This window comes from Eulemur rufifrons, chromosome 15 (genome assembly GCF_041146395.1).
Source record: "Eulemur rufifrons isolate Redbay chromosome 15, OSU_ERuf_1, whole genome shotgun sequence".
Classification (NCBI taxonomy): domain Eukaryota; kingdom Metazoa; phylum Chordata; class Mammalia; order Primates; family Lemuridae; genus Eulemur; species Eulemur rufifrons.
Genome location: NC_090997.1, coordinates 4,342,922 through 4,481,489, shown reverse-complemented (window position 1 = coordinate 4,481,489; position 138,568 = coordinate 4,342,922). Strand labels below are relative to the sequence as shown.

The 138,568-nt window shown below is 59.6% G+C and overlaps 1 protein-coding gene across 3 annotated transcripts; it reads left to right on the top strand.

Annotated features, from left to right (window-relative positions):
* The first annotated feature begins 24,838 nt into the window (after nucleotides 1-24,838).
* GRM4 (glutamate metabotropic receptor 4) lies at nucleotides 24,839-122,430 on the top strand. 3 transcript variants are annotated; one of them, XM_069488901.1, is made up of 10 exons: nucleotides 24,839-25,357; nucleotides 62,723-62,939; nucleotides 87,731-87,866; nucleotides 90,730-90,884; nucleotides 92,875-93,015; nucleotides 105,660-105,860; nucleotides 106,093-106,229; nucleotides 109,209-110,144; nucleotides 116,693-116,939; nucleotides 122,381-122,430. In XM_069488901.1, the coding sequence occupies exons 1-10, from the start codon at nucleotides 24,839-24,841 to the stop codon at nucleotides 122,428-122,430; spliced, it is 2,739 nt and encodes a 912-aa protein (XP_069345002.1). The 3 variants fall into 3 exon arrangements, with proteins under 3 accessions (XP_069345002.1, XP_069345004.1, XP_069345005.1); XM_069488904.1 differs by lacking the exon at nucleotides 24,839-25,357 and adding an exon at nucleotides 52,415-52,510; XM_069488903.1 differs by lacking the exon at nucleotides 92,875-93,015.
* The last annotated feature ends 16,138 nt before the right edge of the window (nucleotides 122,431-138,568 follow it).

The window sequence follows — 138,568 nt, the reverse complement described above, 5'->3', positions numbered from 1 at the left end:
TTCCTTGTTATCTGGTGCTTGAGTCACCCCGCAGCGCCTGTGACAGCAAGTGGCCATGCAGTGATGCTGGGCCTCCAGTGCACACTCTGGGTGGCAGGGACCTCACTGCCCCTGAGGCAGCCATTCCTGCTGTGGCCAACGGCTTCAGACTCCTGGTCTTGGGTTCATCATGTGGAAGACGGGTCTCCCTGTCTGTGGCTCCTCCCACTGGGCCGAGTTCTCCCCTTTGTGCTGTGAACGAGACTAGTCAACCTGCCACCTGGGATGTTTGAAGGTATTTGTTGGGGATCCCTGAGTCTTTCCCCGGCAGAGCCCCAACCCTGCTCCTTCCTCTGTGTTCCCAACATCGACCAGCATGGCGTCAGCAGCTCAGCCCCACACTGTCTAGACTGGGGTTCACCCTGAGCCCACCCTGTCACCCCACGTCGGGCTGCTTCTCCCTCTGTTGCCTCAGCAATCTCTTCCTTCACCCCTGCTCCTGCTCCTGCGCCTGCGCCCAGCCTGACTCAGCCGTTTGCATTACCCCACAGCCTCCTCACGCGCCTGCACCCCACTTTGGCCCCTCAGGGCCATCCCCCTCTCCACATCCCAGATGATTTTCCTAAAAAGCCTGTCACCAGCTCCATTGGCTTTTGGTAAGTCCCAACTCCTTCCCCTGACAGAGGGGACCTTCTGCCACTGCCCACCCTGGACTTTGGCTGAGTTGCTCTTCCCAGCTGCAGGCTTTGGGCTTTTGTCCTCTTTGCTTTGCAAAAGTGTGAGGACTTGGGATGGAAGGAACAGAGGTCCCTTTTAGCTGGCGGCGCAAAGGGGACCATGATTAGGGGTGGGGAGGGACACAGCCGGGCCTCGGGAAGCAAGCTCATTTTTCCTCCGTCCCTGGGCATGGGCAGATTTTCCTTCTCTCTCTGGCCACAGGGCAGTGAACATCCCAGTTCATGAATTATAGGTCCAGGCTCGCCATGAGAGTCAATCTGTCTCTTTCTCTCATCCAAGTTTCTGGGAGAGAACGTCAGCCTGGTGTGGGGCAGGGCAGCCGAGAAAACCCAGGAGTGCCCACCACCGCAGGAATGACCGAGGTCTCGATCACCCCAGCCCCTGGTGTCGGCCTGGGCAGCTCCACCCATCCCTGCCACGCAGCTTCCCTGACTTCACCCAGGTCTGAGCCTGATGCTCCTCTGGGTTCCCAGGTTCCCCCGGGTTCTCCCTGCGTAGTGGACAACGTCTGTTCAGAATCCTCCTTCTCCTAGAATCCACCCCCCCCATAACATATATAGCAGCCACTTTCTGGCCAGTTGATTGGTTCAGGATAAGAGAATAAATCCTTCCCCTGTGGATTCTTTTGAAACTGGGATTCAAGGAGTAGTGGCCAATACCTTTCTCATGTGGAATGCAGCAAGAATTAAAGCTCAGACACTCTTGGAGGCCATGTGAGTAGGACATCTGTGTCTTTTTCCCTCATCTTCAAGTGATATCCTCCTGATTTTCTTTTGGGAAGTGCCCCTCTATTCCTTCTATGTGGTCTGACAGGGGAGGGCCCATCAGCTGTGGTGGACCAATCAGATTCTCTCCTGGGAGTTTGGAGCCTGTGCAGAAATACACAGAGAGATAAGGCGGTTGGGGCTCAGCTACCTGCAGTTTCTGAAGTTGTAAGGTTGAAAGAATAGTGCAGTGGACATTCTTGTTCACTTAGATTCACTGCCTGCTAATATTTTGCCACATTTGCTTAAATACACACAAACTTTTTTTCTGAATTGTTTGTAACACTTCATCCCTAAGTCCTTCAGCAAATTCTCTTGAGAGTAAGGACATACTCCTCCATAACTATAATACCACTATCACATTATCCAATTATCTATTGTTGCATAATGAGTCACCTCAAAACTAACTTAGTGGCTACAAACAACAACAATTACAGTATTATCTGTGTTGGTTCTATGGGTTGACTGGGTTCAGCCGGGTGGCTCTCGCCCACGATCTCTCTTCTGGGTGTAGTCCAATGGTGGCTGTGGCTGGAGCCGCCTCAAAGTTTCCATCACTGACATCTCTGGTGGTTGACACTGCCTGCTGACTGGACTTCAGCTGGGCTGTTGGCTAGAACACCTCTGAGTGGCCTCTCCATGTGGCCTGGACTTCCTCGCAGCATGGTAGCTGGGTTCCAAGAGTCAAGGTCCAAGAAAGAGGCAGAAAGTGGAAGATGCTGGTTCTTTAGGCCTGGTCCCAAACTCTGGCACAGCTTCACTTCTGTCCTATTCTATCAGTCAAGCAGTCACAGAGCCCAGATTTAGGGACACAGCCCCATCTCTTGATTGGAGGAGTGTCAAAGAATTTGGAGGCCATATTTTAAAACTATCACACACTTCATTAATTTAATGTTGATACTATATTATCTAAAACATAGTCCATATTTAAATTTATCCCAATAATGTCTTTTATAATTATTTCTTTTTTTTCTAAGTAGAGATGGGGTCACATTATGTTGCCCAAGCTGGAGTGCAGTGGCTACTCACAGGCACGATCATAGCTCACTGCAGCCTCCAATTTCTGGGCTCAAGTGATCCTCCTACCTCGGCCTCCTGAGTAGCTGGAACTATAGGCACATTCTTTTATAACTGTTTCTTAAAATCCAGTATCTTTTGAAGGACTTTCATTACATTTAGTTATCAGAAATCTTTAGTATCCTAGAACACTCCCCATGTATTTTGTCTTTCATGACATCACCATTTTTAAGAGGCCGGTTGCCTTGTAGAATATCCTACAATCTGTATTTGTCTGATGCTGGGTGGGGTGGCACGAATGTAGTCCCTGCTATTCGGGAGGCTGAGGCAGGGGGGTTGCTTGAGGCCAGGAGTTTGAGGCCAGCCTGGGCAACATAGTGAGACTCTGTCTCTAAATATACATATATGGCTTTTGGAGGATGCATGGAGCGGTTTGGATTTTGGTGGCTGCCATTATCCCAAGGGAATCTGGAAGCCGGCTCACGTCCTCTTAGTGCACTGGCGGTGACTGTCAGCAAGTTATACATGAGTTGTCAAGTCAGTTCCTGTTATTTTATTTTGTAATTTTTACAATTTTTGCTTAAATTGGCCAGAGGCATCCTGTTGCTTGCAAGTGAAGAATCTCAGCTGTGACATCATGTTTCCTGCCGCCTGGATGAAGCTGGATTGCAGGGTGAGGCAGGGCGAGCTACACAGAGAGGTGGAGTTTTGGAGCCCTTGTTTCACGTCATCCTGGGCCCAAGGGCATTTCTGGGGACCGGACAGCTCCAGAATTTCACATATTTATTGAAACAAAACACACTTTCACGGAGGGAACACAGCCACGACATCAGCAGCCAGATGAAGGACAGAACACATGAGCCCCCAGAGGCCTCCTCAAGTCCCTTTTGGTCTCCACCCCCCTCAGAGGTAACCAATGTTTTGACTTTTCTCACGAAAGGTCAGTTTGACATGTCTTCATACTTTGTACACATGGGATCGCACAAGATGGCACAGTATGTGTGCCTGAGTCCGGCTTCTTTTGTTCAGTATTACTGCTGCGAGTCTCGCCCATGCTGTGTAGATTTAGGTAAATATTTTGGAGGTGAAACTGATAGGACTTGCGTATTTAGCCAGTGCTGTGGGAAACACCACTTCATGTCTCAGATTCAATTGCTTCGTCTGTACAATGGGGCCGATGGTGACAATACCCAGCTGTTGGTGTTGCAGTTCCCACACTGGGCTCCGCGAAGGGCCTGGAATAGAGCAGAGGCCCGGGGAGCCCTCTCCCTCCCTCTGCCTAGGAGTGGGTGAAACACATGCGCCTCTCCCTGTCCGCAGACCCCTTGCTATTTGCATTTCCAAATTTTGAAATAGCTCTTATCCTGGAATGCCTGCCTGCCCCAGCTCTCCACTCTGTCCCCTTGTCCCCAGTGCTTGGGCCCCCGGGAGGCCATGGTTGCACTATTGGTAAAAGTATTGCAGGAGTAATGTGTCCTTCAGATGTGTGGGGTTTGGTTGGACAGACATGGCAGGGGGGTCAAAGCCCAGATCACTGCTAAGCTCCCCGACCCTCTGTAAAGGTGGGGCCCATCCTGTGTGCCTCTGGGGCTGTAAGAGGATGAGAGGGGGCTCCCCCGCAACAAGCCTGTGCCTGTAATGCCTGGTCTCTGAGGCTGCTGCGCTTTGCATCACCTGCGACAGCTGAAGCCTGTGTCCTGCACAGAATCTGATCTCATTGGCGTGGGGTGCGGCTTGGACATGGGGAGTTTTAAAAGCTTCCAGGTAACTCCCCTGTGCAGCAAGGTTGAGAACCACCGGCCTGGCGCACAGCAGGCGCGCAGTAAATGCTGAGATTTGGAGAGAGGTCCCGGCTGGTTTTGAGGCTGGGGTTTGCAACTTCCTGCAGCTGGTGCGCCCCTCCTTGCTCCCTTACGCGCCTCCACATCGCACCCCACCCCCGTACCCCACCTTCCTCCCACTGAGGAAACCAGGACATCCCTCACCTGCCGCCCCCTGCCCCGGTACCCTTGGGTTTTGCCAGTGTGCCTGTGGGTGCATCAGAAGGCTCCCCTCACCCCGCCGTCAGAGCAGGTGAGCGCAGGAATCCGAGGGGGCGGCTGCCCAGCTGGGAAACAGCCCTGAAATAGACCCCCCGCCGCCCCCGCTGCCTCCTCCCGGAATCTGCTCAGGCGAAAAACAGCCCTCTCAGTCTCGGTGTCTCCCCCGGCGCGGCGATGCAGGGAGGAGGAACCGGGCCTGGGTCCCGCTCGGATCCGCGGACCGGGGCCGGGCCGGTGCTGCAGTGAGGGCGCTCGGCCACCGGGCGGCGCTGCCGGCCCGCGAAGGGGAGCCCCGCTGGCGGGGAGGAAACCGGGGGGCGGGAGCGGGCCCGTGCCCTGGCTCTCCGGAAGGGAGGTCCTCGCGCCTTCTCAGCCTGCGGCGCCGCAGGTGATCCCCCTGCACTTTTGGGGTGGCCGAATGGGCCCTTCGTCCTGCGCAGGCCAGTGCATACCCCGTTCTGCAGGCGGGGACAGAAAGAGAGCTGGGACCTGGGTGCGGACTCCCCCAGCGTCCCATCATCCCGCCCTCCTGTTGCTGCTTTCTGCCCCGCATTTCCTACGTGATTCTTGAGGTCTAAACGTGTGTGTGGGGTGGGGCTGGGGGTGGGGGGGAGTCAGGACCGTCCATACATCTAGCCACTCATCTGTCTGTCCATCCGTCCGTCTACCCAAGTATCATTTGTTGCCCACAGACTGTGAAACAGTGGGACCAATGGAATCGGGGGTGAGGGGACATTATCCCTCCCAGTCTGGGGGAGCCAGACCAGTGAACGGTAGTCTCCAGGATTCTGGACCAGGGGTGATGCTTGAGCTGGGCCGTAAGGTTGGGGAGGGGGTCTTTGGGTGGAGAGGAGGTGATTCAGCCGCAGAGGTGAGAGGGGAAAGGAGGGCACAGAGGCTGGGGCTAGGGGTAGGGGAGCAGCGAGGGCAGGACAACTGTGTGCCAGGAGCTGAGGCCACCAGAGCAGCCCTGAGCTGTGGGTCCCCTCCTTATCAACTAGGAAACCTCGGCTGGAGACGTCAGGTGGCCCCCAGTGGTGACAGTCAAGCTGGGGTGCATGTGGGTGTGGTTGGCTCCAGGTGGAGAGAGGGCCTAGCCTCTAACACGGACTGTGTTTCCCTGGGGAGTACTGGTGCCAGAGCCAGCCTGTGTCTGTCTCCTAGCAGTCCCAAGCACCTCCGCCTGGTCCTGGGCCTGGCGCTGGCCTCCCAAGAGTACACGGGGTCTTTCATGCCTCTGAGGCATGAGTGCTCTGCTCACCTCTCCGCTCACACCCCGATCTTGGGAGAGGGTCTGCCATCAGCCAGGACCTCTGCAGCGCACGGGGAAGCCTTTGCCCTGGGAAGGCCATTGGCTTTGCCAGCAGGCGGAAACACTTGGAGCCAAGCCAGGCGGCTGCCTCAGAGTGCCCAACACTCCCGTTACCCCAGGGGAGCCGAGGGCACTGACACCATGGGTCAGGGGTAGGGGTTGGAGCAGGGCTGGCCAGAATCTGGGGCAGGGACCGAGGCCAGAGATTGAGCTCTGTGTTAGATGGCCGTGTGGCTCTGGCCTCTCTGGGCCCCAGGTGCACATCTGTCCCTTGAGGGTGGTGCAGATCCTTGGGGTGGGGAGGGCTGAGGAGAGACTCGGGTGTGGGATGCTGGGATGAGCTGGGTGCACAGGTCAGGGAGCCCTGGGTCCTCTGCCCAGCTCCTCTCTTGTCGCCTCTCCAGGGTGGAGTCTGCATGTCTCAGCGGGTGAGGAGGTCTCCAGGGTCACGCTGCAGTGGCTCACACCTGGGCCCTCCCTTACCGGCTGTGTGACCTTGGGTTCAGCCTCTGTGCCTCTCAGCTTCCCGTTTGCAGAACGGAACCATAGCTCTGGCCCCTCCATCACAGGCTGTTGAGGAGACTAGATGTACTTGCACGGTTACTTAGAAGGGCGCCCGGCAGGCAGCAAGTGCTCGATGTGAAACCTGCTCCCAGCCCGGCCCGGGCTCTCCAGGCCCCAGCCCTGCTGCCTTCCCACCTTGCTCCTGCCTGTGAGCCTGTCTTCCATCATGGGGGCCTCCTGCCCCACTCCAGCTGGTTGGAATTCTATTAATATTTCAGTTTGATGAATTAAAGATTCTTCTCTACCCTCCTTCTGATGTCCCAGGAGGGAATTAAAAGCACATTGGATCCAATCAAACGCCATTATAATCCAGCCCACGGGGGTAGGAGCTGGTGTGTGGGCTTTCCTCCCCCAGCACTGCTTTGTCCTCTTTGGGGGGTCTGGGTGACGGGTTGGTTGTTGGGAGGTGGGTCCAGGAAGAGGGAGAAGCTGGGGAGGAGGAGGAGGGCAGGAGGTGTTTGCATAAATGCCCTGCCTCAGGTGGCTCAGGTTTTCCCACAATGGCTGTGTGTATGGGGAGGTTTGGGGGCAGTGTAGCTGTGACCTCAGCCCCAGGACAAGACCGTGACACTCCTTCTCCTCCCAGTCCTGCCTTGACTGGACTTTTTCTGGGCCAGCCCAGCCCCCCAACTTCTGTGGTGGGTCCTGGAGATCCCTGAGCAGCGAACCTTGGAGACGGTCTGAGCGGGACCCACGCTCCTTGAGGCTCCACCAGTGGGAGGTCCAGGGCCTGTTCCGGCTGTCTGTCCTGTCGACTGTGTGGGTCCCTCTCGGGAAGGGAGCAAACGCTGCCCGGGAGCTTCCTAAGTAGGCCCAAGATTGGAATGTGGTGGGGGGAATTGACAGAGGGGCCCGCTAGGGCTTCCCATCCCTCTGTCAGTCAGCCAGCTAGACTGTGTGGTCCTTGCCCTGTTCCAAGGGCCTGGAGCCTGGTTGGAGGACAAGAGCCACCAGACATGGCCTAGGGCCCCAATCACAGGACCCTTATACTTGAAAAGCCTTTCTCACTCCTGTTTTTTCCTTTCATCTCCCAACAGTTCCCCAGGGTCCAGCATCATCGTGATTCACATTTGACAGTTGAGGACGTGGAGGCTCAAAGTAGGGGAGGGTACAGGACAGGACACACACCTGCTGGGACAGTGGGTGCTGAGATGCTGGAGGTCCGTCTGAGGAAGCCCAGGGATGGTGCACCAGGAGGGGTGCAGTGAAGCCAGGGCCTTCTCTTTCCAGGGCAGGCTCGCCTCCTGCAGGCCCCCTCTCAGGGCCAGCTGGACTGTGTCCCCTCCTGCGCCTGTCACCTGGCTGCTCCCCCTGGCACCCGGAGCCCTGCCACTCAGCCAAAGAAGCAGGCTGGCCATAAGGCCGCGGGTGCGAGCAGGAGGGGCTTTTAGATGTTAATTGTATTTTGACATCCCTGCTTGTGACATCCATCCTAATGACATTTGGCTTTCGCTGACAGCCCCCAGACATGTGGAGAGAGAGAGAGAGATGATAAGTCGTTTCAAATTGCAGAGAGGCAAAGAGCCTGGAAAATCCCGAGTCTTAAGAAAAAGAGAGGCAGAGGAGGGGGAGAGGGAAGGACAAGGAGAAAGTGGAAATCAAGAAGATTCTTCCTTTCTAGGTGGATCATTCATTCATTCACTTAACAGTTGAACATTTATTGGGCACCTACTGCATACTTGGCACAGTCTCAGCCCCATGGAGGGTCCAGGTGTTCCGTCTTTCTGCACAGCCCACTTCCCCCTGCCTAGTTCTCTCGGCTCTGCTGAATCCTACTCACCTTTCAGGGTCTGAGTCAGGGGTTAACCGCCCCCCCAGGCCTCCCCTGACCTCCTGGCCTCAGCCGCCCCTCCCTTCCAGGCCACCCTTAAGCTTGAGGCAGCGGCAGGTGCTCAGCGCCATAGGAGGGGCCGGGGCTCGGTCAGGACCTGTGTTTGACAGGCGCCCCCTGAGTGCCCGCCCTGCCACTTCCCGCCGCCCTCATTCCTCCTTTCTCCTGGAATGCCGTGCTTTCTCCTCTCTGCCCGTCAGCAGGAGGAATTTCCCTCTGGCTTCTCTTGACTCCTGCCTGGCTTTTCCTTCCTCATAACCCCTCCCTCTTCAGCCCTACAGCGGGGAAACTGAGGCTGAGGAAGGGAAGGGGAAGCAGCATCTTTCAGGAGCTCTGGAGCAGATGTGGAAGCAGCCGAAGTTGACCTTGGACCACTTCTCTTCCTCCTTCCCAGCTGCCTTGACCTCCACGCAAGAGGGAAAAGACAGTGGGGTGTCTTGTGGGGTGCCCCTGCAGCATATGTTAAGGCCCCTCTAGCGTGCTGGTGCCAAATGGACTCTGCCCTAAATCCTCACCACCTGGTCCAGTTTATGTCCTGGTGCTGGGTGACCGGGTTTAGCAGAGCTGTGTTCAGACCCCCTCCTCCTGCTCTTAGCTGGCACAGCCCCCGCCAGTCTCTCTCCTCTTTCAGCTGCCAGGGCAGGAGGAGGCTGAAGACACGAACGTGCTGCGTACCCTGCAAAGCCCTGTGTCCACATGGGATGATTGCAGGTGCACAGAGCCTTATCAGATACCCTTGGGACCAGGTCTTTTTGGAATTTAGAAAGATAGGGTGCAAATACCATATAGAATGCAATATCCCCAGGAGGCCTGGGACAGTATCCCGAAAACAAATACTGTCCCTGGCATTGCTGCAGTGGGAGAGTATCTCCCACTAAAGGATCTGGATAGCGACAGTGAATAGCTTTCATGTCAAATTTTGTTGCCAGATAAGTTTGCCGAAAACTTATGGACAAACTTGTGGTTTTCAGAGCATTTTGGCGTTTTGGAAAGGGGATCGCAGCTTTAGCTAACAGGTTGCTCCAAGCCAATGCTTGAGAAAGTTCCAGAGGGGTAGGAGGATTCCTGGAGGCTAGACGCCTACTGGCCTAAGGGAAGAGCAGGTTCTTGAGGTCCTTGTCTGTCACCCTTCAGGGGTGTCACTCATAACTGTCCCAGCCTGTCCCTGAGCCTGGGCTGGGGAGTTTCCCAGTGCCCTTGCCCTAGAGACTCAATGTCTCCTGTGGGGTGAAGGAAAGGGGCTGAGGAACCGGGAGGCAGAACGGGACTGACTGACCCCAGGATTCTTAGCCCAGGGCCTCAGCCTTGACCTCAGCCCACAACCCCTCCTCCCGGGTGCCTGCCGGTGACTTACGGCTCTCTGGGGAGCCTGGGGCCATTACATTCTCTTCCTAGTCAGCTCTTCATCCTGATAATGTCCTGCCAAAGGGACAGTTATTGTTTAAACAAACTCCCGCATCAGAGACATTTCCATCTAATGCCCTGGCTTAGGGAAACCAAAATCGAACCCCTCAGACTCGGAGGCTGGGGTGATGGCTGGGTCATCGCAACACCGGCCCACTTATCAAGTGTTCCAGGTCTGCTAGCTTCTCCCAGGGCCCCTGCGCCTTCCAACTCACTTTGATTTATTTCAACAAACCCTAAACTCCAGGATTTTCAAAGACCATTGCTCTCTCCTATTAGGATTCTTTTGAAATGGAGAAGTTGGAGAAGCAGTGGGTGGGAAGGGGAGGGGAAGTTGTCCCTCCCCAGGGAGACCGGAGCAAGAAGAAAGAATCTGATGCAGCAGGAGAGAGTTAGATTAGGCCTCAGAAAGAACTTCCAGGCCACAGAGGTAGGAAGAACAGGCTCAGGACTCTGTATTGTTATTTTCTCTAGGACTACCTGCCTCTTCCTCTCCCCTCTCAGCCCTCCCCCTCCAATGCAGAGGCGTCTCCTTTTCCCTGGGTAAGCCCGGGCATGAGGACTGGCATACAGACGGTCGCCACCTGCTTACTCTGCCAGCATCAGGCCAGCCTCCTTTCAAGGTTTCAGAATGAGACTGAACCCTGAATCCCAGCATGCTTAGAGAGGTGAGCCCCTGAGAGCCCAGCCTCTGGTCTCACTTATGGGGAAACCAGGCTCAGAGAGGCTGGGGGCTGCCCCAAGGCACACAGTTCCCAGTGCAGAGGTCTGGTCTTCCTGTCCTCCAGCCCCGTGCCCTCCTCCCCCATCCCAGCCCTTCCCAGTCACACCCTGGCTCTGAGGGGCGGTCGGCTTACTGAAGAGAGTGGTTAGGAATTCAGGCCTTGGAGCAGCTGTCCAGGCTGGGCCCTTGCTGTGTGACTCCTTCAGGTCACTTCTGATCACTGTTCTCCCACAGTTGTGGGCCCTTAGCTCCCCCAGGGCAGGGGACACCAGTGGAAGTTCTTTGAGGGTGTATGTGTCTGTGTATCTGAAAGTGGTCTCTGTGTGTGTGTGTGTGTGTGTGTGTCTGTCTGTCTGTCTGTCTAAGTCTGGTTGTCTTTATGTGTCTCTGAGTCTGTCTCTGTGGCAAGTCAGCCATGACCCAGCAGAGAGAGCACGAGGGAGAAGAGTGTGTCCCAGGTGGACAAGTGGTGGCCCATAGGTGGGGCCCGACGGCTGAGCACTACGGAGCTGCGCAGGTCTGGAGGCCTGGGGCGGCCCAGGATGGCTGCCCAGAAGAGCTAGGCCTCAGGCTGGGAACCTGCAAACTGGACGAGTGCACAAACCCAGCCATCTGCCAGCCAACAGCGTTTCTTTTTTTAACCCCTGAAAAATATAGCCTGCCCAGCCTTCTGCGACACAGCTGGTGGGGGGCGGGGGGCGGGATAATTATGGCCAGAGTGAAGGCAACACTGAGGGGCAGGGGATGGGGGGAGTGGCTCGGGCAGTTTTGGCTCTCAATAAACCACGGCCCATGTTATTTTCAGTTTAATTCATTCATTCATTCAACAAAAGTATATTGAGGATTATGTTCTGCGTTAAAAATTGCAGTGGCTCCTGCGTATGGACACCTAAATACAGGACTGGGTGTGTGCATACATTATTTCATTCCCTTTCCACGACCACCTTTTAAGTAGGGCCCAGGCACTAGCCCATATGGCACTTCTGAGTGAATCAGAAAAAGGAACCCCAACTTCTGAGCAGACAGCCTCAAGGCAGGATGTGTCACTGGTCAAGGCCGAGGGAGACTGAAATTGAGCCCCTCTGCGCCCCCTCAACTGGGTGGCCTCTTGCAGTGAACAATCTGTGCCCTATACCTGCAGTCCTGATTTGAAGTCAGTGTCATAATCCTTGTTCTACAGATAAGAAATTGAGGACCTTGCGGGGGATGACCCAGGCACACACACAATCTGGTTTGAACCCAGCCAGGCTGTTCCCAAGGACGCGGCTTCTCCAGGAATAACTTGAGTTGTCTGCAAGCCCAGAGCAGTGCACACTTGGCTGGGCAGAGCTGCTGGGCAGCAGGAACTTTCATGGCCTTCGTTTATATCTTTATAAAGTGCGACGTGCTGAGGTCCAAATGGCCACAGGGTGCGCTCCTCAAGGGCAGAATCATGTTCAGTCATGTGTGTATTCCCAGGGCTGAGAATGGTACAGAATCTTGGTCGGTGTTGGTTGCATTAAAAAAAAAAAAAAAAAAAAGGCATGAATGAATGAATGAATGAGCAATCTGGGCTCTTACATGAGACTTCAGACTCACTGGATAAATGAGATATGTATTTGGGCAATCGTATGTGACAGCAGAGAGAATACATGCTTTACCAACATTTATTCATTCACCAAACATTTCTTGAGCTCACACTATGGTTCAGGCATGGTGCCAGGCACTGGATGAACGATGGTGAACAAGATGTGGTTCTGGGCTGCTGTAGTCTGGAGTTCTGGTGCCTGAGCAGGTCTTCAGGAAGGGGAAGGCACTTTGGATAAGGGGCATGGAGGGAAAGGGGCAATTCAGGTGGTGGTGGGGGCTTAGTCCCTGTTGTTCCCAGACCCTCCCAGACATTCCCCTGGCCTTTAAGCAGGTTATCCATGGAAATTAGGGGTTGAGCTGTGAGGGTGGCTGAGTTCTCCCAGGCCTAGGCATAGTCAAGCACAGGGTGGCACTCTGCAGGTCAGCCAGGAGGACCTTTGGCCAGCCTCACCAGCTCTGCCACCAGCCACCCTCTTCCCCAAGCTCCCTGGTACAGTGTTGTGCACCCTCCCCAGGACAAAGACAGTCACACATTATGGCTCTAATTGAAGCCACTTCTGCAGTCTGGGGCCAGATGCTCTTGCAATCCTAAGAGGGTTGCATGGTCCCGTAGCTATCTCCCTGCCGGCCCTTAAGGCTAACCCTCTCCTGGGATATTTCAAGCCCCCTCTGGGCAGGCAAGCTGGGCCCACCAGGGGCTGAGGGATTCTTCCCAAGGCTCACTGCAGCCCGCCACCAGGCCACCTGTTACACTTTGCAAACCAGTGCAGGAGGGAGCCAGCGGGTGGGGTGTTCCCCTAGCCTGGTGGGGTTCTGGGGTGGTAGGGGGCTCAGTGGAAACTGTCCCCTCACACAGGCTGTTGAGACCTGGGGCAAGTGGAGTCGTCTCTCTGGGCCTCAGTTTCCTCTCTTGTTATATACTTGAAGCAGGAGCAGTGGGGTGTGCAGATGAACATGCCACACGGGGGCATACGCCACGTGCGCGCGGATGTGTGAGAAGCGGCCCTCAGGGTGAGGGTTCTAGTGACGCACCGGGTTGGCAGTAGCGTGCCCCTCTTTGGTCCAGTGCTTTGGCTGTGCTTTTCAAGGTGTGTGGCCGGGAGGCTATGTTCCCTGAACCTCGACCTCCGGGGTGAGGAGGGGTCCCCGCCACGTCCTCCGGGTTGGTGAGCTTGCACGCGCACAGGGAAGAGGGGGAAGGGGGGGCTTCCGGGAGAGGACGCCGGCGGGGTCTGGTGGAAGGGGAGCGGGCAGGGGGGCGGCTTGGAGGGGCAGCAGGACGTCCAGAGCGCTGGCCTTCCGGAGGTGGAGGTGTGGGCTGGGGGGTGGGCGCCAGGTGCTCTGTCTTTAAGAGGCCGGCGGAAGCGCCGCGTGCTCGGCCCGCACTTTGAGCGCAAACTTGCGGGGCTGGGCTCTCGTCTCGCCTGGGGTGCGGCAGCGGCTGTGGGCGCCCGGCCGGCAGCTGCGGGCCCCTCGCCCCCTGCGCTTCCCGGCGCTCCCGCCCCTCCCGCAGCCTCCCCTCTTCGCGTCTTCCTCGCTCTCCCGTCTCGCTCCCTCTTTCGCTCGCTCTCCAGCGCGCTCTCCAGCTCGCTCTCATTTTTTCCCTGCTGCTGCCGCCGGCGCCGCCAGGCGCCCGCACCTCGGCCGGCTGCGCTCGCTCGTCGGCTCCCGCTCCGCTCCCTGCCCAGCCCAGCCCGGAGCCCTCGGCCGGACCCGGCTCTCGGAGCCCCTCGCCAGCCCCCTCCGGCCCGGACGCCGGGCTTCGCGGCAGCAGGAGCAGGGCTTGCCGCCGACCCCCAGCTCGTTTGCTCGCTCTCGCCGGAGCAGCCGAACGCCGCGCGCTTAGCGGAGGCTCTGGCCGGGTGGCCGCCAGCTCATTCCCGCTGCGTCCGGGACTCCAGGCGGCTCCGCACCGGGCTCGGTCCGCAGCGTCAGCGCCGCCGGCCGCGGCCGGGGCTCTGGGCTCCGCGAGAACCGAGCCTCCAGCCGCCGCCTCCCTGCGCCCCCGGGGCAGGGAGCCGACCCCTCGCCGCGGCTTAAACCTTGCTGGCGGCGCGTGGTGAGTTGTGGCCTGAGGGGACAGGCAGAGGGGACCGTGCCCTCCGGCCTCCTGGGGCGCAGGCTGCGGCGGGCATTTGGGGGCACGGGGAGGTGGCCTCTGGCGAGCTCCCGCGCTTGGGGTGCCGGAGGAGGGCCGGTGCACCGGAGCCCTAGGGGCCGGAGAGCGCGGACGGGACGAGAGGGTCTCCCCTCGGGGCTAGGGTCGGCTTTCCGGATGCCCGGAGGGAGGGAATGGGACAGTGGCTTTTTTGCGGTGGGGGGGGGGTGGGGAGAAAGTAGTGTCTGTGTATGGGAGATTCCACCGGATGGAGGGTCGTGCCAGCTTTCAGGTGGGGGCGGCGACATTAGCGTGCCCCCTCTGCGGAGAGGCAGGACAGGCGGGGGCGCGGGGCATTATTTGCTCCTGTTCGCCACCGTCTCCCGGCGGGAGGACAGCACCAGCCTCGCGCGCCTCGGCTTCTTTCCCAGGCACCGCGTCCGGCTCCCGTGCCCGCCCAGCGCCGCCTTCGCCACCGGCCGGCGCTGGGCAAGAGCTTGCCCGAGGCCGCGGCGGGTTGGGGCGGCGCCCCTGGGTTTGGGGTCTCCCCGCGGCCCCGAGACTTCAGGGTCGGGCTCTCTGCGGACACTCGGGACCGTCCCTCACCGGGACCCTACTGAACGGACCGGCCGTGTGTGTGTGTGTGTGTGTGTGTGCGCGCGCGCGCGTGTGTGCACGCATGTGTGTGCCTGTGTGTGCGTGCGTGTGTGTGTTGAGGGGGGTCCCCGCTCCGGGGTCGGTCTTCCCCGCGCTCGCAGGTGGAGGCGCCCTCCCCGCGCGGGGGCGGGGCCGGGAGGTGCAGGCGCCGACTGGGAGCGGCGCCCCCGCACCGGGGCGGTCTGAGGCTGTTTGCGCGGAGATGGGGCAGCAGCGGCGGCGGCGGGGAGTCCTGAGGCCCGAACCTACGAGCGCCCCCTGCTCCTCGGCCCGAGTGACATCCCCGCCCTCACACTTCAAGTCCTTTTGGATGAGGCGCCTTGCTGTTTTCTTTCTATCCTCTCGGCACCATGCCTGCCCCTGGCGCGGGAGAAAGCTGGCTTTTCGGGACACCGACTGCGCTGGGCTTGCCTAGCTGGGGCACCCGTAGCCACGTGTCTGTGAGAGTGGTGGCTTGCCCCTCTGTAAGTCTGGCAGAAAGCCAGGTGTGATGGGCAGGGAGAGTGTGTGTGTGTTCCCCTAGCCCCTCCCCCTGTCCCTGCCCAGGTAGGAATGGGGCTTGGGGCGGGCAGGGCGGCCAGTGCTCCGAGGGTCTCCGCACTGAGCACCGCGGTCCCACGGCCTGCCACTCTGCAGCACCCAGCCACATCCCTGGGCTGGGCCCTGGTGGAAGTGAAGAATGTCCTCATCCCCACCTGCCCACTCTCCCAGGACGTGACCTGGGCTTGCCCCACTCTCCCTCTGCATCCAAGCGGGATGCTGGGCCAGGCTGTGGGTCTGCAGCCCAGCTCCTCGGGGCCTAGGTAGAGAGGGAGCTTCTGGGAAGAGCTTGGGAGGGCTCGGAGGAGCCTTTCCTGAGAGTTCCTACAGGGGAGAGTGACAGTCTGAGCCCTTGTCCCTGCTCCCTGGCCCCCAGAAGACCACTTGGTCAAAATCCACAGCACTTAGCCAAAATCCTGTCCTGGGGTGGGGGTGGGACTAGGGCCTTTGAGGGTGGTGTCGCTGAGCTTCTGCTCAGCCCTGGGATGGGTGTGCCTGCCCACTCGTGAATTAGGTGACCACTGTCTTCACCTCCTCCAACTTTAGTCTTTTTCCACATAAGCTTTTGCCTACCTGCCAACACCTACACACCTCTAGGGACAAAAATACCCAAAAAGTTACCCCCCCACTGAGGTCTTAGTCACTTCATAAGCCACCCCTCCCAGGGGTATTTGTGTTCAAGGGGAAGATGGCTATGCTTGCGTAACCCAAAGGAATACTCTCCTAATGGATTTTCAGGCATTTTCAGGAGTGAGACGTTGGGTGGGGGCTGCAGTCTGTCACTAAGAACAGGGAGGGCCTGAGCAGGCGGAGGGGAGGTGGGGGCATGTTAGGAGTTGTGCTGCTTTCTTGGCCTCGATGGCCTTGCGTAGGCCGCTCATCCCTCCCTCCATCATCCCTCCTCCCTCCTCCCTCTGCGTCTGGGTGGCTTCATTCTGTTGGAGGCGTGACGTCTCTGGGAGGGAGCGCCTGGCACAGCGCGGGCAGTCCCAGGTAGGTGAGAGCGGGCCAGTGAGCGTGTGCTAGCCAGAAGGGTCAGGGGCCTTCCCAGGCCTGGAAGGCTTCTGCAGCCCCATCCCCTTCTGAGGGGGCCACAGTCCAGCCTCCAGGATGCTTGGCCACACCCGTGGCTCCCCCCAGCCCCCGCTGCAGGGGGCCAGCTGGCAGGAAAAGATGGGACCAGGATCCACAGGCTCCTGAGCTTTGTAATTACAGCCGATAGACACTCCGCTCCCCTAGACAAGTGTGGAGCCAGCAGCCCCTAATTATATACCACCCACCCCAAGACAGCTGCCCACCCCTGCTGTCCTCCTCTGCTCGGCCTAGAACGCAACTTTCCGGTGGGCCCCCCTGGCAGCCCGGGCAGCTGGGCCTGCCGGCTGCTGGCTGCGAGGTTATCTCACTTCTGCAGAGGAGCAGCCGCCTTTGCCGCCTGGAGAAGGAGTGCAGGGCGCTGGCGTCTGGGCTACGGCCGGCTCGCTAGGGCTGCCGACAAGCTGCTGGCTGTCGAGGCCCGCCTGAGGGGGCGGCCGAGGGGGTCGCCCTGGCCGGCAGCGGGCCTGGACCAGTGGACACCACCTTTCTATCCCTCCCACCCGGCCTGCTGGCTCCTGGACAGAGCGAGGAGGGCTCATTTTCTTGAGTGTCACCTCTGCCCTAGTTAGCAGGGGACCAGCAAAAATTAAGTCGGAGGTTTGTCTGCCTTTGGCGCTGGCAGAGTGCAGGCTGCTTTTTCTCCGATCCTGCGGGCTGTTTCTCTGTTCACTGTCTCTGCTGCCTCCCAGCCAAACCTGAGGCCGGTAGCTCCGCCCTCCCCACCAGGTCCTTCTCCCTGCCCCCGAGTCACAGCTCTGGGGGCTTCTGTCTGGCTTCCCCGCTACTCCCCCGACCCGGCTTGCCTTGCCCGAGCCTGCCCCTGAAAGGGGGTGTACAAATGGGGCTTGCTTAGGGGAGGGGAAGCTCGCCAGCAGCTAGCCCACCCTGCGCTGCCGCCCGCCCCTAGCCCACAGGCCCGAGGAGACTGTTCCTGTCTGGCTGTGCTTCTCTTGGCTCCTTGGAAAAACGAGCACCACAAGGATAGTAAAAATCACCCCTTAAATTAAAGCTGATGACTCCCGTCGAAATGTTTTATGATTAACCTCACCATTTAGCAATCTCGTGGCAGCAGTGAGGCATAAATATACGTGTACACATGTATACTAAATAAATTGGGGAACGCAGAGTGCATGACATTATCTGGACCCCATTCAATTAAGGTAGATATAATCTGCGGTAATTGGGAAATACCAGACCATAATGACAGCCCATGCCATTCTGGGAGCAGGCCATGGTGTCTCGTTAAGCCTCTCAGTTTTCCTGGGACAGACACTGGCCACCCACCAGCTGTGACGGGCTGTGATGACAGCGTGTCCCAGGAAAGCTCAGCGGGCTGCCCTCCCAGGGCTGGGCCACCCACATGGGGACCAGGAGGTCTGGGTTCTGCCCAGTCCCCCACATTCAGCCCTCCCAGCCGCCCCTCTGCTCCTCAGGGTGACAGAAACTAGCCCCTGGACCTGTTTCCTGGTTGGGGCCATGACTTCTAGTAAAACCTCTGTCATTGTTACAGGGTTATTTTTAGTTTTAAGTACAGAAGTAGAGATTGGGGACTTGACCTGGATTCTTAAGCTTCTGGCAGCTGATCGCTCCTCAGATATCGCTCACTGCCCCTTCTCGGTGCCTGGCCTCGGTGTGGCCTAGGGACAGAAGTCTCTCCCACAGCCATGGTTATGTTCACGCTGTGCAAGACGGCAGAGCTTGGATGATGATTGTATTGGGCCAGTGGCCCCAGCTTTCCAAGGCAGTGCTGGGGTTGGGGGAGCCCTGATTTAAGGAGGGGGGACAGAAAGAGGGAGGAGAGAGGGAGAAGCAACATTCGCTGCAAAGCCCACAGTAGTAACAGCTGCTACCAGAGACTTGCCCACTTGGGTCTTGTGCTGGAAAACTAGAGATGGTGGCGGCGTGTATGGTCATGGGAGCCTGCTGGTTGGCGGAGACCTGGGCAAGCGTGAGCTTGGTGGCTGGTCCCCTGGCTCTGGGAGAGGAGGAAGGTCAGGACTGGGCGTTTTCTGGGCTGAACTGGTGGGACTGAGGGCTGACAAGCTGTGCCAGCCTTCCTGTGCTCCAGTGACGGAGCACATCGATGGGGCTTGCTGATGTGAGCCACCGAGACCCTCACAGTGCCTGCCCTTGTGGGTCTCTGGTTCCTCTTGTCACACATCCCTGCCTATTGCTATGTTCAAATCCTCTGGTAGCCTCTCATTTCTCCATCCGCACCATGGCCCTTAGGGTCCTGCTTGATCTTGTGCTTGGCGTCCTCTGTGGCCCTGTCTCTTCATCAATCCTGTCCCCTTCCCAGTGCCCTCTTATTTTTGGCCTCCTTGCTATTCCGTGAACTCTGAAGGCTAAGCCCATGCCCACCTCAGGGCCTTTGCACTTGCTATTCACTCCACCTGGGATGCTCTTCTTCCAGATGACCACATGGCTCATGCCTTTACTGCTTTTACTCTGATCAAATGCCACCTCCTCAGAGAAGCCTTCCCTGATTAACCTTTTCTAAAAAAGCCCCTTGGGGTTGCTCCCTACCCCTCGCCTGCCTGATTTCCTTTCATAGCTCCTGGTTTCCTGAAGCGCCGCACACCTATGTGTTGATGTATTTGTTGTCTCTCCTGTGCCCACTCCCCCACTGGACTCCTGTCTGCACAGGGCTGGTGTCCGTTTCACTCCCAGCAGCTTCCCCAGTGCCCAGAGCAGGGCCGGGCACACAGCAGGTGCCCGCACATTTTGAGTGCCACGTTGAAGGACTGAATGGTGTGGAAGGAGGGAGGGATCGTGTTCTATGCTTGACCACACAGCACGGCTGTAAGAATTCAGGCAAGGTCCGAGCCCCACTCCGTGGACTGAGAATGCTACTTCAGACCCCTGTCCTGGGCTTTGCCTCCGTGGGGCTGCCGTGCTGGCTCTGGGCAGGGCCCTGGCTTTGGTCATTTATTGAGCCTGTCCTGTGTTCTGAACCTTGGACTAGGCATGCGGGTATCGAGATGAAGGTGGTGCTGTCTGTGCAGGCCTTTAACGTGCTCCCAGGCTTGTGAGAATTAAATAGCAAAGTGAGAGAGGCTCTGTGTCATTAACCGCAGAGGAAGGAGGTAATGGGAGTTGGAATAATCAGGGCAGGCTTCCTGGAGGAGGAAGGATCGCTCCTTCTTAAGGGTGAGCTTCACTGAGAGAAGTCTGGAAGGAATCATAGGTTGAGGGAAGGCAGGGGCAATCGATTGAAAGTTTTCCCCTCTTTAGTGTCCCTTGGCACTAAGCTAAGGGATTGCTTCCTCTGCCCCTCCCGTCCTCCCTCCCTTCTTTCTTCCACACACACTTCTCCAGGAAATCCGCCATGGCCCAGCATGCAGCCGCCCGACGCACAGCCGCTCACCTCTAAAAAGGGCCCGTTTTGTTGTTTGGGCAGAACAGGGAGGGCATGGCTTGTGAATTGGGGCCTGGGGTTTCTGAGTTGGCGGCTTCCTGGTCCAGGCTGGTGAGCGGGAGCAGTGCGGGCTAGGCAGAGGGCCGGGGTGGGGCCAGGCCCTGTGCTCTCGTGCCCTGCTGGGGGTGCCTGGGAGCAGGGCTGCTCTTTAGGCAGAATAAGCCCCGGCCAGCCTGGCGTCGGGGAAAGGTTCCAAGAGGCCGCCTCATAGCCCAGTTAATCCTTGCTTCACCTGCCTGAAACCATGCCCCAAATCCCGCCATTAGAATCAGTCCTGTGAGTTAAAGAATCGTCTACAGAAGGGCCCTGTAAATACGGAGATAGGTTACTTGAACGTCACGCCTGCACTTCCACAAAGCCTGCTGGGGGTGCCAGGCGTGGTGCTAGGCTGGCTGCAGCGTGGCGTGCACGCCTAGGGCATGATCCCTGCGGCAGTTGTGGCCACCCGGGGAGATGGCTGTGCTGGGAGGAGCTGACGGGCCGCCCCCCTTCCCATGGACCAGAGTCGTGGTGCAGGTGGAGACCGGACTGTGGGCTTTCCTGCTGGTACAGCTGGGACGGGTGGCTTTCGACGACCTGCTTCCTGGGTCCGGGCCCTGGCCACTTGCGAGGAGTCTGTCCCACAAACCATACGCAGAGGGGCCACCAGTTCTCCCCCACTTCCTCTTTGGGGGAGGGGCGCCGCCTTCCAGGGAGATGGGAGATGTGGGTGGTGAGGCATCTAAACAGCTCAGGAGATCACCCTTCCCCAGCGTGTCTGAGCTCGGGGGCTTGGCCCCGAGGGGGCAGAGGGGGGTAGAGATGAAGAAGTGGCCAGAACACGGTGAGGCTGGGAGCCGAGAGGAGGGGGCTCTCGCCTGGCTCCCCTTGCTGGACCCCACGGGTCTAGCTTTCAAGGGGCGAGGCCTGAGAGCCGCCAGGCCTCTCTCCTGTGCGAACTGAGCCTCTGACCCTCCAAGGGCCCAGGCAGGAGCCCGGCCCTGCCTACGGCCCTGCCCCCGGGAGCCAAGCACAAGGCTGGACCCTCAATCCATTTGCCTTTTACTCTTGTGCTTGGGTTTTGTTCTATTTTCTTAGTTTGGGGAGAATGAAAAGCTCAGTGAAAAATAATGGGGGGTTTAGTAAGTCACAGTTGTTCTCTTCGATCTGGTTGCTGTCTGTGGTTTGTGGTTCTTTCTGGCTTGGGCCCCCATCGCAGAGGGAAGGGCTGGAGTTAGGCAAGTGTGAAAGTCCTGCTTGTTAAGACTTCGGAGGGTCCCAGGGGGAGTTCCGGGGGTCCCTCCACGCAGGCCCTCAGCGATCAGAGAGGCCTCAGCTGGGATGGGTAGGGAATCCTCCTGGGGCCCCATGCTGACTGTGTGGGGGGTAAATGTGGCCTGCAGTGGTACCCCAGCTCCCGTCACATCCCTGTTCACTGCAGAGAATGTTCTGGAAAGTGCTGTTGCCTGTGAGTTATTGCTGGGTGGAGATGACCCCTCCCCTCTGCCACTCATCCCTGCTCCTCCTGGCCCTCATCCCTCTGTGGCTGGCTCTGTCCTCCCCTGGAGCCAAGGAATCCAGCAGGGGCCCGAGAGGGAAGGGACGAGAGGGAAGGGACGCAGGTGCCCAGAAGAGAGGAGCGGGGCAGGGAGGGTGGAGGGAGGCAGCGGGAGAGGCCAGCTTGGGGCTGGGCTGGGCACGGGCTTGGACCTGCAGCCTTCCTGGTGATTCCCTGGGGAGGGGTGCTCCTAACCGTCCCAGGTTTGAGATTTCTTGGCTGTTTTGGAATTGGGGGGTTTCGGAGCACTGGGGAAAGGACTTCAAAGAAGGACGTCCTCCATGTCCCCCCAGCCCCCTTGCTCTGCAGAGGGAGGCAGGCCCTGTGGGGGAAGGCAGCCTCCCCCGGCCTCTGCTCTGGGCGGCTCCTTTCACTCTCGGGGTATTTTTACCTTTCCCTTATTCCTGTGCCATGATCAAAGGAAGGAGAGGAGGGTAAAAGAAACAGTGGTTTTCCCAGCTCTTTGAGAAGCTCAGAAAAGGCAGGCCTGGCAGGACTGAGGGGTGGAGAGGGACCCGTGGTCAGGGGCTGAGACCAGTCTGGGGGAGGGAGGCCTGGGGGGATGTGGCCTGCCGGGGGCTGGGGCCTTGATCCTAACCTGCGGGGTTTGCCAGTCTCCTCTCAGGCCTCCTTCCCCGGCCCCTGTCCGTCCCTCTGTGTGTGTGTGTGTGTGTCTGCCTGCGTGTGCACACTGCTCAGCGCAGACGTGCTCAGGCCTCCAGGAGAAGCCACGTTGAGACCTCACGAAGGCTCTGGAAGGCTGAGCAGGGCCTGACTGTCAAAAGCTGCTGGGCATTGATCTCCCAGCCTGAATCCGCCCTGCTGTAGCCTCGGCACACAGCCTGTCACGATGCCAAAAATCCCTGCGTTTGAAATTCATGGGAGCCAATCACAAACTCACAGGACGCTAGAACTGGCAGGGCCTGAGAGATGGTCTCGCCCGGCGGGGCGGCGCGGCCAGGGGCGTGGGCAGCCTGCCCAAGCTCTCTGCCCCCGGCTCTGTGTCACGTAAGCACCTGGTGCCTCGGCGTCTTCATCTGTGGGACAGGGATACAAATAGCACGAGGGCTGTGCGAGGAAATGTAAGCAAAGCACTCGGGACGCTGGCTGGCAGCTAGCGGTGGTGTCGTCTGCTGTTGCTGCTCCACGGGGCACTGTGGGCATTCGGAAGGGCAGCACGTCAGCGCGCAGGCTCGCCCACCACGCAGGACCCCCGCCTGCACGCAGCCTAGAAGGTGACTCTCCCCCATCACTGCGACAATTGAACATGTGCTCGCAGGGGTGTATTTCCAGTGTGACCCCAGACTGGGTTCTGCTCCAGCCCACCCATTTTACAGATTTTACTGAGGAACAGAGGGGACGTGCCTCACCTCCAGCAAGGCAGTAGCGGGGCTGTGAGATTTGTCTGTGATTGCTCCAGTTTCTCTTTTCTGAATTTCCTGGCCCTGGTATCAGCTACGCACCCCGCAAGTGCTCTCGCTCCCCACGCCAGCTGGGACAGAGACTGATCAGCTCACAGGGAGCTGCGAGAAGCCACACCAGCTCCGTAGAGGCACAGCCCCTCCCGCGTATTTTAACAGCTCTGAAGCCTTCCCCAAAGCGCTGGTGCTGACCCCAGCCCCAGGTCGCTGGATTCTGGCTTCAGGGGAGAGGGTGGTCTTATGAAACTTTCTGTGGGCTTCCTTGGGGCTCCGTCAGTGTGACTGGTGCCGGCTTCTAGTCCTGTAGGCACCTTGACTTGCTGTGGCTTTGGGAGAGTCCTGTGATGCCCTGGGCTACTGGGTCACCTGCAGAATGGGGCCGTATTCTCGGTTTCTGAGGCGCTGACGTGCAGAGAGCACTTTGATGAAGGGTGAGCTGTGCAGTGAGGGTCCAGAGGCCAGAGAAGGCCAGGAGCTGAGACTAGACTCGGGGCACCCTCCCGGCCCCGCCCCCTGCCCAGAGCTGGAGCGGTCAGGGCCTCTGTGGCGGGAATGACAGTGCTGGAGGGGTGGCCCTGAGACCAGCCTTGGCCTTGGTGGAATCACCACATCTCTGGGAAAATCTCCCAGCACGAGCACAAGCTCCTCTTCCAACTGCCTGGGGAAACCGAGGCACAGAATGGACAAGTGGCTTGCTGGTCTTCATAATAAACCTCGGGGGAAGGGGGCCTTGGGGTCTGCCACCCAGCCAGGCCCTGACTCAGCTTCCAGCCCTTCTCCCTGCGGCCCCGTAAGTGGTGGGGAGGGAGGTTGCTGGCTTTGAGCAGGGAGGCTGGGGCGAGGGAAGGAACCCCAGGGGAAATTAGCCCAAATTAGCAGTGAGAATGAGGAAGAGCTGGTGTTCTCTCCTCTACCCTTGCAGATAAATATTTAATCACAACAACAATAATAAGGATGATGATCTTAATAATGTGCACTAGCTCAGACCGTAACCCGAGCCCCGCTCTCAGAGGGAGGAAGTGGAGGGGGGAGGGAAAGAGAAATCGAGAAATTGGGAGACAAAGACAGTCAGAAGTGGGGGGAGGGAGGTGGGGGGAGGCCTGCTGCTCACGCAGGGGACACGGCTTTACGCTGTCGGCCTGGGGTGGCTGTGCAGCTGCGGTGGAAGTGTGGAAGTGGAGGGTCCACCCGGCCCCCGGCCTCCTGGCCTTCAGAGCAGCAGCTCCCGTCCTGGCGCGCACAGGCACCGCTGCGCAGCGAGGGTCTTCTCCACAGGCCTCGTTTGCCCCGAGTCTCTGAGTCCCCGAAGACCCCAGTGTCTCTGGTTTGCGAGCCGGGCGCTGGAAGCCTGGCTCTGTCAGGCCATTTGTGACGAGCACTCCCCCTGTGACTCGGGCGAAATGCTGTCCCGCGCTGGGCCTCGGTTTGCTCATCCCTGCCATGGGACTGGGCCTGCAGGACTGGTTGCTTTCTCCGCCGCCCCTGGGTGCGTTGAGAAGGGCCCCTCTTCCTGCCGGGCGGTGCTCGCTGACGCCTGGGCTGATGGCAGTGGGCACAGGCCTCAGGAAGCTTCAAGAATGACCCAATTTCTGCCTTATACTCTCCCATCTAAACCAGAGTTGAGCAACAGCCGGGAGGAAACCAAGTCTGGGAGATTTATGGAGTCTTGGCGATAGCCTCCAGCATCTCCCTCTCTCGGGCTCCCGATGAGAGATCAGAATAGCTAATGTCTTCCTTGGGCTTCTGTTTGATACTCTCTCTCTCTCTCCCTCCTTCTAAGGTTGGTAGGAGGAGAGGATTGGAGCTGTTTTCTCCTTGATGCCAAGATACGCCAAGCTAGGAGCACTCTTCCCTTTCCACAGTCATCCACCGAGGACAGGCCTGCAGGAGGGGACGAGGATCGGAGCTTTCCTGCAGCCCCGGCCACCGCCTGCTGCCGTGGGCCTGCGCCGTGCAGGCCGCTGTCCAGGAGGTGGGAGACAGCAGCAGCATGGTCCACGCCGCCGGCCGCCCTCAGCCGCCCTGCTGCTGAAGCCGCCCTGCCCATGCGTACCCAGGCCGTGGGGCCAGGGGCCTGCCAGGGCTAGGAGTGGGGCCTGCCATTCATGGGTCTCTAGGGATTTCCGAGATGCCTGAGAAGACAGGCTTGGGCTGGTGGTGGGCCCGGCTGCCCCTCTGCCTGCTCCTCAGCCTCTGCAGCCCCTGGGTGCCTTCCTCCCTGGGGAAGCCCAAGGGCCACCCCCACATGAATTCCATCCGCATAGATGGGGACATCACGCTGGGAGGCCTGTTCCCGGTGCACGGCCGGGGCTCCGAGGGCAAGGCCTGCGGGGAACTTAAGAAGGAAAAGGGCATCCACCGGCTGGAGGCCATGCTCTTTGCTCTGGATCGCATCAACAACGACCCGGACCTGCTGCCCAACATCACGCTGGGCGCCCGCATTCTGGACACCTGCTCCAGGGACACCCATGCCCTCGAGCAGTCACTGACCTTTGTGCAGGCGCTCATCGAGAAGGATGGCACGGAGGTCCGCTGCGGCAGTGGCGGCCCACCCATCATTACCAAACCTGAGCGCGTGGTGGGCGTCATCGGTGCGTCAGGGAGCTCGGTCTCCATCATGGTGGCGAACATCCTCCGTCTCTTCAAGGTCAGTGCCTGGCCCGTTGGCCCCCCAGGTGCTCTTCCCTCACCAGCCCCAGCCCTCCACACCCCGGTGCCAGGCCTGGCGGGCCAGCCCCGTGCCCTCTTCCCTTCCTGACTCCAAGGGCGGGTTTTCTCCTTCGAGTCCTCTGGCTGCCCTGTGGTCCCAGCGTGGGCACAGCAGGGCGAGGGCGTCGGGAGGGACCCCCACGCGCTGGTGCTGACTGTGGAGCTGAGACAGCACCTGCCTCCGGGAGCTGTGGAGCCGCCCCCCTCCCTCCCTCCGGGAATTCTGGGCCGGGAGGGAAGAGGCAGGGCTGGAGAATGACAGAGGGAGGAGATGGGCAGACAGACATAAAAAGAGGGACAGCTGGACGGACAGAAAGGCAGACAGAAAGATAAAAAGACTGCACATATGAGCGCTGGAGGTTGCCAAGGAGAAAAAGCAAGACTTGTTTTGACATTGTTTTCAAATAATTGCAACTCCCAAGAAATATATGTCTTTCTTCTGGTTGGTGGAGGAAGCCCGTCGTGGCCCTCCAGCCCCACCCAAGGTTGTGGTTAGAGAAGGTGTCCTCATGTTTTGGATGGGGGTGGGGCACTGAGCCTGCAGGGAATGCAGGTGAGGACAGGAAAACCGAGGCGCCGAGGGAGGGGCAGCCCCCGTTTCTTCCCTCGTGTCCTGGGCCCGGCACCAGGCTCCCCTCCGTTTCCTTCCTCTGCCCTTCTCCCTCGCACACCTTTCTCCCTTTCCTTCTGGAATCCCTCCCTGCCCCCTCCTTGCCGCCTCCCTTCCTCTCTTCCTGGGGCAAGAGCTGCTGATTTGCAATTCAATTGGAGCCAAGTGCTTCGCTAAGCTGCTAAAACAACCGGGTAGAGAGAAAAACATTACAAGCATTTTACCAATAATTATGTGCCCGCTTCTCTCTTGGAGCCTGCCTTGTTTGCTCTGTGTGCGTGTGTTTGTGCATGTTTGTGTGTCCGCGCGTGTGCGTGTGTGTGTGTGTGTGTGTGCGCGTGGAGAATGGGGAGAGGGAAGAGGAAGGGGCTGAGAGGAAGCCCCTGGTCCCTCTCTCACCCTGGTATCAGATTCTCAGCGTCTGGGGCTGACCCTGTCTCCCAGTCTCCAGAGGCAGGGAGTGGACTGAGGGAGGCTGTTTGGCACCGTGCAGGGTGGGAAGAGCTGAGGCCTCCCCCTCCCTGGCACCTGTCCGGAAGCCAGTAGCCCATCTCCCAGGCGGGGGAGAAGGGGGATGAACGGAGAGGAAGGTCCCAGTGTGGGGGTGGGGTGAGGAAGCTGGCGGGGGCCGGAAAGGAAGGAGGCTAGACTTGTGCTGTCACAGTGTCTGGTGGGGCGGGACTTACACTGAGAACCTGTGTGCCCCACCTGCGTACACAACCATCCCAGTGTCCCTGGTGCGCCATGTGGGCCTCGAATGTGGGCCTTTCCTGCACTGTTGGTTTTACTTGATGATCTGGATGAAAACACAATTTTCATTTTAAAACAAATGGATGCGTTACAAAGAATGCAAAATTTGTGCATAGTTTTAAGATGAAGCAGGAGACTTGAAGAACATTTTGCCTTTGCAGTAGACAATTTGAACAATCCCCGGGGGGTCGTGTTGCTCCTGGTCATATTTCAGGGTTCCTTGGCAGGATGGTTTGGGAATGGGTAGCCAGGCCTCCCACCCTACCCGATTTTGCAGTGGAGTGGAGGCCACAGGGGAGGACTTGGGCTGGGCCGGCACAGGCCAGGGCCTGGTGACAGCTTGGGCCAGCTGAGTCATCACTTCAGCCTGCCTGGCCCAAGCCTGGGAGCTGAGGCAGCCTGGGCCGTCCAGCAGGAGGGGACAAGCCCTGGAGTCCTCGTCAGCCTGTAAGGGTGGGGCAGAGACCCGCAGCCTCTGGGAAGGCCTCTCCGCAGGTGAGGCTGCTGCATTCTCTGTATCTGAGCTTTTTATTGAACACCTTTAGCCGGGTTCCACCCTTGGAACTGTGACATCAGCGAGGGTCCCTTCACCATCTTCCAGAGAGGAGAGTGTCCCCTTTACAGGGAGCTTCGAGGTGCCCACCGCTTGGCACATGACAGAAGCTCACAGAATAGCCACTCTCAGCAGTTAGGTCTTGACGTGTGTTCGTGGGAACACAGATATTTTGAGCTGAGTCACCCAGGGCCCTGGACAGGAGAGTGGGCTGCGATTTCTGTGCGAACCTCTCCCTGGATGGGGAAGGGCTGGTGGTATGAGGGGCCGGGGGCCAAGGTGCCTTACTGCGGTGCTCCTTTTTCTCTGTCTGTGTGGTCAGATATGAACACGGATAGGACTGGAAGGTGGAGTCCTGGGGAGTGGAGAAAGACGGGGGACGGAGGGAGGAGCCAGCCAGCTGTGGTTTGCATTCCCTGGGTCCCTTTTAACGGTGGCATTAATGTTCCAGGCTGGTGACAAGAGGCCTTCTCAATAATTAAACTGATAGCAATGAGAGGCTAGGCGAGAAACTTAAAAGCTGTTTACAGAAGCAAAAAGATTGAGCTTTGGGGAAGGAGAGTGGGGGGGCCCTGGGGGAGGGGCCCTGTGCCGTCAGGTGTCTGTTTCAAAGGGCACCGCTGCAGCCCCACCTGCTCCTGACGACAGGTCAGTGCCGCCTGCCGGGCGCTTGGCACCAGAGCCTGTGATTGCTGCTCTCCTTCCTCCAGGGGTGGCTTTCCAGTGCCCGGCTCAGAGAGCAGCTCTGGCTTTGGGGGCGCCTGGATGGCTTCCTGCCTGGAGAGTGATAATGGGGTGCGGTCAGGGCCGGGCTGTGAGCAGAACTGACCAGCGTCAGAGCTGGAAGGGGCCAACTCCCTGCCCTACAGACGTGGAGAATGAGCCCTGAGGAAGTGACAGGGTAGGCTGGAAGCCAGGTCCCCTGCTTCCAGGCCTGGCTGCTCCCAGCATGCCTGCCCAGATGGCCTGAACTGGAAGTGGGACTTGAACCCAGGTCTACCTTGGGGACAGAAGTCCTGACTCTGGGAATTCATCGGTCTGACACTTAGGTCCCCGAGTTCCCTGCTCCCACCCTCTTCCTTCACCCGCATCTTGTCCGCCTTCTCCCAGGACAGGGAGTACTGACGGCTGTGGAGAATACCTCTCAAAGGGGGTCCTAAGCCCAGAGGTTGTAGCCTGCACGATGGTGTGTGGTGGGGACAGCCCAGGTTCTGCAGCCAGTCAGGCCTGGGTTTTGAATCCCTGCTTCTCCACAGTTAGCTCACCCCCCACCTGCCATATCAGTCATTTACACCATAGTGTGAATGAGCCAATACCTTCTTTTCCTGAGAACAGCCATTGCTGGGGGGAGAAGCAGCAGATTGAAGGCCCCCAAAGGGAAGTGGTTTCCAAATTCTGGACCTGTAAGAGCTCAGAGGGATCCAGGGATCATTTCTCTGAGTCTCTAATTCATTTTGCAGTGGAGAAGGTAGAGGCTCAGAGAGGGAGAGGCCACACGGCAGTGTGGTGGTGAAGAATTTGGACTCTGGAACCAGACAGCCTGGGACCTGATCACCTTGTCAAACTGTTTCACCTTCTCTGCCTCACTTTCCGCATTTATAAAGTGGGGATGATGATGGTGCCAGCCCCGTAGGCCAGTGTGGGCATTAAGAGTTAAGGTACAAGGGGGGCCTAGCATGGGCCCTGGCACACAGTCAGCCCGCAGGAAATGTCATCGCACAGCTTGGAGCTGGGCCTAAGTCAGCATGGGAGACTCTGCCCATGCGGAAGAGGATGGAGCGGGCAGGCAGTGACAGACGGTGACCTTTACGGCTGATCCTGGAGAGTTCCCCGCCATCTGCTGGGCCTCTGTGTTTTTCTGCCACGAGCCCCACGCTCGGTGTTGGGACTGAGCAACCAACTCAGCTTCCAGATAAGGAGTTTCTTGCCGTCCCACACTGGGCACGGGAAGCGGGAGTGGAGGGAGGGCATGCTCCGCGTGCCACTGCCAGCCTGGCCGTGTGAGTTCTCTCGTCCCCTGCGGGCTGTAAGTGCCACAAAGGCTCGTGGCTGCTTCTAAAGCAGGGTCCCGGGGTCTAGCGCTGGGGAAGGTTTGTGGCTTAGATCTCACAAGATGTTCTGTCCAGCGTGTGGCTATTTTGCCTTCAGAGTGTTTTCGTTGCGTGACCAGGAGGAACTCTAGAGAGAGCCACCCACCCTCCGTTGCCCACCCATCTGGAAGATGGCTCTGTCCTTCCAGCGCCAGGCCAAAAACTTGGAGGCACCTTTGGCCACCATCCTTCTGCCCCTTAGCAAGCCCTGCAGACTCTGCTTTCGGAACTCATCCTGACCCGACCTGACCATCCTTCCCTGCTCTGCCCCCGGGGCCTCTCCCCTGGCCCTTGCGGAACCCTCTCCCTCCTCTCCCTGCTTCCAGTCAGTCTGGCCACAGGCAAACCTTCACTCAGCAGCCGGCATGATCCTTCTAAAATCTGAATGGAATCTACTCACCGCCCCCCCCAAACCTTTTATTGGCTTCCTGTTGCCCCTAGATTAAAATGCAAGCTCCGCGCCTGTCTGAGAGGCCTGGTGCTACCTGATGCTCCTACCACATCCCTTGGTCTCTCCGGGTGCACCCCACACTGTTCTATGTTCTTCGAAGACACCATGCTGTTTTCCAACCTCGGGGCCTTTGTACCTGCTGTCCTCTCTGGAATCTCCTCCTCCCACTCTTGGAATCTGGATCTTTCTCATTCAAGCTTAAGCTTGTTAAATGGCCTCTCCTCTCTCTTCAGAGAAGCCCCCCAGCCCTGGTGATTCTGTCTCGTGTCCCTGTTCTTTTCCTTGGTGGCACTCATCATTGCAGTCATGTGCACGTTTGTTTGTTTTCCCGTTTGCTGTTGGCTTCTCCTCTAGATCAGGGTTAGCAAATTAAAGTCCAGGAGCCAAATTTGGTCTGTTGCCTGTTTTTATACAGTTTGAGAGCTAAGAAAGGTCTTTTTTTTTTTTGACAGAGTCTCACTCTGTTCCCCGGACTAGAGTGCCGTGGCGTCAGCCTAGCTCACAGCAACCTCAAACTCCTGGGCTCAAGCAATCCTCCTGCCTCAGCCTCCCGAGTAGCTGGGACTATAGGCATGTGACACCATGCCCGGCTAATTTTTTCTGTATGTGTTTAGTTGTCCAGCTAATTTCTTTCTATTTTTTTAGTAGAGACGGGGTCTCGCTCTTGCTCAGGCTGATCTCGAATTCCTGAGCTCAAACGATCTGCCTGCCTCCCAGAGAGCTAGAATTACAGGCCTGAGCCACCAAGCCCAGCCAGAAAGGTCTTTATGTTTTAAATGATTGAGTAAAAATATCAAAAGAAAAATAATGTCACAACACGGGAAAAGCATGTGAAATTCAAATTTCAGTGTCCACAAATAAAGTTTTATGGGAACAAAGCCACGCCCATTCACTTATGTTTTGTCCAGGGCTGCTGTCCCGCTACAACCCCAGAACCAAGGAGATGAGACAGGGAGACAGAGCCGGCCCCTGCTAGACTCTCAGCTCCGCCCACAGGACTCCCAGAGGTGGCAGGCCCACGTAGGCCCTCAGGAAGTCTTGGCGGAAGGGGCTCACGCAGGGATGGGGCTGGGAGTGAGGCTGCTGCGTGAGCTCCCGGCTGTGGGGTGGTGTAGCTGGGCCCACCTCACTCCTGGGTCAAACCAGTGCCCATCTGCACCAGGGACAACTGGATGTTTTCGCTCCCCCCAAACGCCTTTTCCAGGTCCTTGCTGACTCATGGATTCCCTTCACCTAAAGCTTTGTTCCCTGTTAAAGCGTATCGCCGTGTGCCATTGTAGGCCGTTACTAGAGATTTGTCCCAACAGGGCATGCTCAGTAAATGTTGGGGGGGGGGGCGAATGAGGATCCCTCCTTAAGAGGTGGCTGAGGTGGAATAATTACAATATTTACATAATACTTACTCCAGTGCCCTGCAGAAGAACAAAGCAAGGATGTGCTAGGGAGCTGTGCCGGGAGGGGATGACGACTTAGACAGGGCGGTGGGGAGTGGCCTTTTTGAAGAGGGGACATTTGTGCAGAAACCTGAATGGAGTGGAGCGGGTTGCCTAATGGATATCTGAGGATGGGTGTTTTAGGTAGAGGCAGAGCAAGTGCAAAGGCCCTGGGGCAGGACTGTGCTTGGCTATTGATTTGACCAAGGAGCTCTAGTGGGGGACCAAGACAGCCCTGGGAGTAGTGAGAGGGGGACTGAGCGGACTCCAAAACCCACATCGTGGTCCTTCTTGCTGCAGAGGGTGTTGTGGGAGGAAGGCCACTCTTGAGACCTTGGACAAGCTTGGTTTCCTCGGTTTCCTCAGTGCCTCAGTTTCCTCACCTGTAAAGTGTGCAAGTGGTCTCTGAGCAGCCCCTGCGAAGCCACAGGGTGATGGGGAGATGTAAGGGTAGAGCCGTGTGATGAGCTTGTTCCTCCCCTTGGCCCCGACCTGGCTGGCTCCGCCCCCCAGACCCCCCTGTGCCTCCTCAGACCCCTCCCCCTTAGTTCCCTGCCCAGCTGCCGCTGCCCGAGGATGGGCAGAGCTGGGTGCTGGAGACCAGGGAGAGGCAGGACAGCCGGATGCGGAGCCCCGGGGGCAGTAACGTGCGTGGTTACAGCATGGGCCCTGGGGCCAGCCCGGGTCACACCCCTGCTCTTCCATTTATTATCTGGGAGGAACCGCTCTGAGCCTCAGTTTCCTTGTTTGTACGGTGGGGGTGCCTGTGGTACCCACCTCACAGGGCATCGTGGGGATTAAATGAGGAGTGCGTAGAAAGTGCTCAGGGCAGTGCCTGGCACATAGATGAGGATATCGGCCAAGTGCAGCCCGGAGCACCGGCTTTGGAGACAGCCACAGGGTAGGTAGCTCAGATCCCGGTCCCAGATCATCGAGCCTCGCTAGACCTCACTGATGTCAGCTGTAAAATGGGCAGAATCACATGCCCCTTTCAGGGTGTGGGGCAGAAAGCGCGGGGAGCTGGCAGTGTGGTGGGCCCACAGGGGGCCGGGTGATGTTAGTCTTCGTCTCCTGCTGACACAGCACCCAGCGGCTCCAAGGCAGTGTGTCTGAGCCACGAGGGCCCGGGGCGTGGCCATGGGGAGGGGCGGGTTGCTGGCATTTGGTGCAGGGATGATGGGTGGGTGTCCTGCTCACCTGGGGCCCTCCTGTCCTTTGTGCTGTGAGGGGGCCCTGCTGTGGGGGATGGCATGATCCCGGTCCCCACTTGGGGGAGGGCCATGGGTCCCCTTGCCAGTGAAGCCCCCCACAGCCCAGGGACCTCTGTTTGGGGCTGGCTCTGCTGCCCACTCACTGTGTGACCCTGGGTACGTCGGCTGCCCTCTCTGTACAGTGAGGGCACTGGACGAGGCAGGCAGTGAGCCCACTCCTTACCTGGCCTGCTCTGGGCCTTCTGGAACCTGCCTCCTGGCTTTGCCGGGCTGTGCCCTCCTGGAATGTGCTTCTCGAGGTCTGACGGGTAGAGGTAGAGTCGGATTCCTCCTTCCAGGCCTGATTCAAAGTCCTGACCGTCCAAGGGCACATGGGTCTCCTGTGTGGCACTCGAGTCTCTCCCACAGTCCACAGCGGGACTGGGCTGGGCCTCTCTTGGCCACCGCCCCCTGGCCCAGACCCTGGCTCAGAGACAGACGGACAGAGCTGGGTGCCGACAGCCCCGGGACCAGGGGTGGAACTGAGTGAGGGACTGTGCCTGCGGCAGGTGGGGCTCACTCGGTCTCGGGGTTAAGCCCCCTGCCCTCCCCTGCCATCCCCTCCCCTCCCCTCCCCTGCCCTGGAGAGCTTGTGCTTTTCATTTTTCTCCTAACTTAACTAATCTAGCATTTTTATGACCCGGGCAGGTTGGAAATGAAAAGGCAAATTCTGCTCTGTATTCCATTGACCTTTGCTCTCTGCCCTCTGGGGCCGGTGCCTCTTCCTTGGCCATGAGGAGTCCTGGCCTGAAGCTCTGCTGGGGGAGGGGAGCAGGGACACCCCGAGTTTATCCCCTATCTGTCTCTCTGTCCCCAGCTCCCCTCATAACGCCTGACTCTGGCTCTCTGTTTCCCTCTCGTGCCCTCCACCCCATCTCTCCCTTCTTCCTGGCCCTTTTTGGACTCCTCTGTCTCTGTCTTTGGGGGCAGGGACAGTCTCATCCCTGGCAGACGCGAGTAAGGGCAGGAGGAAGAACGGGTGACAGGCCCACCTGTTCCCTACCAGGTTGGGTGCCTGCCAGGAATTTCTCAGTCCTGAGATGCCCAAGGCCACGTCAAGGAGGGAGGCAGGTGGGCAGGCGTGCGGGCAGCTGGGGTGACGTGAGACCGGGGCGTGCCTGGTGTGGGGCAATCTTGGCGCTGCTCTGGGCTCTGCTCTCCTGCTCTGTGTACTTCCCGGCGGTGCGGGGAGACCAGGCTAGTGGCTGTGAACCTGCTGCAAAGAGGGAAACTGTAGTCTGGGTTCCAATCCCAGCACTGCCACCTACTGACTGTGACCTTGGGCAAGTCACACGTCCTCTCTGAACCCAGTTTCCAGATCTGCACGATGGGTAGGGTGGCTGTGTTCAGGGCAGCAGTGCAAAGTGACTAGCACCGTGCCTGGCACCTGGTAGCACTCAAGAAACGGTAGCTTTTGTGAAGTGTGATTCTTCCTGACCCTCCTTTCATTCCTTCGTTCCTGGGCCTCAGTCTCCGCCAGGCCTCAGTTTCTCCCTGGGGTCTGCTGAGGAGGAACAGGGCTCTGCTCAACTCGCTGGGCTCAGAGCAGGTGCAGCAGTGAGGGGAGCCGGGCCTCAGCCCTGCCTGTGCTCCAGCCATCCGTCCCCAGGGCATCCCCAGGGCATCCCCAGGGCCAAGGGGAATTTAAACTCTTCCCGCAGCTGCAGTACCCTGGAGGGCGGGGCCGGCTGAGCACCCCTGGCCGAGGGGACAGGGGCTGTAATGGGAGTGAGGACAGGCTGACTTACCTCTTCTCTGTGCCCTGGGGCTGTGGTTCGGGAGGGGATGGGGCAGCACCGACCTCTGTCGGGGCCTGTGGGAGAGGGGTTTGTGTGCAGCACGGCCTCCCAGTCAGGTTGGCAGCCGTCAGGGGACCCAGCCTGGTCCCCACGCCAGAGCCAGAGCCGCTGGAACAGGGCAGTGCTTAGCCCTGAGGAATGAACTCCAGGCGGGAGACCCTACTGGGAGACGCAGGTTTAGGACGGGGGCGGGGCCTGGCTTGCAGGGGCAGGTCTGTTGGCAGATGTCAGCAGGAGGTGGCCTGCGCACAGCTTTCGCCAGCGCCTTTTATCTGGGGGAAGATGAGTGGCATCTTCAAGGTGGCTCTGACACAGAAGGCTTTTTCTTTCACAGCCAGGCATATTGTTTTAATGGGTGATTTCAAACGTACGGAAAATTACAGAGAATGATATAATGAACCACCCGGACCCAACACCTGGCCACGTATTGATATGTTGCCATTATAGCGTCAACACTTGTTTTCATTTTAAGAAAGAAAACTTTGCCAATGTGATCAAAGGGCCTGCACTCGCCTCCTTGTCCCTCACCCTCCTCTTCCTCCTCGGAGGCAGCCACTGCCCTGTACCAAATGTGTGCACTTAAAATGTGTACCCATAAATGATACTTAGTTTGGTTTTGTGTGTTTAGGCGTGGTAAGACGGGACGGTATTGTGTGCATTCGGCTTGCTTTTCTGCCCCTGTATCTTGTCGTTCCGTGGTTTGCTTCGCTTGTTTTCTTTGCCGTGCTGTGCTCGCCTGCGTGACCGTGCCCCGAGCGCATGCTTGTCCACCCCGTGCCGGGAGTGGCCTTGCAGGCCCGCGGGGATTAAGCCTCCGGGTCTTTCCGGGTGCTGCCCTGTCGCTCCCCGCGGTCTGCAGGGCACAGTTTCCCGGGACTGGGTAGTCACAGGTTTCACAGGGTGGCGACGCCAGCCCTGCGAAGCGGCACTCGGGGAGTGCAGTCTATGTGGCATCGGGCTCCCTGCTGGTTTCTGGACTTGCGTTTGGAGGCACCACGGTCCGGCAGTCGACCTGGGCGCCAGAGCCCCTTCCGGCTCTGCCACTCGCTCGCTGTGGCATCCCGGGTGAACTGCTGGATCTCCGGGCCTGGGTGTCCTCATCTCCAAAATGGGGGTGTCAGGGAAGGCTTCCTGTAGGAGGACAGTGAGTGCTGAGACCCAGCGCCTAGGACGGGACACGGCGGGGCTGAGGGGCTGGCTGGCCGGGAGGACGTTCCCGGGCAGGGAGGGCCAGTGCGGAGGCCTGGGGCAAGGGAGAGGGGTGCCGGGCGCTGTGGAGGCTGGCCGTTCTGTCCCCGGGAGGCTGCGGGGGCCCAGGGTGATGTGGCAGGAGGTGGGGACATGTCGGAGGCACCTGCCTCCCCTGAAGTAGTGGCTTCTGACAGCTGAGATCTCGGGTTGCAGCTGGAAGGGGGTTTATGGGAAGCCTGAAGTGTGAGGAAATGTTAAGTGCCTTATAAGTACTTTGATTATTTTAAATTGCTTAAGTGGTTTGCTAAGATGGTCCTAAGTATCCTGAGGACACAGACACAAAATCACTTAGGAAAGTACAGCAAGTCCAACAGAGGAAAGTAATACCCTCACCTGCCGTCCCCGTGCCCAGCAGGCCGGGGTCAGGACCCCTCTCTCACCTCCCGGCTTCAGGCTAGGGAGCCCCAGCCCCTGTGGCCTCGGGTCCTGGCCTCTCCTGGCCTCTCTCAAGCATTTCTGGCCGGGGCCCTGGGAGAGGAAGGGGCACGTAAGGGGGAGTGGCCGAGAGGGTCTCTTAAAGGTGCTTCTGTGTCCTGAGGAGCCTTCATCCCCTGGCTCCCCCAGGCCCAGCATTTCAAAGCCTCACAGTATGACTGTTTGAAGGCACAGTGCGTGCCCAGGGCCCAGCATTCAAGGCACCAAAGGCTGTGCCCCAGCCCTGGCTGGGCCGGGTCCCCCAGCACCTTCCAGAGAGCTCCCAGGCCTGCGTGCCGCACGCCCTCAGTGGCCACAGGGGGACTGCAGGCACATGTGTGTCCTCCCCCACAAGCGTGGCCCCTGCTGGCTGACCTGGTGGCATTCCTGGGGGCGGCTCTGGCAGAGCTTGAGGGCCTTTCCCCTCATGTGGCGCACAGTGCTCCTGCTTCTGGCCTCGCAAAGCACGGAGGCGGCTTCCGGTCTAGCGCTTTTGCGAGCAGGGCAGCGAGGCGTGCCTTGCCCGACTCTGCAGGGCAGACCCTCCCCACACAGGGCGGCCGAGTGCGCTGTGTTTGCAGCCCCCACAGGCAGCTGCCTTGCCCCCCTGCCAGCTCGGGCCGGCCGGACTCAGTGGTGCCAGCGGCAGGGCCTGCGCCTCTGCCACCAGCCAGGCAGGGCCCGGCCCGGGGAGGCCCCACGGCTGGCCTGACCTGGCCTCGTGGAGCGGGTCAGGGACTGCGTCACCTGCTTCTTTTGTGGATCCCCACAGAATCTAGGGGATGAGTCACGATTTTTTTTTTTTTAACAGAGAGGTGTCAATGTGAGAAAAACAAATCTCTGTTCCTAAGAGAAGCCAGGCACAGAGCCGACTGGAGATTAGGCAGCAGGTACCTGACTCAAGCAGGAACATTTCCTCCTTTCATGAGGGATCAAATGAAGGGGCTTTGTTCCCGTTTGTACAGGGGTATTCACTTGGTAAATGTGAGGATCTTCCACGGCCCCCGATTTTGCAATTGAACAAGGAGGCAGGTTTTTCCTTAGATTTTGTTTGGTTTCCAGTTCAAATTAAAAAAGGTATATTTTAAGTACATCTTGGGTTCAGCATGTGAGGATGGTCCACGGTTTTCAGGACTTTCGGATGCCTGCTGTAGACAGCTGCCGGGCGTTCCTGAGACTTGGCGGTGGGGACGTAGGGCCTGTAGAATCTGGGAACAGGGAACTCTGGGATCAATCCCAGTAGTTCACAGTTTACAAGCTTCATAGTCACTTCATTTTTATTTATTTTTTGGAGACAGAGTCTTGCTCTGTCACCCGGGCTAGAGTGCTGTGGCGTCAGCCTAGCTCACAGCAACCTCAAACTCCTGGGCTCATGCGATCCTCCTGCCTCAGCCTCCCGAGTAGCTGGGACTACAGGCATGCGCCACCATGCCTGGCTAATTTTTCTATCTTTAGTAGAGACAGGGTCTCGCTCTTGCTCAGACTGGTCTCGAATGTCTGAGCTCAAGCGATCCTCCCGCCTCGGCCTCCCAGAGTGCTAGGATTAAGGCGTGAGCCGCTGCATCCGGACCCACAGTCACTTCTTGGTCATCTCACACCAATACTACAAAGCAGTCAGGGCAGCTGCCCTATTTTACAGGTGAGGAAACTGAGGCCCAGAGAAGTTAATGTGTGGGTGGCCACCCAGCCAGGTGGAATCATAGCAGTGGTGTGTGACTGTGGTCCAAGCTACTTGGGAGGCTGAGGTGGGACAATCTTGAGCTTAGGAGTTTGAGTCCAGCCTGGGCAACACAGTGAGACCCTATCTTTAAAGGGGGAAAAAAAAAAAAGGAATCAGAGCTGGGCTTAGGCTCAGGACCCTAGCCCTCCAGCCCAGGGCTATGGCCCTATGCGTACCTGGGTCACGAGCCTGTCGTGTCCTCTTAGTCCAGCAGCTCTTACTGCAGGAGCCTGTCGCTGGCTGTCGAAGGTGCTTTGCAGGCTGGAATCAGGTCAGCCCTCCCTCTGTTCCTCAGCATAGGACAGGCAGCCGCGGGTCCCGCTAGCATGGCTTGCTGTCCCCGACTCCTTCCTGTTGTTGCGGTTATGAAAGTCAGCGTGTTTGTTGAAGAAAACAGAAAAGCATAGAGAAGCAAATTAAAGTTGCTTGTTTCCCTCGCTGTGCAGGATGACAGCCTTGATGCGTTTGTGTATTTCCTTCCAGCCCTTCTTCTATATGATTTACCAAGCTGCGATCACAACATCTCTATGGTTCTTAGCCAGCTTCTGTCCACCAGACCACAGTGGCGACCAATTTCCAACACCCTTAAACAGTCTTTGAAACGTGGCGTTTAATGGCTATGTAATCACCCTGGGGGGCCCTGGCATCTTTTATGTACCCTGTCCCACTGGAGGCTGGTTGGACGTGAAGTCTTGGGGCTGCTTCCCCGGCGGTGTCTGTGCGTTTCCAGGGGTCCCTCTCTCTATGAGGAGACATGACGGTGCAGCGCGGGTGCCGGGTGGTGGAGAGCGGGAGGTGGGAGGCCCTACCTAATTGGAGCCGTTATCCTGGCGAAGACAGGTGCTCAGGTGAGCTCCCCGTGAGGGCGGGTGGGGAGATGGACGTGGCAGGTGGAGTGTAGGAGGCAGAACCAGGTGTCCCTGGCTATGCCGTGGGCGTGGGACGCGGGGGCCTAGAGAGACATGCTCAGCTGAACTGTAAGCATGGGGGCCGGGGACCGTGGCTTCACCTTGTGCCTGCTCAGGATGAAAGCCCCCAAAGGCCCAGAAATTGCGCTCAGGGGTTTAAATCGAGCGTGGCGGCTGAGGGAGGCATAGGCGGGGGCCAGGCTGGCGGGGAGCCGAGATGGGCTCACAAGTACCCTTCACTGTGGACAGGTGGGATGCTTGCAGGGGGCCGGGGAGAAGGGGGCGGAAGCCCCTGGGGCGCCCAGGTTGGCATGGCCGCGGAAGCCCTTCAGGCCGCCCGGCCCGCCTCGCCCACCTCGCCTTCACTCCCCGCCTCCGCCCTGCCACCTTCTGCTCTGGCTCCCCGGGCCACTTTCTGAATCCCCCCAACTGCCCATCTGGCCTCTGCTTCTGACGGGCCCTCTGGCCCCGAAGGATGCACCGTCTGCCTTTTCATTCCTTTCCATTTTCTTTAAAAATTGAGGTATACGCAGCAAAAGACACAAATTTTAGGTGCACTACTCGAGCTTTATAAATGATGTACTTGTATGACCGTCAGGATCTCGGCATTCTCAGTGCCCAGAAAGAGCCCTTGAGCCCCTCCTAGTCAGTGTCTTTCCCTCCCCACGGGTAACCCTAGCCGGACTCCCAGCGGCGTCGCCGGCCTTGCCTGGTTTTGAGCCTCACGTAAACGGAATCGTACAGGGTCTCTGGGTCCAGCCTCGTTCGCTCCCGCTGTCTGTGGCTCCTCCGCGGGGTTGGGTATTTGGTGGTTTGTTCTTCCATATTGCCCTGTGCTATTTCATTGTGTCATTGTTTGGATAATTCATAATTTATTTACCTGCTCTGCTGCTGCGGGATGTTTGGGCTGAATCCATTGTTTGGCTATTATGAAGAGAGCTGCTCTGAACATCTATGTCTGTGTCTTGGTGGACGTACGCGCTTGCTTCTCGTTTATGTGTTTTCAGTGGAAGTGCCGGCTCATAGGCCGCATGAATTATTCGCTTTAGGAGGCGCTGCCAATTATTTTCCCCGAGACTGTAACTTCTTGCCACCTTTCTTTGCTTTGGAAATTCCACCTGTGCTTTCAAGCCCGTCTCCAATGACCCGTCTTCCTCCATCCTGAGGATAACACTACTGGTCCCTGGGCGGTCAGCCGTATAAGGCAGGGTCACAGGGGCATGTCTCTCTTCTGTGCTCTAGTCTTCAGTCCCTGGAACATAGTAGGTGCTTAATAAAACGAATCGTCGTGTTTCTGTGCCTGGCATGTGCTAGAAGTTTTACGTAGGTTATCTGGTGTAAGTCACTGGTCCCATTTTACAGGTGAGCAAACTGAGACTTGTCTGGAAAGCAGTGGAGGCCTGCAGCGCTGCCTGTCCCCGAAGCCTGTGCTCATTCTACAGTTCTAGGCAGCATGTGTTTGAAATTTCTTGCTCTTTTTCAGCTCGCCCACTTTGATTTCACTCGGCCTCACATTCCAGTCTGGGGGATGTTGAATTGAATCTTGTGGGTGACCCAGTTAGCTTGTGGCCCAGCCAGCTCCTGAAGGATCCGTCAGCTCTTTGTTCATCCTCAGCCCGTGCTCCAGAGTCAGGGATTTCCAGGGTGGGTGGGGGTGAGGCTGCAGAAACCCACCTGTGCGTAACTGAAGCCCTCCTCTGGCGTGACCAACATTTGTATCTCACTTTTTACCTTTTCAACGTCCCTTTCCATTGGTTGACTGTCCATGGAGGTCACAGCCTGGCCACTGTTATTTGCATTTTCTGCGTGAAAGAAACAGAGCCCAGGGAGGTGGTGTGATGTGTTCCGAGTTCTCCTGGAGCCTGAAGAGCTGGGGTGAGAACCTTGAACTCTTCCTTCCAGCCTCCTGCTGTGAAGTGTTTTAGGGAGGGCTGGGAACAGGCAGAGGAGAGGAGTGAGTTAGGTCCAAAACCCAGCAAGGCTTGTCTCAGGGTCCCTTTGGGAAGCAGGAAAGACTCTTTCAGGCCATCAATTTACTGAATGGTCTTGTAGAGGCCTGAAAGGTTTGCCAGGTCTGGTGTCTTGGGGGCAGCCTCTGGGTTTAAGTTCACAGGAACCCCTGAACCCTGGGCAGGGCAGGCAGAGGTGGCTGCTGTCCGTGGTCCTGGAGCAGGGCTCTGCCCATGGGAGGCAGAGAAGGGGCAGCGGCGTGGGGTTGCGGTGCACACGCCTTCCTAGGAGGTGCTCTCCTGCTAGTTTTGGTGAGAGTGAGGCATGTGGCCAGGCAGACGGTGCGGGTGTCTTGATATTTTAATTGAAGCCTGGAGACACGGTTGCTCTCTCTACTGCGCTAACAATGTACGGAATAAATAATTCAGTGGTGGCTGTGTTGTGCCTGCTGTCCTTACTCATGGGGGTGGCCACACGTGCACACACACACACACACACACACACACAAGTGCGCGCGGCCAGGTGGCCCAGGAGCTGCTGTTCTGGGTAGTGGCTGGGCTGGAGGTGGCGCATAGCCCCTCCAACAGGACCCTGGCTGCCTCCGAAGCCCCATGAATCCGTTTCATCCCAGGCAACCCCTGAGGAGAGGCTGGCAGAATGTGGGGCCAACTGCTCCTGTGTGCAGTGATTAAGTGGCACTTAAAGGTCCGTTTGTCCTCAGACCAGCCTGCAATGCCAGGGACCTGGAGGAAAGGCCCCTCTTAATGGGCACTCTTCCTGGGCTGTATCTGAATGGATTCCATTTGGTTCAGCAAATATTTATGGAGCTCCAGGTTTGTGCAAGATCCTGGAGCAGGTGGTGGAGATGGGAGAGATTGCCTGGGTGGCTAAATCTGGGTTCTTCCTGGATGGGGAGGTGTGACAGACACATGATTAGTCATAGCTCAGGTTGGGGCATGGGAGCGCTCGGGGGGAGGTGCAGGCGAGGTCTGGGGGCTCAGAGGCAGTCACGGGCAGTCTGACAAGGCATGAGTGGGGTGGCCCTCTGGTGGAGGTGGCCGGTGTCCTGCAGGTGAAGATGCAGCCAGGGTTGTGTTCCCCAGGAGAGGGTGGGGCTGGGTGGGACCTCTTGTGTGTCTGGCAGGGATGCAACAGGGCCGTGGCGTGCGGGAGGACTGGGTGGGAGATGAGAGGAGAAGGGCTGGGGCAGGTTGGGGGACATAGGCCAAGCGTGTGAACTGGATCCTGCAGGCTGGTGCCTGGTTGGATTTGGGAGTTAGAAGTGTTCTTTGGGTGTGGAGTAGAGGGTCGGTTGCAGGGCAAGGCCTGGAGCTGAGAGAGGGGTCAGGAGACTGATAGAACAGTCCAGACTGGGGGTGATAGTGGCCCGAATGATGGCTTTATGCATAGTGACAGTCATTCATTCACCAATCAAGTAATTGGTGAGTACCTTTTATGAGCCAGACAATGGGCTAGGTTGAGAATGCAGCAGCGAACAAAAACGCATACCGGCCTTGTCCACATGGGGCTGACCTTCTAGAGGTGGAGACCTAGGAGTGGGGGCAGGTGCCGTGGAGGGGACTTGCCCAGGGCCAGGGCTGGAGGGTATGGGGGTAGGGGGGGCCTCTTGTACACGAGGCAGGCAGGGAAGAGCTGCTGAGGGGACACTGGAACACGGGCCTGGGCAAGTGAGGAAGGGAGCTGGTGGCTGATGGGCTTTTGGGTGACAGGCACAGCCAGTGCAAAGGCCGTGACGCACGAGTGTTCCTGGCCCGTCTGAGAACCAGAAGGAGGCTGCTCAGAGAGGAGGGGGAGAGGTGGCAGGGGCTGAATCAGCAGGGCCTGTGGGCCCCGAGGCAATTTGACTTTTACTCCAGGTGCAATGGGTAGCCTTTGAGGGTTTCAAGCATAGAGTGACGTGATCAGATTATGTCTTAAAAGGCACGCTGGCTGCTGTGTGAGGACCGATCCGCAGCACTGTGAGAGCCTTTGGCGGTGCAGAGGGGTTATCTGCAAACCTCCCTCCCGGGGTCATCAGCCCCCAGCCCCGATGCACAGAGAGGCCCCTGAGGAGGCTTGCAGGGGGCCTGGCCAGTCTGCAGAGTCCCCTGCCCCTGCCCCTTAGTCCCCAAGCCCCAGCCCACCAACCCTGGGACCTCCAGCTGCTGCTAGACAGACCCTGCCCAGGGCCCTCACCCAAAAGTGGGCATCGTGACAAATATCTCCCTATCCAGCTTAATGTCAGGTTTAAATGGCAGAGTATATGCAAAAGCTGTAAATGGAAGGCAATGATTATTACAATTTTCAAAGCCAGAGGGAATGACCAAAGGGAATGGTTTAGAACAGACCCCCTGACAGCAGTTATTTAGGAACCTGGGAGCCCAAAAGGTGGCCCTGGCTGAAAACATAACTGGATTCAAAAGCTGCAGGGAAGAGAAACTTGGGGAAGCGGATGCCCAGTGACCTGCCTGAGAAGTTAGGGGTGTGGGTGCATCCGCAGCTGAGAGGGTGTGCAGTGGGGACATCCACGCCACTGCCACCCTCAGTGCCTCGTGCCCTGGGTGGGGAAGCCCTGGGGACTGAGTCCTCCTCTCACAGGAGGTCTTTCCCCGGCTTCCCCTGCTCCCTCCAGCCCCGTCCCACCAAGAAGTTGGGGCCAGGATAGCGTTTCCTGCTGGAACCTGCCATGGGCACCGAAGCGTCCTCATTTGAGGGGAGGCTCATACTTCCCACACCCAGGCCCTTCTCCCCCACCACGGAGAAACTGGTGGGCCCCCACCGGCGTCAGATAAGGGCCCTCCCTCTGTCCCACCTTGAGAGGGTGGTTAACTGCCTTTCCTATTCTTGGCAGAGAGCTGGCAGTGAGACCCAAAGGGGAACGCACTAATTGAGGGGCTCCTTCGGGGAAACATCTCTGATTGGCGCCTGGGAATCCGTGGCCGCCAGCCCGCGGCTTATAGAGCTGTAAGCAGGAAGACGCTGCCTCCCCAGGGCGGGGGAGAGGAGGAAGAGAAAGGGCCTGTTTAATTTAATTCCGTGTTTTATCGCTCATTGGATAAATAACCTTCATTAAGATGGAAGGTGGGGGGATAGACAGGGAGAAGTTTGATTAATTTCAAGCTGGTTTCTCATTTGTTAATTTTCTCCCAGTTCAGCAGGATTATTAAAACAAATTAGACACTGCTCTCTCCTCCCTGGGCTGGAGCGGGGCTCTCGGGGAGTGATCCCGCCCCCACACCACAGTTATTCAGGTGCCGCTTGGGATGGAGGAGGAGGCCTCCTCATTTCAGTCTCCGGACAAGGTCCCTGTTTCTTGCTGAGGGTACTCTGAGGATTCTTGTGTCCCTGAGGCCTCCCGGAGGATCTGGACAACCAGGAAATGGAGCAGGGAGCAGCCTCTCTCCAGGGGAAGCCTGCGCCCGCAGGCTGCAAGGACAAGCAGAGACGGGTCTCCCCACAGGCACCCTCAGACGGCCAAGGCCAGGTGGACAGCTCCGGACGCTCCAGTCTCCTGCTTCCAGGTATCCGATGGTGTTGGCAGGGGCCAGGGAAGAGAGGACACACACACAGACGCACACGCCAGGACCCAGCCCTGTCAGGCACCATGGCGAGGACCCCCGAAAGGTTCACACACAAACACACGCAAGGGCTCGCCGACGCCACTCAGGTACAGCCACACACACAGAAAAACACAGTCTGAGTCCCACACACGATACAGCAGAGACACACACAGCGTGGACACAGACAGGCAAGGACACTCAGGTGTACAATACGCAGGGCATTCCTGGACACCACCACCCTACACAGTCAGGAGCACAGGCTCCCACAGGCCTGCACACACGTGAGGAGCCACACAGCCTCTCCTGGACACACCCTCACGGGGCCCCAGGGACGAGTGCACCCGACTAGGCACACGCGTGTGCACACGACTGGCAGAGGCCGCACTAACAGTGTGTTTTGAGGAGCACAGGAGTGTTCGAAACCCCAGATCTCACCTCCCTGCCCACCAGGCAGGTGGCACTCTCAACTGCCCAGGGCAGCAGGACAGTGCCGACGTGCCATCTGCCATCAACACTCCAGCAGGGGACAGTTTTCTGCAGGGCTGGATCCGGCCAGTGCAGAGCCCGCCTGGCTGGGGCAGAGCTCAAGGTGGGCAAGAGCTGATGGCGGGAAAGGGGTCAGAACAGGCAGCGGCCAGGTGGCAGTGGGGGTGCCGGAGGGCTGGGGCACTCGGCGAGCTGGAGCTGGCAGCCCTGCGCCTCTCCCAGGCACCAGCCCGCCCAGGTCCTTGGCCCTGCTGGGGGACAGTGTGCTCAGCTTCTGGCTCTCCTGGCTCTCCACGCCCCCAGCCTGCCCTGGAGGGACCTTTCTGCCGTCTCCGTACCTCCAGGCCGGAGCTGGAGGAAGGCCGGGTGGAGGAGAGCTGCCAGGTAGGACAGGTGGCCCCGCAGCATGGTGGGGGGAGGGGCGCCACCTCGACCTCTAACGCCCTGGGGACTCAGGCTTCGGGGGCTGCCAACCCGGCACCCGGGCGTGGCTGAGAGGCCGGGCAGATGGTGCTCCAGGGGAGCCATGCCCTGTGAAGTCAGGCAGAAAAGGGCTGTGGTCGGGGGCAGGGAGCGGGGCTGCTTTAGCCGAGATGCTCGGTGACACCTCTGTGAGAAGGCGAACTTGGCAGAGACGTGGATGGAGTGAAGGAGGAAGCCCTGGGGGAGAGCCGTGTTGGCAGAGGGCACAGCAGGTGCAAAGGCTTTGAGGCCGGCTGTGCTTAGGGTGCCCGGGACGGTGGCAGGGGCCAGTGTGGTGGGGGCGGGGCGGAGGGGTTGGTAAGAGCTGAGGTCAGCGAGGCAGCGGGGCTGACGCAGGGCCAGCGCTTTCTTTCGAGGTAGGGAGGGCTTGGGACCACCTTGTTTTAAGTGACGGTCCTGCCTGGGCATGTGGGCGTGCGACCCCCGTGTCAGCGTGTGTGCATGTGTGGGTCTAGGCCACCCGGGGAGGGGAACAGGCTGGAGCCGGGCTGTATGTGGAGCAGAGAGTCAAGGGGCCTCGAGTGCTTCAGCCGAGGGCACAGGCTGGGTCCCCGTGGCTCGGGAGAACAGACCTAGAACCACGTGAAAGTGACAGGGAGGCAGATTTCAGCTGAGTCCTGACAGCCCGGCAGTCACCAGCACTGGGATTGGCTGCTGCATAAGTGGTGAGCTGCCCGTCGTAGGAGGCAGGCAAGCGGAGGCCAGAGCCCCTGTCAGGGATGCCTGCTGAGTGGGTGGCGGGCCCCTCTCCAGGCTCTGCTCCCCGTCAGGGCTGCGGAGGCCTGGGTTGACTGGGTTGGAGCCGTGTCGGCCCCCCAGCTCTTACGGAGACCCTGGGGCAGGGGCCTCCAGGTGGGACGGGGCGGGAGGGGCCAAGGTCCTCGCGGGGCTTCCCTCTCAGAGGGACGAGTCAGCTCGAATCACCAGTTCCTGGGAACTGGACACACTGGGTCTGGACAGGGAGAGCCTGTGGGCATCTCCTGCCTGTCCCCTCGTCATCTGGACAGGATCCAGATGTGCTGGTGGCTCTTGCCCCAGGCTGCAGGGCGGCCAGCCAGCTGGGGGAGGGGTTCCGCCTTTGGTGTCGGTGGGCCCGGGCTTGCGTCAGCAGCTGCGAGGCTGAGGGCAACGTCCCTCCGAGTCCTGAGTCCACACCCCTGCTTGTGGGCGATGGTAAGTCCTGCGGAGGCCGCTGCGAGGGTCCAGGGAAGTGAGGTGCTGGTGGGAAGCACAGGCGGCCGGGTCCCCTGCAGCAGGCCTGAATGCCGGTTGCAGGCACTTGACCTGGGGGTGGACCCTGATGTGCCCCCCGGGAGGAGAGGTGAGGGGCAGAGGGGAAGGAGCCTGTGCAGGTGCCTTCCAGAGCCGGTCACCTTGGGGGGCAGAGGCCGGGCAGAGCAGATCCTCAGTGCTGGGCAGGGCCTGCCCGGACACACTGTGGACACGTGGAATGTGGGCGCTGAACTGAAGGGGACCTTTGGGAGTCTCTGCAGAAGGCGGAGAGTAGAGGGCCTGGAGAGAAGTTCGCCCCAAACCGTGTCTGTCACCTTTCGGGAGAAGCTGGGGCCTTCTGGGCCAGCGGCTGTCAGAGGAGATTCAGTCCGATCCTTGCTTCTGTGTGGAGGCAGCATGCGTGACGGCAGGCAGAGCCCTGCAAGGGTTCGAGCCCCGGGGCAGCCACTTACCAGAGAGTATCTTTCGGCAAGTCCCCCACCTGTACGCTGGGCTGGGTTCTAGTCCCTCTGCGGTGACAGGTTTCTGGTGAGGCCTGAATACATGAATACATATGCAGTGCTGAGGGCAGAGCCTGGCACGTAGTATGTGCTCAGTAAATGTCAACTGTTGTTATAGTTGTCATTATGATTATTAGATGAGAAAGCCGGGTGTGGGAAGGAGGAGGGTCTGGTTTGAGGCCACACAGCGAGTTAGTGGCAGATTTCCTGTGTTTTTGGAGTTTAGGGAAGGACTTGCCAAGTGTTTGTCACAGAAGGAGACACTTGGGAGCCAGAGGGCTTGTGGGAGGGTCGCACTTCTCTCCATCTCCACAAACACCCCTGGTCCAGGCCGCCGTCCCTCTCGCCTGCTCCACTGCGGTGGCCTCCCGCTGGTCTCCGGTGCCCACCTTGCCCAAATCTGTTTTCTCATGCTGTGCTCACCCATCCTCTCTAGTCTGGCCTTTCCGTTTCCTGAACCTTCCACAGGCTCTTGGCCCCAGGGCCTTTGCACCTACTGCTCCTTCTGCTTGGGATGCTCTTTCCCTCTCTCTTTGCCTGGGTGTTGCCCACCTACCTTCGGGTGTCAGCTCGGCTCCCCTGCCCGGGGGAGCCCTCCCAGCCCCAGCGCCTCGTGGACGCTGTGATTATGGACGTGTTGGTGTGAGGACCTGGTTGAGGCTGGCTCTCCCGCGGCCTGATTGGACTCGGTTCCCCGAGGGCAGGGATTTGTCTGCTGTTGCTCACTGTGGCATCCCGGTGCCTGCCGTGGCGCCAGACGTATAGAGAGTGCTCGGGAGTATGTTTTGAATGTGTGCAGGATGGGCCGGGGGGGCCACATCATCTCCACCCTAGCCAGGGCCCAGAAGCCCTCATGTCACAGAGATGGGGCTTCGCAGCAGCAACCGCAGGGAGGGCTGGAGTGCCCCCCCCCCAACGAGGGCGCTGACAGATTGGGTCAGAGCAGCTGGCTGTCAGTATGCAGGCACGGCGGGGGGGACAGCCAGGAATCGAGAGAGGGCCTCTTGGGTTCCTCCTCGCCCTGGCTGTGGGGGTGCAGGCCCCCCTGCAGGCTGGGTGCTGGGCTGGCTGGGCGGGGCGGGGAGTGGAGTCCGGGAGCTGCCAGCCTCCCACCTGCCCCGCCGTCTGCCCGGCTGAGCCATTCATCAGCTGCACGTCCGGGCCAGGCCAGGGGGTTTCTTCCCCCAACAGAATCCTGTCCAGAGAATCAGGTCAAAGCAGCCAGCATCTCAGGCTCGCCCATTCGTAGTTGTCATTCACGTTTACCTGCAGGGTGACGTGCTGGTGTCCTAGCGGTGCGCAAGGCAGACAGACCCCTGTCCTCATGGGACGGACATGCCAGCGGGAGGCAGACAATCCCCAAGAGCGCACATGGATGAAAGCATAGTATCACGGGTGGTGGTACGGGGAGCAGCCAGTGCAAAGGCCCTGAGGTGGGCTCCGGCCTGGTCTGCTGGGGGGGACAGCATGGAGGCCACAGCGGCAGGAGCAGAGTGAGTGAGGGGGAGAGGGTAGGAGGAGAAGTCGGGGGCTACGGGCTGATCATGTAAGGCCTGGTGAGCCACTAAAGGCCTTGGCTTTTACTCTGTATGCGACGGGAGCCTCTCGGAGAGAGGAGCAATGGGGTCTAACACGGGTTTTAATCGAGTTCCTCTGGCTGCCAGGCAGGCATGCAATGTGCGTGTGTGCAGGGTGGGGGCCTGGTGAGTGTGGGAGGCAGGAGGCCAGCCGGCGGCCGTGGAGCCTGTTGTGACGTCCAGCCAGAGAAGCGGGAGCTGTGGGCCTGGGTGGCACTGGTGGAGGAGGGGGGTTGTGGTTGGATCCTGGGTCTGTCTTCACGGTAGAGCCAACAATATTTGCTAAGTCAGGTTTGGGGCGTGCGAGACAAGGACTCAGGACACGTCCAGCGCTTTGGCCTGAGCAGGTGGAAGCACGGAGCAGCAGTGGCCTGGCTGGGGGATCTGGGGGCAGGAGCTTGAGTCTGGACCGCCGGGTTTGAGTCTCCCGCCAGGTGGCCAGTCGGATGGGAGCCTGGAGTTCCGGGTGCATCCTCAGTCTCCTCGTCTGTCAAGCGGGTGCCACGTGAGCATCCGGGCCGCGGGTGGCATCCCATGTCCCAGGGAGCCAGGGGATGGAGCGCTGAGCCCTGGGGCTGCCAGGGTGCAGTCGGGGAGAGGAGGCAGGACCCGCAAAGGAGGTCAAGGAGGAGCTGCCTGCGAGGTGGGAGGGGACCAGGACCCCAACTGCCAAGGGAGGAAGGGACCACAGGGGTCAAATGCTACTGCGGGGTAAGTACAATGAGGACTGGCTGGGGGGCTAGGGGCTGAGAGGCCCCAACCACAGCTCACACCCCTGGCCCAGGGGGTCACCTAGACTTGCCTGCAGCTGCCTTCCGAGCTGGGTTTTGGCTTTCCTCCCAGGGCTCAGGCCCCCTCTCCCTGGTGGCAGCCCCAGAGCTCCTGTGGGGCCTCCTCTCTGCCAGCCTGGCTCTGGCCTGGCTGTGATATAAATTATGTGGAGTGATGGTGATGTGACTTTTATCGGCTCATGTGTTCAATAATGGTAATACATCCCATTATATCATATTATATTAATACGGCGCAATATATTACACATGGCGCAGCACATTAACTTGACTTGGGAGAGCGCTGAGCAGACACCACGGTTAATTCTCTCCCAGCCCGGCCACGCCCCATCGCTGGCACTCAGCGCTGGCCGGGACACGGTGCAATTGCAGACCCCCTAGGCGCCACGCCCCCAGGTCCTCCGGCTCTGCCCCTGCCTCCCACAGCCTGTGGAAGAGGCTTTCGGACATCACTTCCACGCAGTGGAGGCCCCTCCCTCTGTCCTTACCTGTGAGCGGGGCAGGGTCATGTCGTTAAGTCCCCGTGGGACAGATGCAGAGACGAGGCTGGGAGGCGAAGTGGCTTGCCCCAGGGACGTGGCTGGAAGGAGCACTCTTGACTCCCCCTCCTGGCTGCTTCCCGGGTGCAGGGGTGGTGTGGGCACAGGCAGGAGTGGCGTGAACATGCAGCGTGTGCCAGCTGGGGCATGGGGGTGAGAGCACTCGGGTGCTGCACCAGGTGGACCTGGGTTCAAATCCTGCGTTGCCACTTGCTGTGTAATCTTGTTTTCATATTCCATTGTGCCTCAGCTTTTTCATCTGAAAAATGAAAGTAATAGTGTTCACTTCCTGGGGTTACTGTGTGAGGAATGAATGAAACAATCCATGTGAGGTGCTTGGCATAGAGTAGGTGCTCATTAAACAACAGCTGCTAGTGCCGTTATGATTACTCTGACCTCTGAGCAGCCTCTTGCCTGCTGCTACCTCCCCCTTGACTCACAAGGATTCCTGGCCCTGGCCCAGCCCATCCCCAGCCGAGGTCAGCCTGTACTTCCTGCCCTGCCCCCCCAGCTTGGCCCCCTTGGGCACTGCAGCCGGCCTGGGCTGGTCACCAGTTCTGCCTGCCCCTTGGACATTTGAGCACAGCCTAGTGCCCAGCACTGCCCAGCTCCCTGTTCACGGGCAGCACTGTGGCGCAGAGAGAGCCAGCTCTGACCTCAGCTGGGCTGGGTGTGCCTCCTGGCCCCTGTGGGTGACCCCGGGCAAGTCCCTCAGCTCTCCGAGGGGCAGCTTCTCATCTGCAAATCCAGGCCCCGGCGTTCCCTGTCGGGGCTGTGATGAGGATGAGCGATGAGCTCACGTGCTGGCATGCGGCACGTGTGAATGGTACAGCAATGGCACCCAGCATCCTGGCTATGTCCTTCCCTGTCCCCAAGCTTCTTTACCGCCGTTCTCCCGTGTGACTCTCAGAGCGAGCTTGACAAAGCCCTAGTTCTCACGACGGTGCCCTCTGGACAGATGAGGACACTGAAGCTCACCGAGGAGGTGACTTGCCCTAGGTCACACAGTGAGGCGGCTTCTCACGTCTGGGAACTCGGACTTGGAGCCCTCCTTGGAGAAAGGAGGCAGGGGCTGTGGCCCGTGGGGCTGTGCCTTGGCCCCGGCCCCTCCTGCCCAGGCCCTGGGGCGCCCCGCCCCCTACATGTATCAATCTTGACAAGGTTCCGGAGTCAGCATGTAAAACCTGCACCAGTGAGTGTAATGTATTGATCTACATTTGGCTTATGAAATAGGACAAGTGCTGATTTGAGGATCTTGTTTGCTCTGGCCCTGGCCGCTCCCCACCGCCTCCCCAAGCTCTTATCTGCCGCCTGCCTCTGAGCCCGCTGTCGTCGGAGCCGCCTGCGCTGTCAGCACGGCTCTCCACGCACACCCTCCATTCTTCTCCCGCCTGCCTTATCAGCCCCCCTTTCCTCCTGGGCTCCTACGAAAACATATAATGTTTAAAAGGGTGAGACAAGGCACTGAATAAAGCGCTTTCTGGGGAAGTATTTGTTCAAAGGCCTGTTGCCTGCATCTGTCTGGTTCTCTCCCGGAAAACATAATTCAGAACAGACCTGGAAATTCATCCAAGTGTCTGCTTGTTCTCCTCCTAAGAGGCTGGGCGGGCCCCGGGAGTGGGGACAGCTCCCCAACGATTGCCTTCTGGGGTGTCAGTGTCCAATCAGGGAGACAGGGTGCAGCAGGCCCCAGGAGCTGAGGGGCGCCAGAGGGAGGGTCCTGCTAGACCTGGGGAGGAGGAATGAGACCTCAGAGCATGTCCCCCGTGCCGGGCACTGCCATGAGGTGGCCCACTTACTACAGAGGGACGCCCTGGCCTTGCCCAGGCCAAATGTCAGACCACGGGCTGCCGACTGGCTCTGTGACCTTGGTGAGGCCTGGGCTCTGAGCCTCGGTTTCCTCACCCGTTCAAGGTCCTTGCAGCACTGCGGAGCTTGTCTCGCCCCCGGCCGTGTGGAGGGAACGAGTGTCCCCTTGGCTCACTGAGCACCTGTCTGTGCCGAGTGCCGCGCCAGGCATGTGAGGACAAATGGGGGATGACACGAATCCCTGAGCCGACATTTAGAGGGAAGCGGGCAATAAATGGAATAAGAAAGTAAATGCAGTGTGTTGGAAGCGATCGTTGTGGTGAAAATCCATTCAGGGGAGGTGGAGATGGGCCGCAGGGGAGGGAGGTGAGATTGGTATTAAATAGGGTGGTCGTGGCCAGGGAAGGCCTCCCTGAGAAGGGGATGTTTGTGTAAAGTCATGAAGGGAAGGACGAGAGGGAGCCGGCCACGTGCATTTCCGAGGAAGAGCATCCTGGCGGCAGAGCAGCAGGTGCAAAGGCCCTGAGACTGACTGTGCCTGGTGTGCCCAAGGTCCAGCAAGGAGGCTGGTGTGGCTGGAGCCGACGCAGTGAGGCCAAGATGAGAGTGGTTAGAGATGAGGTCAGCGGTAATGTGTGTGAAAATGCTTGGTGGAAATGTCAAGTGTTGTTGGTAATTTTGACAGACTGCCCTGAGCTGAGCTGTAAAGGGCATTTTATTAGCACCTGGCAGGGGCTCCCAAAGGCAGGCTGGTATGTGAGTTTTGCAGGGAGAGGGAGGCCTGTTATCACTCCCATCCCCTGCCTACCTTAAATGCTCCAGTCATTCCGGCTGCACGACCATGCAAACTCTTCCTGAGCTATTTCCCCATTATGGTGCCAAGAGAAAAAAGAGGCTGCCTGTGACTTCAGGGCCTTGCTGCGTAGGCAGGGGACAGGTAAGGATCCTGGCCAGTGGGACACTGGTGGCAGTGGAGGTGCCCACACACCCTGGCTGTGCCTTGGCCCCAGGGAGAGAAGTCAGGGGCCGTAGCTCACTCTCTGGCAGCCTCAGGTGGGGTTGGTGATCCTAATTAAAAGCTCGGATCCAAAAGGCTTGATGATGGAATTTCTAATTAAATCAATTTCATCTCGTCTGGGAGACAGGTTTGCATATGATAAGCATGAAATTAATAATTATGTTTAGAAATTAGCTATTGCTCAAAGAAGAGCCATTTTATACAATCCTCCAGGGTCCCTGGCCCCCACCCCTGCCCGATCCTTTGTGTTGGAGACAGACGGGCCTCGTCAGCCGTAGTGCAACAGCCCTGCGGGGAGGTGGGGGCTGAGCAAACGGAGGAGCAGGGCTGGCTGTCTCTGCCGCCCCACGGTCCTGCCCTACAGGGGATGCAGGCGGCCTTGGAGCTGGAGGCTGTGTGCACCACCCTCAGATTCTGCGTGTGTGCGGTGTGTACACGCATGTGTATGTGTAGGCCCACCATGTAAGGAGACAGACTGAGGCTTTACGTGACAGTGAGTGGCAGGGGCTCTGCAGCTGGTTCCTTGGGTTCGAATCCTGGCTCAGCCACTCACCAGCTGTGTCACCTTGGGCAGGTTACTTGCAAGTAGCGTGGGCAAGGTACTCTGTACCTCGGTTTTAGAGAAATGCGGAGAATCGGAGGCCTGCTGCGTGGGGTTATTACAAGACTGAAGGAGATGAGGTGTGGGAAACCACTGGGGAGTTCCGGCACACAGTAAGCACCCAGTGGGCGCTGGCTCTTACGTGGTGATGATTGTGGGTGCGTCTGTGATTTGATTCAGTCCAACTCAGCCCATCGCCAGCCTGTGATGAGTGTGGGACACCCAGGCCTTTGGCGGAGATAAACGAGGCTCCCTCCTGGCTCTGCCGAGCTTGAGTGTGACGTTTGTTGCTGTGTCAGTCAGCACAGGTGAGGTGACGCTGCAGCAATAGACAGCCCTCAGGTCTCTGGGGCTTACAGTAGCACACACCTCGCACTGGCCGAGGCGTGTCTGTGCGGGCTGGCGGGGTGCCCTGCCCCGTCCCTCAGGGCCCCAGGCTGGGCGCAAGCGCTGCCGGTCACAGCAGCAGAGGCCACGTGCACCCTGCAGGGTCTCGCACCTGTGACGAGGTGCTGCGGCCCAGAAGTGGGGTGCATTTCTGCTCCTGGCTCATCGGCCGGAGCTTATCCGTGGCCCTGGCCAGCGTCAAGGGCGGGGACTTGAGATTTCACCACGGGTCAGGAAGGCCGAGCACTGGGAACGCCTGGCCAATGGCTCTTGTGACCAGCACGCAACGTTAGTGACGTGCGTGTCCACCCAGTACCCATGGTCTCTCCCTCTGGAACGTAGGCCGCACGAGGGCAGGGACCTGTCTCTGCTGCGTTCAGCCCTGTGCCTGAGACTGTGTGGAGCACGTCGTGGGAGCTGAGCACTCGGCACTGCGTGAGAGAATTAATGAAGGAATCGACAGCTTCTGAGGCGCGTGGGTGGGTGCTGAGCGTGCAGGGGTGCGGCCGGTGGCGGCAGGAACAGCGGAGGCAAAGGGACCGTGTTGGCCTTGTTTCTGATGACAGTGTCTGAAGCCTGGGACGCTGTCAGACTGCTCTCTCCTCGCAGTGGGAGCTCCGCAGGCCCCGTGGAGGGAAGCGGCCCGTGACATGGGGCAGGCGAGGGCCGGCTGAAGGGGGCCAGTCTCCAGGCCTGCGGAAGGTGCAGGGCAGGGGAAGCTGGGGGCCCTGGGGTGGTCACTTGGGGCGGTGACTCTGGCCGGCTCAGCTCCCGGGAAGGCCGAGTGAAGGCTGGCCCAGGCTGGGCCCTGCAGGCTGATGGAGAGCACTGGGGCCTGGGCCAGCCAGCCCAGGGCCAGACAGGGGCATGTGGCCAGACCCCAGAGTGACTGCTGCTCCGGCCGGGAGTCTGGAGTCTGCGGCTGGTCTGTCTGCAGAGTGGAGTAATACGATCTGGTTAAGGAGGTTTCGCGTCCCAGGCCGGCCTGACTTGAATTCCCAGAGGGTCTGTGGGGAAGCGGCTGGTGCTCCTAGATGGCCCAGGTGGGTGTGGGGGAGGCGGCTGCGGAAGGGGAAGGGCCCCAGCGTGTGGCCCCAGAGGAGGCCCCCGGGGTGGGGGCAGATGGTCTCCCCACTGGGGCCTGTCCTGGTCCTCCCGAAGACCACCCAGCTGTGCCAGCCCCACCCCTGCCCAGGCCCCCCACCCTGTCCCCGGGGCCTCCCCTGTGGTATCGGGAGGGGGTGCCGTGGAGGGTGTGGGTGTGGGGGACCTCCTGGGGTTGTCCCAAGCTGCACGGGTCACTCTTGGCTTCTGCTCTTGGACCTGGGATCCATGTCAGCGATGGGCCCGGTGACGGCTGAGGGCCATCGGTGCCCTCACCGTGTTCTAGGCCCACCCTGCTGCCATCTGGGGTCTCCCTGCACCCCCAACCATGTCCCCACTCTCTGTGGTTGCCCTTCCCAGCAGCCCCAACCCCGGCCCTGCGTCTCCCTCTGCGCCACCCTCTGTTCCCTTTGAGCCCCGGCTCCAGCAGAGTCCGTCTGTGCGGCCTCCTTCCATTGTCTCCTCAGCGCCGCCAGCCCGACTCTCCCCACCCCGCGGGGGCCTGCCCTGTGCCCCCAGCCCTGCCCTCTCCAGCCTCCGGGCACTTCACTCCCAGGACCCTTCCCCCCGCCCCTCTGCCTCTCCTTGCTGCCCACGCCCTGAATCTGAGCCCTGAGTGTTCTCCAGGGCCTGGGCCTTGACCTCCTTTCTGCCCTGTTCGGCCTCCCTGGGCAGTGTCACCGTGCCACGGCCTTGGCTCCCAGCTTCTCAGCACGGTGGCCTCCCACCTCCACTGTCCTTTGCTCCACTCGCCCCAGACCTGCGCTCCCCCCACCTCCAAGTCACCTTGCTGGCTGCCCGGCCACCTCAAACTCACCCCGAGAGCCCACTCATGCCCCTGCCCTGCCTTGCCCTTCTCCTGGGCCTCCATCTCGGCCCCGTCTCCATTGTCCTCGTGGCCAAGGCCAGAACAGATTGTCTTAGCCCCTCCCACACAGAATTGGTGCCCAAGTCTCCCCTAGGTGCCCGCTGATCCGCCCCCCTCACCCTGGCTCCCCTGCCCTGGTCCAGGCACCACCAGCCACTGTGTGGCCTGGGCTGCTGCCTCCTACTGGGCTTCCCAAGCTTGCCCTCTCCAAACTCTCCCCAGCAGGCCGAGGACCTCCTGGCCGCTGTGCCCTGCTCAGGAGCCCTCCACAGTGCCCCCGGGCTCCCTGGAAAGTCCTGCCCTCCTTGGCGGGGCCTGGGGGCCCCTGTGGCTGGACCTCTGTCAGCAGCCCGCCTGGCCCCCAGCTCCTTCCCCTTACTCACCCTGCCCCGTGAGCGTCCTCCCTCTGCCCCTTGCCCGTGGTGGACTCTTCCTTCTCTCTGCCACGAGTCTGGCTCCTGCCAGGCTAGTTCTCTGAAGGGCATTAACCCGTGTCCTCAGCACCTGGGCGCAGCAGAGGCCCTTTGGGGGAGGGTGCAGGGCTCAGGTGGGTGAGGCGTGTCAGGTGGGGGACGGGGCCGGCAGGGCCTCGGGCAGCCGGCTCACTCCCTTCTGGCCGGCTGTCTCTGAGCCGCACACTCCTGTCCACTGCAGCTTTCATGTACCTAAAAGCATCGCTGCCTTTTATCTGTGAAGAAAACAGCTGACACTGAGAGCCGGGCGGCCGAGGGCCTGTAGCTGCCGAGGTCAAAGGGACGAGGAGTGGGCATCCGAGCCTAGGCTTGGGCCCCCTGCTCTTGAGTGAGGGGCTGTGCCAGGTGGGAGGGGATCTCCAGGTCTGCCCGGGTCCTGGCCTGGCTGGGCTGGTGGCTAGAGGTGGCTGCAGGATCCCAGCCTCAGTCTGTGGCTGCCTGGCCCGGCCGTGGGTGGGGCGGAGAGAGCAGAGTCAGCAGCGCGGGTGGGCAGAGCCCAAGGCCGGGCCCGGAGGACATGCCGGGAGGTGGGGACTGGGGGCAGGGCAGCTCCATCAGCACCTGGTTTCTGATAGCTCCCGGCTATGATACTCAGAGGGCACTATCCTCTCTCTAAGCCTTAGTTTCCTTACCTGCAAAATGGGCACAATGGTCCCAGCCCTGCCTTTTTCTCTAATAAGAATATCTAGCATTGGCCCAGGGACCCCGTGTGTCAGGCGCTGCTTTAAGCACTATTTGTGTATTCACTGATGCAGTCCTCTCTCTTCTTGTTGTGATTACAGGGGGGAAACTGAGGCCCAGAGAGTTCACTTGATTGCCGAAGGGCTGCACAGTTGGAGAGCAAGGCTGGGTCACAGCCCTGGCAGGCTGGTCCACAGTGTGCCGGAAACGCATGTGCTGTGCCAAGCGTCAGGGCAGAGCAGGAAAGGGAGGTGGACTGGCCCCTGCCCTGGAGGGGCTGCAGTGTAGACAGAGGCAGGTGGAGGGTGGTAGTGAGCTACCGAGCCGAGCCCGTCAGATGCAGGCCAGGAGCCAGGAGACAGGACTGTGGTGTGTGCCAGGTAGCCCCTGGGGTATCCATGGAGATGGCCCTGGATGTCTGGTCGCTTGGCTTGGGGCACGTCAGGCCTCGTAGGGGTCAGGGTGGGGATTTCACAGCTGACAGCTCTGAACAGCCTCGAACACCTCCAGAGGCCCTGAGCACCGTGCCCTGGGGCAGCTCTGAGAGCAGCAGACGCCCCACCCCACCCTGCCCCGCCTCTGGGTGGCGCAGGAGGACCACTGCGCTCAGGGGGTCTTCAGATACTCTGGCCTGGGAGCTGGTGACCCAGAGCCTGAGCTGTGGGCCATCTGGGACACCGCGCGTGTGTCACCCAGTGCTGCTGTGCCTGCACCGGGCGTGTGGGGCTGCTGGCCAGGCCTGGGGCGGCCCAAGGGCGTATCCAGGGTCTAAGCACACGTGTGTTTGCAGACACACACACACACACACACACACACGCGTGCGCATATGGCCTCTGCACCGGCTGTTTCCTCTGCCTGAAACACCTTCCCTCAAACACCCCTCCCTCCTGGGTCTCCCACAATGTCACCTGGGAGAGAGGTCCCCGCAGCCCCTCTCTCACACGCCTCCGTGTCTCCCCCTTTCTCTCTCCTCCTGGCTCCTCGTCCGCGTCTGACGGACTCCGCAGCTTTACGACTGTCCTCCCCACCTCCTGCCTCTGTCTACAGGGGAGCCCCTCGAGGGCAGGAGTCCATGCTCTGTCCCCACACGAGGGACTGCACCTGGCAGGCCGTTGGTGCTTGGCGGGTGTGTGCAGGCGGAATCACTGAATGAACGTGCTGTGTGCCATGTGCTCGGGGCGCCGCGCGCACTCACACACAGACGTCCTTGGAATCCATCTTCATTATTGCTCGAGCCCGGAAGCAGCTTTTGTCTTTCCCCACGTGGCATGGGCCTGCTCGTCACTTCAGAAGCCAGAGAGAGGGGGAGGGAGGAGGCCTGTTCATACACTCCCCCTCAGTCTCTCACTCCTTACGTAAGCTGAGGCTTCCTGGGTGCCAGCTGCAGGCACACTGTGTGTCGCCTGGACAGGCATGAGACCTTTCCTCCTGGGGGCGCCCAGCCAGCTGAGCACTTTCCACACATCTTCTGCCTTCTCTGCTGCTGCCTCCGGGACGCGGTGGTTCTTGACTGGTGTTCGGGGGTGGGATCCACACCTGCCCAACACAGCAGGACGAGGGGGGCTCGGAGGGGGGTTGAACTGACGAGCAGACAGAGAAGTGCAGCGCCAGGAGGCTGTGCCTGGTGCCCCTGGAGCAGCTGCGCTCAGGGCTGTGGGAGGCTGAGCAGACTCTCTGGAGGATGCAGGCTCAGGGAGGGCTGCCTGGAGGAGGTGACATTTGGGCCTTGATGAACAGGGGGGTTTTGGTGTGAGAAGAAGAGATCGTGGGCTCTGGGAGCAGAAGACAGGCAGAGGGGAAAGAGACCGACAGACGGGCCTAGAGCAGGACGCCTGTGGTTGGGCAGGTTCTGCTGGAATCTGGGTTCTTGCTGGCTCTTGCCCCACAGGGATGTGACACAAGATGGGGTGTCCCCAGCACCTAGAACAGTGCTCAGCACACAGGAGGTGCCCGGGTGAGGGAGGCGGACAGGCGGAGCAGCTGGCACGGGGCGGGCACTGCTGCCTCCCTCCCCTCTTGGCGCTGCTGGGAGGGGAGCATGTAAATGGAGCACCCCCTCCCGCCCCAGCCAGGCTGCGGGACAGTGAGAGCTGATGTCAGAGCCCCCTTGGGCCAGGTTGTCACAGTCACCTGCTTAGATGCAGACATGGCCTCCTGCCCTGCCTGTGGCGTCCCCATGGGGGTCCCTGGCCCCTACCCCTCCTCAGCCCCTCCTTTCTGGGACAGAGCAGGAGAGCCCTGGAGAGCCTGTTAGCATTCCCAGGACGTCCCCATGACAATGACAACGATGTGACTATGGAGAGAGCTCGGGATGGGAGTGGGGAGGCAGAGAGTCCTAGGAGGTAAAAAAACAGGTCAGAGAGGAAGAGGAGAGAGAAAGTTTAGTGGGAGGGCTCGCCTTTCAGGGGGACAGTGCCCTGCCAGGCGCTGCTCTGAGGACCTTGCATGAATTCCCTCGTGCGACCCTGCGACCCCCACAACCTTATGACACGGTTATTATAATTACTCCCATTTTGTAGCTGGAGCAACTGAGGTCTGGGGAGGTGAAGTCACTTTCCCAAGTTCTCCCAGCTGGTGGGTGGCAGAGCTGGGATTTGAACTAAAGCCATTTAGCTCCCAAGTCTCTGCTTGAAATCTCCCCGGGAAGCGCGGGAGGGCCTGGGGCTGAGGAGGGAGGCCAGGAGGAGGGCGGGTGGGGGCTGGGAGGTGGGACCATGGGAGGAGACTGGCTCGTCCCCCCGCCCCTGTCAGGGGCCTGTCATCCTCCACTCCCACCCCAGCATCTCAGGGACTGTTGGGGGCAGAGCAGGGGCTTCTGGAAGCAGGGCCCGGGCCTCCACTCAACAATTGTCACCTGTTGGCCAATTTGTTTCTTCTTCTTCCTCAGGTCTCAGGTCCCCAACCCGATCCTTTGAAGCAGGTCCCGGACGCTATCATAGGACTTCCTGCCTCAGTATTTCTGTACATGTCTCAGCTGGGGACAGTTTTGCCTCCCACCCAGGGGACATTTGGCAGTGTCTGGAGACATTTTTGGTTGTCACAACTGCGGGTGGGGAGGGTGCGACTGGTATTAGTGGTAAAGGCCAGCGATGCTGTAAACACCTTCTGAAGCGCAGGACAGTGCCCCCGTCACGGGCTTCACCTCCCGCAGAGTTCAATAGCGCGGCGAGAGACCCTGCTCTAAAAGATAAGGTCTCTTAAAAGCAAAGCAACCCGCCACAACGAATCGCATTCTCAGACCTCAAAAGTAACAATAATTTAAAAATGAATCATGAAATACCGCATCAGTTCACATTTCGGAGGGTGCTGTCTTCATGCTAAGTGTTCTCTGAGGCAGCGAGGACCCGGCTTGATTTCGGACCCTGCTGGCTGAGCAGGAGGGGACACGTACTCGTGTGCATTCGGGGTGGTTGGCCTTCCAAACAGGCGGCACATGTGCATGGCTCTGCCCGGAAACATACAAAGGGCAGAGCTGCTGTCCCCCCTGCCCCAGCCGCCTGGGTCCCTCCCGCTGGACAAGCCCACAGTGTGTCCCCGACAGGGCGAGCGCCACCCCACCCCCACGACAGGCCCCTTCCGTCTGCACCCACTTCCTTGTGGCTGTTCTTACCCGCAACGACTCGGAGACAATCCAGAGCCGCATGGAAACATCCTGCCCTGTTCTTTTTCACAGCTGCGTAGTGTTCCTCGCACCACTGTGATGTCCTTAACATCCCCGCCCCCCCCCGCCCCCGCCATGGACACATAGCTTGTTTCCAAAATTTGACTGTTCCGAGCAGTGCCACAGTGAGTAATGTAGTACGTGCGCTTTCATAGAGACCACAGGCTGCATTTTATGGAGGAGTTAACCTTCAGTTGCTCAGAAAACGGAAAAGACCAATCCACTGCTCCCCCAACTCCCATCCTCTCCCCGGAAGGCCCCAGGGATTTGGGTCTGTGGGGGGAGGGAGTGCGGGGCCGCCCGGCTGGCTGGGGATGGCATCACAGGGGCTCAGCCGGCCGTGCCCTTTGGGCAATGGGCATCCTTAGTGGAGGGTGACCCCACGGCCCCTGGTCAGTCTTCCCGTTGGTCACTTGTCCCTGTATTCAGTGGCTGTTAGACCCACTGGGTGTTGACCCTCCCCTCCCCCACTTGGCTCCAGCCACTCTGGCCTTTCGCTCTGCCACCCCCACACCAAGCTGGTTCCCTGGGGACCTGCTGCTCCCTGGCTCGGACACCTGCCCAGCCTTGCCACGCTGCTCTGCCTGGCTGTCACCTGCCCAGGAGGCCTTTCCCAGCCTTCCCACCTGCCCAGTTGGCCGTCCCATCCCCTTAGGCCACTGTCGGGGGCCTCATTGCCATGCGGAAAGGTCCTGGTCACTTGCTGGCTTGCTGGGCTCCGCTCCTCCCACTAGAAGGAAGCTCCATGCGTATCTTGTCTATGGCTGTCTTCGGCGCTTAGGACAAAAGAGATGCTCAGAAAAGTCTGTTGCCATGAGTAGAGTTGATTGTCTAGGTATTGGAGTCGGGCTTCTAGGTCGGCAAAACCTCTGCCTCCATCCTGAGGAAGGGGCGCTGTCTGGTCTGGGAGGAGGTCCCCAGGGATAGGGACACCCCAGGCGTTGGCCATGGGTGACCTCTTGCCTGCGGCACCCCCAACCTTCCTGTCCCGGGGCATTCCCTGCCGTCAGTTGCCACAGGCCTGACGTCCTGGCCAGGACTGAATCCTAAGGATTCCTTAGAGGGATAAACTCTCAGATTAGCTGGATCAATATGCACCGGCCCAGCCCCCGCACCCTGGCCTCCTGGGCAGGGCAGAGGGCACACAGGAAGGGGGAGAGTCCGTGTGGGACAAGGGGGCGGGTCAAGCGCACAGGCCACTGACCAGCCCTGGGAAGCCCGCGTGGCGCCCTGGAGATGGGGAGGGGGCCGGGGAGGAGGGTCCACAGTGCCCCTCTGTTCCCTGGGGATGGCTGGGTGTCACTACAGGAGGCAGGGGCACCTCAAAGGCAGCCCTACCTCTGCCTGGGGTGGGGGCAGGTGGGGGCAGTGGGGGCAGGAGGGTGCTACAGCTGGCGAGCTAGGTGGGAGGAGGCCTGGGTCTGCTCTGCTGCTGAGACGCTGTGGGACCCCCAGGCCTGTACCCATCTGGAGCCAGCGTCCCAGGCTACAGGGAGAAGGGACTTGCTGCACCCCTGCCCCCTGCCTCCTGGGTGTCCGTCCTCGGGGGTAGAGTGAGGGGTGGGGAGCTGGAAGCCGGGCTCTGCCTCCTTTGAGTTGAGCAGGAGGAAGGAGCCTGAGCCCGCAGGGAGCTATGGGGACAAAGTCTGCTGGGCAGGGCCAGGAAGGGCTGCCTGGGGGTGCAGGAAGGACGAAATGACTCCTCAGGGCCCCTCTTGACACCCGAGTCCGACCCCTAACCCCAGGCTGAATCCTCTCATCCGCCTGGGGATTTTCCCTGGGCTGGGATCTTGTAGCTCTTTATGTAAACTGAGGCACCCAGAGGCTCCTGGGGTGGGTGTGTGTGTGTGTGTGTGTGTATTCATGTGTATATATGTGTATGTGTTTATATGTGTGTACATGTGTTTACATGTTTGTGGGGGATTGGGGTGTCCTTGGAGACCACTGGGTGCAGGACCAGCTGGGAGACTTCCTGGAGGAGGAGGGTTGATGCTGCCACACCAGTCCTTTCTCGACCTGATGCCAGCCTCACCCCTGCTGGGGAGGGACAGGATCAGGGAGAGTTGAGTGGGAGGCAGGTGACATGGGGACCCTGGCTGGAGCCAGAGGCAGGGCTGGCCAATCACTTGCCCACCCGTTCTGGGCCGCAGTTTCCTCCTCTGCTGAGTGAGGCTAGGGCCTGTCCTGTCAATGCCACGGGGTCTGCTGCAGGGTGAGAGGAGGCAGCGCCCTCGGGGAGGGTGCACGGGGGCGGTCCCAAGCTGTGTGGACTGGAGGGAGGTTGGCGTGTGGGGGTGTGGTGCTGGCTGGGCAGTGGGTGCCAGCCGCCCTCTCAGCAGCCCCTCTCGCCCGCCAGATACCCCAGATCAGCTACGCCTCCACAGCCCCCGACCTGAGTGACAACAGCCGCTACGACTTCTTCTCCCGCGTGGTGCCCTCGGACACGTACCAGGCCCAGGCCATGGTGGACATCGTGCGTGCCCTCAAGTGGAACTACGTGTCCACGCTGGCCTCGGAGGGCAGCTATGGCGAGAGTGGCGTGGAGGCCTTCATCCAGAAGTCCCGCGAGGATGGTGAGTCAGGCGCCTGGCTGCAGGGCCATGCTGGGCACAGGGTGGGGCTGGGGGGTCGCAGCAAGGTGACCAAGCCGTCTGGCTGCCCCCACGTGGGCCTCAGCCTCTTCTTTGAGCAGTGGGGTTTGGCCCATGGCCTCGCCGGGCACTGGGTCGGTGGTATGCGGTGGGCGGGAGGCCTTGGCGGACGTGGCCGTGTGGATGAAGGGACTGTCAACACCCTGGCGTGGGGGCCAGGGGGCCAGCACCCCCTCAGCATAGAGGAAGGGAGGGGTGCTGACGGAGGGGCCTTGTTTGAGGGGGCGTCAGGGACAGGGGAGGTGGGTGGCCAGCCAGGCAGGGGTGCCGGAGGAGTGGGGAATTCGGAGTCCCTACAACGGAGCTGTCTGTGGTGGGGGGAGGGGCTGGGCGGGTATGTCTCCCATTAGCGGGGGGCCTGCGCTGGTTTGGGCTCAGTGAGGGAGGTGTCCCTGTGGGTGGGGTCTGAGGAGCTCCAGCAGGGGATTCGCTCTCCTCGAGGTCTCCCCCACATTCCTTGATGCCACTTGCCCCCATTAAACTCACTGCATTACCTTAAACTGCTGTCCTCAGACACTCCAGTGACAGCTTCCAGGCATTGCCAGCGATAAGTGGCTGAGTGGTAACAAGGGCTAACACCTTGGCAGGCGACAGCAGCAGCCTAGCAGGGCCCCGCAGCCTGGGTCGCTCTGCCCCTCTGCCCTGCCTGGTCTCTTCCAAGGCCCTATCTAAACAGCTCGCCTGGTGCCCTCGACCTTGGGTGATGGCGTCTGTATATTTATACCCTCATGGCCCCAGGACTCTAATTGCTTTTCCTGAGGACCACGGAGTGTCCAGAGGCCAGCGCTGGTAACACCCTGCGGGCACAATCCTACTATAAGTCTCGGATAAGCCCCTTTAATTGTGCGGCTGAAGCTGCGTGGGTGCCTGCACCCAGTGGGGGGTGGCAGGTGGTGGGCAGTGGGCCAGCGCTGGCTGACGGCTGAGGCTCCAGGCCACCCCCACCCCAGCGGCCGGGCCAGAGGGGAAGCAGGGTGAGCAGGAGCCCCCCCAACCCCGGGCCGGCTGGCAGCAGCACCCTGGGACACCGGCTGACACGGCCAGGGCCCCAGAGCCACAGCCCCCGCCCTCTGGCTGCCCACGTGTCCTTTCTCCCTTTGCGAGATGCGGGCACCTCCCTCTGGGCTGTGCCCCCACCCCGCTCTGCCGGTTCTTGTCCTCTCCAGTGGCTTGAACCCTTCTCCAAATAAGCCTTTTCTGTTTAAGGTGTGGCCTCTGCAGGATCTGGGGACAAAGGCACAGTATGAGGGAAGGGACCGAGTGTCCAGAGTCTTAGAGTTCAATTGTGTGCAGTCCCTGCCCTCAGGGACCCAGAAGCCAGCCGGGCTCTCATGTGGCCCTCCCTCTGTGCCCAGCAGTCCCTGCCCTCCGAGGCGGGCGCTGCTTTGCCTCGTTTTACAGAAGCAGCCTGGGCACCAGGTCACACGGCGAGTCAGAGGTGGAGAAGGGATTTGAACCCAGGCAGGCTGGCTCCGGGGCTAGAGGTGGCAACCGTTTTGTGTTCTTACCTGCTCTATCTTCTGCCCCCTTGCTGAGGCCCACGTGGGCCACCCCTGTGGCAGTGCTGGTTGTGACAGCGGCACACACAAAGCCTGGAGGGTCAGGAGAGGCCTGGGATAGGGTCAGGGCATTGTGTTTCGGCTGCAGGTAAGACTATTGTTTGAAATTTTTATAAACTGCTGATCAGGTGTCGGGTGGTTAGAAAAAATAAAATCTACCCAAGATTTTCTGAAAGGACCTCGTAGCCTAGAAAAATAAGAGAACCCGCCGCTGAGCCGGGCCTGCGGCTCTGGCGCTCCTGTGCTGGCAGGGGCGTCTGTCAGTGCCCGCCGCCCCCAGTGTGCCGTCCCCACGTGGCCCAGGGCCTGGCTTCCCACCCGGCTGGGCCTCCGAGTCCCCAGACCCTCCTGCAGCCACCCATGCCAGGGTGCGACAGCCCCCGGGGGCCTGGCTGGGCCTGCCCGGGGTCCAGGCAGCTAGGGGTCCTCGCCGCACCTGCGAAATGAAATTTGATTTGGAGGAACGTCTTTGGACGGGTGAAAAGGAAAGGAGAGATCGAGCCGAGCTCCAGATGGCCAAATTGAAACCAGAATTGAGCAGCCGGTAGAAAGAGGCCGCTGTACCTTGTAGCCTAATCCCTGCGAAAGATTAAAGATGTCTTTGGCCGTATAGTGTATTGATTCGTCCTCTGAAGTATAAATCATCTGTGAGTTGCTCAGAGGAGCGCTGGGGAGGGGTGGCGGGAAGGGCACACTCGCCAGGCTGGGCTTTGCACCTCCGAGTTGTGGTGACCCAGTCCTGAGTGCCTACTGTGTGCTGGGCTCGGGGTCCTTCAGAGGAGCATAATTATACCCATTTTATAGATGAGGAAAGTGAGGCCAGAGAGGGTAGGTCACTTTCCCAAGGCCACATAGCCAGAATGTGGGGGAGCTGGGATAGTAACCTAGCTCTGTCCTGTGGGCAGGGAGCCCCCGGATGGTACTTGAGATGGCCCATCGCCCACCGGGTCATCGCCCACCCTGTCCACTCATGCTTGGGGCAGTCCTGCGGCCCTGGACCGAGCCCTGCCTGTGTCTGACTACCATGGGCCTTGCTGATAGCTCTGTGGGCCAGGTGTTTCTGTCCCCATTTTGCAGATGGGAGAACTGAGACTCAGAGACGTGCGATGGCTTGCCCAGGGTCGCACAGTGAGGTGTCGGAGCAGGACTTGGAGCTAGGGCTGTCAGTCCCGGTCCTGTGCCCCACACACTGTCTCCTCCCGCTTGCGTGCAGAAGCAGCAGCGCGTGGCTCTGTCAGACGTGGACTCTAGCTTGGCCACGTACTGGCTATGTGGTCTGGGAAAGTCAGCCATTCTGGGCTCAGGTTTCTCATCTGTGAAATGGGGATAAAACAGGTTGTCGTCAGAGTGAGACGTGCTCCGCGCACATGGAGGTGGGAGCTCAGGAATGCACACTGGAAGGTTATTACTCAGAGTCCCAGCCCTCCCTGGTCCCCGGCCAGTCCTGGGGAGCCCCGGGGGGGACTGGAAGACCCAAGGGCCATGCTGTGCCCTAAGCAGGCTGCAGGCATGTCCAGGGACAGGGCTAGGGACCAAACCACAGGAGCCCAGGCTAGCCTGGTTCTCCCAGGGTAGCTGGTGTGGTGGCGAGCGGTGGCCGGGGCAGGACACTGTGCGCGTGTGTGGGCCTGCTGGCTGTGGCCAGGGCTGCAGCTGCCCCAGGGAAGGCAAGGAGGCTGCCCTTCCCTCCTTGGCAGCACAACCAGGCCAGGATTAGACATGCAGAGCAGGCCTCGCCTGGGCTCTGGAGGTAACGCGGGTGAGTCACCTGAGGATGGGGAGAGACAGGTGGCGGGCGAGGGGGCGGCACAAATGTGGGCGCAGATGTCGTGGTGCCCCCTGGTGCCCCCTGGTGCCCCCTGCCCACCATCGTGGGCACTCCTAGGGTTTGGGATCTGGAGCATGAACTTTTATATCCCCTTTGCCTTTCCATACCTGTGGGGTGCTATTGTGAGCCTCAGTTTACCTGCACTGATGCCCCCATTTCACAGATGAGGAAAACCAAAGCTCAGGATGTTAAGGGGCTTGGCTAAGGTCACGTGAAAGTGGCAAGTGTCAGAGCCCAGGGCTCCCGTGTGCGTGTGCGTAGCTGGCGAGGGGATGATATTGGTAGGTAACAGTGATGGAGCCCTCCTCTGGCCCGGGTTAGTACATATGACCTCATTTCTCTCTCATGACAGCTCCACTGTACAGATGGCCAGACTGAGGCTCAGAGAGTTTAAGTAGCTCTCCTGAGGCCACACAGCTAGAAAGGAGCAGGGGCAGGATTTGACTCCAGCAGATGGTCGCCGCAGCCACTGAGCGGTGCCACCTCTGGTGCACGTGGCAGGAAGGCCTCTCCATGGGGTCACCCCGGGAGTGAATCCAGCACGCCTGGGCACATCCAGGCCTGAGCCCAAGGGTGGGAACAAGAGGGCCTCTCTGGGTGTGGCGGGAAGGAGTGTAAGGGCTCAGGCCTGGTCCTTGGAAGAAGTCATATCTGCACGCGGGAAGTTCCGGAGCCTCTCCTCCTGCCTGCGTCATCGCTGCGTCCCCCATTGGTATTCCAGAGGCGCGGGTGAGTCGAGCTGTGGCTGCTCCGACCTCCAGCTCCGACTCCCCGGGCTGAGCACCAGACCTGCATCCAGATGCCTCAGGGCCCGGCTGGGAGAGTGTGCTGGGGCGGCCGAGGCCAGGCCGGGCGGCTCCTCGTGCAGCCGGGCTGTGCAGTTCTCCAGGCACAGCTTCCCTGGCTGCACACGGGCGCCGCCCGTGGAGGATCTGTGCTACCCAGAGGGGCTCTGGGACATTGGCCCAGGGCACCCCCAGGATCCAGAGACTCCTCAGGGTGGCACTTGGGGGGCCCACTGCCCTTTCTGCTGCCTTTCCCTCACTCCCTGACCTCGCTGCCTCCCTGGCTCTGTCCCCCACACCAGCCTCCTCCCGCTCCTCAAATGCGCCGGGCATGAGCCCGCCTCAGGGCCTTTGCACCGGCTGGCCTCTCTGCTGGGGAAGCTCTTTCTCCGCCTGTCCGTGCAGCCCACATCCTCGGTGCGTTCAGGTGTCTTCTCGGACGTCCCCTCTTCAGAGAGGCCTCCCTGACCTCCCCGTTAGGAACAGCCCCTTCCCGGGGAAGCTCTGCATTCCTGAGACCCTGCTCTGTTTTTCTTTATAGCACCAGACTAGAAAATTTTTATTTGTTTATGGTCCATAAGGGCAGAGACTTTTGCCCGTTCTGTGCTCTGCTGCATGTCCAGCAGCTAGCGCAGCCCCGGCACCAGCAGCCGCTCAGCAACTGTTTGTGGATGTCACAAAACCCAGCCCCAGCGACTCGCTTCTTTAGCCCTTCTCCCAGCCACGAGGGCAAACCGACTGGCAGGGCGTAGGCACTGAGGCTGGGTCAGGCTGCCTGGGACCCCCAGGCTGCTCCCATCCTCTAGTGACTCACTGAGGACAGAAATCCTTTCCCGGAGGCACAGGGCAGGGAGTGGGAAGGCAGGGACCATCAGCGCTACATCTCGGGGACATGTGGGGTCGCTCCCCTCAGTCCTCACTGTGGTCCGGCCCGGTGCCTCTTCCTGCGGCGTGTGCCCTGGAGGTCAGGAGTGCCAGAGGCTCTCCCAGCTGGCCGGCTTCCTGGATGTATTTCCGGGCCCTGCTCTCAGGCCCGCTCGGGGGCGTGGGAGGGACAGTGCTCAGCCGGACCGGCACCTGCTCTGCGCGCAGTAGGTGCTCTGCGCCCGAGTAACCAGATAGAGGGTTGTGATGACGCACCGACTGAGGCGAAGAGACACGCTGCAGGGCTCAGCGCTGCAGCCCAGCGGGGCGCGGGGAGGGGAGGAAGGGCGTGCCGGGTGGGGGACAGCATGAGCTGTTGGACGTAGGAATGGACAAAGCAGATGGCACCCAGGGAGGGGCTTGGCCTGGTGCTGGTGGCTGTGGGGCTGAGGAGAGTTTCTTTTAGGACAAACCCTGTATTTTAAAAAATTTTTTGGCACCTGGGGCTGTGTCTGCTTGGCTGAGGGAGTATATGGGTGCATGCCCATAGAGTCCACCTGCTGCGCCCACCCGCTCAGGGCCCGGAGGGGTCCTCCCCACCCATCAAGGCTCAGTGCTAAGCCCCTTCTCCCTGCGGGGCCTCCCTCGTCTGCCCTCCCCCTTGGTGGCGCAGTTGGGGTCCGGGGCGTCTTCCCCTGGGCTCCCTGGGAAGCCCGGTCACATGGGCTCCAGCTGCTGAAACTTCCCTCTACCTCTTGCCCTGACTCGGGGCTCCCAGGGCAGGGAGGGACTGCCCCCCTCAGCTCTGCCCCCACCCTCCCTGCACGTGGCAGGGCCTCAGTAGATGTTTGGTGACGGAGTAGACAGATGAGCACCCTGATGCCCTGGGGCATGTCACTGTCCTTTTGGGACGTCCTTCTCGCACCTGTGGCAGGAGGGTAGTTTACCTCCAAGGTGAGGCCACGTGGACGGCTGTGTGGCCACTCACTCCAGCCTTCCTTCATACGAGCAAAGGCACGTTCCCCACTATTCTGGCCCATCCTGAAGACACCCTCAGATATTTGCCGTAAATTGCTTACTTAGTGCGTCTCTCCGAGAGTGCTGGAAAGGCAGACATCCCATGAGGCCTAAAGGAGCAGATGTCAAATGGTGGCCCTCCAGGACTTGGTGTTTTTGTTCAGGAGTGAAGGGGGCCCTGTGCATGGTGGCAGAGGCTGTCAGGTGATTGGCATGAGCCGAGGGCTGGGGGTGCAGCCAGGGGAGGGGGAGAGGCAGGAAGGGGCACTGCCACTGGCTTTAGCTTGGTATATCTGAGTGTTGGTGGCTTTTAGCAGCTTCTGGGGGAGATCTCTGTGCTCTCCCACCGGTGCCTTCTGGAGTCACGACCTGGGGACCCTGCAGCCCGAGGCCCAGCGTGCTGTACCCTCTGACCATTCTCCTAGGACAGGGGTGGGCCCTGCCACACCGCCGGTCACCCCCATTCTCGACCTGAAACCCATTGTTCTTCCATTGCCCTTGTCTGCCCCCTGGTCACTCTGCCGTGGGTGGAAATTAAGTGGACCAGGCTTGGCGCCCCCTCCAAGCCACGAGGCCCACTGCGTGCCAGTTGGGGCTCCTTGCCAGGGCTTGGAGACTGGCAAGGTGTTTGCATTAGTGTGACTGCTTGCGATTGCCAGGCCAGTCTCTGTCCCGCTGTGAGGTGAGCCCTGCGCTTGCCTGGCCGCCGGGGGGCCACTCGGATTCCTCTGCACTCTGGCCTGCGTGGGGCCTGACAGCTCTGGGTTTTGTGCGTCCCCTGGGTGGGGTGTCATCAGGCCTGCTGCTTTTCTTTCAGTGCAGCCACCCTTCCTGGCTCTCTCGGCCTCGTCTCTGGTGTGCTCGCCCTGGCACACCATGATGGGGACACGCTCCCGTCTGCGTTCACCTCTAAGCTTGACGGGGACGACAGGAGGGAGATGTCAGACGCTGAGCCCTTCTGCTCTGAATTTGCATCCCTTCCCTCTCGGACAGGAAGCCGCGTTTTCTGTCACCGGACTCCTTTGTGGAACGTGTTTGAAGATTCCTTTGGGGTTTAAAAAAATTCCCTTTGCTGCTTGCAGCCCCTTTGTGGCTTTCCCCCTCTGAATCCTGTCTTTCTCCCAGTGACGCAGGACAGCGTAGTGGCTGGAAGCCCAGATGCTGGGGCAGATGGCCTGGGTTCAAATCTTGCCTCTGCTACCATGAGCTGCACCACCTTCAAGGGCACTGTGCCTCAGTTTCCACCCCTGTCAGATGGGGATGCTAATAATGTAATACTTCCCCTACAGGTTGCTGTGAGGCTGAGCGAGTTCACACGTGTGAAGCACCTGCCAGGCGGGCCAGCCGCTGCAGTAGTGGGCATGTGGCGCTGGGCTGGGCCTTGGGGCAGAGTTCTCGTCCTGGCTCTGTCTCTGGGTGGCTGTGTGACTCCAGGCCAGTAACCAGCCCTCTCTGGGCCTCAGCTTTATCCACAACGTGCAGGCAATGCATCAGGGCGTAGGTCCTCACACGCCTCAGCGACCTTTCTTGGCTCTTCCGGCCCCCCTTGCCACGCGGAGGTCGAGTCCCACCTGGCGGCTGGCGTCCCCCGTGTCTGCTGTTCGGGCCCAGACCTGAGTCCGCCGGCAGCCACTTCCACAGCAGCCCGCTCCCTCGGCCCCTTCGGGCTCCTTGTTTACCTCTGATGCTTCTGATAGATCCCTAAACCTGTGGTGAACCCTGTTTTCTTCCAGTTCCTTCCTTGCTGTTGTTCCTTTCCCCTCCCCGGTACAGAGCCTCTTCCATCGGAGCACCCAGGGCTCTGTGCCCAGGTCCGCACTGGACAGGGGACACGTCGGTTTCCTCCCCTGTCTGAGGGCGCGTGGTGGAACTGCTCCCGGCTCGCGCTGGGGCCCCGGCGCCCCGAGCCTGCACCCTGAGCCCCATTTGCTGCCTTCTGCGTGGCTCTGGAGGGAACCTCGTGCGAACGCACCGCGCCCTTCCTTGCCTGACCTTCTCCACCGGGGCTTCCTGCTCGGGCCAGCCCGGGGCCACTGAGTGCCTGGGGCGGGCGGGGGCCAGCAGCCTGTTTCCCCGCCTCAGCCCCATCCCTGACCACTGCGTGGCCTTACGCGAGTCGCTTCCCCTCTCGGGTCCTCCAGTTTCTCGTGCGTAAGACCAGGAAGGGCTGCGTGCTTTCCCCCACGGGCCCATGCACGTGGTCACGCAGGGGGCGTGCAGCCTTCCTGCCTCGCCAGCCTGCGTCCCCCCACCCAGTCCCTCACCCACAGCCCCTAAGCCCGGACAGGCTCTGCCCGCTGTGCCAGCCCAGCCCGGCCTGTGTAAAGACCCCTGTAAGAGTCTCCCTTTGTTTCATGCACACATTTCTAGGTAGTGTTTCTTTAATCATTGTCACAGAAGCTGCCAGGCCCTGGCCCCAGCCCCAGCCCTGGGAATTGTCCCCACTTTACAGAGGAGGTGACTACAGGCCCGGCTGCCCAAGGGCTTGCCCAGGTCCTCACATTTGGGCAGAGCTGGGCTTTGTCCCCAGGTCTGTGTGACACAAAACTGGCTCTTGCTCTGGAGCTTGAAGGGAGGAAGGGTGAGCCGCTTTGTGATGGGGTGTCTGCCTCCCTTTGCCCAGCCTTCCCGGGGAGCCGTGGGCCGGTCAGATGGACAGAGGCCCCTCGGTGGCCAGCAGCTCTTCTCCGGACGGGGGAGGGAAGAGGCGGGGAGGCTCCTGGGTCGGGCAGGGCAATCAAAGGGGCCTGAGGTTCCCTACCTGGTCCTCGGCCTGTAGGACCCTGGCATTGCGGGGGAGTGTGTGTTGTGTGTGTGTGTTGTGTGTGTGTGTGTGAGAGGTGGGTCAGGAGCCATCAGGTCATGTGTGACTCCCACGTGAGCATGGACAGGCCTGAGGGCCCCGTCTGAAAGTGGGCAGGGGCCACACCACCGGCGGCCACTCCTTGGGCACCGGCTCCCCCCCTGCTCCTGGGCTTTCAGGGACTCGCGAGGTCTGACCTGGGCCTCCCGGTCCCACAGACCGGCCCCAGCAGTGTGGCTGCCGAGGAGGGAGCGGGACATTTCTTTCTTCTGGCCTTCAGCACTTTCATCCCTGGCCTCAGAGTAATGCATTCCTCTGCGTGATGAATATTTATTGAGCACCAAGTGTGTGCCAGGCATTGGACCAGGACACTGGGGACCCACAGTGGCCTAAGCAGATGAAGAGCGCGTGCTGGCCTGGTGGGGCTCACACCAGGGGAGAGGGCCGGGCAGCCTCCAGACGACAAGCAGTGTGTTACTGTGTCTCGTCACTTCAGGCGGGAGCCGGCAGACCCTGCGATGAAGAACAAGTGTGTGAGTGCGCAGAGGGCGCAGGTAGGGGAGATGGCTTGCTGCAAGGTGACCCACCTTTCGGCCCTCACCCTGCCCTTCTGCAGGGGTGACGTTTGGCAGAGCCCCCCTGAGCGACGCGTGAGCCCAGTGGGGTCTGTGGGAAGGTGCCCCAGGCAGGGGGACCAGCAAGTGCAAAGGCCCTGAGGTGGCACCTTCCTGGCCTTCGGGGAGTAGCCGGGAGGCAGGAGCAGCATGAGTGAGATGGAGAGAAGTAGGAGAAGAGGGGGCAGGTCACCTGGGGCCTTGTGGGCCCCTGCGGGGACACTGACTTTTGCTCTGAGTGAGATGGGAGCCAGGAAGGGTTGTGAGCAGAGGAGGGATATGAGTGGACTTAGGTTTAATAGTTGTGGCTGTTGTATAGGGGACAGAGTGGGGCCTAGGACAGTGAGGAGGCTACTGTGGTCCTGGCAAGAGGCGACGATGGCTTGTACCAGCGGGTGGCGAGAAGGGACAGCTTTGGGGTGAATCTGAAGCTTGAAGCTGGGGCCCACAGGGCTTGCTCCTGGTTGCATATGGCCACCGGGCAGGGGATGGGGGACTGCCCAGGCAAGGCCAGCACTCCTGGCCTCAGCACCACGGACAGTGGCAGCAAGGCCAGACGTCCCAGAAGCCCTGGTTGGCTCCAGCCCACCAAAGGGCCCCTTCTTGGGCCAGTCCCGTGGGGGTGAGCGGAGCCTCATCTGTAAAGGCAGGTTCCTTCTCCTCCATTTTGTTACCAGTTTCTTTTTCAGCTGAATATGTTTATTTCTGGGCATTGCTGCTGGTTATTGTAAAAATGACAGAAGCGGATAAGTTAGCTGTCAGAAAGTCTAAGTAAGGGCTGGAGGGTGAGGGGCTGCCTCCGAGACCTCAGACCCTGAGGGTGGGCACTTGGCCTCTTCCTGGTTGGGGCTGTCCCTCTCTCCCCTGTGGCTGTCCCCTCCTTTCTCCTGGCCTCTATGCTGCATAATATCTGTGCCCTGTTTTGCCGTAGACAGAATGATCACATGGATATTCTATGCAAATGCTCCTTTTTAATGAGCCAGAAGGAAAGCTAATGACTCTTGCAGACGTCTTGGGGCCCAGGGAGGCCTTGAGATGGGGGGAGGAAGCAGGACAAAGTGACAAGCTGAGTGTGGCATGGTGGGGGCTGCAGAGGGGTGGGGGGGGGCAGCAGGGCCCTGGCCACCTCCCAGAGCCTCTCTGCCACCCGTTTTACAGGCAGGAAACCGACTCCAAGAGCAGAGGCACCTTGCCAGGTCACCCCAGAAGGTGGGAAGCAGAGTGAGCGCGAGATAGAAAGGTGGAGGCAGGGAGAGGATGGGGCAGAAAGGGAAGGTGGAGGCACCCAGGACCAGGCTGTGGCTGCTGGGACTCAGTTTCCTTATTTGTAAAATGATCATAACACCCAGGACAGGGGTTGACTGGGCAGCCTCTGGCACTGTGGGTGCTCAGTAATTGCTGCGGAATTAGTGACTGCTCTGTGACCGGCAGCGTGTGTATCCGGGGCCCGGCAGCGGCCGCTCCCTGTAGTGAGAGGCTGGGAGCCACAGGGGCATCTAGTCCGATAACTTCTATTCGCTGTGCTAAGTGCAAGTGACGGAGACATCGGCATGGTTATGAGCACCCAGCGGAGGAGGAGCCAGGGGACTCCCAGGAAGGCTTCCTGGAGAAGTGGGCCTGAGCCGAATCCTTAAGAACAGATGGGAATGACTTGAAGAAAAGAGTCTGGGAAGGGGCATTGGGCATCAAACGCAGAGCGAACAGTCTGAGTAAAGCCCTGGGTGTGAGTTGGAAGCTGCGGGTGCCGTGGCGGTGGGGAGAGAGGGGAGGTGAGGCTGGGGAGCTGGAGGGGGCCCGTCCTGCCGGGCCTAAGGACAGGGCTGAGGAGTTTGGACTTGGTCCCGAGGGAGGAGAGAGCCACTGAGGGTGTGGGGGAGGGAAACGACCAGTGGGACAGGAGTCTCCGTGGAGGGGCTGGGCTGGGCGGGCTGGGGTTTGCTGTGTTAGCCGGCTGCTGCCTGGCAGGGCTGGGCCGCCCCATGGGGACTGGGCGGGCCTGGGCAGCATGTGTGTGTGAGTGACAGGTGCTGTCAGCCACAGGCAATCACGGCCCCTCCCTGGGCCCCCGGTTTAGATAAGAAAGGCCCTCTTAATTCTGGGCAGACCCTGGGGGTGCTTAGAAATATGTGGGTCACTTTGGATGATCACAGCGAGTCCCCAGGTCCCCAGGACATCCCCATACTGCAACATGGAATAGTCTCATGCTGTGAAAAGTTGTCCCACCCCAAATGCCTGTTGAGAAAAACCTGCAAATGCTACCAGCCCCTCCCCCAGCATGCAGGAACAACACACCCCCTTGCCCCTGACCCCCTGACCCTACTTGAGGCTGCTTCCAGGATCCAGGCCTGAGTCTCCTTTCCCTGCCTGCCTGGTCCCCTCCCCCTGCGCTGGCCGGAGGAGGAGGGGCAGGGCCTAGCACAGGAGAGGGGTCCGGGAGGACTTCATTACCCAGTGCCTGCTTGTAGCAGGCTGGGGGGACGGAGCCTGCCGCCAGCGGGGAGACATGCTTGGCCTGCCTGGGTAATTACACCTCAACATTTCATTTCACTTGTCAGTTTCCACTTCCCGGGGATGTGGGCTCCTAAATATTTCATCCCGGCCTGCAGCCGTCTGTCCCTCTCTGGCCAAACCGCAGGCCCAGCTGCTGGCCCCGACTCCGGCCCCTCCCTGCCTGACTGTGCCTGGCTCCTGCCGTGGAGGGAGCTGGCCAGAGGTCGTCTCCGTGCCCCCGCACCCCCAGGTCTCTGCCACCAGCCCAGCGCTGGCTCCTGTTCCTGGGTGTCTGGGGTGAAGAGGCCGGGAGATGACACTGGTGGATATTAGACGCATATAACCAGTGCTGAGTGAGCATCTACTGTGTGCCCGGCACTCTGCTGGGCGCTGGCGGGTCAGGAACGGGAAAGACACAGTCTGCCCTTGAACGGGCTCCTGGGCTGGCGGAGGAAACCAACAATATCATATCATAATAGCAAACACTTACTGAGCGCTAATGTGCCAAGCGCTGTTCAAAGCACCATGCGTGTATTTACTCATTTATTCTCCACATACCATTGTGAGGAGACAAAGTCCAGAGATGTTAAGTAACTTGTCCAGAGTCACACAGCCAAGAAGTGGCAGAGCTGGAATTTGAACCCAGGCAGCCTGGCCCAAGGCCTTGCCCTGGAGTATGCCAGTTGCACAGTCGACCACAGCACAAGGCAGAGGGTGGCAGGCGCAGAGGCGCAGAGGGGTGCGATGAGCGCCCACTGAGAGAAGGAGCTGGGTTGTTTCTTGGGGGAAAAGGCAGAGCAATCGTGCCCCTAGGCGGGCTGGGGTTGGGCAGATGGCAAAGCAGGAAGGGCTTTTGGCCGAGGGCCCAGCACTGGCCAGAAGCTCGAGAGTGGGACAGTCTGGTTGAGCTGCAAAAAGTGGTCCTGCTGTGGTAGAGGGGATGTCATGAGGCTGCAGAAGTGACCAAAAAGGTGACCTCATCCCCCATGTGTGTCACTGGAGCTGGGGGCTGAGGATAAGAGAGTTGGGGTTCTTGCCCTGTAAGTGGTTCCTCCAGTGTTCTCAGCCACGTTCCACAATGTCCTGGCCTTGACCGTGGCCCGAGGCAGGGACAGAGCCGTGCAGTCGGCTGAGGGCCCTGCTGGCTGCCGCGCATTGCACGGCTCGTGGTTTGGACCGGGGCGACCTCGGCCGAGGACCCTGACCTCCACTCCGCAGCCCGGGGTCTGGCTGCAGCTGGCCCCTGACCTGCTGTGCGAGCCCTGGGCAGACCCCCTTTCCTTCTCCGAACTGAACCTGAGAAAGGGGTGGGGCTCCCCCATGAGGAATGCCCGGCCTCTGGTGGGGGCGGGGAGGTAGGGCCTGGGTGGGCAGGGCTGGCGGGCCAGGAAGCAGCCATCTCTCCGTGCCAGCCCCCCAGGCCCTCTTGCCACCCCCTGCCTCCAATCGCCCTCACTTCCCTTTTCCATTATGTTTTCCGCCTTTCTCGCTTCAAAGGTGTTTTGCCTAAATGGGTTTGTGTTAAGATATTAAGTCGATCACTCAGCAAATTTCCCTCTGCTCCAGCCTAGCGCCATGAATAATGCAGCTCCCAGCAACCTGCCGGGCGCCCAGCGCCTCTTGGCCGGGGACAGCGGGCTCAGTTCTGAGGTGGTGAGCCTCCCGGCTGGCTTGGCTGGGTCCCAAGGTACCCCCTAGAGGCCAGGCCTGTCCACAGGTGATCCGCTCTAATCCTCACAACAGCCCCGCTGTGTCTGGGGACAGGTTAGTACCACCTCATTGCACAGATGGGGAAGTGGAAGGTCAGGGGGCGCAACCTGGCTTTTGTCATGAAGCACAGGAGAGTGAGATGGGACACAGGCCCTGACTGGGCCCAGACGCGGGCTCCTGTGTCATGCCAGTCCAGCTCTCTGATGCTGGTGTCCCCTCCTCTGCCCCACCAGCTGCCCCTGTGCCCCCAGATCCCTGCAGTGGCAGGGCTGGGTGGGGAGGGAGGGCCTGGTGTCAGAGGAAGGAGGTTTCAGAGGAGACATGAGGACTTTGCTTCAATATGGGGCCACTGAGGCTGCCCCATAAATGGTCTTCCACCCCCGATCCAGTCACTGGGCGTCCCCAGCCAGGCCCCACCCAGCCAGTGCAGAGCAGCAAAGCGGGGAGGTGTTAGTGGTGCTGAGGTGCGAGGTTCCGCCTGGTGGATGCTGGGGGTCCCTGGGGTCTTGGTGTGAAAGGATTTCAGGTGAACTGGGGCAAACTGGGGCATGTCTGGGGAGACTGGAGGAAGATGGCCTCAGGGCCACTGTGTGCACGCGTGGTGACGGTGTGAGCTCCCTGAGGCTGCGTGGTGGTGGGGAGCGCGTGCCCCACCGTAGCACTGCCTGCTCGCGCTGCGCTGGGTGGGGTTGCGTGTGCGCGTGTCTGTGTGTGGCGTGTGTGTGTGACTCTGTGGGGTTACATGTGTGTGGTGTGTATGTGACTGTGGAGCACACGTGTATTTGTGGTGTGTGTGTGACTGTGGGGCACGTGTGTGTGTGAGTGATGTGTATGTGACTTTGGGGCAGGTGTGTGTGTGTGCGTGTGTGGGTGTCACTGTGGGGCAGGTGTGTGTGTGCGTGTGTGGGTGTCACTGTGGGGCAGGTGTGTGTGTGTGTGTGGTGTGGGTGTCACTGTGGGGCAGGTGTGTGTGTGTGTGCGTGTGTGGGTGTCACTGTGGGGCAGGTGTGTGTGTGCGTGTGTGGGTGTCACTGTGGGGCAGGTGTGTGTGTGTGTGTGGTGTGGGTGTCACTGTGGGGCAGGTGTGTGTGTGTGTGTGGGTGTCACTGTGGGGCAGGTGTGTGTGTGTGTGTGTGGGTGTCACTGTGGGGCGTGTGTGTGTGTGGTGTGGGTGTCACTGTGGGGCAGGTGTGTGTGTGGTGTGGGTGTCACTGTGGGGCAGGTGTGTGTGTGTGTGTGGTGTGGGTGTCACTGTGGGGCAGGTGTGTGTGTGTGGTGTGGGTGTCACTGTGGGGCAGGTGTGTGTGTGGTGTGGGTGTCACTGTGGGGCAGGTGTGTGTGTGTGTGTGTGGGTGTCACTGTGGGGCAGGTGTGTGTGTGTGTGGTGTGGGTGTCACTGTGGGGCAGGTGTGTGTGTGGTGTGGGTGTCACTGTGGGGCAGGTGTGTGTGTGGTGTGGGTGTCACTGTGGGGCAGGTGTGTGTGTGGTGTGGGTGTCACTGTGGGGCAGGTGTGTGTGTGTGGTGTGGGTGTCACTGTGGGGCAGGTGTGTGTGTGTGGTGTGGGTGTCACTGTGGGGCAGGTGTGTGTGTGTGTGTGGGTGTCACTGTGGGGCAGGTGTGTGTGTGTGGTGTGGGTGTCACTGTGGGGCAGGTGTGTGTGTGTGGTGTGGGTGTCACTGTGGGGCAGGTGTGTGTGTGTGTGTGTGTGGGTGTCACTGTGGGGCAGGTGTGTGTGTGTGTGTGTGTGGGTGTCACTGTGGGGCAGGTGTGTGTGTGTGTGTGGGTGTCACTGTGGGGCAGGTGTGTGTGTGTGTGTGTGTGTGTCACTGTGGGGCAGGTGTGTGTGTGTGTGTGTGGGTGTCACTGTGGGGCAGGTGTGTGTGTGTGTGTGTGGGTGTCACTGTGGGGCAGGTGTGTGTGTGTGTGGTGTGGGTGTCACTGTGGGGCGTGTGTGTGTGTGTGTGTGGTGTGGGTGTCACTGTGGGGCAGGTGTGTGTGTGGTGTGGGTGTCACTGTGGGGCAGGTGTGTGTGTGTGTGTGAGGTGTGGGTGTCACTGTGGGGCAGGTGTGTGTGTGTGTGTGTGTGTGTGGTGTGGGTGTCACTGTGGGGCAGGTGTGTGTGAGGTACGTGTGTCACTGTGGGGCAGGTGTGTGGCTGTGTGTTGTGCGTGCCTGGGGAGCTGTCTGGAGGTATAACGGGGCACATGTGTGTCGGGGGTGTGTCCAGGACTCGTGTGCGCGCGTGGCCGGATTTGTGGCTGTGAGCGGATGTGGTGGGTGAGATGGGGGTTCGGTGTGGTGTGTGTGGAGACTCGGAGGCTGTGGGACTGTGGGAGGTGTGACTGTGTCAGTGTCTGCGTGTGGCCCTGTGCCCGTCGTGTGGCTGGAGGCGGTATGAGGTTCTCCCCGGGTTTATACGTGTAGTGGGGGCTGTGGGTGGCGGTGGGCTGCGTCTGGGTGCATGTTTGTGATGGTGAGACTGTGTGAGGTCGTGGTGGTGTGTGCTGTTGTGATTTTGTGAGGGTGTGTGTTGCCGTGTGTGTGTGTGTGTGTGTCTGGGCAGGCCGTGGTGCCAGGAGTGCTCAGGAAAGAAAGGATGTGCGCTCCGCCTTGGACAGTCCTGGTGCCCCTGCTCCCCAGAGCTATGGACCTGACCAGCCTGTCCTGTCCTCCCGGCTCCTGCCTCCTGCCTGAGCAGCGCCACCCCAGCAGGCCTGGCCCGGTGTTGGCTCCAGGGGACGGACCACAAATGCCACTGCATTTGACGTTCATACCATCCCTATCAGATGGAGTTGAAGTCCTTCCCCATTTCACAGACGGGCAACCTGCCACTCAGAGAGGCTAAGTAACTTGCCCAAAGTCACACAGCCAGGAGGGCTGGCTCAGTCTGGGTGGGAGGGGAGCTGAATGCAAGTGTGATATCCATGCTTTGCACAAACCTAAGCCCACCAGGGTGCACCGGGGGACCCTTCAGGCAGGAAACTGGGGTGACTGACCCCTTATAGTCCCTTCCCACCTGGGGCTGGAGCAGCGGCCCGCTGCCTCCCGTGAGCTGGAGTCACCACAGTGGGGAAGGGGATGTTCCACCTCACGCCCTTCCCTGCCGGGCCAGCTGCCTTCAGGCAGGGCCCTTGGGACCCAGCCAATTTGCAGGGCTCGCTCACACTTTCCCGCACCCGTTCATCCTCTGCTCGCCTGTCTCCCAAGACTCAGGGCAAGGGATCGTGTCTAGGTGGAGAACGGGGAATCCCGACAGAAGGCGGGACCGAGGGAGATGTCCGGGTGCACGTGATGCCCACCCCACGCGTGCGCCCCGAGCTCTCCAGCCAGCCCTGGGAAGGCAGACGCTGCGCCTGGATCTTGGTTGTGGCCCAGAGCCTCGCGGGGAGGAAGCAGAGTGCAGGCGGGTTGGAGACTGACCACCTGGGGAGGGGGGCCTCGAGCAGGAGCAGACAGGGATGGTGACAGGGACGTCCCAGACTTGTGCAGTCCCAGACCCAGCTGGAACTGGCCCCGCCCTGCCATCCATGTCACCACACCAGAGCTTGCCCTGGGGCCACCGCAGGCAGAGGGGCCTTCACGCGGGGCCTGGGTGCCCTCCCTGCCTCAGAACCCTGCTCCGGCCAGCGCTGCTGCCTGCAGCCACCGTCACGGCTCCACTGATTTCCGCTAAGGCTTTGCTCCCAGCTAAAAACAAAAGTAGCACCTTAGTAGTCTAGTCACTGACCCCTCCGAGGAGCTGTTTCTGGTCCCTTTCCTGACAGCTGGTTTGGGGAGGGCCTGGCTTTGGGGTAGGAGGGAAGGAGGGGAGGGCGAGGGAGAGAGAAAGGACCTGTGCGTGCGCATGTGTGTGCGTGTGTGTGCGTGTGTGCATGGTGTGTGTGTGCATGTGTGTATGTGTGTGTGTGTAAGGCCGTGATGGCCCCAGGGAGCTTCCAGCCCCCCTCACCCCTGTCTCTGCTGGGAGCCTAGGGGCGCTGGGGGACCCCCTCCCCTGCCTGCCGGGTTGTGTAACTCCCCACCCTCCATCCTGTTGCAATTTGCTGCCTTCATATTTTGCCGTAATGTAGATTTTTCCACTTGATTTCCTAGGGTTTGTCTTTTCATTGTTTTTCTCCCTTTTTAAACTTTAAAAAGATTAGGGGAAAAAAAGGAAAAGAGAAAGAGAGGAGAGGTCTGTGCTGGCCTCTAGGATGGGCTGCTTGGGCTGAGAGAGGCCAGGCCTTGCTGGGCCCTGCACCGGTGGCCCGAGACCCAGGCCGCAGGGCAGTTGCTCTGTGTGCTGGACGAGGGTCTCCCTCCTCCCTGTGTGGAGCCCAGTGTCTGGGTGCTGCCTGGGACGGAGCGCGCAGCCTGGGTTTTAGGGTGCGATCCCAGGCCCTGGGCGCTGGAGCAAGAAGGGGTTGCTGGGAGTCCCACTGGAAGCCAGTGTCCCATCCCCTCACCCCACCCCTTCCCGCCGCCTGAGGGCTGGCAGCCTAGATCCTTTCTGGGCATCCTGGCAGACTTGGCTGAGAGCTCAGGGGACCCTTGGCTGTCCCCTGACATGGGCACAGCAGGCTCCTCCTGTGGGACGCCATTTCTTTCTGCCCACCCAGAGCAACTGCACAGGTGGGCATGTCCCACGCAGGGGTGTGCCTTGAAGGAAGAGGATGTGGAGGCTGCTTGGATGGGGTGGCCCGACAGGATGGTAGGGAGCACGTGGGGTGGCCCGACAGGATGGTAGAGAGCACGTGGGGTGGCCTGACAGGATGGTAGGGAGCACGTGGGGTGGCCCGACAGGATGGTAGGGAGCACGTGGGGTGGCCTGACAGGATGGTAGAGAGCACGTGGGGTGGCCTGACAGGATGGTAGGGAGCACATACGCAGACAGGTGGAGTGGGGGGGGCCGTGCCATGGGGGATGGGGAAGCGCTGGGAGGGGAGGGTCCCACCTGCCTCAGGCTGCAGGGGGAGTAAGCAGAGTGCAGGCGCCACAGTCGTATGTCCTGTAACCTAGGTCCGCCGGGTGCACTGGGGACAGGCCTCAGGGATGGGCAATCCCAGGGAGTGGACAGGACATCCAATTCTTTCAGTAGCAAATCCCACGTCACTTGGAGGTGGATGTACGAGTTGCAAAGTTTCAGTTCCTTGGGTCTCAGGCGGGGCAGCAGCTCCTGGAGAAAGGTCAGACCAGGGCTTAGGCCCAGCAGAGCCGCCCTGCCCAGGATGCATCCCTGGGGGGGGGCAGCCCCCCTCCCTCCAGCGTGGCACGCGGCTGGCCTCCTCCCCTGTGCCCTTCCAGGATGTCCAGTGCTCCCTCCCACCCCGGATGTGAGCTGTAGGGCTCTGTCCCCCTCAGACTGCATCCCAGCACCCAGCACCGTGCCCGGCGTGTAAGAGCTGCTCAGCAGACATTTGTGGAGTCAATGACAGGACAGTAGTGGCAGCATGTGGGCAAGGTGACATGCGAGGGGCCCCGAAGATGTGCCTGCAGGCGCTTAATGAGTGTGGGTCGCTGAACGAGCCGTGTCGGAGCCGTGCAGTGGGGCCTGGCCCCGCGGCCTCCCTGCCCCTCTGGCCTCGCTCCCCCAGCTAGCCTGGGGGCCCCGGCAGGGGCCGGACTCGCTGCTGTTTCCCAAGGATCGACTCTGGCAAGAGCTGAGCGGGGCACTTTGCAAAAGAAAGAAAGAAGGAATGAATTGACTCGCGGCCCGACCCTGCCCTAGGGAGCGCAGGTGCAGGGGACGCGGACACGGATACATCAGCTGCACCTGGACGGCACTGGGAAAGGTCCGATGGAAAGGGCGGAGACTACCAAGTACAGGGGGAAACTGCTCTCAGGTCTCCCAGGGGAGACTCCCTGTGTCACGCTCAGGTGGGGGCCTGACGCCCGGGGGAGGCTCACACCAGGGGAGAGCCCGTCCTCGTCCTCGTCCTTGTCCTCAGGGAAGACAGGATTTCGAGACCACTGGCTGGGAGGAGAGGGGCAGCCGCGGGGGCTGGGGCGTGCAGAGGAAGGCCGCGCTGGAGCATCCCCCTCAGTGCCGGTGGCAGCCCCAGGCTGGCAGGAAGGGAGGCCCGGGCACACCCCGGTGTGTCCCCGTCAGGCAGCACCGCAGGACTGGAGCCCTGGCCGCCACCCACGTCTACCAGTTTTGCCCAGCCTGAGCTGTGGGGCCCGGACTGACTGAGTAGTTGCATGTTGCCATACTCGCTTGACTCAGATTATTTTTTAAAGAAATAAACATTGTGGGTTGAGTGGAAGCTCCCTACTGCTATTGTCCTCCCCCGCGAGGGAACTGTGATTCCAAAGAGTGGGTTCCCTTCCTGTCTTCGTTTAGTTACTCAGCAAACATTTCTGAGCACCTACTATGTGCTAAGAGCGTTCTAGGCACCGGGGAGAGCTTGATGAATACGAGAGACAAAAATCTGCCTCCATGCAGCCTCTACTTGTGTCTATTTATATATATAGTGTACATATACGCACATCTCTACAAATAATGCTATATGCGGTCTTTAAATTTTCCATAAAGGGGACAGATCATACTGCAGCTTGCTTTTGTCAGTCAATTTTGTTTTCAGGATTTGTCATGTTGACACGAGAGCTGTTTTATTAATCTTAACTACATAATATCCCACTGGACGAATACAGCACAGTTTATCCATTCTGCTGTTGTAAAACATTTAGGCTGTTTCCATTTCTTGCAGTTTCAAACAGTGCTGCAGTGGACGCCTTTGTGTGGGTCGCCTGTGCCCACGTGCAGCTCCCTGGGAAGGAACGAGAAGCGGGAGTGCTGGCTTCGGGACGGCCGGCGCGGTCGGCTTCACTAGACACTGCCATGCGCGTCTCCCCCGGGCTCTGACGCACGCCTCGATCAGATGTCCAGGTTTATGGTCGCAGAGGCAGGCCTGGATAGATGGGGCTGAGGACAAGGCAGCTTTGTGTGTGTGTGTGTGTATGTGTGTGTGTGTTTTTTTTTTTCTTTTGAGACACACAGTCTCCTTCTGTCACCCGGGGTCGGAGTGCAGTGGTAAAATCATAGCTCACTGCAGCCTCAAACTCCTGCGCTCATGCGATCCTCCCACCTCAGCCTCCCAGAGTGCTGGGATTATAGGCCTGAGCCACTGTGTCTGGCCAACAAGTCAGTTTTGGTGGGTGGGGCGCACAGGGAGGGGGGAAGGCGTGGAGCTGGGGCGGGCTGGGGGCCACAGCAGGGGTGGGCTACGGTGGGAGTGTGAGAGCCAGGAGAGGTGGCGGTTCCTGTGTTCTTGCAGGGAGGCAGCCAGGGATGGCCTGGATTTAAGCCTCCCAGCGTGATGATAACAGCCTGGTCTGGAGCTGGGCTCTGCTGTGCCTGCCCCTGGGCAAGGAACTGCCCCTCTCTGGCCTCTGTCTCTTCACTCTCTGTGCAGCTTGGGCCAGGAGTTGTCCAAGGTCTCTACAGCGGTGATGTGCTCGGATGTTCTTGGCGAGTGGCTGTGGCTTCCTGTCCTGGCCCAGCGAGCAGCGGCAGCAGCTTGGCTGGGGTGGCAGGGCCTGCAACTGTCACCGGTGGCTGGGTGTTTGTCAGGGGCCTGGGCGGCTGGAGAGTGGTGTACGGGGCCTTGCCAAGGGGGACCTAGGGGCCTTGGGGACCATGTGCACCCCCTCCCCTACGGTGCCGTGCCTGGAGCCTGGGGGAGGGGGAGGGCTGCCCTGAGCTAGGGAGTGGGCTTGTTCCCCGAGGGCTTTGTGGGCGTTCATTTACTCTCAGTGTGGACTCATGGGTTCTTATTTTACTCGGTGAGAGACTGGGGAAGGGTGGGTGTGGGGAGACATGCCCCTCCCTGGTGGGGAGGTTGGAAGAGGGCATCCCAGGGAGTGTTAGCCCTGGTTCCTGTGGTGACGGCGTGGTGGCAGCAGGGACTGGACACAGGGAAGGCCAGTGGGCTTTGTATATGACTTAGGGTGGGTAGCAGCGTGCACTAGGATGTGCAAAGGTGGCCTGTGGAGACTGTGAACTTGGTATGTGCGAGTGTGCACGTTCCGTGACAGTGTGTGTGTGCACGCATGTGCACGCATGTGCACCGACCCACCCAAACAGCAGAGGCTGCGGAAGAGGCACTGGCGTTTGAAACACTGCACTTTTAGTCTTGGCCGGGGCGTGTAGTCATTGTTCTGCAGCCGAAGGGCTGACAGGAAAGAGGACTTTCCAGGGCCGGAAGGGGCTGCAGGGATGGGGCCTCTCTGCCTGGGGGAGGCTCTGGACACAGACCAGGATTGCAGTCCACTGACTGGCTGCGTGACCTTGGCCAGGCTATTTAGCACCTCCGAGCCTCAGTTTCCTCATCTGTAAGGTGGGAATATTAACCACCTTCCCCCAGGGTGTGTGAAGATTCATCGAGACTGGGCCTAGCAGGGTGCCAGGCATGCAATGGGTACTCAGTAAATGCTGTCCCTCTCGGGCCACTCCAGTGCTCTCTGGCTGAGGCAGGGGCCAGGAGAGCAGTCGAGGCAGAGGCTATGCCACTGGCAGGAGCTTTTGTCACCCCAGGAGAGCTCCTGGCAGTGAGCAGGCCTCTTGTTCCCTAGTCCCCTGAGCAGCCATGCTGACAGTTGGGCCATGAAGCAAAGAGACCCCATGGGTGCCTGGTTTCTCATCCTGGGGACAGTGACACCAGTGGGCACTCCCCACAGGCCAGGCACTGTGCCCAGACATGCTCACGGCCCACGAGCCCCCTTGACTCCGAGACCCAATCCCTTCCCCACATGACTGGCTGGACAGTGGCCGTTGAGCCAGATGACCCAAGTTCAAACCCCAGCTCTGCTCCTGACGATCTTTGTGACCTTGGGGAAGCCACTTAACCTCTCTGTGCCTCAGTTTCCTCATCTCTAAGTCGGAGACGTGGGGATGGCACCGGGCCCAGATGAGCGCACCTATGTGCGATGGCAGACGGGTGCTCACAGGCGTGCACACTCCGTACGTGCTCCGTAGTACCCGGGGCTCTGCACGGCCCGCAGGCCCCCCAGTCTCCCGTGTCTTGTGGTTGCAAGAACATCACGCCGTCTTCAGAACGTAGTTGCGTCTCAGGCACCTTGTGACTCACTCACCTTCTCGCCGACGGAGCCGTGGCCACCTGATCCTCCTTCACCAGCAAAGTGAAGCTCGCAGGCTCTGCCCTGCGGTGCCAGGCAGGACCGTCACACCGACCCTGCTCAAAAATATGACTTAACCCAACAGTTTCTCCCTGCTGGAGAGCAGTTAGCGCTCATCGCCTGCCCCCGCCCCCACCCGGAGCCAGGTGGCTCAGCCTCCCCCTCCCCCTCCCCGTCCAGCCTCTTCCTCTTGTCCATCTGTCTCCCCAGACGGGGGGGGGGGGGGGGGGGGTGGGGGGGGGAGAAATGTCGCAATTGGCCTACTTCCAACTGGAAAGAAACCATATGGAGGGTTCAGCCGGGAGCTGAGCGCCTGCCCGGCCAGCGCTGCGGCTCTCCGTGACCCGGAACGGGAGGGGCCCAGTCCTGCGCACGCACCCTTGGTTCTTCTCTCTGCCTGTGAGCTCCTGCAACCGTGTTCTTCTCTCGTGCTTGGGACTTCTTGGGTGTCTTAGGAGAGACCTGAGGAGCTGTGTGTGTGTGTGTGTGTGTGTGTGTGTGTCCTGTGGCCCCAAGCCTGGCAGGACGCTGGCACAGAGCAACCTCTCCTTCTAGTGGGTGCACCTGTTCTCCCCAGAATGCCCACCTGGCTGCTAGTGCCCTCTAAGGACTCAGCTCAGCGTCCCTGCCTTTGGGTAGCCTTCCCTGGCCGCCCTCCCTGCCCACGGTAGGGGCTGCTCTGTGTGTGGAGCTGGGTGCTGGCACTTGCCCTGCGGGGCTGGTGGTGGGCAGTGTCCTCCCCGCACTGTGAGCCCCTGACAGCCCGGGCCCGCACAGAGTTGCCTGATGTATTGGGGCAGGTCTGTGTAGAAGGCTCAGGTGGCCATGTGGAGGCCCAGGGGTGGCAGCTGGGTGCTCAGCAGAGGTGGCTGGTTTGAGGCATTGGCTGTATCCTGTTTTGAGTGGGACCCAGAGGAGGGTGGCGGTCAGATAAAGGGTCTGGCTTCATTAGGATTAATCCCTCAAGGTTTTCCATCAACTGAGCCCTGACTGTGCCACCAGGGGCCCCAGGAGTCTTACTCTCTGGGGATCTCCAGCTCCTGGCCCCCAGTAGGGCGGGAAACGGGGTGGCTTTGGGCAAGCCGCTTCCCTGAGCTTCAGGCTCCTCCTGTGTCGATGCAGCGGATGATACAAGCAGGGGCCCATGAATGCTTTGTCCCCGGAGGTCAGGTGGGATTTAAATATGTGAAGGAGGCCTGTCCCCTGCAGCACCCGGGAGACACGTCTGAGGCTGGGGACTGGCTGGGTGACGTACAGCGTGCTGCTGGGTCTCTGGTGGCTGGCAGCCAGACGCACTGCTCTTACCGAGGGCCCGTAAGTCGCGGGGTCCCAGGGACATGAGCTCTGGGAGGTGCGGGGGCACTGATGGCCCAGGGTGGGCTTTCATTTTCAGATTTAATCCTCTGAGAAATGTCATGAGGTGGTTACAATAAAAATAACCAACACTTACTAAACACTGTGTACCAGACGTTATTGTATTTATATGCATTAGTTCACTTATTTAATATTTTATAACAATCCTATAAAGTAGGTAGCATTATTATCTCCACTTTATAGGTGATATATTGGCGGCACAGAGAGGCTCAGTAACCAGCCTGAGGTCACATAGCAGTAAGTGGTAGAGCTGAGGTTTGAACCCAGGAAATCTGGTTCCTAAGCATGATGCCGTACTGCTTCTTGCCTCCTCTACCTGCTATATGGGGAAACTGAGGCACAGAGTACTTAAGTGACATGTCCAGAGTCCCCAGTTGGCAAGTGGAGCCAAGACTGGTGCTGCGACCATTCTGACTGCACAGCCCGTATCTACAGACTGGGCGCCCAGGGCCGGGAGTCCGGCTGGGGAGCTTGGCCACCCCCAGCCCCGTCCCCTGGCGTGTGTGGCGAGGGTGCGGTGGGAGCTCCAGCTAACTGGCGCCCTCCTGCAGGGGGCGTGTGCATCGCCCAGTCGGTGAAGATACCACGGGAGCCCAAGACGGGTGAGTTCGACAAGATCATCCGTCGCCTCCTGGAGACCTCGAATGCCAGGGCGGTCATCATATTTGCCAATGAGGATGACATCAGGTGAGGGCAGGCGGCAGCGGGGCGGGACAGGGAGCCAGGCGGGCGTGGGGAGAGCCACAGGTCCTGTGCTGTTGGAGACCCTCCTAGGCCAGCCCGAGCCCACCCTGGGATCCAGAGGGGTGAGGGTGGGTAAGTGTGTGAGCAGGGAGACCTCACAGGCTGGGGCACAGGCTGCTGCTGACAGGGCCAGGGATGGCCAGCAAGGTGCATTAGTGGAGCGGCTAAGGCCATGGCTTGGGGCCAGACCACCTAGGTTTTAATCCTGTTCTACCTACTAGCTGTGTGACCTCAGGTGAGTTTCTTAACCTGTCTGGGCCTCTGCTGCTAAAAAAAAAAAAATGAACTAATGAAGCCTGCCTGACAGCGTTGGAGAATTGAATGCAGGAATGTGCTTAAAGGGCTTAGAGTAGCCTCTGGCATGAAGTAGGTGTCCAGCAAATGTTGGCCACCTCTCCGTCCCTCACTCTCATCGTGGTGAGCTCAGAGTACAGGGACTGGATCTCGGCTGTGGTTCCAGTCCTGGCTTGGGCACACGCCTCCCCTCCCTGGGCCTCAGTCACCGCATCCGCAGAGTAGGAGCAGGTAGACTCTGGGTGCAGAAACCCTGGGCCAGCCCCTGGGGCCTAGGTCACAAGTCACACACTTGGGAACCCTTAAAAGACGATCCCTGACTGCCCCTCCTAACCAACTTCCCTTCCCCCTAATTTTGCTTTGTTCCCGCCTCCCTGAGATTGGGTGTCAGGGCGAAGATGGGTTAGGCCTCAGAGGCTTCCCAGTCTGAGGGGAGACACGGCCCTGCCCTTGGGGAGCCCCCGCAGATGTGGCCCCCTGGGCTTCCACCCTCAGACTCCCCGCTCAGCGGCCCAGCTGAGGCTGCCGTCCGCAGCCCTCCTGCCCTCTCCGTGTGGCTCCCTCCCATTCCCAAGCAGTCTCGCCCTGAGTCCCATTCTTTTAAACCCTTTTTCTTACTCGTGGAGACCCTACCTTGGACTCCAGAGTCACAGCAAAACATATAAACACCCAGGGACATTCCGGGGTCACTAGAGGGCCAGAGGAGGGAGTTCTAGAAGATCCTTAAGGCATCAAAAGCCAAAAGGACCAACCATAATAGTGGTGTCTCAGGCAGTGAGAGGCCAGTGAGGGGAGCTCCTCAGAGCCCCATCCCGACAGCCTCCACACTGGGCACAGAGGCAATTTCTGACCCCCTTACGGCATACAGGTCCCCTAATTCTGGCTCTGAATGTCCCCGATGCCCACAGGGCTAGCCAGCTCCTGGGGCAGGAGGGGCCCTGCTGAGGCGCAGTTCCTGCTCCCACCCCAAAGCTGGCCCGACTCAGTTCCCATCTCCCACCAGGCTGTGCGCCCCACTCCAGGCCTACTGCTTTTGGGGACACCTTCAGTTCAGATGGACCCACTTGCTGGGAGGGTGGATAAAAGCCTTGGGTCCTTTGTACCAGAGAAGAGGCCCCCAGGGGAGGGTGGGATGGGACTAGACTGACTTTCTGAGCCGGCTGGCTGCCCCAGGTGAGGCGGGAGGCGGGGTCGTTTCTGGAAATCCACATGCATCTCAGAAGCAAGCAAGTAAAGGCAAACTCAGGCGACTTTGCAGGGCTGGAGGCCTGGGAGCCCGGTCACCGGGGGCTGGCTGGGTGCAGGCGGGTGATGATAGGGCTGCGTGTGGGTGCTGACAGCAGCCCCACCTGCCACTAGTGGTGACCTGAGCTGGGGGGGGGTGGTGACCGGTGAGGGGGCTGGGAGAGTGGGGGGTCGGGAGATGATGGAGGAGGGCCGGGTGGGGCGAGGAGGGACAGCGAGGCCAGCAGGCCGGCCTCAGCCCCAGGTGCAGGCTCTGGGGCCTGGAAACATTTGTTTCTCTCTGGATGCCCCAAGCTCTCCTGCCCCAGCCGGCTGCTACCTGCCCAGGCCCAGCAGCCGCCCCCGAGCCCCGCAGTCTGCCCTGGTCCTCACCGCTGGGAAGGGCCTGGACAGTTTCGAGTGTCACAGCCTCCCACTTGCTGTGTGGCCCCAAACAAGGTCCTTGCCCCTCTCTGCTCCAGCCTCTCCCCGTGGGAGGGGCTGTGTTAGGGGAATTCTGCCCACTCCTCCCTGTTTTGCCCTCCGGGGAGATATCTTTGAGGGGCCACTTGCATCCAGTCTGTGCATCCAGTAAGCACTGATTAAGTGCCTACTAAGGGCTCCTCAGTCCTGTGCTGGTTCGATGAGGACCACTGCCACAGTAGGCCTGGGCGGGCGTGAGCACCTGGCAGCCCCACGCCCGCATCCACCCATCACCCATCCCCGTCAGGGTGTGGGCGGCAGCTCTTGGAAGGACCGGGACTTCTAGCACAGAAGGGGCTGGATGCAGAGGGCACTGCTGGCGGGGGCAACATGTGCAGAGGGGTCAGGGGGCAGAGGGGCGTGTGTGTGTGACAGTAAATGTGAGGACAGGCTAAGGGACGTGGGTGTGGGCTCAGGGCCAGGAAGGCATGAGTCTGAGAGGACAGGGGCTGGGCAGACATATAAATAGTTCCCAGGCCTGAGTTAGATGGAACTCAGGTATGGATCTGGGAGACAGGTGTGGTGTTTTTGGGGACTTGGGGGATCACCGTGGGCCTGCAGGCAGGCGAGGGCCCGGGGGGACAGGTGTGGGCCTATGGGCAGGTGTGGGCCAGGGGTGGGGGAGCCATGGCAGGGGGTACGGGCATGGGTGCTGGGGCAGCTGTGGGCCCTCGGCTTGTGGGAGTCAGGGGTGGGGGGTCCAGGCAGAGCCAGGGGACAGGTGGGCCCACAGCAGGTGTGGCCAGGGGTCGGGGCAGTTGTGTGGACAGACACGGCTGGGCTGGGCTGGCGTGTGTTCCCACAGGCGTGTGCTGGAGGCGGCGCGGAGAGCCAACCAGACGGGCCACTTCTTCTGGATGGGCTCGGACAGCTGGGGCTCCAAGATTGCACCTGTGCTGCACCTGGAGGAGGTGGCTGAGGGTGCTGTCACTATTCTCCCCAAGAGGATGTCCGTGCGAGGTAGGCCTGGCAGGACAGGACGCAGGACTACCACGCTCACCCGCCTACTGTGGGCATCGCCCTGAATGCGCCTCCTCTTGTCCCTCCTCTACTTCCTTTCCCTCCCGCACCTCTTCCTGCCCTTTCCTTTCTTCTTCCTTGGCCCCCAGCCTTGTGTGTTCTGAGGTTCTGGGCTGGGAGGCCTATCAGGCACTCGACATAGCAGAATTTGAATCCACATTTGGGTCCTTTCTTCCGCCCTGCTCAGAAAATTCTGGGTGTGGGAGGTGCAGGGCGTGCGTGGTACTCACTCGACCTGGCGGGAGTCCTCTGCCGGAGCAGGCTGGGAGCTGCCAGCAGACTGCGGGACAGGTGCTGTGTTCGGGGACGGGGCCTCCCTGCAGAGCCTGCCTGGGTCTGGGGTTGGGCCTGCCCTGCCCTGAATCCTTCCTCTCGGGGCAGACCCACAGTCACCCTGGGCAGGAACAAAGTGCTGTGGCCAGAGCCTCACAGAGTGTGGCTTGAAGTTCCTGTTAATGGCCCGATTTGGCAGGGACCTTGCAGTCGTCACCAGGGGGAGGCGGGCTCGCCAGCCCTTCTTCCCTGCCCCCCCTCTGTTCACTAGAATCCAGCGCTGATGGAGCTGGCGGGGACCGCAGACACCTGCCTTGCTAACGAACTTTCCAAGAGACGGGCTGAGAAGGGGAAGGACTTGTTCAGCAGCATCCTCTCTTCACCCTGAGGCGGAGGGAGTACGGGCTGCAGAAGTTTTCGTCCCTCCCCTGGAAACCCCAAGCCATAATAAACACAAGATAACAGTAACGATGGCTTACTGGTGCCCACAAATGCCAGCCCTGCACAGACATCTCACTTAATTTTCCCAGCAACCCTGTGATGCGCTCTGACCCACATGTAGGAGACCGGTACACTGGGGCTCAGAGAGATTAGGGGACATATAGTGCTGTAAGTGGCAGAGTGGGATTTAGATCCAGGACTTGCCTGACAAATACCGTTACTCTCTTGGACATTAGAGAAGCTTTTAGAACAGTGGTCCTCATCTGGGGGTGATTTTGCCCCCCAAGGGACATTCGGCAATGTCTGGAGTCATGTGTGGTTGTCATGACTGGGGATGCTGCTGCTGGCGTCTGGTGGGTGGAGTTCAGGGATGCTGCTCAGGCCTGCAGTGCTCAGGACGGCCCCCACGACAAAGCAGCATCTGGCCCCAAGTGTCAGCAGTGCCCAGGCTGAGAAGTCCCGCTGCAGGCCAACCCCCCGCCCAATGCCAGCATTTCTGCTGCAGCTCTGACAGTCATTTAGCTTCCACTCGGTCCTTTCCTTGGACAGGAAGCTTCATGTGGCCCCACTGAGCTCTCAGGCCCTTTGGCCCATCCAAAGCAGCTCAGTTAACTGTGCGCAGAACGGTCAGTGTTGCGGGAGGAGCACCCAGGAGGAGGGAGAGGGCATTGTTCCCCGCCAGCCTGCCCACCCTGGGACAGGGTTTCCTCGGCTGAGAGCAGATTTCTGAGTGTGGCAGAGCATGCGGAGGAAGGAGGCTGCATCTGTTAGTGACGAGGACATTCTGGACTTGAAAGAAGGTCTAGGTCCTGGTCTTGCTGTGTGACCTAGGCGATGCCCTGCCTTCTCTGGCCACGTGCTCCCAGGGTTGGGCAAACCCACCAGCCTCTCTGCTCTAATCTCGGGACTCCCAGGTGGCACTTTCTCAAAGAGGCCCGATATTAGCATTTCCGTGGCTTTAGCCGTGGAAACACCCTCATCGGTGTACTTCTCTTCCATAAAGGCAGCGGTTGTGGATTACACATGCTCCCCCTGGGACTTGATACAGCTCTTTTCATTTTGAGTGAAATGAAATGCTCCACATTTTGTTTTTTCCGCCTGGGCTCTGGATCAGACACGATCCTGCCTCCTCCCCCGCCTCAGCCTGGCCCCTGCCTGAGCCTGGGGCAGTGGGGAGGGCGAGCGTGGGCCCTGACGTCCCGTTCCGTCCCGCCAGGCTTCGACCGCTACTTCTCCAGCCGCACGCTGGACAACAACCGGCGCAACATCTGGTTTGCCGAGTTCTGGGAGGACAACTTCCACTGCAAGCTGAGCCGCCACGCGCTCAAGAAGGGAAGCCACGTCAAGAAGTGCACCAGTGAGCACGCGCGGGCGGGCGGGGCCGGGGGCGGGGCATGGGGCGGAGCTCTGGAGGAGAAGCCTGAGTGGCAGGAGACCTGGGGCCAATGCTGCCGGGCGGGCGTCTCCATGGTCCGGGAGTGGCAGTGGCCGGAGTGGAGATGGGCTGGCACCTGGGGGCAGAGTTCAGAGGCGGGGACTGAAGGGGGGGTCACGGCCTAGTTAGAGTGCGACACTGAGAGTGCTGGGGTGGCAGGGCCATCTGGCCTCTGACTGCCTGGGTGTGCGTTCCTAGGGTGGGCCCACAGAACTTAACTGTGTCCGGTCCTGACGCACACCAGTGTGGACACTTCACAGAAACCACCTCTGACCCCGCGAGTTCCCTCAGTCACTCAACAAACACCAGTTTGGCTCGCAGGACTGCCTTGCCCTGTTCTGGGCACGGTGGATGCAGCAGTGAATGAGAGAGTCAAAAGAGTCTTGAGTTTTATTGTAATGGTGAGACAGACGATAAACAAGCTAAGTAAATGATAGCACATGTCAGGAGGGAGATGTGCAGGAGAAACTAAACAGATAAGCAAAGAACGGGGCGTGCAGGGCGCAGGGAAACCGCATCTGTGAAGTGGCCAGCACCGCCTCTGCAAAGGGAACACCTGGCCCCCGAACAGGAGGAGCATGAGCCACACACGGGGGGCCATCATCGGTCCATTTTACAGACGGAAACACGGGGCTCAGAGGGGGTAAGTAGAGGACCTGATTCCCACAGGCGGAAGACGGTGGAGCGTGGCTTGAACCGGGTCTGGGCTCCAGGCCTGCAGCCCCTGGTGCCGTCTTGGTGTGTCCACTCAGGATTCCTCTGGACATGGGGCCGTGTGCCCGCCGGGCGTGGGGAGCTCTGCGGCGGGACCCCGCCTAGCAACGCCGGGGCTCCGGGCGCCTGAGTGGTACCTGACTGCGGAGGATGGGCTCCCTCCTGTGTCCTCCCAGACTTGACCGGCGCAGTCTGGGCAAACGGCTGGTGCGCCAGGGACACACTGCAAGGAGTCTGACAGGGCTGTGCTGGGTCCGGGGAGAAGGGAGTGTGAGGAGGTGGCTGGACGGGGAGCACGCTGCCCTCTGGTGGCAAGAGCCCACAGGGCATCGAAGTCCCTGGACCCTGGGTACGCCCTGGGGAGCTAGGCCAAACCCAGGGTGCCCGATGCACAGTGTGCCGGTGTACGAGTGCGCCCAGGTGGTGGTGTGTGCACACACCTGTGTGTGACTGTGTGTGCCCGAGTCGGCGTGCCTGAGAGAGACGTGTGTGTGAAAATGTCTCCGGTGGGGGTTACATGTTCCTGGGTGAACTAACAAACATAAATACCACTGTTTACTGTGCCATGTTCCAGACACTTAAAGCCATTATTTCATTTCACTCTCATAACACCTCTAGAAGCGCTTAGGATTCCCGCACTACAGATGAGGGTATGGAGAGTCAGAGAGACCAAGCGACTTGCCCAAGGCTGCACAGCAGAAGCCTGAATCAGGCAGCAGTCACAACAGAGGCGTAAAAAGTACAGCCGCGCCTGGGCATGGAGGCTGAGCCCTCAAGGGTGGGGTGACCCCGAATCCTGTCCACCGCTGTTCCAGTATAACTATTGAGAGCATCCCCTTTTATTTCCAAAAGAGCCCATGTGCGACGAAAAGTAGTGTGGGCACCCTGACTATAGGCCACCAGACCCCCCCAGGGGTGGGGGTGGGGGAGGATGGGTAAGACTGGAAGTGGAGCAAGACGGATGACCGACCGCGGCCTTCTGGGCCCCGCGTCAGGCTGCCAAGGATGAAGGGCTTTCTGGAGTCGCCTCTTTGGGAGGGGCAGGAGGGGGAGGGAGGCCTTGGTCAGTTCCTGCAGGCTTTGTCCAGACTCCCGTCCTCGGGCCAGGACTCAGGAACCTCTCGACAGTCCTGAGGGAGGTGTTTGGTCTGATAGTCACAGCGGGCAGGGAAGGAGGACTAGAGCAGGTTTCAGAAGAGCGAGCTTTGCTGTGAGCCTAAGGCACGTTCTGTGACCTCTCTGGGCCTTTGCCCTCTCATCTGAGAAACGGGATTGAAGGTCCGCCACCCAGGGACGTCTCTGGAAGGAAGTGAGACTATGTCAGTGGAGGCACTTTGTGAACGGCAGTGGTAGCTCTGAGCCTCGCTGTGCATGGGAGTCACCTGGGGAGCTCCTAAAATGACACCAGGACCCCAGCCCAGACCAACTGCACCAGAACCTCGGGGGTGGGGCCTGCGCTGTGGATGTTTTTAAAGCTCTCTAGGTGATTTTAATACTTAGGGCTGGAGCAGTGGTCTCCAAGCCTTGTTCACATGGAATCACCTGGGAATCTTTTAAAAATACCGATGCCTGACTCCCGCCTGTACACATTTCGATTTCATTTGTACTGGGTGCAACCTGAGCATCAGGATTTTTTTGAAAGTGCCCCAGGTGGTTCTACTGTACAGCGAAGTTTGGGAGCCTCTGGCTCAGAGGGAGAGGTGAGCGATGGGAGGACAGCATGCGCCCCAGCCAGCGGGGAAGGCCTGGACGTGGGGTGCACCCTCGGGGAGCAGTGGAAGGACAGCGCCTCACGGCCAACCCGAATCCTCCCTGCTGCATTGGAAGCCCCAGCACAGACTGGTCAGAGTCCTTGTGTGTCCTTGTCACCACAAGTCAGGTTGTGGTGACACTGTGTGTCCCTCTCTGGCTGAGGTGAGGGGCAGGGGAGCTGCTGGGAATGTTTGTGGGACCCGAGACCCTGAGCAAGGGAGCGGCAGCTCTGGCTCCCCCACAGCCCACCCAGGTCTGAGCTGAACCCGTCCCTGGGGACAAGGCCTTAGGCCAGGATGGGGGGAGTGACCCCCGCGGAGGGCTGGGAGCAGGGACAGGGGAAGGACTCACCCCTGGGTCTGGAACCTGCTGTCTCTTCCCTGCTGTGTGATCCTGGACAAGTGGTTTAACTTCTCTGAGCCTCAGGAGCTTATCTGTAGAACAGGAAAGGCAACAGCCATCCCAGGGGTGGTTTTGAGGATTAGCGATAAAGTGTGTGGAGTGGCTGGCTGAAAACCGTGTGTGTAATAGGTGCTGACGAAATGGCTGTTGCCATAGAGAGGAAGCAGGAGAGTTGGGATTCACACAGGCAGCTGGGTAATTTAGTGGCCCAGGTTTGTTGGTACCAATTATGTCTGTCTGCTGTAGGATCCTGGGGGTGGGGAGTGTGGCATCCTGAGAGTGGGTGGCATAGACTGTCACAGGTGCAGCTCCCATTTTACAGAAGGGGAAACAGAGGCAACTTGCGAACGTCACAGTGCTAGAGTCGACGGAGCTGGATTCACACCCAGGCAGCCTGGCGTTGGAGCCGTGCCTGCCCTGCCGCTCCCTGCTGCCTCCCGCGCCTCCCGCCCTCCCTCCTCCCCGGGCTCCTCCAGGCCCTGTCTGTCTGTCTCTCTCTCCCCCTCAGCTACCCAGGCGTGCTCTGCAGTCTCCACGCCACCTGCCCCGCTGTCTCCGGAGCCTGGCTTCCCGCCCACCTCCCCCAGGATCGGCCCACTCTGCTCCCCTCCATGCTAACCTTCATTCCGAGCCTGCCCTGCCCACGGTCTCACAGTGAGCAAGTGCTGCTCCTGTGTCCTTTGCCAAACCATTCCTTCCCACCCAGCTGAAGGAGGGACCCGGTGGACTTCCAAGAGGGCGAGGAGGACCATCTCTTCCTGTGGTCTTACCCTTGGGAAGAGTCGATCCATCCTTCCAGGCTGTCTTAAGTTGGGTTCTCCTGAAACAAGGATTTGAGAGCAAGTAGGGTATGTGGGAGGGGATCCCAGGAGAGAGGGGAGAAGGCAGCGATAAAGGGTGTGATATCAGGAAGGTCGCCACTGTGAACAACTTCGGCTAACCCCCCGGGACTCTGGGGACAGCGAGGAACAGGCCTCAGCTGTGGCACTGAAGGCGGAAGGGAGCCGGGCCATGTGTGCGCCCTGTCAGTTGCTGGCGGGGCTGCTGCTGGCGGGCGGTGCAGCCTACGCACGGCTGGCAGAGCGGGCTCTGGGCCGGAGAAGACCCGGGCGGCGGCAGGTGCTGCAGCCGGAGCTTGGGCAGCGTGTGCTGAAGGGGAAGGGTGGGGTGTGGTGGGCTCCATTCTTTCTCAGACACAGCTGTTAGAATCCTGCAGACCTGCGTGTGAGTGCTGGTGTTGCTGCTTCCTAGCCATGTGACCTTCGCTTACCTCTTGAGGCCTCGGTTTCCTCGTCTATGAGATGGGAACCATTACCCTCTCCCATCCTCCCCAGAGCCCTGTCCCCAGCAGAGTGCTACCTTCCTCGCAGCCCCAAGGACCTGCAGGACTTGCAGATGACCCGTGGATCCTCCACCCCTGAGCGAGGCCAGGGCCCCTGAGAGGGGCATCTGTGTAGCTGTCAAGCCCGGGGCAGTGGGAGCACGGTGAGCACGGTGCCTGCCTCTCTCCGCCCCTGCCGGCCCCTCCCGGGAGCCCGCACAGCAGGGCTTGGGAATTACAGTCGTAAACAAGGCAGATGTGGCATCCGTCTTTTTGACAGCGCTGCCAGCCAGGTGACGGCTGAGCGGAGGAAGGCCCGGTTTATGAGGAGATAGGAAAAATTTACTGCCTGCAGCTCCCAGGGGCTGGGAGCTCGGAGAGGGAGGGCAGCCACGTGGTGGCCGGGAATGCGTGGGGAGACGCCAGTCACCCAGCCTGCACTAACAGCAATAGCAAACAGTAGTAAAAACAGGGTAACAGTAGCTAATATTTATACAGCATTTATTAATTGTCAAGCTCTGTCCCAGGGTTTTGCATTTAATCTTTACAGCAACCTGTTTTACAGACGAGGAAACTGAGGCACAGAGAGGTTAAAGACTTGCCTAAAGTCACACAGAGCTGGGATTTGAGCCCGCACCATCTGATTCCAGAGATGTCCTGCTGTAGGCCAACTGACGTCCCAGCCCCCGGGCCCTCCTGGCTTCTCCAGCCTGCCTCTGAAAGGTCTTCCCACCTCTACATCCCCAAAGGAACCCGAGGAAGTCTTTCTCCTGGGGAAGGAAGAAAGACCAACATTTGGGAGCACCTACTATGTGCCAGGCTGTGCCCCCATTAGAGGAACTGACAGTTGCTCAAACCATTGGCCACATGGTGGCCAGAGGTCCTGGCCCTTCCCTCAATGCTGCTCCTCGCTTGTCAATCAGGAAGCCGACCAGCATTTACTAAGAGGCCCACTATGTGCCAAGCCCCCTGCTAAGCTCTGTGAGTGGGACAGACCTGCCCTGCAAGACAGTATGGCCTTGCGGACAAGGTGTGGAGTGGGGTAGTGTGGCCTGGCAGCCAGTTCCCTGGGCTCCAGAGAAGACCTAACGATGAGGCCAGAGAAGGCAGACCCAGGAGGCCTCTTCGAGGGAGGCTGAGTGCCAGGAGGCTAGGGGGGTTGCAGCACTTTTAAGTCAGAAGGTCTCACTGAGACTTGAGGAAAGGCCCGGAGGCAGTGAGAGAGCGACCCTTGTGGAGATCCAGGAAAGCGTGTGCTGGGCAGTGAGCACAGCATGTGCAAAGGCCCTGAGGTGGGCAGGTGCCTGGCGGGTCTGGGGAACAGTGAGGGCCCGTGTGGCTGACGCAGAGCCACAGGTGGGAGATGAGCACAGCAGGAGGTGGGGAGGGCACAGATCACGTGGGCCTTGTAGGCAATTTGTGAGGATTTAGTCTTTTATGAGGAACGGGACAAAGCCATTGCAGGGCTTGAAAGAAGATTGGCGTGATCCGATTTACGTTCTCACAGGCTCACTCTGCCGAGGGCGAGGGCAGAGTGGGAGGCCAGTTAGGAGGCAGGTGCTGTAATCCAGGTGGGAGCGATGGGGCCAGCGGGGAGGTGGCGAGAAGGGGTTGGATGCTGTGTAAACCGTGCGGTGTGGCCGTAGAGTTTGCTGAAGGATGCAAGGTGGGAGAAAGATGACAGAGAATCAAGGATGGCTCCCAGGTCCTTGCCTGAAGCGGGAGATGGATAGAACTGCCACGCGGTGAGACGGGGTGGGCGGGAGAGGAGCAGGCTGGGGAAGGATAGGGTTTGGTGTAGGACGTGCAGAGTGAGATGCCTGTTGGGTGTCCACGTGGCCTTGTGGCGTAGGAGCTGGAGTTGGGGGACAGTGTCAGCACCCGAGTGAGGTTCGAGGAGAGGGGGCCCTGGACCCTGCAGTGTGGGGCAGGGAGGGGGCCAGCACAGGAGCTGAGACAGGGCGGCCCCCTGGGAGGCAGGAGGGCCCAGAGCATGGTGTCCTGGAGGGCAAGAGAGCGTCAGGGAGGAGGGGGTGGCCGGCTCTATTGCATGCTGTCCAGGGCCAAGGGAGATGAGGACTGGGGCTGGGCCACTGGAATTAGCAATGGGGGGCCGCTGGCGACCTTCACAAGAACAATCTCCTTGGAGAGGTGGGTGCAAAAGCCAGGCTGGGTTGGTCAGGAGAAAAGCAGAGGAGAGGAATGGATGAGAGCGAGCAGAGGTAACCGTTCTGAGGAGCTGGGATGGGAGGGAGAACAGAGAAAGCGGTGCTGCTTGGGGGGGTCCCGTCAAGAGAGGGCTTTTGTTTGTTCAAATTGTAGCACATTTCTGCGTCAAAGGGAAGGCTTGGCCAGAAGGAAAACTGGATGCTGTTGGGAGGGGAAGGAGACTAGAGTGACAGGGAGGGGGTGTCCGTGGAGGGGTTATCAGCAGGGGCACAGGCAGCTCAGCCATTTGGCTGCGGCCCCAGCCCCCAGCCCTTCCCTCCCTGTCCAGAGAGCTGGGCCCAGGCTCCAGGCTCCAGGCTCCCAGGCTCCCAGGCTGAGGCGTGTCGGCCTCAGAGCCAGGGAGGGGCTGAGACCTGGCCTTTCCCAGGCACAGAGCTGCGCAGGTGCCGGGTGTGGCCCCTGCTGCAGGTGTCACTCTTCTCTCCTGGTCCCAGGTGGCAACCTCGTGTCACAGCCTGAAGCCCAGAGATGCTTAGCAGGGGGCTGAATGGGGGCTTCCAGCTGTTCCCACCAGACCCTGGTGTCACGTCCTGTTTCTCAAACTGAAGGCGTGACCATCTGGGGACATGTTCTTGAGGTCAGACGCTCAGGGTCCCAGGCGTTCCATGAGGATTCTTCAACTTTGCATTTTCAACTTAATGGCGGTGCAGAAGTGATCTCTACCAATCGCAAAGCACAGCGTCTCCGCTGCTGTGATCATTTGCAGTTGGGGTTCATTGTCATAGTCAGGATTCCAGCTTCTGAGTAGTGTTTTCACCCTGGGGTCATATTCATGAAGGTCTGCAAGAATCGTTTTCCTTCAAATGGGGCAGTGGCTAGTTCAAGGTCAAGGAGCCTCAGGACAGTGCCACCACAGAGCTGCTGGAGCTTGGAAAAGAGCACCTGGGGGAGAGGGAAGAGCCCGGCCCGCTGGGGAAGTTGCTTCACCGCCCTGAGCCTCAGTTTCCTCAGCCCTGAGCTGGTGACGCCATTTGCCCCAACCATCGGCCCCCAGGACACCTGGGTGCAGGGGGTAGTTGCTGCAGGGCCAAGGCTGAGCGGTGGGGCGCAGGGCTAGGGATGGAGACCAGGCCGGTTGCTCAGAGATTCCCCAGCCTGGGAAACGGGATTTGAGGAGGAAAATTGAAGGGGAGGAGCTGGTGGCAGCCATGGTGTGGCACTGAAGAGCAGGAGTGTGACTGCAGGCTTGAGACTTCTGGGAATGTGGCACGGGGCCAGGGGGCAGTGAGCCCGGCCTTGGGAACAGGACTCTGGGGGCCCTCAGGAGGACCGACGGTCTCGGGGAAGTGATAGGGAGAGTGGCTCACGCCCAGGCGGAGGGAGGCCACCAGCAGGCACAGTGACTGGCTGGGCCCAGCTGACCTGGCCCACGCGTGTGCGGTGGGCAGCCCTGCCCATCGCAGGGCAGGGAGGCCTCCAGGGCTGGGGCGTCCAGTGGAGGAGCGTCCGGGAGGACGTCTGTGCACAGGGCACGGTGCCGGGCGGCTCACCTCTGTCTCCCGCCTCCTCCCAGCAGCCCTCCAGGTAAGCATCGCCATCCTGCATTCACACCCGAGGGGGCTGCGGCTCCAGGAGACTCGGTTACCTGGCCTGGAGCATACAGTGGCTCCCTGGCCCAGCCAGAGTCAGGGCCGGACGAGTGTGTTTGGTCTTCTGCACCAGCCGGCTCTCTGGAGGGGGTCTGGGACCCTTTGGTCCTGCTCCCTGGAAGTTTGCTCCAGGGACGAAAACTGGTGTGCGTGTTTGCATATTTGTATGTCAATGCAAGTTTACGTGTGTAGATGTGTGGTATAGACATAGATCATGCTTGATTGCACATGTGATCATGTGTGTTTGTGTAGATGCTGTTGATGCCGCAGGCACCCCCTCAGCACTCGCCAGGCCTGTGTGATGGGTTAAAGCCCCCGGGAGCAGCCCTCGGCCTAGGACTGGCAGAGCCGGGACGTGCCCCCCGGACGGGACAACCCCGAGGCGTGGTCTGCACGGCCTCCTGGAGGTCCCCAGCCGGCCTGAGCCCCACACGCCAGCACCAGCACGAATTGCCTTCCCTTCCCCACCTCGCCTCCCTTCTCTGAATACACACTCGCACCCCAGTCCTCGCCAGCATCTGTTCGTGGGGCCTCTCAGCCCCTCAGTGGGGGAATCTGAATGCCCACACGTTTGTGTAGGTGTCGTGTTCCCTGTGCGGTGTAGATATATTGTATGTGTTTATACGTGCACCTGTGTTGGAGCCCGTGTGTGTATAGACGTGTGTAAATGCATGCAGGTTTGTAGATGTGAAAATATGCGTGTCTGTGGGGTTGATTTTGTACAGCATGGCATGAGGGAGCCACTTCAAGAGTGTGTGTGTGTGTGTGTGTGTGTGTGTGCGTCAAGGCTCCGGAGTGGCTGGGCGGGGGAGTTGTGGAGAGGTGAGGGGGGAGACAAGGAGGACTCTGATTATTTCAACCTTGAAAACTCATTTCAATTACAATTTACAACCTGCAGACAAAAGGCTGCAGTCGCCGTAGTAACCACGGCTGCGGGGTTTTGACGGAGAAAATCCTCCCCGATGGTTCCCTGGCTGGCTGTCACCCGTGGCAGAGCCAAACGCATCTCTGCCTCACTGTGCCCCGGGACACAATTAGGACATCTTCAAACTGTTGCTGCTGTCACTGCCACCGTGTGTGTGGAATTTATCTCCTCCGGTAGCTCTCAGAAATGCATGTGTTGCTCCCTCCCAGAGCTGCGGTGCCCCTGGCTGGGCCTAGGGGTCCTGCCCACCTGTGAGTGGGGACATTCCGACCCCTTCCCTCCACTGCCACGTGCTTCCTCTAGACCTGCAGACGGGGAGTCCTTACCCCCTGGCGAGCCCTGGCCAGACAACTGAGGGCAGAGCCTGGGCCCTAGAGAAGGGGGAAGGAGGCAGGTCAGGGTGGTGGGGACCATTTTGGAGCCAGAGAGATCTGGGTGCAGATCCCAGCTCCACCGCTTGCCAGCTAGCTCCATCCACAGGGATGCACCGAACACCTCCCTGGGACCAGGATTCCTGGGGACTCTGGGTGTGTCACCCTCCCACCCGCAAACCTCAGTTACGTCCCCCGTGAGAGGGCCCAGCCGAGCCTGTCTGCCCGAGCTGTGCGGAGGGCGAGCTGCCAGGCACGGGAAGGCTCGGGGAAGGAGAGCCGCGGCTGCAGGGCTGTCTGCTGGGAAGCCAGGGCGGGCGTGCAGAGAGCTGCTCCAGGCACGGGCACAGCTCCAGCCCTTCTTTTGGGACAGAGTGTCTTGTCTCGTTAAGCACATGTTTGTGGTTCCTGTGATTCCCCAAGCTCCCACCCACCCCCGCACTACCTGCCACCCTGCCACGGGAGTGCACTTCGCCCTGTCATCGCTGCTGACTGTGGGGCACAGGGGAAGGCCTGTGTGCGTGTGCGCGCGTGTGGTGGGCACACGCATGTCCTCGCACCCCCTTCAAAGGTTGCCTCTTGTATCCCGCTTTTCTCATCTGTAACTGGGACTAGACTTTAGACAAAGTCAAGGAGGTGCAAGTGTGTTGAGAAGTCTCTGGAAGTCTGTGTGACGATGCTGGGGTGGACACCCTGGACGGGCAGCGCCCCAGGGCTGCCCGGGGCCCACAGGACCCCAGAGCCCTTCCCCCCAGAGCTGTCACGGGCAGAGGCGGGTTTCCCTGGTGCAGATGCTCCGTGGGGTCCACACTAGTGTCGATCCTGGTGGCTTCGGGACCCCGTGAGAGCGTGTGGTCCTGAGCCCGAATGGCCCAGGATTGGAGGCTTCAGCTGGACCCTCCCGGGACCCCTGGGGGAGGAGAGGCTGAGCCTGGCTTAGCGGGGAGGTGTGTTTCCAGCAGAGATGCAGCCAGCCTGCAGGGCCGCGTGTGTCCTTGGCCTCGGGAAAGAGCTGCCTGCTGTCTGCAGTGGCCACAGCCCAGCGCTGCATCCCTGGTTAATAATTCAGCCTCGCCTCCGTGTGCGAGGAGGGCAGATGGGAGCTGCGCAGGGCCATTCTGTGGTGTTCAGGCAGGAGAGGACAGGGCAGGGCGGGCAGGGGCGAGGGGGGGTGACAGGGCGGATCTTTCCAAGTGACTGCCCCAGCCCCCTCTGTGCCCTTTGGGAACAGGATTGCCCCTTTCATTTCTCTCCAGGCCCTCAGAACCCTGTGATCAGAGACAAGAAGGCAGGATGGTGAAGCTGGAGCATTTGCCTTTCATGTTTGTCCCCGTCTGTTTGTGCCTTTGCCTAGAAAGAGTGTCACCTGTCAGCAAGGCTGACAGACAAGGCCCAGGTCAAGTGCAGTCTGGGATGGAGGCGGGAGGTTCTGGAAGCTGGGAGTGCCCGTCCTGTCGCCCACTGGCGTGTGACTTGGGCTGCTCTCTCTGGCCTCATTTTCTCATCTGTAAAGTGACAGTGGGAGCAGGTGGCCCCTGTGGCCCTGCCATCCCCAGCACCGAGTCCGTCATTTCTAGCGTCTGCCCCACAATCCGTGTCTGCACTGGGCTAGGCTGAGAATGGGGCGGGGCTCTGCCCAGCAGGGTCAACTGAATGAGGGGATTCGGTGGTGGAGCAGACCCCAGGGAGACACGGCGAGGTTCCCCGCACCCGGGGTCTGCTTCCGAGGTGTCCGAGGCAGAGGGATGGGCACAGTGACCTCTGGAGTTCCCAGGACATCAGGGCCCAGTGCCGACTCAGCCCAGCCTGGCCCGCGGCTGCCCTGCAGGCTGTGGCACGTGCCCTCCTGCGGGGACAGGGCTGGGCATGGGGGCTGATGAGGGGCAATTGCCTTGTCCTGGCCTTGAGGAAGGAGGCCGCGGGCCGGGCTATGTGCAGGGGCTGCGGCCTTGGCAGGGGAAGCCGGGCTTCCCTAGCTCTGCCCATCCTGTCCGTTCCGCCTCCTGCCGTCCTCCTGCCCCTGCCTGTCTGGCAGAGTGTGGTGCACAGGCTTGGGGCTGGAGGACCTGGGTTCAGGGCCAGCTCTGCATGGTCCTGGGACATCGCTGAGCTATTTTGTGCCTCCGTTTCTTCATCTCTGCAATGGGGGCAATAGCTTACTTCACGGCGTTGTGAGAATTCAGTGAGTTCCTGTCCACGGCGAGCTCAGCACATAGCAGGTGCGGGGTGGAGGTTAGCGGCCGTCGTTATTTTATGTTATTTAACATCATCATTACCCGGGGCCCAGGCCGGGAGCCACCTCCTCCTCCGCAAAGCCTTCCCGGCCTGCTCCAGCCCAGGGACCTCAGTAGCCACCTCAGAAGCTGTATGTGACCGCCCAGCACACACAATGCCACGGATCGGTGCCCTGCGCTCTGCCGAGAGCTTCCCGGCCCTCAGCGGCCTGGCGCCCCACAGGGAGGCGGGACTGCCAGCCCCTCCTTGGTGACAAGGGCGTGGAGAACTCTGGCAGCCCAGGAGCTCGCGTGGGCCCCAGCGCAGAGCGGCTGGGTGGGCAGGCGGGGGCATGAGGGTGGGAGGTCGGGTCCCCAAGGCCGCAGTGCAGTTTGCAGTGAGAAGGCGGTGGGGGCGTCCCCAGTTTGCGAAGTTCCCTCTGGCTCTTTCGGGGGTGTCACTGGGGAAGGATGGCTGGGGATGATGGTGACGTCTGGTGTCTGGGAAGACTGGAAACCACTGAAAGCACAGGAGGCCGATCCTTCAAGCTTTTTGGGCCTCAGTTTCCCTAGCAGTACCCTGGGGTGAGGACAGCGTACTCTGCTGGAGCGGCTGCTCTAGAGGCACCACGTCCTTGCCCACAGACACAGCCCCGTCCTGGCCACGAGGGGCAGCTGCTCCCACGATTCCCCCAGGCCAGGCTGGGGGGTGGGCAGCCGGTGCCACCACCACAGGGAGATCCTCTGGACAACTGCCTTTCAGGGTGACGGGTGACAGGAAGCCCACCCAGTTCTGGGCCTTGGGGGGCACAGCGTCAGTGGTACAGTGACGTGGCCAGTGGGCCCTTCCGCTCACCCCTCGGGCCTGTCCCCAGGGCCTCCATGGGACCATCTCCTGGGGAGGAGCGGGACTGGCTGGGAGTCAGGAGGGCCAGGTGCGCACCGATGGGCCGCGCCACCCCTCTGGGTGCCAGGGGCGCTCTGGCTCCCACGCGCTGCTGTGAGGGCGGTGGGCTCCCCGGGCGCCGCTGCCCCCGTGTTTCCTTGCAGACCGTGAGCGCATCGGGCAGGACTCGGCGTACGAGCAGGAGGGGAAGGTGCAGTTCGTGATCGACGCCGTGTACGCCATGGGCCACGCGCTGCACGCCATGCACCGTGACCTGTGCCCCGGCCGCGTGGGGCTCTGCCCGCGCATGGACCCCGTAGACGGCACTCAGCTGCTTAAGTACATCCGAAACGTCAACTTCTCAGGTGGGGCGTGGTGTGGGGCACTGCCCGACCCCGAGTGTCGTGGGCCGTGCCCAGGGGACGGGGGCCTGGGCTCTGGGGGGTGGGAATGGGGGGGTGTCCTTCCGTGTTTCTGAGGGTGAGACCTCCCAGGATGTTCCACGGAGGGGCGTCCCCAGAGATGTCTCTGCCCTGAGCGCCTGTCCTCCCTGCCTGTGGGCAAAGGCTCCGCAAAGACACCCGCTCGCCCCCACAGGCATCGCCGGGAACCCCGTGACCTTCAACGAGAATGGAGACGCGCCCGGGCGCTACGACATCTACCAGTACCAGCTGCGCAACGGCTCCGCCGAGTACAAGGTCATCGGCTCCTGGACTGACCACCTGCACCTCAGAGTAAGCAGGAGGGCGGGAGGGCCCTGGGGAGAGAGTTGCTCCCACTGTCCTAACCCCTGGGCGGGGGGACCGGAGGAAGGTCGCCGCTGACGAGCCCTGACCGCGGGATTGCTGCTGTCAGGGGGGGGCTTCCTGCCCAGCGGCCCCCACCCAAAAGGAAGACGGGCAGCCAGAGTTCCGCCCATCCGGCCGCTGCGTCTCGCTCAGCCTGGGCCGTCCTGCCTGCTGCCCGCTGGCAGAGCGCTGGGGCCACTCTGGGCAGAAGAGTTCACGCCAGAGTGACATGGCTCAATGGCCTGGCGGGGGTGGGCAGTAAGGTGAGGCGGGGGCTGCCTTTGGGCAGAGCACGGAGTCTCAGGGCAGCGGGCACAGGCCAGTGGATTGCTGGCCCTGGCTCCCCAGCCGCGCCACAGCACACCGGAAGGCAGTCCTTCTTCAGGGCCCTCCTAGCCATGCTTTCCTAGCTCACAGAACGTCCCAGGGATGCGGTGACTTTCCCTCTCTGGCCCTCAGTGTCCCCAGTTGTAAAATAGAGCAGTGTTTTTGGAGAGGAAGGACCTGTGGTTTGTTCCCCAAGGAAGTGCTGGTGGGCTTGGTCTCTACCTGGCAAGGCTGAAGTGGGCAGCTGTGCTGTGTGGGCTCAGTGTGACACCGTGGAGGGACAGAGAGACTCGGGGCCCAGGTCCTAGTCTGGCCTCAGCCATCCTTGTTCTGGGACCCTGGAAGAGTGGCACTGTGTCCCTGTGTCTCCTCTAGTAACAGTGTCTTCCGGAGGGGCGAGGGGCCCCTCAGGCTCGCGCTCCACGGCACTGTCCACCCATGATCTCCTTCAGCCCCAACAACCTTCAAACCAGAGGAAATGTTTCAGGAAAGCACCCTGGGGAGACTGAGGCCCTTCCCTAAGTCCCCCTCATGGCAGGAGCAGAGCCCACCCTTATAACGAGGCTCCTGGGATTGCAGAGCAGAGAGACGGATGGGGGGGGGTGCGGGCACCTGGCAAAGCGACGGGACAGAGGCAGCGGGGCGCGTCTGGGTTGGTGCCAGCTCCTGGGGACAGCTCCGTGAGGGCACTGTTATCCCATTTTACAGATGTCCCAACTGAAGGTGGCAGGGCCTGGGTGTGTGTGGGGGGCAGTGGGATCCTCCCTGAAGGTCCCCTCCCCAGGAGTGCGAGGCCCCTCCACCCAGCCAAACCGTCTTCACGGCCCATCCTGGTCCAGCCCACGATGACCTCCTCATCCTCCGTTACCCTCGGCTGTAAGGCCCGGACAGAGCTGGGGTGGTGGCGGGAGGTGAGGTGGGCTGGACTTTAACCGTCACGCCTGCTCTGCTTTCTCTCTGAGTGTCTTGGTTTGGGTGGCAGGCAAGCCACCTACCTGGCCACTGCCCGCCCCCAGGCCTGGGGGGTGAGGCGGCCTCATCACTGCTGCCCTGGGCCTCCTTGCCTGGGCACGGCTATTCTTTCATAGGTTCCACGGAGGGTTGCGGGGCCTCCGCAATGGGCCAGCCCTGTGCTGGGGGCCGGAGCCTCAGCAGGGAAACAGAGACAAAGCCCTAGCCCTCGTGCAGCGGACACTCCGGTGCATATAAATAGGTATTTCCATTAGGCCTCTAAGTGGAAGTCACCCAGAGTAACAGAGCAGAGTGGCTTCATATCTGCTTTCATTGCATCAGATGAGAAAATAAAGGATCAGAGAGGTCAAGCATTTGCTCAAGGCACACAGCCAGCTAGCAGCAGAACTGTGATCTCAGGACTTGACGGCATTCACTACTCTCTCCCCTGGAACCACAAAGTTTTCCAGAACACTCCCCATCACCCTTTGTCCTCTGGGGAAAGGTCTTTCCCCTGCACCCTTACAACTGTAGTACACAGGGATTGTCCTGCCTGGCCGTCCCCGCAGAAGGGTTGCACTTGCTGAGCCCTGTGGCTTCTCAGGTACTGCACACCCTGTCATGCCCAGAGCCACAGACAACCTTCTTCCTTGAGGTTTTCCTCCCACTTTGCCGTGAGGCTTCTTTGGATTCTCTGCCCACCCCACCCTGCCCCTTTCCTCCGCTCTGAAACCTTCCCCACGGCCCCCAACCAGCTGGCTATACCTTCTCAGGAGGGAGCACCCAGCACGAACGTGGTGCCAGTCTGGCCGGGCTCGCTAAGAGTGAGCTCTTCCTAAGGGCCACTGTATTTAGAGCAGATGCTTTGAGTACGGCTCCCAGGTGTAGCCAAGCTCCCTTTGCCCGGGACCTACAGCTCTTTTGGGCCCTTCACTTACTTTCCAGAATATTGTAACATATTCAGCTGGGTGTGACAACACTCCTGTGGCTCCTTTGCTCACAGCCTTGTGTCTTCAGAGACATGTAACTGTGCGTAGCACTAATTTAGAGAAAGATGTAAAGAGATGCTAACCCCTGAGCACACATTAAGAGTCCGCTGATTAAACCTTTATTCATTTTCTCTGCCGACCCCAACTCCCGGGGCTGCTTGGAGCACTGTGGGCTGAGCCATGGGGCAGCACATGAATCTCCTGGGGGTCTTTATCAAAACACAGATTCTGTACAGGTGGGTCTGGGGCGGGGCCGAAACGTGCATTTCCAGCAAGCGCCTGGGCTGCTCAGGGGACCACCGTGAGGAGCGAGCCTCAGGGGCTGGGAGTCCGGTCTCCCGAGTTCTCTGCGCTCGGCCGCTGGTGCTCCTTGAGACTGAGTTGTCACTGCTGCTTTCTGGGCCGAGTGTTTCCACGTGAGTCCTGAGAGTGGGGGTTCCGTCAGGTTTCCCTGTAGGTCAGCGGTGTGTGAGTTCCATAGGGGAGCTTGTTAACGCCCAGCTGTCACGTTTAGTGAGTCCTGGCGGAGTCTGGGCACCTGGACTTTCAGCCAACTAACTGGATAATTCAGGTGTGGGGCCGTAGGGCGTCACCCGGGGGCGGTCCGGGCGCTGGGTGGCAGGTCCTGAGGCCTGCGGGGCGGTGCTGTCGTTGCCAGATAGAGCGGATGCACTGGCCGGGCAGCGGGCGGCAGCTGCCCCGCTCCATCTGCAGCCTGCCCTGCCAGCCGGGCGAGCGGAAGAAGACAGTGAAGGGCATGCCCTGCTGCTGGCACTGTGAGCCCTGCACGGGGTACCAGTACCAGGTGGACCGCTTCACCTGTAAGACGTGTCCCTACGACATGCGGCCCACGGAGAACCGCACGGGCTGCCAGCCCATCCCCATCATCAAGCTTGAGTGGGACTCGCCCTGGGCCGTGCTGCCCCTCTTCCTGGCTGTGGTGGGCATCGCCGCCACGCTGTTTGTGGTGGTCACCTTTGTGCGCTACAATGACACGCCCATCGTCAAGGCTTCTGGCCGCGAGCTGAGCTACGTCCTGCTGGCGGGCATCTTCCTGTGCTACGCCACCACGTTCCTCATGATCGCGGAGCCCGACCTGGGCACCTGCTCGCTGCGCCGCATCTTCCTGGGGCTCGGCATGAGCGTCAGCTACGCCGCCCTGCTCACCAAGACCAACCGCATCTACCGCATCTTCGAGCAGGGCAAGCGCTCGGTCAGCGCCCCGCGCTTCATCAGCCCCGCCTCGCAGCTGGCCATCACCTTCAGCCTCATCTCCCTGCAGCTGCTGGGCATCTGTGTGTGGTTTGTGGTGGACCCCTCCCACTCGGTGGTGGACTTCCAGGACCAGCGGACGCTGGACCCCCGCTTCGCCAGGGGTGTGCTCAAGTGCGACATCTCAGACCTGTCGCTCATCTGCCTGCTGGGCTACAGCATGCTGCTCATGGTCACGTGCACCGTGTACGCCATCAAGACGCGCGGCGTGCCCGAGACCTTCAACGAGGCCAAGCCCATCGGCTTCACCATGTACACCACCTGCATCGTCTGGCTGGCCTTCATCCCCATCTTCTTCGGCACCTCGCAGTCAGCCGACAAGGTGAGCAGCGCGCGGGCTGGGCGGACGGGGGGGCACGTTCCGGAAGTGCCTGCTTCCAGGCCGTGCTGCCTTCTCTTCCCGTGAAAGGTTTTTCTCTGGGCTCTGGGCCTTCTCTCCTCTCTCCCTCTCTTGCTCTGTTCCTGCCCAATCCCTGGTTTCTCTCTCTCTGTCTCATCTCTCTCCTTTGGCCCCCGTCCCTCCCTCTCCACCGCCCTCCTCCTCCTGGCCTCCCTGTTCCCTTCTCTCCCTATCTCTCCATCCCTGCATCCACCTCCCTCCCACCTCCTTCCCCGCCTTCCTATCAGCCTGGGATGCCACACCCTTGAGCCCTCTTTCCTTCTTCATTCTTTTCTAGACTCCTTTCCCTCGCCTCTCTCCCTGCGCAGTCTTCCTTCTAGTCTGCTCCTCTGTGCTCCCTCCTCCACCCCCTTGCAGGAGCCCCACGGGTCCCTGAGGTGTGGGACATACTGGGTGTGGCCACCCTCTCTCCCGGCCCAGGAGCCGGGCCTGGCAGTGCCAGCTGCGGCCCTTCCCTCCCGGGGCTGGAGCTGCAGAGGGGCTGCCTCTGCGGTGCGTTGGCCCGGCCTGAGGATCTGGGTGCACCGCAAGGGAACTCTGGGCTCTGCCAACATCCCAGCCCTGCACTGGGTGCCTGGGGGGTTTTATCTCGAGGGACTGGGAGTCACTGATGTCAGGGGCATTGCAGTGGACCAAGAGCCCCAGCTCCATGTGTCACTGTGGGATCTGGCCAGCTGGCCTGTCTAGCCTCAGTTTCTTCCTCAGTAAACTGGCCGTGACCCTTCCCCTGCCGTCCTTCAGGTGTCGCAGCAACCACGTGACACGGGGGGCGGGTACAAGCAGTAACCACACTGTAAGGGGGGTGGGGCTGAAGAAGCCCGAGGAGAGGGGACGGGTGACTGGGGAGGCTGCGGGAAGGACTTTGGCCTTTCCTGTGAGTGAGAAGAGAGCCACTGTGCTTCTGAGCAGGGGAGGGCCAGATCTGATGGGGGGTGGAAAGGACCCCCTGGCTGCCAGGAGCAGGCAGCTGTCAGGAGGTGACTGTCGTGGTCTGGGCGGGAGGGTGCCGACAGCAGGTGCGGTGGGCGGTGGGGCAGTCTGGGCCTGTCTGGCGCCGGGCCGTCGGGGTTTCTGACGGATTGTACTTGGGGTGAGACACAGGAGAGAGTTAGGGGGAGCCAGGGGTTTGTCCCGGGCGGTCGGGAAGGAAGGGGTTCCACACGTGAAGGAGAAGGCAACGAGGGGAGCCTGCGTGGGGACAGGCGACGGGGGTCCTTTGGATGTGCTAAGTTTGGGGTGCCCGTTGGACATCCAAGTGTAGCTGTCGAGTCAGTGGCTGACTGTAGGAATCTGGAGTTCAGGGGCACGTTCTGGGCTGGAGACATAACTAGGCAGCTGTCAGCCTGAGCCTGGCATTTAAAGCCATGAGCCGAGGTCCAAGCTCCCAGCGATGCTTGGTTTTCAGTGAGACGGCCACCAAAGCGCCACAGATGGGTGCTTGTCATGTGTCAGATGCTTCACCCACCAGCCACCAGGCCCATGGCAGCTGGCAAGGGTAGGCCTCATCATGCCTGCTTGCAGACGAGGTCCTAGAGCACAGAGAGGGGAAGTGACTTGCCTAAGGTCACACAGCCAAGGGTGGCACAGCTGGACTTGACTCTGCTCTAATTCAGGAGCCCCAGCCGCAGCCCACGCTGTCCCCCTGTAGCTCTGGGCCACCTCCCCCGCCCTGGGACTTCCTTGGTAGATCCCACCACTTTTCTAACAGCTCCTGGAGGGCGGGAGCCGTGTCCTCCACTCTGAATCCCAGGGAGGCCTGTGGCTCATTTTCCAGTGGTGGCCGCGTGGGCTGGAGGGTTCTAAGAAGCAGACCTTGGGGCTGGCAGTGAGTGGCCTGAGGCCTGAGGCTGGGCCTGGCTTTGGCAGGGGAACACCACCCCGCATGCCAGGGCCACCCAGCCACTGCGCCCAGCTGTGCTGTGAGCTGGGCTGGGCCCCACCAGGCCTGCGGGAGGCCCCTGCTGGGCACAGGTGCAGGCAGAGGCTCTATGCCCTTCAGTGCCCACGGCCCCGGGAGCCAGCAGGGGAGGGCACTCCGCACCCCAGGGAGCTGGCAGCGGAGGAAATTACCCTTGGTCATACCAGGGGGCCCCTTCCCATGCTCCCAGACTCCCTCGGGGAATGAAGGCAGGTGTTGGGGGGCCACAGCAGGTGGCTGAGCAGCCCCCTCCGCCTTGCCATAATTCCCTCTGGCTGTGCCAGCGCCATCCCGAGGTAGCAGACCCTCCCGCCTCCAGATACTGGGGTCCAGCCCCTCTCGCCCTCTGACCCCTCCAGTCTCTCCCGGTGACCCTACCTGCCTATGATTTCTCCCTTTGTAAAAGGTCCCCCCAGCCCTGATCATGAAGGAGCCTCCCACACGATCTCCTTGGAGTCCCAGGGAGGGCCAGGGACTTGCCCTAGGTCACACAACAGGCTGGCCTCACACCAACTTGTGGCCATACAACCTGGCTCTGCCCCTTGTGGCTAGGATATGGGACATGCCCTTCCCCGCTTCTGGGCCTCTTCATGGGGAAGGGGTGGAGCTCTGAGCATGAGCTCTGAAGTCCCTTCGGACTTTCTCCCCAGGCACCTTAGAGGCTCGGTGACCCCGAGGCTATATCTGGGCCACGTCACGTCATGCCGGAGCTACAAAATGCCCCGGTGCAAGCTGCAGACCTGGCCGCCAGGTGTGCGTGTGTGTGGATCGAGGGGGGTGTGGCTGTTGTCGGGAGCTATGGGATGGGTATAGAAGTGTGTGTGCCTTTTTGTGCACGTAGGTGTTTGGCAGTGGGTGGGAGCGTGTGCCTGTGTGCGTGCAGATCGAGTGGGGAGGGGCTGCCGTGTGTGCTGAGTGGGATATGGCTGCTGGTGTGCATGGGGTGTGCAGACTGAGCATGTGCACGCCGGAGTGTTTGTGCACACAGGTGTGAGTGTGTGCAGGTGGATGTGTGTAGGTATCTGTGACTACATCTGTGTCCATGCGTGTGTGTACCCAGGTGTGTGAAGGTGTGCGTGCGCATGAGTCGGGTACAAGTGTGTAGCTGTGAGCTCAGGTGTGTGTGCAATGCAGATGTGCACGCGCGTGTGCCCAGGGTGCGCACACACTTGCCCGTGCTCAGCTGCGCCCGCTCCCCCAGGGTGCAGGTGCCGGCACAGAGTGAAGCTGTCTGTGCCGCTCTGGCGAGCAGGCGGATGGATTTCCCAGCTTAGCCTGGATTTCCAGGGCTTAGCACCGCAGCCATGTGGAATTGCCCGGAGCCACCGGGGCGGCTTTCTCCACCATGCGGGGTTCCTGCTTAGCCAGGCCTGGGCAGGACGTGGCTGGGGAGGTGGGCCAGGGTGTGGGAAGTTCATTTGTCCGGTTTGTATGGATTCGGAGGCTCTCAGTGCCCACCAGGGTTGGCCTGGGCAGAAGCCCAGAGCAGGCAGAGCTCCTCAGCTCCCCCGCCAGGGCCCCTCGCACCCTGTACCCACCAGGCCTTGCATGAAAACAGGAAATTCACCATCCACATCCACAGCTGCTCCTTGCTGTGCCCTTTGCCCCACCCCATGTGACCTCTGTCCCCGCCCTGCCTCCCAAACCAGCTGGGACTACCTCCTGGGAGGGAGTGTAGCAAGGGTGTGTCGCAAGGAGGAACCAGAAAGCTGGCAGTGCCGGCACCAGTGGGCCCGGAGCTGGGTGGCTGGGAGAGGGGGGGAGACCACAGCCAGAGGCCGCCTCTCGCTCTGCCTGCCTTTGGGCCCTCCTGGTGCGCAGGTCCCATCCCTGCAGGAGCACCTGCTGGGTTCTAGAGACCACTGTCTCTCTGATAAGGGTTCACCCGCCCACCTCCTGGCGGCCATGCTTTCATAGGGGCTCTGCAAACCAGGTCTGAGACAGAGGCAGCCTCCAGTGGTAGGTGCGAATCCCAGACCCTGGGGCAGGGAGAGGAACTGGGGTGGGCAGCCCCACTCCTGCTGTGCACAGGGCCTACCTCCCCGCCTGGGGAGTGGCCTAGAGGAGCCCCCAGCGCCCCTGCTGGGAGGGAGGGGCCCCCGCAAACTGGGGGAGGACTGCTTTGCTCAAGTTTGATCGGTTCATACCCCTCCCTGTATTTTGTTTGCAGAAAGGCTCCTAGGCTGAAAATCAAAACAGAACATCAATGACTGTGCTCAGGGTTGGCTCGATAATTTTCAGGGCCCAGTGCAAAATGAAAATGAAGAGCTCCTTGTTCAAAACTTACTCAGAGTTCGAGCCAGCAGCAGCAGGGCATTAAACCAAGCACGGGCCCTTCTGGGCACAGGCCCTGTGTGACTGCACAGGTGGCTTGCCCAGAAAGCTGACCTGCCTGTGTTAATGGAGGGGACCCCTGCAGCCCAGAGAGGGGAGGAAACTCGCCCAGCATCCCACAGTGGGCCAGGGCAGAGTGGAACCCAGACCCCAGGCTCCTGACTCCCAACGCAGGGCTGTGTCCGCCGCAGGGCTCCCCGTGGTCCCCCTAACTCCACGTGGGCCCAGTTGCACGCTACCCCCTCAGCAAGGGGGCAAGCATGACCTGGAACACAGCCCCTGTGCCCAAGACCCCCAGTGTGCAAGGACAGACAGCCCCTGCCCGCAGGGAGCCCCCGTTCTAATGAGGGTGACACACCTTGTCCCAGGGAACTCCCAGTCCAACGGTGAAGACCCACATAACAAACTTATTCTCCGTTAGCCCAGGATTCCAGAGTGTTCTCCGAGGGTCTGTTCTGATGCTCTGCTGCCTGTCCCTCCCCTCCTGACCCTGGCCACCGGCCCACCTCAGGCTGGGAGAGATGGCCGCACACGCCCCCTGGCTTGTCATGACCTTTCCTGCCGACAGAGAAGCTCTGTGTCCAAGGGTGAGAGTGTGGGTGTGCGAGGACTGGGGAGTGTCTGTCTGTGTCTGGAGGGGTGTGTCCTCGCTGGGGGACAGAGCCTGTGACGTTTCCTGGACACTGGCAAATGGGGCCGCCTCTCCATGCTCCCAGCCTCTTGCCCACTGAGCCCTGCTTGATCTGGGCCACGCCAGCCTGGAAGCTGCGCTCACAGGAGTGTCAGCTCCTTGGCTTGGGAACATCTTGGCCATCTAGCCATGCCGCTATGTCTGTTCAGTTTCAGCCCAGCACCTGCAAACACTAAAGCAAGTTCCATGTGGCTTCCCAGTCTGTGTGGGGTAAGCTCATGGTTTGGGTGAGGGAGGTGCTATCATCCCACCGCACTGGTGAAAAAACTGAGACCCACAGAGGGGTGGGACTCTCCTTTTAGACCCTATTCCTTTCCAGGCCCTCTGCCAAAGGTAGGAAACCCGGGGAGGGGTGGCTGGAAATGAAGGCCTTCAAATCCAGGGTCATGAGGCATTTAAGGAGAGGCAGGTAGGAGATGGGAGGAATATGAGAACAGGCCCCTACCCTCAGGTTACTATTACGCCAGATGAGGCCGGGGCCCCTGTGCCCTCAGGAAGCAAGTCCAGACCTGTGTGCCACACTGCTGGGCTGGGTGTAAGAAATGAAGGGTGTCATGGGGGTCAGAGAAAACTAGAGGTCAGGGAAGGCTTCCTGGAGGAGGAGGCACATCAGCCATGCCCTGGGGGAGGGTTTAGGTCCAGAAATGGCAGATTTAGGGGCAGAGTACTTCCTGCCTCCCTCATGCCCAGACCTGGGAGACAGCCCAGGTCTGCCCTGGCCCCACCTTGGCTGAGGGGGCCAGAGGCACAGCTGATGCCTGGAGGGCCGGACGGAGGGAGCAGGCGGGGAGGGGAACCCCAGGTGGGGCAGTGGGAATTGTCCGGTCCTGCCTGGAAGGCCCCGCTATAGAAGAAGGGGTTACCCAGCAACCAGATTGATGGGCTTTCATTGTGCTAAACATCTGTCACTGTTAGTGCCGGTGAGCGAGCGTGAAATGAGCCCTGAATGCGCTGCCACCGCCGTGTCTTGATGGGCGCTGTGGCTCCTGTGCCCGCAGCCCGCTCTGCACAGGGCCACCGTGTGGGGCAGTCACGAATGGCGGCCTGGTCGAGGGGCTGTGGCCTGGCCACCGGGAGTTGTTCCAGGGCACCAGCAGGTATCATCTCACCGTGAGCTCTGGGAAGGGCCCCCTGTGGTCCCCTGAGAGCCCCTCCCCAGGAGAGCCGCCCCCAGATAGCACACAAGGGCACTCGCCACGTGCCCGGCGCTGTTTTAACATCTATAAAGTTATTCGGTTCTCACAGCAGCCCTAGAACGCAAATGCTATAATTATCCTGCCCATATTATAAGTGAGGAAACTGAGGCACAAGGATGTGACTTGAGCTGGAAGTTGTGGAGCAAGATTTTGAATACAGAAATTCTGGTCTAAAGTTCCGGCTCACACCACGACTCCCTCTGCCTGAAGCCTGTGGGACGCAGGGTGGGGTCCCCGGTCTGCCCCTGCCGCGGCTGTCCCTGGGCGGGAGATGGAAGAGGTCAGGGCCGAGGCCGGTGAGCCGGCTCTGACGCTGGCCGCCCTCCTCCAGCTGTACATCCAGACTACGACACTGACCGTGTCGGTGAGTCTCAGCGCCTCGGTGTCCCTGGGAATGCTCTACATGCCCAAGGTCTACATCATCCTCTTCCACCCGGAGCAGAACGTGCCCAAGCGCAAGCGCAGCCTCAAAGCCGTTGTCACCGCTGCCACCATGTCCAACAAGTTCACACAGAAGGGCAGCTTCCGGCCCAATGGCGAGGCCAAATCCGAGCTCTGCGAGAACCTCGAGGCCCCAGGTGAGTGCCTGGCCCCGCCCCTCTCCCCCTGGGCCCGCCCAGTCCCCGCCCCTCCCTAGCCACGCCCCTCCCTGGCCAGGTCTTCTAGGGGGACACGGGAGAACCTGGGCCGCAGCTGAGCGGCCTTGCCCAGCCTTGCCCAGAGGGATCTCAGGGAGAGCCTTGAGGCACCAGGTTGGAGCCGGTTCTGTCCCTCGTCCCCCAGGGAGCCTCGAGGGAACCTCCAGTGCTCCCTGACGCCAGTCCTGGTCGCCCCTCTGCAGGGGTCTCTGCCCTACCTGGAGTGAGGCCCTGGGGCGCCTGGTTCTTGCAGAGTGGCGTGGGCCTCGGGGACTCTGTCCTGGGGCCCACGTCTCCACCTGCCCTTCCAGTTCCGCTGGGAGGTGGGGTTTTCTCAGAGGGTCCCTGCTCGCTGGCCCTTGGGTGACCTGGGAGGAGCGGCCCTGGTGCCAGAGCAGCTGTAACCCCCAGCTTGGCTTTGTCCAGCCAGGCCGTAAGCAGGGCCCTGAGAAATGGGGACCCAGGACGTGGGCCGGCCAGGACAGGTAAGTGAGGGGGTGGGGCAGGCCGAGGGGCCTATGGCACTGCCGCCCTCTGGTAGTATCTATGGGGGGTGTTGGAGGAGACCTCAGCACCGAGGGTCGCGCTTTGGCGGGAAGGGGAGGGGCCGCTGTGGTCACACAGACCCACCGAGGGCCTTGGCTTCCTCCCTGAGCACCTGGACGTGGCCCAGAGGTTTAAATGGCAGCTCCTGCCTCCTCCGTCTCTGAAAGTCTTGGGGCTTCTCTTGGTGGGGGAGGGTGGAGAGTTTTAGATCCCGGTGGGACCTGCTTCCTCCCCCTGGTCTGCGAAAGGCCGGGAAGGAACGTTTCTGACGGCAGCAGGAGGGACACAGGCCAGACCACAGAAGGCCCAGGGCACAGGTCCGGAGAGGAGGCCCCGTGTCACCCACCAATGGCTCAGCAGAAACAGCCCTTCCCTCCCCGCAGCACCTCTTGCGGGGCCACCTGGGGGCTCCGGGTGGAGCGTCTTCCTTTCCATCCTCGACTCCCACGTGTGAGGGAACATCAGCCAGAAAGAGTCCCTTCCCCTGTGAGGGGACTTCACTCCCCACAGTCCTCTCCCTGCCGAGCAGTCTTCACCACAGTCCTGTGAGGCCCGGGTAGGGTGGGGGTTTGGCGACCCTCCTGAGATTACGCAGCCAGGTGGTGGCTGGGCGGCCCCAGCACAGTGTCTCTTGGCTCTGACTTCATGTGACCTCCTGTTCCCTGGGTCCCCATCCTCTGTGCCAAGCAGCATACCTGTCTCTGACACACTGTGCGTCCTCCCCGCCCCCCCCCCCCCCGCCAGCGACCTCTGGTTCTCTCCAGTCCTGCTGCTCCTCCCCGAACACCGGCTGTCCCCACCCGCGGCTCCGGGGCTCCCTTCAGCTGCCACACCGGCCTCCATGCTGGGCTGGGAAGGGGCAGGGGGCCTCACGGGACCCCCACCTTTGGCCTTTCACATCTACCCGGATGTCCAAAGACCCCTCAAATAAAGCCCTAACCAGGCCTTTCTGTCCTGTGCAGGGACCCCCTCCCTGTCCCCGTGCTCCCCTGCCCCATTTTTCTTCCTTCCCAGGGAAACCTGCCTTCCTGGGTCCTGTTCCTCCAAAGCCCCCCTCTCTGCTGAGTGCAGGGGCAGGTCTGCCAACCGGGCTTTGCCCCCGAGCGCCCGAGAGCTAGTGGGGATCAGCCCTCTTCGGAGATGACACCCTGCCCCTAAAGGGTGACACTGATGGTGCCATCACAGGCCGGAGGGCCACATAGAGGCCGGGGGCCTTCCCAGAGAGCTCTGCTGGCTCCACACTGGCATTGCCCCTCTGTCTCTGCTCTGGCCAGTCACCTGGGAACAGGGGACAATCACCCACTCATGCCGGACAAGGAGAGGCGTGGAGGTGTGGAGACACGGCGAGGGAGGACCCAGTGCCCTCGGCCCCTACTTCCTGCAGGGGAGGGATGAGAGCCCCTCCCTGCCGTGAGGGCCAGCACCAGCACCCTGTGTCTCTCCGCTCCGTGACAGCGGGGGCCACAGAGGTGCCGGGCGGGAGCCAGTGATTAATTCTGGGGACAGCCTGACGGAGGGGTTGTGAGCAGAAGGAGTGGGGAGGTGTCACTCCTGTGGAGCAGGGACATTTTTCACTCTGTCACTGGCAGGCCACGTATCTTTAAACAACAGAATAAATAATTCAGGGCCCGATTGCAGGCAGATTGGGTGCGGAGACATGGGCGACAAATGGGGCTGTCAGCGCGCGCCTGGCGCTGCCCGGCTAATTGTTATCCAGCCTCCAGCGGCGGACACCTCTGCCCACACCCCTGCCCCTCACTCTGACGGTGCCCCGGGTGCGGCTGTCCCCACTGTCCTCCTCACTGTAGTCCTTTCAGCCCTGCCCCTTTGCCCCGCATTTTGCATGATTTAAAGGGTGTTTCCATCCACCATCCACCCCAGGCTGACCCCAGATGGGGTTCATCATCACCCCATTTTACAGATGAAGGAATTGTGGCTCTGAGAGGTCAATTTGATGGAAGGGCCACGTGGCGGGCGCCGAGATCCCCTAGTGCAGGCGGACCCGGACCCCAGGTCTCCCCAGAGCCTCACTGTTAGCTCGTGGGGGCCCCGGGCGGACTCGCTGCACCCGTTTTCCAGAGGGTGAGACTGAGGCTCGGCTGAAGGCTCTGGAGGCTCTGGCTGCAGCTGAGGCCTGAGCGTACCCCCACCCCAGGCTCTGGAAACATGAACTGGACTTCCTAGGACACAGCTCTGGTCTTGGGGGAGAACAGGAACCCAGCTGTCCCCCCAACCTGCCCCTGGTGCCCTCAGTGGCCCTCAGGTGTGCACCCTCGCAGGCAGGAGGGATTTTGCTGCGGCCGTGACTGGGATCTTCCGTCACCTCTGAGCCGGAGCCGCCGATGGGTTGGGCAGGTTTGGAAACTCCATTTCAGCGGTTCGCCAGGGAGGGATGGGCCCTGGGGAGCCGGCTCTCACCAGCCTGGCCTGCGGCGAGGGATCCGGATCCGGATCCGCAGAGCTGGCTGCCGGCTCTTTTAGTGACTGTGGGAGGTAGAATGGGGTGGAGATGCCAGCGGGTGGTTGGGAGCCCCTCAGGAAAAGGGCCAGCCGCTCATGTTTCAGGCAGGGAAACTGAGGCCCAGCAGGGAAGGGAAGGAGCTACCTGAGGAGCAGGAGGCCTCCCTGCCACTAGCAGCTGGGCTCCCGTCTCCAGGGCTCCGGTCTGCACCTGCCCCTACCCTGCCTCCCTTCGGGACCCTCTGCCATCCCTGGGTGGCCCAGGCCCAGACCGCCCCCTGGATGCTGCCCACTAAAACTGACCTGTCCCGTGGTCCCTCTACCCTCCTGGTCATCCAGCACCCTGGAGGGACACGGTCACTTTAGAAAGAAAGATGAGAAGTCTTCATAAACTGTAAGGCACCATGCTGTGTTCTTATTCTTTTCCTGGATGTTGTGGCGCCATTTTCTTCTATTAGCACCTGTCCAGGTGGCACCTAAACCTTGGAACTTCCCTGTCAACTAGCCAGCCAAATGATTTTTCATCCTCTTCTTGAATATTTCTGCTGACAGGAAGCTCGCTACCACATAAGTCCACCCACTCCACTTTCAGCTCTGGCCAGGAGAAAGGTCCCTTTAGCGGAACTGAACTCTGATCCCCATGCCTGCCCCCTGGCCCCACGGTGAGCCCCTCTGCTTACCCCATGCCCAGCAAGTTTGCTTCCTCCACACATGATGGGCCCTCTGACAGTCGGACACAGCATCCTGCCTATTTTAGTGGGCTTTGGGTTATGCTGCTATGACAAAGAGGTCCCAGAACAGAATAGAGTCACTCAACTCAGACAGATGTTTGTTTCTCTGTGCCATGATAGTACACGATGGCTGGGCAGCAGCTGGGACCCAGGTTCCTTCCGTCGGCTCCCAGAGGACTGAGGCTGACTGATCTCAATGCCTGTTCTGCTCACAGAAGGGAAAAGAGGATGTATAGGGCACACGTTCCATTTGAATCAAATGACACGGAAATTAGACACAGCCCTTCCACTCATATTTGCTTAGCAAGAATGTGGTCACATGCAAAGCCCTACTTAGCTGCAAGGGAGGCTGGGAAGCATAGTCCTCAGCTTGGCAGCCATGTGTCCAGCAAAAACAAGGCAGAGAAGATCGGGAGGACGACTTGCAGAACCCCACGCTGCTCCCATTCCCTCCTCCCCGGCCAGGTGCCCCTGGCTGTCTGGCAGATGCGCCTCATTTTGAGCTGACAGGATCCCGACGGAGGGTCAGGACAGCTTTAAGACAAAGGGCAGCTGATTTTCTCCCATCTGCTTCCTCTGTCCCCACCAGCAGACCAGCCCCCCGCCAAGGTGGTGATACTGCCCTTGATCACTCGCCACTGGGCTGGCCCTGGCTGCCGAGGGAAACCCTACACCCTGCAGGCAGGACAAAGCACGGGGCTGGCCAGGCTCCTCGCCCCTCTGGCCTCAGTTCCTCACCTGTCGGATGGGGTGACGCTTCTGTGGCCGCTCACTGGGCTGCTGTGGGATCGCACCCTGGCCGGCTTTGGGACTGGCACGGGGCTGGGCCTGGGGGGGAGGGGTCCCATGGGGGCTGGGTATGCCAGGGGGGTTGCCCTTACTCCAGAGTGACTGCCATCATTTCCAGCCACGGCTCACTGGACAGAGAGTCACGTGGCCTCAACGCAAATGCAAGGGAGGCTGGGAAATGCAGGGGAGGACGTGGAGTATTGGGAAGCGCTGAGGCCACGAGGCAGGCACGCCAGCCCAGTCCCCCAGTCCCCGTGTGGGGAAGACAGGTGCAGGGAAGGGCTGAGAGGAGACAGGGGAACCAAGAAATAGGAGGTGCGTGCACAGTGGGTGGTGGCGTCTGGGGATTGCGTTTTTCTGGGCGTGGGGCAGAGGGCTGAGCTGATCACATGCCTCAGTTTCCAGCCCTGCACGGCCACTCTGCCCCTCCCTAGTCCCCCGTCTAGGCCGCCACTCTAGTTTGTTCAGTGTGCCTTCTTTGCATGTGCTCTTCCGGAATGTGTGCTTGAACCTCTGGAAGACTTCCCTTTGACGATATTTTAAGGTTACATGATATCACAAACGAAAAGGATTCTTTCACGGGGTGGTGGAGTTAGGAGGCGGCAGGGGCTCCGGGGTGGGGAGACCCTCCCCAGGAGTGGGGTCTGGTGGGGTGAGGGAGGGTGGTCCAGGCCAGCAGCCCAGCCCAGGAGGCGTGGAGGTGGGACTGGGCCAAGGCCTGGGAATGGGGTGGGGGGGCTGACGCTGGTTTGCAGGGTGCTGACGGCTGGGTGCCGTGGGTGGTGGGGAGCTGTGGTAGGTTCTTGTGCAGGGGGGTGCCCTGACTCCTGGGTGCCCCTGTCTCTCTCCTTCCAGCACTGGCCACCAAACAGACGTACGTCACCTACACCAACCATGCAATCTAGCTGGGCCACGGAGCCGCGCAGGAGGAGGAGCCGCGACCCTTGAGGATGGTGCATCGGCCCAGGGCCACTCTCCAGGGCCCAGCTGATGTCCTGCCTGCCTGTGGGTGTCCACGGACGTGGCTTGGTGCTGAGGACAGCAGAGCCCCCGGCTGTCACTGCTGGGCAGCCTCGGCAAGCCAGGTGGGCGACAGGAGGAGGACGAGGGGCTGGCAGCTACAGGCCACCACAGGAGCCTGTGTCTTGGACCACTGCCCCTCCTGGCTGCAGACCAGGGGCTCAGGTCGTGTGGGCCCCAGTGCTGGTTCTCTCCCTCCGTCCGTCTCTGTCTGCGCTAAGGGCGACCTTCTCAGTCTGTCTCCAGGCCCCTGTCTTTATGTTCTGTTACCTCTGTTCTCGGCTTTTCTGCGTCTTCTCTTCCCGGCTCTCGCCTCGGCCTCCTCTCCCTCGTCCTCTGTCTCCAGCTCCTCCTGCTTTCTCCTGGTTCCAGCCATGTCACTCCGCTCATGCCTTTTTCTTTCCTGTCCTCCTTGACATCATTTTTGTCTAGCCTTCGCTCCCCTCACCCTGCCACCCTTTTCCAATTCACCAAATCTTACATGTCACAAAAGAGAAAAAAAGGAAAAAAAAAAAAAACAAAATGCAAAACACAAAAAAGCCAAAACAAAACGAAAACAAATCTTGAGTGTGTTGCCAAGTGCTGCGTCTTCCTGGTGGCCTCTGTGTGTGTCCCCGTGGCCCGCAGCCTGCCCGTCTGCCGTGTGTCCTGCCCGCCTGCCCGCCTGCCCCTCCTGCCAACCACACGGAGTTCAGTGCCTGGGTGTTTGGTGATGGTTATTGATGACAATGTGTAGCGCATGATTGTTTTTATACCAAGAACATTTCTAATAAAAATAAACACATGGTTTTGCACCTGGGCTCCACATCCGCTGAGGGTCCTGCCATGGGACCGTGGGCTCAACCCGTGGCCAGAGGGCCTGGAGCGAGAGGGAGGAGGGACTGGGAGATGGAGACTGTTCCCCGGGCTGGAGTTAGTGTGCCGTGCGTGGAAAGGCCTCGGGCAGGGTGGGGCCAGGTTTCCAGGTGAGGGGGCAGGGACATTGCAGGACATTCCAGAAATCAGGTGGTCCCCTGCCCTGCAGCCCCGAGGGAGGGACCCACCCCACCCCACCCCTGAGCCTGTCCTCTGCCCGCCAGGAAATCCTCCTCTTGAGAAACTGACTTCTGGGGCTGCCAGTCCCCGCAGCCCTCCCCGCCTCTTGTCTCCAGGTCCAGGTGCTAAGATGTCTGTCTGTCCTGGAGATCAGAGTGTGGCATGTGTGTCCACGTGGGTCCCTAAGTAGGGGCTATGGCGTGGGGGTGTGTGGCACACTCAGCCCGGCATGCGAGTGTCTGTTTGGCTGCATGTCTGTGTACGCCCCACACACATGTGTTTGTCCTGCGTGAGTGTCTACCTGCCCGTCTAAGCCCAGGTGAATGGGAGTCCGCCTCACACCCACGTCATGAGCATGCCTGTCCCCTTCTCTTCCTTGGCAGGTCAGGAGGTGGGGTGCGGGAGTGGCTCAGGGGCTGGGCTCTGCCAGGGATAAATTATAGGGCCAGCGACACAATGAGGCCACAGGCAGCAGCTGAAGCCAGGCTGCCTCCCCGCCCCAGGTCCTGCACCCACCCCCCCACCTCCGCAGCTAGCTGACCGTGTGGGGCACCGTGGCCAAGGGAGTGGAGGGACCCTGGGCAGGGAGCCAGGTGTTAGTGCCCCCTTGATAAGCCCACTCTTACTCCTGGGGGGAGGGGTGGTCCCACACACCTGTGCTCAGGAAATCTCTTCTCCCCAGGGGTCTGTTTGCAGCACCTAGTACATGCTCAATAAGTAACTGGGTAAGAGAAGGAGAGAGGAAAGGGGGTGACTCTCACTGATCACCCTACTTGTGCAGCGTGGTCCCTAAACCACCCAGAATTGCTCCAGCCCAGTCAGGCAAAATTAGGTTACCAGACCAAGAGTGTTTGCCAGAAGGTTCCGGGGCAGTGTTTGCGTGTGGGAGGAGGGGGCTGGATGCAGAAGGGGGTGCAGCCAGCTCTCTCCCTGGCTGCTTCTCTGCCAGCACCGACCTGGGCACGTTGCCCCTCTCTGGCCCCCTCAGCTCGTGAGTTGATCGACTCTGACGCCCACGGCGAGGTCGGGCCTGGAGCCAGGGTTTGCTGCTCGGCTCAGGACTTGCCCTCACGTCTGTGGGGCCTCCGTGTCGGTTCCGAGGGGAGAATCACCTTCTCTCCGAGGGGGACGCTGCCCCTCGCTCCCCGGCTCCCAGGAGACAGCAGTGGGAGGCACTGTCCTCCCCCGGCTGCAAAGGGGGTCAGGGTCAGACTTCAAGGCCTCCTGTAGCGGGGAGCAGGCTGCGTGGGGCTTAGACCATCGGGAGCCCCAAGGCTGGGCCTAGCACGGCCTGCCCAGGGCATCCGGGTCCCCGTCAGTGGGGAGAGACACAGCCCTACCCCAAGGGAGCGTCCACATCAGACTGTCCCACAGTGAAATAATTATGGCAATGAGGTGGGTTAAGTAGGGAAGCTTTGGAGGAGGGTGATCTGGGGCAGCTGGGCCTGCGGCGCCGGCGATGGGTGGGCTTGTGGGCCTGAGGTGGGCAGGAGGGACCAGGTCCCAGCAGGCTTTGCCAGTCGCACTTGCCCCGCAGCTGGGAAGGTGGGCACTGCTGCGGCCCCGGCCCATCACCTAGAAGGCGCAGGCCAGCGAAGGCAGGGCTGGGGTCCCACAGGTGGGCCCAGGAGCGTGGTGGCAAGACGCGTGGGCCCTTCCTGGCAGGCCGGCTCCATCCTCAGCTATGAATGCCTGGGTTTATGTGGGACACCCAAGAAACATGGACAGTTGCTCAGTATCTTCAGAATTTCATATTTCAACAAAATGGGGGTTGTCATGGTCCCTGGCAGCTGGACAGGGGGCCAGCAGCCCCCAGAGACCTTCGCTCTGTGCACGGGCTGGTGGGGTCTCCACAGGCTCTGTGCCCACTCCTCCCCTGGGGCCTCGGCCTCCTCAAGGTCGGGGGGAAGGATTTGGCTAGTGGACACTCTGCCCCGAAGTGCACTTTTTTAACCACCGGGAACTTTTATACAATACCGCTGCTGGGCCGTCTCCAGAACACTCCATCTCAGTCTCTGCGGGTGGGTCTGGGCACATTTTAAAAGCTCCCCAGAGGATCGGCCGTGTAGCCAAGTGGGCCAGGTGTGGCACCAGCCCTCGGGGTTTATGGAGCCAGGAGGGAACCATAATGCCCACTCACGAGCTTGCCTGGGGCTCGAACCCAAAACCGGGCTGTGCCAGCCTGAGCAGGAGCCCGCTGAGCTGCCAGGCCAGCTGGACACACGGGACGCCTTTGTGGAGCTCCTTCGAACCTGGAGCGGTCAGCTCCACAAGCAGGGGACAAGCTGGAGCCTCGGGTCCCCTCCAGCTCAGAGGGGCTGGTTCTGAGCTCTGGTGCCCTGTGGTCTGCCCCTCCCAGCCCGCCTTCTCAGGCCCCGGAGGCACAAAGCTGCGCCTCAGCCGCCAGGCCCACCAAGGGGTCCTAGAGGAGGGTCTTTCTGATGCTCCCTCCTCCCAGCCCCGGGTTTCCATCAGCCCACTGAACATGGAGGGGACACCAAGGCACCCCTGGGCACCGAGGGCTCCTCCCTGCCCTCCTGCATGCCCGCAGGGCTCGCCCCACCGCCCAGCCAGCCTGGCCCAGAGTGGCACACGGCACCAGCATCTCACTTCGGTTGGCAAAAGCAGCAATTAGCATCTAATGAGGCTTCTTGCTTTATTTTTAGGTAACCTCCAAGGCCCTGCCTATGTAATTCAGCCCGCCATTGCTTGGCAGATAATTAAAGCATGTCACCATAATTTGCCTTTTTTTTAAATAAAGCCCCATAATTATGTTTTTATTGCGGGGGGCGGGGGGGGGGGAAGAAAACAGAGAGGCGGGGTCGGGGCAGGAAGTGGGGCGTGGCTCCCTCGGCCAGCCCCTCCCACTCCACCAGCAGAGCCTGGGGCCCCCATCCCCACTCTGGGTGCAGCGCCCCCCACCCTGGACCTACCTAACGTCCAGGCCCTTCCCTTAGTGGAACCCAGTGGGCCGGAAGGGGGCAGAGCTGAAGCCAGAGGAGCCACACGTTAATGACTCCCGAGCTGGGCGTGGCACACGGGGCTTCCATGCTGTGCTCCTTCTGTGTGTGCTGGGACAGTTCCATACTAAAAAGGGAAATAAACTCCACTTCCAGCAAGGGGTCTGCCGACTGTGGGGCGCGGGTGTCTGCCCTCAGGGCACTTGTGCCTTCTCTCTGACCACGAGGTGCAGGGTTGTCATTTCCATCGTTATCTTGGTGCCAGTGAGCGCTGGAGGGTGATCCTTCCTGGGGCATCTGCAGTCACACGTTCCGAGCTGCAGGCCAGCTGGGAACAGGCAGGGCCGCCGCCCACGTGGTTTCAGGGAGCCTGCTGCCCCCAAACATCTTCCCGACTGCCAGCTCTGCTGCCTACATTGCTGTGGTTAAAGCCTCAGGCTGCTGGGCAAGGCATATTCTCTCAGCGCATCAACCAGCTGGCAACCGAACTGGGATCTGGCCTCAAGACACAGCTGCCCGGAAGGTGTGGGACGTGGGACAGGTAAGTCTTTGAAAGAACTTCCCAGATTACCCTGACTCAAGTCGCAGTCCCTCCTCCACTGCCTGGACAGCACCCGAGCCCCAGACAGCCTGTTCCACTCAGTCAGTTTGCTCATGACCTTCGCCCCCACCGGAATGTCCGTCCCACCAGGGCAGGGACTTTTGTCTGTTTGATCACAGCTGAATCTCAAGGCCTGTACCTGGCACATAGTAGGCATGCAATAAATATTTGGGATTTTTGTTTGTTTGTTTTTTAGACAGAGTCTTGCTCGGTCGCCTTAGCTAGAGTGTAGTGATCATCACAGCTCACAGCAACCTCAGACTCCTGGGCTCCAGAGATCCTCCTGCCTCAGCCTCTGGAGTAGCTGGGACTACAGGCAGGCACCACCACGACACCCGGCTAATTTTTCTTTTAGTAGAAAGGCATCTCACTTTTGCTCAGGCTGGTCTCAAACTCCTGAGCTCAAGGAATCCTCCCGCCTGGCCTCTCAAAGCACCCGGGCTAAATACTTGTTGAATGAATGATTCCGGAAGGAAGCCGAACTGGATACTTAGAGGGACCTACTTAGCTGACCCCCACACCCCTGCACTTAGTGCCCAAAGTCCAGTGGGACATTTGTCCCTTGAGCTTCCTAAGGTCTTCACTTGCAGACCTGGATTCTAGGTAAGGCTCTGCCACCAACTCCCTGTGTGCCCTTGGGCAAGTCACTTTCCCTTTCTGGGCCTCACATTCTAATCCTTAAAATGAGGGATTGAGCTCTGAGCCTGGGTAAGCAGCCAGCATTCCAGCAGCGCAGAAAGGGGAGGCGACTGCTGAGAAGAGTCTTTTGGGGCCAGTTGCTATGGCAACGGTGTGCACAGTGGGGGAGGGGGAGGGGTTTGAGTATGCAAAGCAGGCCCTTCCTTTGGCTTCCCCGGCCCAGGTTGTCTGTCTGTGATTGGAGGAAGACGTAGGATGGAGACACGTGGGGGTTGCTGGTGCAGGGAACCAGTGGAGGGGGGGCCTGCCAGCCTGCACTCCCCCCACTCCTTCACTGCCGGTGGAGAAAGCAAAGAACTAGTGTCTAAGCTGGATGGGGCCCCGAGGACCACCGCCCCCATCACACACATTAACAGAGGGGGAAACTGAGGCCCAGGGAGTCAAGAGGCTTGTCAAGACTTGGGAGGTCTCAGAAAGACCCTCCCCCCAACCTGATCGGCTGCCCTCCCTCAACCCGGAAAGTTAGGGGAGCACACGGTTTTGGGGGGGCCCAGTAAACACTCTCCCTTCTGAGCTTGGCAGACGCTTCTGCAAAGGCAGGGAGAGGAGCCTGCAGGGAAGGATCCACCTTGCTCATCCGGTCCTGGGAGGTGGATGGCAGAGGCAGGACAGGGGCAGGTACAAACACAGATGAGGCCACCTGAGGGGCCTGGGGTTAGAGATTCCGCCTTTGGTCTCTGCCAGGTCTTTGTGACTCAGAGACAGTTTAGAGTCTTAGCTCTGTGCACGTCAGTTTCTATATCTGTGAAACAGAATCATATCTGCTGAAAATAATGTCAAGATCACAAAACCATCGTCAGACCACAGGAGATCAGGAGAGGACGAGACCCCCTCCCCCCGCCCCTCCCCTTGAGTTTGCTGCCCCACCTTGCGGGACTGTACGGTCTCCTGTGTTCCTCCTCCCACCCAGACTCTCCCTCCTCTGTGGTTTTGGGCGTCCTCCACCCGCTCCTCAAATGCCAGGGTTCCCCCTAGGGTTCCAGGCCTGGAGCTCTTTTCTTCTTCCACTTCAAAAGTTCCATGGCCTCTCTCATTTAAACTCATGGCTTCAGTGCTTTCCAAATACTCCATGACGGCCGGGTGCCGTGGCTCACGCCTGTAATCCTAGCACTCTGGGAGGCCGAGGCGGGAAGATCGCTTGAGCTCAGGAGTTCGAGACCAGCCTGAGCAAGAGCGAAATCCCGTCTCTACCAAAAAGAAAGAAAGAAAGAAAAAACAAACAAACAAACAAACAAACAAAAAACCCAGCCAGGTGTTGCGGCATGGGCCTGTAGTCCCAGCTACCCAGGAGGCTGAGACAGGAGGATCGCTTAGATCCCAGGAGTTGGAGGTTGCAGTGAGCCACAATGACGCCACTGCACTCAGGCCAGGGTGGCAGAGTCAGATTCTGTCTCAACAAAAACAAACAAGGCAACTGAGCACCCCTCCTCACAACACCAGACCCCTTCATATCTAAAAAAACCCCAAATACTACATGTCCTCCCCCTACATTTCCCAGCCTCCTTTGCAGTTGGTTGAGGCCATGTGACTATTATGTCCAGTGAGTGGTGGCTAATGCCGGTCACCTCTGGACTGAGGCCAGGTGTACTTCCATACCTCTCCTCTCTTGCTGTGCCGACCTTGGAGGTCACAGGTTGAGATGGTGGCACATAAGTTGGAGGTCCCTGGATGGAGGAGAGCCCCTGCCAGCCCATGATGAACTGTCTGTGAACAAGAAATAAACTTCCTTTGTGCCAAGGTGCTGAGATTTCAGGGTTTGCTACTAAGTTATAGCTTTCCTTATCCTAACCAATGTACCGTCAGCAGAGTGCCATGTTGGTATATCTCTCCCAGTCTCCAAACCTCCTTTTGAGCACTCCATTGGCTACTCCGAATTTTCTGCGGTGGAACCCACAGTCCTTTCCTAAACCTACTCCTCTGCCTGTATCCCGTGATCCCCACTTTGGTGGTCAGCAGCCACCCAAGCCAGAAAGCTGCACCTTCTCCTAGACCCCCCGCCCATCTCTCATCAGTTGCTAAGTCCCCACCACTCCCTCTGTTCTCTCCCGCACCCAGGGCCACCTCCTGGACTGAAGCCTGCGTCTCCTCTCCCCTTGGATGGCTGTCACCGTCTCCCAGCTCCCCTGCCGGCTTCCAGCCTTTATTTCAGTACTTGAAAGGTGTTGCTCTCTGTCTTGGGAACTGCACTGTTTCCAAAGAGCATCCTTATCTTGGCCGTCATCCTTGTCTCTGTCCCTTTGTATGTATGATGCCTCTTTCCTGTGGCTGCTTTTAAGGTTTTCTCTTTCTCACTGGTTTTAAGCAATTTGATTACAATGTGCCTTGCTGTAGTTTTCTTCATGTTTCTTTTACTTGGGTTTTTTTGAGCATCCTGGATCTGGGGGTTCATAGTTTTCATTATATTTGGAAAATTTTTGGCCATTATGTCTTCAAAAATGTTTCTGTCCACCCTTTGATCTTCTCTCCTTTGGAGACTTCTATTGTATCACACGTATGTACCTTAGGCCTCAAAGTTGTCCGACAGCTCAGTGATGCTGTTCATTTTATTTCCGGCCTTTTTTTTTTTTTCTGTGTTTCATTTTGTGCAGTTTCTATTGCTATGTCTTCAAGTTCACTAACCTTTTCTTTTGTGCTGTCCAACATGTTGTTAATTGTATCCAGTGCATTTTTAAAGTACCAGCATTATTGCTTTCAGCATTAGAAGCTTGATTGGGTCTTTTTTTATCACTTCCACATCTCCAGTTAAATGTACATTTCCCACTAGCTTCTTGAACATGTGGAATACAATTATAATAACTTTGAATATTCTTGTCTCCTAATTCTAACATCCGTGTCATTTCTGGGTTGGTTTCAATTGATTGATTTTTCTTCTCATTATGGGCCACATTTTCCTTCTCCTTTGGATACCAAATACTTTTTTATTGGATGCCAGGCACTGAATTTGACTTCACTGGGTGGAGATTATTTCTGTATACAGGGGAATATTCTTGCTTTGTCTGGAGTGTGGTTAAGTTACTTGGAAATGGTTTGATCCTTTCAGGTGTTGCTTTTAAGCTTTGTTAGGGCCAGAGCATTTAGTCCAGGGCTACTTTTGCCCTAGTATGAGGCAAAACCTTTGTGAGACTCCAGCCCATGCCCTGTAAATCACGAGGTTTGGCACTCTGGCTGGTGGATCGCTTACGAGCCCTGGTACTGTTCCCTCTGATCAGCCTCCGGTAGTTTCCTTACTGGAACCGGAAGCACTGATCAGCATTTAGCTGAATGCTCCAGGGGAACCTCTCCGGCTCTCTCTCTGTGGGGTTCTCTCCTCCCTGAACTCTGACCTGTGAACTCTAGCCTCCTCGGCCACCCTTGACTCCAGCTCAGTCTTCTCCGCGACGTCCCCCTCCCTGTGCCACAGCTGGGGGCTCTCGCTGAGCACTCAGTGGGACGACTGCAGGCTCACCTCATTTGTTTCCCATATCTTAGGGATCATTGTCATTTGTAGCTTAATGTCCACTGTCTTGAGAACCATGGTTTCATGTATTTTATCTGGTTTTTTTTGGTTGTTTTAGACAGGAAGGTAAATGTGGTGTCTCGTTAGGGACTGAATCTTTATGTCCCCCCAAATTCATATGTTAAAACCTTGTCCCTTAATGCAATGGTATTAGAAGGTGGGTCCTTTGGGAGGTAATTGGGATTAGATGAGGATATGAGGATGGAGCCCTCAGGAATGAAATTAGTTCCCTTCTAAGAGTCCTGAGAGAGCTTGCTTCTCGCTCCACTCTCTGTCATGCGAGGGTACAACAAGTGGTCGTCTGCAACCAGGAAGGGGGCCCTCGCCAGAACCCAGCCTGGCTGGCACTCGGATTCTGGCCTCCAGAACTGTGAGAAACGACTTCTTGTTGTTTATCAGCCGCCCAGTCTAGGGTGATTTGTTACAGCAGCCCAGACTGACTAAGACATCCCTGTTGCTTTGTTTTGGTTGGAAGTGGAAGTGTCCCCCTGTCTTTCTAAGACACAGGCCCCTGCTCAGTTTCACCTGAGCTTTCTCACTGCCCTTGGCCTAATGACAAGAAGGGCTAACTCAGCCCCAGGCACTATTCTAAGTTTTAAATGTATTGAATTGTTCAATCCTTACAACAACTGTATGAGGGAAGTACTCTCTTTGTTCCCATTTTACAGATGGAGACACTGAGGCTCCAGGAGATCAAATAATGTGCTCAAGTGCACACAGCCAGGAGGTGGTGGAGCTGGGATTTGAACCCAGACACTCTGGCTCCAGTCCTGGTTCTTAGCCTCCCCTCCACACTGCTTCTCTAAGACACCCCAGTCGGCTTCTGCCTCCACCACTCACTCCTCCATTCAGTGGTTTTCCGAGGACTCCGTGTGCCCAGATCTACCGCTAGTTCCTGGAGACGTGGGGCAACTGGCCGCAGAAGGAGTTGCGAGCTGCGGGGCAGTGCAGAGTAGCTTCACACCCCGCGAGCTCAGAGAGGCTCCTGCAGCCCCTTCCTGAAGGAGTAACACCTGAGCCCATCCCTGAGGGCTGAGGGGTCTGTCAGGTGGAGACAGGGAAGGGTATTTCAGGGATGAGCAAAGGACGAAGTGACAAACAGCATATTTGGGAAGCGGGGCCAAGTAGAGATACTGGGAAGATGACGATGAGCACAGCAGGGAGAGGGATGAACTGGAGGTGGGCAAGGGCGAGGGGCGGGGGCTTGTAGGCCACACCCAGTGGCCTGGGCTTTCTTCTAAGAAGGGAGTGACCTGGTCAGAGCTGCGAATTGGGACGGTCACTCTGTGGATGACGGATTGGCAGGGCCTGGCCCGGGGGCTGGCAGACCTGTTAGGCGCCTAGTGCCATGGGGCTGTGAGAGCCAAGGCCCTGGGGGAGCGGCCGGGTTGGGTGTCGGGGGTAAGCGAGTGCATGCAGGGGTGAGGCTGGCCGGGAAATCTGGACGGTGGAGCCGCTTGGAAGGCGAGAGCGAGCGCTTGTGCTTCTGGGTTATATCTTTAAAGAGGACGGCGTGCACTCTGCTGGTCCCTTCCCCTACCTCAGGGGGAGTGCAGATGTGACTGGGGGAGCTGAGTGGCCACTTTGAACCCAGAGATTGAAGCCAAGTTTAAGGGATGGCAGAGCTACGCTGTAGCCTAGAAGGACGTAGCTCTGGACTGCTACGTGTGAGGGAAATCAACTTCTAACTTGCTGAACCGTAGTATCTTGGAGTCTGTGACGGTGGCTCAGCATATTCTTGAGCCAGTGCACTTACGTGCCACCGATCCTGCCCCCGTGTGAGCTTTGCTGGGGCTGATCCTGTGCTAGAGATGCCACCCTTTCTGCCACCTCCAGCCCCACTTCCCCCTGACCACGGATACCGTCAGGCCAAGATTCTACTTGGGCCAGGCACGGTGGCACGCACCCGTAGGGCCAAGGCGGGAGGATCGCTTGAGGACAGAAGTTCAAGACTAGCCTGGGCAACAAAGCAAGACCCTGTCTCTAAAAATAATAATAATAATTCTTTAAAAAGATCCCTTCCTCTGGAACTCATCCTTTTGCTGTGCCACCACAACGCTACCCTTCACTGGGCATTCTTGGCCATGTCTGCGTCCTAGACCACGGGCTTCTTGGGGCCATGTCTTATGCCTCTTTGTGCGGCCAGTGCCTACCTCTAGTGGGGACTCAGTGTGCCAGGTGGACGATTTGAGCAGTGGGCATGGAGTGCATGCCACGGGGTTGCTGGGAGAGTTAAAAGAGCTCACTGCACTAGTCAGGTGGGCTAGGTTAGAGCCACGAGGGACTTTTCCCCTCACTCACACTATCTATCCGTGTGGCTAAGAGGAGGGGGCTGTGCTCATCATGGCTACTTGGGGACCACAGATGATACAGGTGCCTCCGTCTTCTCATGTCATCACCACCTCCACGCAAGGCTTTCTTGGCAGGGCAAGAGAACACGGAGAATTGCACATCAGCTCTTACATGCCTGATGTGACACCTGAAAGTGACACTATCCTTTCTGCTCATAGTTCATTGGTCAAAACAAGTCCTACAGCCACACCTAACTTCAAAGGGATGAGGATCTGTAATCCTGTCTCCCTGGGTTGGGGGGACTGGGGCTACTGGTTAGTAGCGATGGTGCCTATCACAGTTGGGTACGTGAAAGTCTGGTACGGGACTGCGAACACAGTACACAGTCAAGTGGTGTTTCTGTTCCTCAGTCCCTCATTCAGTACGTATTTCCCGTGCACAGTGGGGACAGGCAGTTAACGTTCCTCATCTCATGGAGCTTTGGTCAAGTGAGGGAAGAGGGACAGACATTTCTCACATCAACACACTCGTATACAGATAATTATGGTGTGTAACAGGTGCTCGGAAAGATAAGAACAGGTCCCATGAGACAGAATAATGGTGTGTGTGTGTGTGAGATTACGTTAGGACGGGGAGTCAGGGAAGGCCTGTGTGAGAGGGCAGCCTTTAGGATGTGACCAGAAGCCAGTGGAAGAGTGGGAGAAGAGCTTTTTGGGCAGAGGGAACAGCAGGTGCAAAGGCACTGAGGTTGGAAGGGGTCCGGTCTGCAAGTTGAAACAGCTGAAGGAGGCCCGTGACGCTGGCCCAGAGTGACGGGGGCAAGGCGGGGAGTGTTGGCGGGTGGAGGGTGGAGAGGCCTGCTGGGAAGTCACCAGGACCCAGCACCATGCAGCTGGGAGGCCACTGGAAAGCTTCAAGCAAGACAGGGCATGACGTGCACCTTTCACGACCTCTGACATGTTTGTGTGCCTCAGGGAACAGGCCACAGAATCCTTTGCTTCTCCTACGCTTGCTCCCTGGGGGACCATCAGCTCCCAAACGTGCATTTCCAGCCCTGTCCTCACACCTGAACTTGACCCACGTGGCCCCCTCTCAGCTCTGCCAGACTCCTCCACCTTAAGGTGTGCAGATCCAGACTCCTGCCCACCCCCTCACTCCGCTCCCCCTTCGCTACCCCTCAGTAAAAGACCCCACCATCCTCGTGGTCAGCAACCCTGGGGTCAGGCTCGCCTCCCCGCTTCTGACACTCCCCATCCTGTGTGTCAGCAGCTCCTGCTGGCTTGCCTCAAGGTGCCTCCAGAGCCCAACGCCCTCCCTCCCCTAAGTCATTCAAAAGCCCTCTCAAGAGGGCCTTGGCTTCAGCTCTTGCCCCCCAGCGAGACCCCCCTGCCCCACAGCAGCCAAGCAACCTGTGAAAATGTGGTTTGAATTCCTCCTCACCCATGGCGTCCCATCACACTCCGAGTAAACCCCAAACCCTGGCCCAGCCCTCCGTGCTGCTCCCTTCTCCTTGCCTTCCCTTGCCCCCCCTCCTTACCCTGTCACTTAGGTGTCCCCGCTCAGCCCAGACCTGGCACCTCCTTCTCCTCCCTGATTCTGGCTGCTTTGCTGAGCTAAGTTGTCTTCACAGAAAAGCACGTCCTGACCGCCCACCTCACACAGCAGCCACTGCCATCGCTGCAGCCACGACGGCTTCCTTTTTCCTCCTAGATCACAGCAGTCCTTGACATTAGTCACCGCGCTCTCTGCCCCAGGGGAACATAAGTGCTGTGTGAGCAGGGACTTTGCTCTGTTTTCTACCGAACTTCCAATGCCTCAAACGGTGCCTGGCACATGGAGGATCTTCCATAAATATTATACTTATTGAATGAATGAATGAATGAATGAATGGAGCAAATGACCTTGGAATTCTAGGCCCCGCTAGCAGGACAAAGACCTTACTTTGTTTTACTGAGCGTGAGGCCAATTAGGGGCTGCTGGCAGCTTGGGTTTCTGGACGTGGAGAGCTACTTTGGAACAGGCTCCCTTTGCTTTTTCTTCACCCCAGGCGGGCCCTTTGGCCACACACAAGCAAGCCCAAACCCACTCCCTTTGTTCTCCGAAGGAAACTGAAAAGTCACCACAATCCCGAATGCAGATGCTGCGGTCTGCGATGTTAAGTGTGCTGTTTGGTCATGTGCATTGGGAGCAGCCGAGCCTGGCTGTGCCCTTGAAGCATTAGAGAAATGCTTGTCCCTAAGTGCACACTGAGACTGAATTGTGGTTGTCCCAACATGGTGGCACTGTGACGTCTAATAACCCAGAGTCTGGGAAATGTGTTTTTGGTTATCATGATTGCTTCGCCTGGGCCCAGAGCCAGGCCTCATTCATTCATTCATTCAACAAGTCAGCACTGAACACCCCTGGTGTGGGCCGGGCACTGTATGCCAGAGTGGACAGGGCAGACACAGACCCCAGAGGAAGGAAACTGCTTGGGTCTTGGGCCGGGAGGTGGGGGTGTGGGGACAGGATATTCCCTGAGTCCAGGGAGGCGAAGAGACCTAGAGATCTGGGGAGGAAGGAGGTTGTGGAATCAGGCCTTGGCCTTGTGGAATCAGTCAGGGGCCACAAGGAGGGTGGGGCTGTGGGATCCATGAGCCCCAAGAGCAACTGCTACTGGAGGGCATGTTATACTCTCAGGACTCTTTCCACTGTCCCCAGAACTTCAATGACACATGCTCTGGGCTTCCAGTGGCACACTGGTGCAGGGAGGGGGTGAAATAGAGAAGCGAGGTCAGCCAGAGCAGCCAACGTTAGAGAGGAGGACACCGGCAGGTGGGGGTCAGGTGGATGTCCTAAAGATCTCCAACAGAACACCCAGAAGTGCTCCATAGAATAAAAAAAAAAGATTCTGTTTAAATGTATAGCTGTGTTTGTAAAACGAATGAATGAGTGAATGAATGCAAGGAAAACCTTTAGGGTGGCAAACACAAAGAGGGTTCTGGAAGCCTGAGTGTTGGGGACTCTGAAGCTGCAGGGACACCTCAGGTCATCTGTTCCTCTCCACGAGCCAGACGGGAGTTTCTCAACAGCAGCACGACTTACATCTGGGGCCTGACTGCTGCGTTGTGAGGGGCCGTCCCGGGCACTGCAGGATGTTCAGAGCATCTCTGGCCTCTACCCACCAGATGCCAGTAGCACTTCCCTCCTCTAGTGTGACAACCAAAAATGTTGCCAGGCCTTGCCAAATATCTCCTGGGGGACAAAGTGGTCCAGGTGGAGAGCCACGGCCTTAGAGGCTTGAGTGTGAAGGGCTCCACAGGGAAGGAGACAGGCCGTGGGCCGAGATGGGGAATTGTCATTGAGAGCGCCACAAACAATCCAGAACTCTCAAAAGGCTACAATTTTTGTGGAAGAATAAAGAGAGAGAAAAATATCCACTCAGTGTCAATGAGAAATAAGAACAATTTGTCTGTTTCAGCATGTGCTCTAGGTAGGGAAAAAAGCCTTCTTTGAATTTGTAATCACAAGCCTGCCCACACAAGGTTTAGGTAAACATCTGCATTATGTGTATATCCAGGAAACTCCAAGTGGCGGTATTGACTACAAATGTCTGGTAGCACCTAGCCTCCTGGCTGGCAGAAGCAAACGCAAATTTTACTGAGAGGGATACACCTTCAGCTTCTGCTGTACAGGATGCCCATGGAAAGACTAGCTAAGCTTGAGTTTACAAAACAAAATTACAAAGCACACAAGAAAACAACAGATCACAAGTGAGTTAGTAAAAACAATAAATGGCAAAATTAGACCTTCAAGGCCTAGGATATTGAAATTATCAGATCCAGAATATTTTTAAAAAATCATGCTTAAAATGATTAAAGAAATGAAGATGCTATCAGGAGAACCAGGCAAATATGAAAATGAACAAAGAGACTCAGAAATGAAAATGATAACGTTGAAATTTAAAACCCAATGGATGGGTTAAAGACATATTAGATATAGTTGAAGAGCTAGTTAGTGAACTGGAAAATAGATATGAAGAAATCATTAGCTATAATGTAGCACAGAGAGAAAAATATGAACAAGATGAAAAAAGACGTGGAATATAGAATGAGGAGTTTAAAAATGTCATTTAGGAATTCTAGAGATCACTGAGAGAATTGGGGGAGGCCACATTCAATAATATGTTGATTAGGATTTTTTCAGAAATGATAAAGAAGACAAATTCTGGGAAGGAAGCATAGAGAATTCTTAGCAGAGTAAATAATGAGAAACCCAGACCTAAAAACATCGTTGTGAAACGGCAGAAACCCAAAAAGGTCTTAAACGCAGCTGGATAGAAAAAATCAGATTACAAGTCACTCCAGCATGGATCTGTGGGATGTGAACACTGTCCTTGGGATACCCAGAAATAACCTAGGGGAGGGGACCTCGAAATGCTGGACTACTGCCAGCATGAGCAGGCTCAGATTATTGCTATTATATACTAAAAAAATATTATCTTAGTATTCTCTCAAGCTAGGCCTGATGGTTTCACTGCCCAGCGGCTATGGGTATGTGAGGGTGCACTCAGTAACCTCTGGCCCATGAGCTGGGGGAGGTTCCTTCTGCCTGGAGAAAGTTAGGGCTGCCGTGGCTGCCTGGCTACAGTCTGGGGAGGGCAGTGTTGGCCACCTGGAGTAAGCCCTGGGGGCTGACTCTGGACCTCTAGGCTTGCTTGGGGCCACTGGCCTCAAGGGACTCCGGAGGACGCCAAGGGCTACCTTTCCAACAACAAAGGCCTGGAGGCAGTGATGGGCCGTAGAGGAAGCTGGAAATGGCCGGATAGGGAAAGGTGGGGTGCAGCTGGGGTGTGCGCAGGCAATTGTGGAGGACAGGGAAGAGGCTGAGACGGGGAGGGCGCCGAGAGGAATCTCAGGGACACCTCTACTTCTGGGTAAAGACGGCGCCCCCCCACCTCA

Coding starts and splice junctions, on each gene's coding strand:
- GRM4 (XM_069488901.1), top strand. CDS start 24,839: ATGCCTGAGAAGACAGGCTTGGGCTGGTGGTGGGCCCGGCTGCCCCTC. Junction 105,861..106,092: donor CCGAAACGTCAACTTCTCAG/GTGGGGCGTGGT, acceptor TCGCCCCCACAG/GCATCGCCGGGAACCCCGTG. Junction 116,940..122,380: donor CGAGAACCTCGAGGCCCCAG/GTGAGTGCCTGG, acceptor CTCTCCTTCCAG/CACTGGCCACCAAACAGACG.